General features: G+C 37.9%; 2 long non-coding RNA genes across 5 annotated transcripts; one reads left to right on the forward strand and one right to left on the reverse strand.

Annotated features, from left to right (window-relative positions):
- Positions 1–59,124: 59,124 nt before the first annotated feature.
- LOC137477196 (uncharacterized) lies at positions 59,125–98,143 on the reverse strand. Its single transcript, XR_011000873.1, has 2 exons — positions 96,988–98,143; positions 59,125–59,372 (listed from the first exon to the last, which is right to left on the reverse strand). It is a non-coding gene; the product is annotated as an uncharacterized lncRNA (long non-coding RNA).
- Positions 96,301–102,506, forward strand: LOC137477195 (uncharacterized). Of its 4 annotated transcripts, none has more exons than XR_011000872.1 (3): positions 96,301–96,618; positions 99,969–100,079; positions 100,211–100,379. It is a non-coding gene; the product is annotated as an uncharacterized lncRNA (long non-coding RNA). The 4 variants fall into 4 exon arrangements; XR_011000871.1 differs by lacking the exon at positions 100,211–100,379 and adding an exon at positions 102,329–102,506 and having other exon boundaries at positions 96,302–96,618; XR_011000869.1 differs by lacking the exon at positions 100,211–100,379 and adding an exon at positions 102,329–102,506 and having other exon boundaries at positions 96,311–96,577.
- Positions 102,507–121,896: the final 19,390 nt, after the last annotated feature.

A 121,896-nucleotide genomic window follows, 5' to 3' on the forward strand; every position in this document is an offset into this window, starting at 1 on the left:
GGCAGACATTGTCTTTGGCAGCATTACAGGACTGCATTTCACAAAACTGGCCTGTTTGTTAACTGGTTTTCACTGTTTCAGACAGCCACTCATGCATTATTTATGGCATCAGGCATTGCGATATGTTTTCTTTCACATTCTATTTGATTACAGAAATGTAATTGTGGCTAGCAGAAAAGCAATGGAAATACTGCAAATATAGATTTATTTCTCCTTTGTGTCTCTTATCTTTTTTTCACGGTGCATAGGAATATTTGGTGTTGGGGCTTGGTTGGGTTTCTTTTTGACCTGATTCACTATTAAAAGTATAAGCATACAATATCTGATTCTCTGAAAGAGCTTCTGAAACTCTGAATGGTAACTAACTAACTGAACGGGCTATTAATCTCTGGAATGCTGAAATCCAGAATGCTTGCCCTGCAAACATCCCCTTATTTGCAGTTCACAGGTTAGGTTACCTGAATAAAACATCTGGGATCAACTTATTTTTTTACAGTCATTTATACACCCTCCTGCTCCCATGCCTGGCCCTGCCATTAAAAGCCAAAAAATACACATGAAAGAAAAGATGCTGGCATTAATCTGAGAAACACATAAGCACTATTAGCACAAATAGAAGGAGCACTTTAACAGGCTATCAGCAGAACGACTTATTCATTTTTATCTACTTACCCAATTTGTTGAGAACAAACTGCATGAGGGAGTGTGTATGTGTGTGAAACTGAGTAAATTTGGGTTGATTCATCACTTGTCCTACTTTGCAGATCAATCAGTTAATAATTCCATTGACCTGGAGGATCATTTGGAGCAATATATTTAATTCAGTCATGCATTTAGTTTAATTAAGGTTTGAAGTTACAGTGCTCTGCTGGCAAAAATATATTAAATCTGTTTTCTTTCTGCTTTTTATTCACCACATGAATTTCCTCTAGTGGATATAATTCATAGAGGATCTTTTATTTTAATTTGTCTAATTTGCCCACTTATTCTGTGAAATTCTGCACCTTTCTTTGGAATAAAAACCACCTGAAAATATTTTTGCATCATTTGATGAATGTGCTGGAAGTGTTAGGCCTTTTGGAAACTTCAGCAAACCAACAATTAACATCAATATGTAATTCAACTGCTCTTGAAACTGAGAGTAACAAGTCTGTGCTTATCAACATGTTCAATGGATACACATGGTGCTCCACAAGCTGTCAGAGTTGAATTTAGTCCCACACATGATGCTAGACCATTTGCAGATGCTTTGCTTTATTGTGTGCTCTTACAGTGCTGTTTTCCCAGCAGCTGCTATCTCTTTCTTTCCTTGTGCAACTGACTCTCATGTTTCAAACCCCTGCAAGTTTGCCACAGGGTGACAGTGGTGTTCATCTTGTGCACTGCACTAAGTGTCCACAGTGACCCTTAACCTGGCCTAAGAGCCTCTCTGTTGTGTGCCTGTGCCAACCTCGACAAGGATCAGAAAAGCTGGATTTACACCATATTTCCCTGACTGTGGCTATCAAAGGTTCCTCATCACCTTTATGAGATACACCTTAATTTAATGGGACAGCACATTAAGATTTTCTTCTGCTTTTGGTTTCCATGTAACTGGCCAACCTCTTCTTTTGGGTACGCTGCCTGGTTTGGGGATTCAAAAATGCTCCTGTCACCCATGAATGGTTTTTACTACTTATGCTAGGGCCATTTCAATCTCTGAATTGCATTTTGTTAAGTAATGTGTTTTCAGAACAGTGAATAGCTGAGATGCATATAAGTTCCCTGTTTTCACGAAGATCAGCTACCTGCAAAAGCAGGAGTGTTCAGGAGGAAGAGTTAGTTGGACAGACATTTCACTCTCATGTTTTTCCTCAGTGTATTGACTTAAAAATCTAGTCACTAGTCTGTTATTAAGATACAGTTACCCATCAGGGACTTACAGCCAGAGGATTTGGGAATTCATTTGCTTTAAATTAAGGTTTTACTTCAGCAGCTATGGTTTCAACCAGCAAATTGGTTAATGGCTCTGTAGGCAGACCCAGGACTCTGACAAGGCCCAATGCACATATCCATCATTTATGTGCTGTGATTGAAAACATTTTTTGTTCTGGCAGTATGAAACACAGCACACATGATTTGATTATGCTAGTTGGCCTACTTTCATTCTTTTCTATATTTTACTTGAAGAGGCTGTTCTAACAGTCTTGTCTTCTCAGCTCTTGTGAGGGTGACAGCATAAAGGACTGGTCACATTTAAGTTCTGGATGCCTGAAGTTTGGTCACATGTAATTTTAGATGCCTGTGTAATGAAGCCTGCCACCAGTTTTATTCTTCATTTTGATTTTAATTAGGTACATGAGGAAATCTCCATCACAATCAGCCCCATTGTACTACATAATGACATTCCTATTGTTTTCAGGGTGTTACCTGAGAAATCTCAGGAAATTAATTGCCATCTGGAGAGAACAGTTGCAAAATAACTTCACCCAAATGTTAGTGTCTTTGCTGTTCATTGCTAAGGTATAAATTTTATCAACAGATACATTTGATACCAGTAATTTGGTTTCAGAAGGACAAAGTTGAAGAGACACAGGTCTTCTTTGGGAGCATATCCTTGAAAAGTCCATTTGCTGTTTGAACATTATTTGTCCCAGTTTGGAAAAGGGCTGGGCAGCACATAATTCATGCTCTGGCTGTCATGGCACACAGGGAACATGACTTTCTCTGTGATTATTAACTTTCCCCTTCACTCATGTATTTGTATTTTTATTTTATTTGGCTGAAAAATGATCAGAGGACAGAGACCATGATTGAAAAGTATTTTACTGTGTGTGGATGCACAGCTAAAAGATATGCAGGGTTTTTTTTTCCTTTGTAAACTGTGCAAACCCACACTTTCCAATTTTGCAGTCTGCTCCATGAAAAACTATACCGGGTCTGCATTAATTCTGTCCATGAATATCTGAAAAAGTACCAAATATGTTACTTTACTAGCTTTTTCCCTTTTCAGCTAAGTCTCATTTTTCTATTTCTACAATGCTTAACTTTCTACTTGAGCTGGATGTTTCCCTGTTTACAGAAAAGAGCTTCTTCCTTTACATTTTGTCACATGCTCTTCAAAGAAGCCTCTTACTGTTCAATAGCAGAAAGATACTTGAAAGAAAAGATGTGTCTGGAGCACCTGGAGGACCACAGGCCTGTCCCCCAGCCATGCCCGTCTGGGGCAGAGAGCCCCTCTCACCCAGGGAATAAATACAATGTCGTTGTTCTCCAGCTAATGACCTCACATCTTCTTACTTTGGCTCACTTTGAGTTTGTTCTTGTTAAGGGCCTGATCCATCAAAGCACTTAACCTCATGGTTGTGGGTTGTAAACCCACTAGGGTAAGTGCCTTGACTTTTTATAACCCTGTAAAGTATAAAAGATGGCTTTAAATGATGTCTGTGATAGGAGCCAACCTTTTCTGTTCAGCACTTCTCCTCTGCAACACAAGAAGTTTCTGCAGTTTGTGTTGCATATATTTCAAACAAGGCTGGTTTTGACAAATTGACTGTTTCTTTTTTAGGTCTGTCTTTTTTGCACATGTCTAAAAGAGCAACTACACCTAATAAATTTTCAAGACATTCTTGTTTATCTGTATTCCTCAAAAAACTGCTCAGATTCTGTTATAAACTCTGACAGATTACCTAATACTTAAAAAATTTCAGTTTAGCTTTTTAAAACACTTAAACCAAATAAGAAAACAGGACTATCATAGCAGGCTTAAACACTTTTCCTGCAGACACCACCAAGGGTAAATTTTAAGTTAAATCCTGTTCTGAGAACTGAATTTGGCCCAGTGAAAAATTTTAATTTCTGTAAGCACTGAAAATAAAAAGTAATTAAACCTCTGCATATACCTTGTGTACTATAAATACATTAATGAAATAGGCAAAGGAAATCAACTCCTAAATTATTAGCAGCAGTAAAATGCTGAATATTGGAACACAGTTTAATTTATTAATTTATAATTTTTATCAGGCTAAAATAGGCCTCTAGGAGCAATTTAGGCATAACAATAATGCAATTGTTCAGTATAGTCAGCAGTTAGATACACAGCTGGTTCAGTGCCCACAGGAAGAGAGTCAAGCTCAACTTTCAAGAAACTGATGTTTCTCTAAGTTAGGATATATAAAGTGCAAACCTCCAACTCCAAAATGAATTTAGACCATCTGATTTGGATGTACTTTAGAGAAAACAGGTTAAGCCCAAGGCAAAATATAACAAATAGATGTCATATATTAACAGCAGAGACAACCGGAAATCTTTTAGCCTATGCATTAGATTGTACTTCTGCAAAAGCAAGATTAGTAGGTAGGCATTCAAAACTGAGCCTTTTTGGGGAAGGTTTTTGCTGAGTATTTCCTTATATGAAGAAGTATTCTCAATTCATCTGCTGTACAGGACAGTTGACATTCCTCACAATCATCACTTAGGTACCACCAATCTACTAGAGAAACTCCCAAACTGTAGTGCAGTCCCAATCTGTTGGCAAACTCAGCGACCTTTCTCAGCTCCTGTCTTCAACTACATGGAGCACAGCATGGCTGAGGAAAATGCCTGAAACATTGTGCATTAATCCAACATTCTGCTGCTTTTCACATCTCAAATCTCTTGAAGCAGAACTTCTTTCTGGAGCAGCACTTGAGAGTACAAAGCGGAGTGACCTGCTCCTGTTACACTCAAAGGCCAATCATCTTTTAGAAGACTTCCAATGTCAATGCAAGGGAAAAGGGAGTGGATCAGATATCTAAATAATCTCCTTAGAAAAGCTGTAGCTTGAGCTAGTACAAGAGACCAATTTGGGAGGGTTTCCTCCAGAAACAGGATCATGAGATAATGAAGGGGACTTCAGAAGGTCTCCAGTGCAAACGTCTCAAAGCAGGATGAGTTCTGAGGTCAGACCAAATTACTCAGGGCTGGTTTCAAAACCTCTGAGGCTGAAGCCTACACAGGGCCTGGCCAGCCTCTCCACTGCTTGACTGTCCCAATGCCATGTGATTCCAGACCACTGTAGAGAAAAGGACGAGGCAAAAAGTCCAATTTCCCAAACTGCTTCCAAACCACACTAAGAAAAGGCCAGCCCTGGCTGCTCCACAGCCTGTATTTTATTTCCATGGAAGAAGGGGAACATCTGCTCAGATTGGGAATAAAACAGCAAACTATGGTTTTCAGTAGAGGCTGTCTCAACACTTAAGCAAACCATCTTTCTTACTGCAAATTAATATTGAGCATTTCTTTTTAACCAGGAGAGACAGAAAGAGTTGTTTCCAATCAACTTTCAATTCCAAGGTCACCACTTGAGAGCTGAACCACAAAGGTACTGATTTAGCCCTTAATTCAATCTGATCTAAAAAGCATCTGCTTCCAGTGAAGAAAGCAGAGCAGTTTCTGGACATGAGGTGAACTCCTGCAAAATCTGCTGAGGGGCACCCCACTTCATGGGTGGAACATGTCTTGTGGACATTGCTCCTGCGTCCTTCTCAGGGAAACAGTTACAATATAAATGTGTGCAGGCTTTGAATGAGATAAAGTTACTTCATAGTAGCTGCTGTGGGGCTGAGGATTGCATTTGTGCTGAAAACGGTGTTGGTAACACAGGAATGTTTTAGTTACTGCTGAGCAGGGCTTACACAGAGTCAAGGACTTTTTGGCTTCTCACTCCACCCCATCCCAGTAGGTTGGGGGTGCACAAGAAGCTGGGGACACGGCCAGGACATCTGACCACAACTGACCCAATGGATACCCCAGAGCGCATGGCATCATGATTGGCATGTTTCTTATAAACAATTATTTAAAAGATTTATTATTTTAAAAAATGATTTTAATTCATGTTTTATTAACTGTTTTTCTGGGTTATGCTGCCTACCAGTCAGCTGTCTTTCTACTACAGGTTTATTACTCATGGCCCAAAGACAGAAAAATTGAATACTAAATGGCATGAAATACTAAGTCATATTAAACTCATTCTAAACCAAAAATCTCATAAAATATGTTATTTCCTCATGGAAAAGAAACCATTAAATTGACTTCTGACATGTTGTAATATGTCAATAAGTTATTTACTAACCTAAATACCCATTGCACACAAGAGAGACTTGTTTATTTTGAGAGATTTCAAAATATATTTTTCAACAAGGAATATAATAAAGCCTGAGAAGGGCAATCAAGAAATCTGTGAAACCCTGTTTCAGTGTTTCCATAGTAACCTCCTTACTAAGATAGTAGCCTTGGTTAGGGACAATTCTATAAGAAAATATACTGTAAAAAATTTCACTGTCATAATGAATTCACTCTCATAATTTGGCTTTTTGAGTTGCTTTCACAAATATCTTGCCCTTTTATTAGTTTCCTTGTTATCTTTAAGAGGCAAAATCTGAAACAAAATGTAGCAACCTGCCCTATTCATTACTCTTGACATTTTAAAAGGCATATTTCAGGTACAGTACATTTAATTATGATTTAGCTATGTTGGCTGGGAAAATAAGGAAAACCAAACTCAAACAGTAAAGGAATTGACTTGTACATTTGCCCAGAAAATGACCAAAACATTTTCAAGAGTATTAAAACCAAATTTCTAAGAATTAACACTAGCTGCAGAATCCCTTGCCCAGCTCCTGGCTCCTAGCAGATCCACACATCTCAGTTTTTCTAAAGGCTGCATCTTAGTAAAGACAGAACCACATTTGATTTGGTTTTGCACAACCATAGAGAGAAGACTGAAAAATTATAACTTGAATGAAAAATTTTCCAAGTTCAGTGAAGTAAACACCAGGGTCCAGGTTTGAAGTATTTTCACCTGGTTTTTGTCACTGATGAGAGGAGAAGTGGTGTTCTCACAGCGGCCTGCAGAGCCCCAGCAGTGCTGCGCAGCCACCCCAGGGCAAAGCAGCTGCGTGCAGCTGCGTGCAGCCATGTGCAGTCGTGTGCAGCTGTGTGCAGCTGTGTGCAGCCGTGTGCAGTCGTGTGCAGCTGTGTGCAGTCGTGTGCAGCTGTGTGCAGCTGTGTGCAGCCGTGTACAGTCGTGTGCAGTCGTGTGCAGTTGTGTGCAGCTGTGTGCAGCCGTGTACAGCTGTGTACAGCTGTGTGCAGTCGTGTGCAGTTGTGTGCAGCCATGTGCTGCTGTGTACAGTCATGTGCAGCTGTGTGCAGCTGTGTACAGTCGTGTGCAGTCGCGCGCAGCTGTGTGCAGCTGTGTGCAGCCATGTACAGTCATGTGCAGCTGTGTGCAGCTGTGTGCAGCTGCGCGCAGCCGTGTGCAGTCGTGCGCAGCCCTGTGCAGCTGTGTGCAGCTGTGTGCAGCTGTGTGCAGCCCTGTACAGCTGTGAACAGCTGTGTGCAGCCCTGTGCAGCTGTGTGCAGTCGTGTGCAGTCGTGTGCAGCTGTGTGCAGCCCTGTACAGCTGTGAACAGCTGTGTGCAGTCGTGCGCAGCCCTGTGCAGCCGTGTGCAGTCGTGTGCAGCCCTGTGCAGCCCTGTGCAGCTGTGCGGGTGGGACACGCGTGGGGTGGCAGCGTCAGGGCCCCAGGGCTCCTGTCGTGGCCGGGAGCAGGGCACTGCGGGGCATGGGGGCAGCCCAGCCCCGGGCACCCCCCGGGCGGAGGCCGTGCTGGGATGTGGGCTGGCAGAAGGGCTCACGGGAGCTGTGCCACTGCTGGGCAGGGGCTGCTGGCCCCGGCAGGCCGGCATGGGGACCTGGGCTGCGGGCCAGGCAGGGCAGACAGACCCAGCAGTGCCCTCGTGGCCCTGGCAGACTATGTGTTTGGGGTAAATAGCTTTGAACCCTTATATGAAGGGGGAAAAAGCTTTACCCTTGGAATATTTTGCCACATCTAGAACTAAGAAACATCAGAGAGAATAAATCAAGATGATATTTTTATGGTCATTAATAGAGTCCTGCAGTACCCGAGTGCATTGGGGTAGGTACCAGGCAAACATGGAATGACATATAGTCCTTGCTTGAACGTGTCATCCACTTAAGGCCCCAGTTCTGCACAAAATGCACATCCTTAACTTCAGTATCCTGAAGCAAGGATGTGACTAAATGCTGCAAGTTATGTAATTTTTTTATTTTCTGAGGAATTCAGAAATGGACAATGTACAAATGTCATTTCACTGGAGACAAGATAGTTAGCAGCTATGATACCAGGTACAATCCTTTTTAAAGTTAATAGTAATTATTTTTAATGTGTCTTATTGACTTCTAATAATCTCTGAGGGGATTAATAGCTAAGAAGGTATGTATGTGTTGATGACAGAAAGCAGAATGAAGTCTACTGATTTATTGCAACTCTTCATTAAGTTTAAAAGCATTCCACTGTGATGAAGACATCAACCATAGGCTGTGGTATTTTCACACTGCAAAGAAATTGTTAAGAGCAGGAAGACAAAAAAAGAAAGCAAACAACATTTTAACCTGAATTCAAGCCAGATTTCACATAAACAAGACCCTATTCAAACCTAACAAAGCAAAACACATTTAAAATATCCACCAGTTTCCCTGTTTGAAGGTAGAGATGAAACATACCTGCTTATGTGTACACTAAAAGTCTTACTAGGTAAGGTCATAGCAGATTACTATATTGCATAGAGATAAGCATGGAACTGAACTTCCTGTAAATACTCAAATCTGGATTCTCATTCTCCATTACAATAATACATTTCTGTTAATTCTTGTGGAATTAGATTTAACCCATCATTTTATGAGACAGAAAAAGAAGGACCTTTTCATATGTTTTTCCTTTGTAAAATTCCGGTTTAATTTTTTAATTAAAAAGATAAGTTAAAACTCAAAGAATGCAAAGAAATAATGTGAAGTTTTAGTTAACATAATTGCTATGCTAAGGTTTCATTTGGAACTTATATTTAATGAGTTGACAGAAGATAGTTCCATACTACAGCTATAGGTTTTGGATGCAGGCAGCAGAGAATTAGAACAAAAAATTGACCACTCTTTACCTAGCCAAATGGAGGTAATGTCAACTTCTAATTCAAAAGGAAAATTCCTCTTAACTCCAATGGGATCAAGATTTTATCTTAGGTTCCTAATTATTTCCTGGTGAGATTTATACATGTAAATATTACCAGCAAAAGTAATTAATGCAAGCAACTCAGCATTGAAAGATACTGAATGCATGCTTGTTTCCCAAAGGACACGTGGCCCTGCAGTCTGTGCGTGTACGTGTTCCCATGCAAGAGAGCTGAAATTCTTCATAAGCATTATCATCAGTCATCTTTCTCAGAGGAAAATGAGCACAGTATGTCATTATGTTGAGGACTATCACAGTTTGGCTACTAATGGGCATTGGGCCAAACTCCAGAAAGAAAAAAAGTAATATTTATTTTGGAAGTCTCTCAAAACAGAGGTTTTCTCTTTTGTGGTCCTTAGCACACTGTCAACACATAGAAATAGAAAGAAATAATTCAAATTCTGATATTCAGTTTTGGCAAAATGACCTAAATACTTCTCTGAAGAAGATTGATCATACATCTGCATTTCTGCCAGGGCAGGAGGGTCACTCCTGCCCTACCCTCAGATTTTGATAACACATCATCTTCACTGGGTCTTCTTGCTCCACAGACCTTCCCTCCAAAGTAAGAAGTGGCATTTGCAGAATCCTCAAATACAAATGCTGCCTTTTGATCATCCAGAACTTTTACTTGCAAAAATGCAATACCTTTATTAAACTCACCTTTTTTATACTCACCCTTAAGTTATCATATTACTTTAAATTCTCCACAAGGATCAGAGAGAAAGATTTAGGTGTGTTTGGGATCTCTAGACAGGACATTGCTAATGCTTTGCTAGCAGCATGTGTGACATTTCCTTCTGTGGACTGATTGATCTCTTACTCCTGGTCTTTGTACTCCGTAGTCTGTAATTTCTTATCTGTATCTCCTTGGGGCTTATAGAAATGTGTTTTTAAGTAGCTCAGGAGTGTTGAAATGCCCAGTTTATTTAGACAAAATGGTTCTAAGAGTATGCTGCTCCTGACCATCCAACAGCTATCTCCATCTCCAGTCACACCTTGTTCACAGTGGTGCCATTCACACAGGGAGCACGCCATGCCTCCTCCACTTGGCCACTATAATGCTTCCAAGGCAATCTCAGCACATCTAAGGGGCAGAGCTCAGCTTGATGACTGGACTCTGTACTATTAAAGTAATCGTATTTGTTGTCCAGGAACCTTAATATTTATGCAGATGAGAACAGTTTTCATAATTTCTTCCTGGCTGCATATGATATGACTTCAGTGTTGCTGTCTGAATATGCATTTTCACTTCCTTTCAGACTTTGTCAAGGCATGCATTTCAACAATATTTCTACTTCTGAATTCTGTTTATAGTCAGGTCTAATAGAACCTCTTATTTCTGGATATAAGTTCAGAGGAGAAACTTCTTCTGACTATTTTTTTGACTCTTAGGTCAACGTTAGATGAACAATTACTGTTAGAGTTACTTTGTGCCCTATCCATGCAGATATATACTGACTGGGGTTTTTAGAATCATAATAAAATACTTGTAATATAGCAGTACAATCCCAGATTTTATCTACAGGCTGTGCATCAAAATAGACATGAAATTCCTCCCTGTGTCTCATAACGTTCCCTTGGAAAATACTAGATCACAAAAAAGTATTCCCAGTAGAGCCATCTTCCAATTTTTCTGCTGCTGTAGATGCTGTCTCAGTCATTTTGTTGCTGCTGGTTAATAAGTCATAAAACCTGTCATAAAGCCTGTCATGATAAGTGTATATGTCTTTTCTGCTAAAATAGTTTAGTTATAGTTCCCAGAATAGAAAAAAAACCCACCATGTTGGAAGTTACTACAGAAAGTTGCAATAGATCCTCTTTCAACTCAGCTGTGCTCTTCAGAGGCTTCAAAGAATAAGAGGCACCACAGTCCTAGGCTAGATCTTTTTTCTAGGCTTATTGCCTCAGGATGAGGTTTTTTCCTTTCTGAGTACACTTACTTGAACTACTTCGTTATTGATCTTCAGTACTAGGTTTCCATCTCACCTTCCTTTTGGTCCATTTTCTTACAGTTTCAGAGGATCTAGTCACTCGTGGTGAGCAAGAGTCCTTTTTTTGGAAAATTTGGCAAATTCTCAATAAATCTACCTCAATCTGGAAACACTCAATTATTCTCTTCTTCCAAATTGGTATTTCATAGACTATTGTATCTTACAGTGATTAAACAGGTTTTTAGGCTTCTGTGTAATTTGCAGGTAAGATGTTTCCATCCATGCAAGCCTTTAAGAACAGACTGGATAAGGATCTGCTAAAAACTCCGAGGACATTCCTGCTTTGCAGTAGGACTCATCTTAAGTGGACCTATCCTAATTTTCTGGGTTGTAATAGCCTGAGTAGCTCCCGGCACCAACAACCAGTTTTCTTTCTTATCACAGATTCCTCCAGCAAGAAAAAAGCATTGAATTTCAAGAGCAGACAGTGAGACCATACACCCTGCCTAATTACCCCTAGGAAACAGAGCTCAGACTTGGAGCAACATATAATGAATACTTATCAGAAAATGTACCTAGTAAACTCACCAGAGTTAAAAAGAACTGATTATATATAAGAAATGAGTAATTAATATTTTTATTGTTGGTGGCTGCAAGCAGGACCATGTTCAAATTAGATGTCAGCAGTTGTGATAAATTTTCCATACTTTTAAACTACAAATACGCCATGCTTTTTAACTACAAATACAAATACTACAAGCTACTCTTGCACCCTTTGGATTTTCTTTTTCTGGAAAAATATTTAGATCTAAACCACATTAAACTTTCTTTTGGTTTGAAATGCCTCTACTGATATTGCTTATTGTTTTGGTCAGTCATCACTGTGAAGAACCTAGAAATATAGGAATATAAAGAAACTTCAGAAAGCAAAAAGTGTGTAGTGATGATCTTAAAATCAAATTAACAAATGTACAAGAGTACCACTAACTTAATCACAAAAATATGATTCAAATTGGAAAATAAAAAGAAAATGTGCCTATAATTCTGGGAAAATTAAAGTATCTTATTTGGTAGATTGGTTTATTTGAAGAAAGACCTTCGCCTACCTGACACAGCTGCTTTGCAAAGTTCATAATAGACTTTCAGACATACGGAGAAAAGTTCTAATATGAAGAGTTAATTTTACCAAGGAATTGAGGATTTTTCTAACTTTCATTTCATTCCACAAATTTAGAAACTGGAAAATTCTAAAAGTTGTGTTAATATTAGATTGCAAAATTGTGAGTTGTAGGACTCAATACTGTGGATATACAGAAAACGGAAACTAATCTTGCTATATTCTTGTTTGTATTATTGTATTATATTTTTGTATGTTTGTATTAAATATATTATTTCTCTACTAAATGTACAGTAGAACCGAGAAAATAAAAATTATCTGAACCATAAAATTCGCCTGATATTGTATCCGATTATGAAAGGACATGGACTAAACATTAATTCCAGGTAATGGATTAAAACCTCCAGATAATGGATTAAAACCCCCAAATTATACAGATTATGATCGCATGATTTTGCTCTAAACTCTGACAGTATTCTGGACAAAGAAAATTATGTCATAAGTGGAATGGAAACTATTCATTCTTGCTCTGGCCTGGCAGATAGCCCATTAGCTTTAAATTAAATAAATATCAGCAGTAATATTAAATAAAATTTAAATGTTGTCATAAAATGTCAAATACCATTTATTTTATGACTGCTACTCAAAATAATGGTTATTGTCTTAACGATGTCAGAGGGAGGTATTTCTCTCTCTGACTTCTAATTTTCTGTACCTGAGAGAAACTTCTAGTTAATTTTAGGAAAAAGTTGTCATTCCAGATCAAGAGCACTGAGCTGGTGCTGTATTTAGCAATCTCCCAGACTTCTGGCAAAATTGTTTTAATTAGCCTTCTCCTAACAGCATTTAAACAAATCCTATGCTGCCAAGGAAGGAAGAAATGACTTCTCAGTCAGATAGTTTACTTAGCTCTTTTCCTCCATTGCTATAAATCTTGCTGTGGAGACTATTAGTGACTTGACTACTTTTTTTTAAACAATGAACTGTGACCACTTTATCCACTGAAAAGCTCACACATCATTCAAGTATAAATGTCCTGTTTCTGCATGGTTTATTTTCACACCATTGTTGGGTGCTAAAATATTTTTATACCATTTATAAAACATAGACATTTTAGCAAACCTGTCCAGTATGCCAGAGTAGAAAAACTAGTAGCAGTAATCACTTATATATGCAACGTAGCAGGAACATCTATTGGAGCTGGATACATTTGGCTAATGCTAACAGATAACTTGAATGCTGAATTAACTTGTAGTCATGTACTATGAATTCCATGACACATGCATAAGTTCAGAAAATGCCCTAATTTGAGCACTTGAAATGACAAACAATGTCACTTCCAAGAGAATTTACGGGGACGCTTGTGGGCCAAAAAAAATCAATTTTTTTTCCACATCTAGAACTCCCTCACCTACAGCCTAGAAAGACCCTGCATAAGGCTTGGCTTTGGCCCTGCATGTTTTCTTCACGAAAGAGTTGTGTGTTTCCTGAGTGTGGCTGTGAGCCCCCGTGAGCGAGCTCCCAATGTGCGTGTGTGCGTGTTGCCCCAGCGCTCGCAGCCCAGGCAGCCCAGCGCTCCATGCGGTTAAATAAACATGGCATGGCTGCCGGGGCACGCAGCCAAGGCTGAGGCCAGGAGGAGGGGATGAGGCTGGGAGGAAATAAGAGCAAATTCCTCTGAAATGATCTGACAGGAAATGACAGAGTGTCAGCCTTATACAACCACACTGCGCGCGAGAGAGAGAGGGCGGGAGAAGTTCTTCCTAAACACAGAGTGGTGCCAGATCTCAGTAGGTGAGGATGATGAAATAATAAAGCATTTCCCGTGTGTGTTTTTCATTAGTCCTGTTTTGTTTTTCTTCCAAGTGCTGTGGAAACAGAACAGAAGCCCATGTTTCAGCCATGACTGCAATGGCCTCCTCTCATGGGAATAACAGCTGCATAAATAGGAGGGAAGTCCTCAGTGGAATTGCTTCCAACACCTTTCTAATGGAAATAATGATTTGCAAAGCCCAGTTTATACCTTTGCCACGTAATTAGTAGCCAAGATTAAAAACATTGTTCCAACTCCCAGCATCCTTCAAGTCTGGCAAGACATTAAATATTCCACTGTGTTCCAAAAAGGTAGCCCATAAGTGATCATTGTAAGGACAGTCTTGGCCAGCTGAGTCAAGTCCTTGAATCAATCAACACTTATTATATGGAAATTAACCAGTTTGATGTCAATTAGTGGAAATTTGTTAGCAGACATAACCTATGAGACACTTTATTTTGAATTCCCAGCTCTCCTCATTGAAGCTGGCGGAGATGGGGCTGAGCACTAAAATCCAGATTTCTTAAGACTCAGAGTGGAATCAATTAAAAAAAGGTGTGGGGGGAAACTGTCTCAAAATACGCAAAACTTTTCTGGTTTCCTAGGCCCAATAAGGCCAAAAAACATGGGTAATGGATTTTTCCCTTTAAAGAGTCAATTTCTAGTTACAGATTTGCGTGCCTAACAGTTATTCTCTATGTGTCAATACCAAGTATAGAAGAAACAAACATTGCTAGACAAATTGCAAAACTTACCCTCATTTCACACTACTTTTAAATGAAAATTCTTTTTCCATCATGCTCTTATAAATCACATTCTCATATTAAGAAAGTAGAAGTTTCCAAATTAAATTTTCTTTCTTGATCATGTATTTTCCTCCTAAGAGTAACTAAAATCAAAATTTTGGCTAGCTATTTGAGCCAGAAGAGATGACAAAAGGTATTCTCAAGGCTTAAGACCTGTCTGACCTGTGACTACAGTGAGCTCCACCTTTTGTTTAAAATTAATCAAGTACCATCAGGTAACATTTTACCTGCATATAGCAGCATACAGTGCTGATATACCATTGAAATTAAATATTAGAGCTGGGGGTCCAATCTTAAAGCTTTATAAGTGATCCTAAAACACAGCTAAGAAGTGAATATTGGAACAGAATCTTGCTATAATATGGAAAACTCCTGATGGTTTTGAAGTCAGGGTTTCCACATGTCTTGTGGAAACTCCTCTGTAACTCCTATTAACTGACCATGACATATACTACATTACCCTCCCATAAAAAATGGTGTTCCTAAAATAATTGAGCCTGATATTGCCATCTACAGTGCACATTAACTATTCCTTATTTACAATAACATTGGCCAACACTACAGCAGCATCCAAAGTTCAAACTTTTACCTAATTTGAAGTGTCTCAAAACTAAAAATTCTCTCAAGTGTTTTAAGTTGCTAGGAATAATTTTTCTGCTTGTTTAAGTTAAAAATAGTTATTAAATGAGCTGTTCAATGTAGTGCAGAACAATACTTCCAGAAGTTGACAATGGAGACACCACTGTCAAACTGTAATGTCTTTCCTTTGATACTGATAGGGATTCTGTAACCTACATGATCAATGCAATTTATCATGAGATTCAGGCAATGACAGCACTTACTTGCAATCAGTCTGATAAAGTTCCAATTATTTCTTGATACTGTTGGCCATTCAGGCTTCTATAACTTTTCTGGGAAGAGGTGCTCCTAAGGCCAGGAGCCTCTTCTGGAAGGGTCATGTTTATGCTGATCCCATGGCTACAACCACTACCTTGTAGTATCATGGGAAAAAAAGATGCTAACATAAAACTGTCTTTCTCTGCTCTTCTTTAAGTCAATTTAAATATTAACAATAAACATTCTTCACACATTTAGTAAATTGCTCATTATTTTAAAATATGAGCAGACATTGTCTTTTCTCAAACAAGGAGAGCAGTGCCAGAAATGTTGAAGTATTCGGAATGTGCAAAATTTATTACAGGGTGCCTAGAAATTGCTTATTTAGTAATGGGCCTGTACATTGCTGCCAAAATGGATGCTTCAATGGTAGTGGAGTGAAATCAATTTATGAAAGAACATATTTCACTTATGATCAGTATGTTTTGCATATACATTTTAAGTACATGGCAAAAGAAGTATAGATTTCACTCTAAGGTACTTTCCATCTCTGGTACTTTCTCATCTGCAGATGATGTCAGAGACTACAGTTTAGATTAGGCATCTGTATACATCCTTGACTGTTAAACTTTATGGGAATTTTGCTATGCACCTTAGAGGATGCAAGGCTTTAATTCTCGATTTTTTTTCTCAGCAGCAATAGAAAATATACTTTCAACCTCAATAGTCTAGAAGCATGTTCCTCTGCCTACAAACAGGTATAATACTGTGGAACTACCAGGGTAGTTCCAAGAACTGAACTTTTTTAGTTTCCAGACACTGTTAACTTGGGCTTGCACTATTGAAATTAAGACCCTGCTGGACTCAAATATTTTGTGTTGCTAGAAAACCTTCTCAGTTCATGTTAGGATAGAAAATTATGAAAAAATCAATAAAATGTTCCAAAAGTAAGGATTAACTTTTTCAAGAGGTCTTTAATAAAATATTTAATTTCTGCTAAAGCAATTAACATAATGAGTTTACTGATGTCAAAGACTCCCATTGGCTTTAAAAGAACCATGATTATGCACATATCACACAGCTACATTCTGTATCCTGCAATATCACCTTGTTTATGTGAATTTTAATCTTAGCAGCAATTACTGTCTAAAAAATTTATGCATATTTATAAAAACTAACTGGTTAATCCCTGACATTATCAAATGGGCCTACCTGTAGATATGAGACCAAATTGTAAGAGTGTATTTTGAGTTCCTTGGAGGTGTAAGGCAGCTCTTAGGAGAGCTCCTGGGCATACAAATTTATGTACAAACTGCAAAGCTGAGGGATGGAACTATTATATTATCAATACTTTGTGTTCCAGTTTCCAACTAGACAAGCACATTAAAAGACCCTAAGGGCCTTCAAAACCTCAGAGTACAGAACTTGGGATCCAAGAGACATTGCTAAGGGCCTATTCTCCAGTTCGTTGTGTGTAGAATCTTGATAGTGATGGACATAATTACAGTACTGGGTTTTTTCATTCTGTGAGTTCAAGAAGCATTTAGACAATGCTCTCAGGCACATGGTGTCATATTTGGAGCAGTCCTGTGCAGGACCAGGAGCTGGACTTGGATTATCCTGGTGAGTTCCTTCCAACTCAGAATATGCTGTGATTCTGTGGTGCTATTGAGCACCTACTTTCCACATAGAGACAACAGCATTTCTGCACCAGCTGAATGAGAATATGCAACACTAAAAACCTGAATCACTTCTGGTTAGAGCATTTTAAATTAGAATATAATTGGACACATTCTATTTAACTGCCTCTTCTCACTTGATCTTCAACACTTGATTCAGTATTGGGCTGATGACTAAAACTTTATGTGAACTTAGTGACTAATGCTAGTAAATAAAAGCAAACACTTCTGGCAGTGATGCTGTAAACTAGGCTAGCTATATTACTTGTTCCAGTCTCTGTGACTGGTTCCCATCCTAAAGCACCAGCAGGAAGCCTGACATTTCATAATGGTCTGCAGCTTTAAGGAGAAAACTGCTTGCTCTACCAATTGAAAACTGTGGGTGTTGCTGGCAGAGGTAATAAGCCTCTACATCCACTGGTATCTGTGTACGTTGTATTACAAACTTGCTATTAACTGGGATAAGAAAGAAAATCTCTGACATTTTGTATTTCAATTGTGTGAAATGTTTTCCTGAGGATGTAAACAGTATGTCATTAATGAACATACACAATATATTAACCTACTCCTGGTATAATCTGAGTGGCACTTCATTACATTTTTTCAAATGAACTTCCATTTCATTACAATCTTTCCACAGGGCAGATGTTTCAGAGTATATCTATTTTGCATTATAGGAACACATACAGCTCCTTAAGGATGAACAGCATCTCTTAAAGATGTATCTTTATGCAAGGAAAGGACAGATGTTCTGAAGAGAGAGGAAGGTCATGTTTTGGGCCTTTAGGATGCAGGCTAGTAACCCTGGGGTTTTCCCATCCTCATCTCACTTCTGAATTTTTGTCATGTCAGACTACAGAAAACAGACCACCATAAGTTGCATGTGTAAAACAAACATGAATTATATTAACAAACAGTACAAACAAACATGAACTATATTTTAAAAAAATCCCAATCATATATGCAAGACTTTTTGATACTGAGGAAATTTATGAAGATTTTTTTCATACTCAGTTATCTGCTTTGACAACTGTTTTTGACTGATTGCCTAAGATAGCAAATACCAACAAAATCTGGTCTGAGAAATTCAGTGGATTATATACCTTAAAGCATCTTTTCCTCTCAGTATGATTCCTATAATTTTGCACCCCAACTGTTCTGATATAACTTTACTAAGCTTAAAAACCCAAACTTGGCAAGAAATACTAGAATAATGGCAGTATGTTTAAAACTAATTCAAACCTCTTACATATATGCCTCTTGCAAGAGTCTTTAGTTATATGACTGCATGCTCTATTGATAAAAATTACAAGACATTTTTCACAAGTTCCACAACATTTTCCTCAAGTTCCAAGATGAGGTAATAATATACAGGATGAGAAGTGACCACAAAATAAGAAGCTCTTGAATCATTACTTTTTCTCTTATTGCCAGCTTATGGTCCCATGAATTTCTTCCTGCGCATTATTCAGAGCATGTTCTGAAGACAGATATCCTCATTTTACCAGGAGAATGCCTGTGGTCCTCATCAATACAGCACTAACTTTCTGTGAAGCACTTGTCTTCCTACTACCTCTTTGAGGTAAACAGGTACTACCTCTAACTCACAGCTGTTGACTTGAGGTAGATGGATAAGAATCAGAGAACCATAGAATATCCTGAGCTGTAAGGAACCCACAGGAGTCATCAAAGTCCAGCTCTGGGCCCTGCACTGAACAGCCCCAAGAATCACAATACTTTTAATAATTCTGAGAGAAAACACTCCTTGAGCTTTGTCAGGCTTGTTGCTGTGACCATTTCTCTGGGGAGCCTGTTCCAGTGACTGACAACACTGAAAGGATGAAGATCCTTTTCCTGATATCCAACCTAAACTGCCCTGACACCACTTCAGGCCATTCCCTCGGGTCCTGTCCCTGGTCACCAAGAGAAGAGATCAGTGCTGCCCCTCCTCTTCCCCTCACAGGAAGCTGTAACTGTAGTGAGGTCTCCCCTCAGTCTCCTCCAGGCTGAGCAGACCAAGTGACCTCAGCTGCTCCTCATATGGCTTTCCCTCCAGACCCTTCACCATCCTAGTGGTTCTCCTTTAGATGCTCTCTAATAGTTTAATATCTTTTTCATTTTGTGGTGCCCAAAACTTCCCCCAGCACTTGAGGTGAGGCCACCCCAGTGCAGAGCAGAGAGGGACAATCCCTCCCTTGCCTGGCTGGTGATGCTGGGCCTGATGCTCCCCAGGACACTCCTGACCCTCCTGGCTCCCAGGGCACTGCTGGCTTATTGATCAGGACCCCCAGGTCCCTTTCCATGCTGCTCTCCAGCCTCTCCCTTCCCAGTCTGTCCCTACATCCAGGGTTTCCATGTCCCAGGGATATTAAAATTAGAAGTTTCCAATAAATTTGGCTGTCCATTTTAGATGGTTAATTTGGCAAGAGAGAGAAAAAGTGATTAATAGCATGTAGTACTTCATACATTCAAAATTCATCTGCCAGTGACTTTTGCTGTGAGCAATCTTTCGTGCTGAAAGTCACAGCATATAAGAGTTAGTGACCATGTGCAAATTTCCTGCAGAGCAAGATACATGGCATCACTAGGACCTTGTGTGGTAGAGATGTACCCAGGAAGATCCAGGGAGAGTTTTCCTTTGGCTGACCTTTATTTAAATTCCTAATTTTTGTTCAATGATTTCAGGTATAGCCCTGGTCTGGAGCCCTGGTCTTGGGAGAATTACAGCAGGTAAGTAAAGTATCAGCTGTGGCTCACATGCTCCAAACATCTGAGCTGAAGGATGATAAACTAGATTGAAGATTCAGTATTCATCAGAGCCTACTGGATATGCAAGAAATAAAATCCCACAAGACTATTCCTTGAGTAGGAGCAACAGCCCACTGTCAGTTCACCTGCCCCCAGGACACACCAATTGCCATAGTAACAGCTTCCATTCATAGCTCAATGCACCACATTTTCCAAAGGTGAGTCAGTGTCACTCTCACTTTTTCAGATCCCCAGAGCATTTAGCGGATGGTTTGTAATTCATGCCGCAAATTATTAACTAGGCAGTAAGTGAGGGTCATGGACCTCACTACAGGGGTCTGGAATTCAGCTGTTAGTAGGAAGAAAGAGACCAAAATAGCACTCTTCATGTCTTGAGGCATGGTACCATTGACTCTGATGGATTAAAAGGCATCCAGATGCCTACAACCTTAAGGGCCATTACAGCAGTCAAAAATCTGCCTGTTGCTACCTTTAATCTGAGCACACTGTGTTGCATGGGGTTGGTTAAAACTCTATATCTGGAGGTTTACTCCTCTGCTCTGGGAACTCACTCCCACCAAACTCCTAAGGGCTGTGACCCCAACCTGCCACAGCTGTGGGCATGAGGATGGAGATAAAAACCAACTTATTTAATGTGAAATGTCAGGACAAGCCATGCTGAGTCTTCTTGTCTTCATAAACAAGGTCTTGGGAGGATATACAGACTCAGTGTTGGGTGCCTTGCACTCCAAGGAGAACATTATTATTCTTCTGCACCAATGTACAAGTAAGCTCTGGCCAAGCAACAAAAGATTTACTGCTTCTTCAATTTGTTTTTAACTACAGCTTGAAAAATTTAACTAAAGCCTACATACTAACAAAATATCTTATGGAAAAAATCCCTTTAATGTCTTGGATTTATTAAGTATATGCGTTATATTAGTCAGAAACAGCATAATAGAGGAGCTATGTTTGAGTGCTACACATTACAGTCTTTTTCACTACTTAGCTAAAAGGAAATTAGTTATTGTATCAGCTAGTATTAATTGCTATCAAGTGAAACTCAATCTCCTGCATTTTAGTTTATAGTGACCATTCTTAGGTATTGTCATTTTTATGTGGACCAGAAACTCAAATATATTTTATGTTTAAAACAGCACAAGTGAAACAATAGTCAATGTACAGAGCAGGGAACAAAATATTCCCACTTACCATCTGATGTTGTAGATGCACAGACCTAGGTGCAGCTGGGGAGGGTCTATAACAACTGCACATCACACTGATCTACCCTATCTACTGAGATAAACTTATCATGTCTGAATATTTCAAGGAAGTACAATCCATTTTGTCCCCTGAAAATAAAGCAGTAGAGTTTTGACACGGAAAGAAAGAACAGCTTCGTAGCTACATATTCCAAGTAAATATTTAGTATAGAGACATGAAGAGCCTGTGAACACAAAATTAAGTAGACAAGTGATCAGAAGACAATGTAAGAAAGGGAAAACAGGCAGAAACTGTCCCAGCAGGGAGTTCTTAACTTCAGTGGCTATGAGACATGGAAGACACTTTCTAGGTGGGGTTTATAGTGCCTCTGAAATAGACCTTGGAAAACAAATAGCTGAAACCTTGTCTGCCCTGTAAACCATTCTTATAGTCAGAAGCATCAAAATGCTGCATCAGCTTTGAGCTGTCATTTATTCATTTAGGGAAGGTAAGAAGAGGATGCAGAATAGTCCACATGCACGCTGCAAATATACTCCAAGCTGGAGAAGCTTCAAAGCTGCTGGTCTACACCGAAAGTGTTTCTTTTCTGAGAGTACAAAGCATGCTGACCAATGACCAGGTTTTACCCTGAACACAAACCTTCTTGTGAAGAGCATTCCTCTCCCCTGATTAAATTCCCCAAGAAACACAAATGCTGAATGCATCTAAAGTCTACTTTGCATCCCTGAAAGCTGTCCTTTTGTGCTTTCTAAACTAGGTGGCAAATAGAAATCCTCAAAAAAAAAATCGTATTTCTTCTAGGCAATTGGTTTTCTTTTAATCCTGACCTTAAAGTACATCATTCTTGCTGAACTGCTTCAAATAGGCTTTGAACAAGGATTTTAAAAAATGTTAAATAATGAAAAAAATGCCATCTTATTTTACTGCTTACCTCAGGATTCAGAGAGATGAAGAATAGTGACAGCATAGCTGTTCACCCATAACACTGCGACAGCAGGTAAACTGACAGTGTGTAATTACTAAGAGGTGATATTAGTTAAAACATATAGCCAAAATAGTGCTATTGCATATGCATCCCTTGGTCTTCAAGGCAGTGTTTAAAATAAAAAACCTTCACTGAGACAGAAAAACTGCTATAGTTATATCATAGCACACTGAGTTGCGAACCTTTTAATGAAAGACATAATTCTTATGCTGTCTGCATCATACTATATTCTCATGCAAAACACTTTAATGCATAGTGTAAATTATCAAAGACTTTCTTAGTATGTATTACATTTCTTAATCATAGATATTGGGTGTAAAAAAAGAGAATTATGTGACATGCTGCAAAACAAATTGCTTGGTGTTAGCATATACTAGCTGGGTCTATATCTGAAAAATGCATGCATGGAAGGGGAGGATTTTTTTTTTTTTTAATGTGCAGGACTTGCTTCTAAGTGCATATGTTATCAATGAAGCAAGAATGACTAATCTGAAATTATGGTGGTCTGATTTTCAGCCAATATCATCAGTTTAAAAGCAAGGGATCCAGATTACAGTCTAGATGATCTATTACTCTGAATTTCAGAAGACGCTTCATGTCTGGAAAAGGATAAATAGAAATAAACCAAATGTTTTCTCCCACTTTCTTAATTCACTACATTCAGTTAAGCTATAAAGAAATTTTAAATACAAATCTTGTTTTCAGCAATAAAATGCTTTTGTTTCCAAGTCAGCAGACAGGTTTGTTTTGCTGATGTCTCATCAGCTGAGCACTGCAAATGGTGGGCAATATCATCAGCGCTTTTTAAGGTGTGAGTTTCTCACAGATGTCCCTTTTAAGAACAGGATCTGATGAGACATGCTATCTCATTTTCTGTCAAGTTTGACTGAAGGTAAAGCTTATTTACATTATACGAATGCTGAATATTTCTGAGTACTAAGCAGAAGCTAGAATTCATAATATTCTATATTATTTATGTAATCAAATTGCATTCAAATAGATTAACTACTTTGAATGCAATCTGAAAATCCATGTGTCAAACCCCATCAAATAAACCAGAATTTATGAAGGTTAAAGTCTTGTGACTCTTGCATAAGTATAAATGTATATTGCAGTTCTGAGAACAAAGGAACAGGACACCTTTTAATGTGGACTTCTGGGAATGAAACACTAAAAAATCCATGATCTGGCAGTTCAAAATGGATTGATTGCAATCATCACACCTAATGATTACAGATATATTGTTCCATGCATAAGCTCTCAACTCTCTAAGGACTAAGTTTAATGATGGTTTAGTATACATTCTTTGTTGCTAATATACAAATAGTGGTGCACATTCTAAGAGATCCTGGATACCTGGAGGCAGTGTTCTTCAAATCATTGTGGCTTTTGAATTATGTTGATAATCCAGGGCAGGGTTGGAGGGGATACACACACATGATGCCAAACTGTGCCTCCCACTGTGTTCTATGTCCAATTTCTTTAAGTATACTGAACTTAATAATATTGTGAACTTTATCACTAAATGCAAAATATTACCAATTATAAGCAAGCACAGAACTACATGCAATGAATTGTTAATTCATTCAAAACATATATGTAAAATGCACATTTATACTGCAAACAAACAAACCCTCCCAATTTTAATTAATACAGACTTTAAAAGTAACTTGTGCCCTTAGTGAAATACAAAAAGAAGTAATGTTGTGAAATGGACAACATCAAAAGACAGTAACACACTTTTAACAGAACACAAAAGGATCTAAAAAATTGCTTGTATATCTTCTGGGGTTTTATTCATACTGTGGATGAAACACTGGCTGATATTTCTAGCGGTTATTCATGACATGTCTGGTTGTGTTATGACCTTCCCTTTTTTATTGGTTTATTTGATGTTTGTGGTATTTTATATAATTGATTTATGTCTCATGATATGTTTGGGAGCTTTCTAGTAATATACAACAGTGATTGTATGTCTGTAGTGATGTTACATATTGCTGTTTGTGAGTTTTCTTGGCCAGGTCACCATTGTAAATAAAACTTGTTCTCAATAGATTTTTACGTGGTTAAAGATTTTGACTACTTGAGTGACTGATTGATGGACCATAAAGCACTCGCTAGCAGAACAACAGGGCATCATAAAAAACGTGTCATTTCTGATTCCAAACCCCATTTAGTTGTCCTGATGTGTGTGGGTGCCCATAGCATTTCATAGCCTTCTTCTTTGGGCTTACAGCAATGTTGCAGAATTTGGCTTGTTCTAAGGTAATTATCTTCTACATCCATCCTCTGATACTCTAATGAGTCCTTTAGTGAAAGCTCTACCAGAAAGTATATGGAAATTGTCTTTCTCCCCTCTCTCATCTTCTCTTTACATCTCTTTCTCTCTTTGATTCCCTCTTTCTTTTCCTTCCTTCTTTCCTTGTTTCTTATCATATTTCTATGATATAAATAACAAATGAGAATGAATATTCCAACTACATCTCTTAGAAAAGCCATCACTACAGTGATGGCTTTTCTAAGAGATTTTCAAATTCCCCCTATAATATAGAGATCACAAAAATTACTCAACAACTCTTTTATGTGGGCAATGCTTTGAGTTTCTGCAACTAAACCTACAGAAAATCTAAGTAATTGCACATAAAACCTATTTTGCACTTTCCAGATGAGGAAAATAATGCCAGTTTTTAGTTCAATGCTATCCATGAATTTGTGCTAATGAGTACCTCCACCTTCTATCCAGATGTAGAATAGTTCTGGTGACAAATAACACAGACCTCTCCCACTTACATAGCAACCTGTTAGTAGGATCTCTGTTGTAAACTTCCATTAGCATTTTCTGAGTCTGGTTAACATATATTGGAGGATCTCTGTCCTGACATGGTTTGATTCTATCTAAAGTCAAGACCCTGGCTTGATATCTCATCCCAAATAATGCTCACTGTTGCACATTCACTGCCTCTCTGCCCGAATGGGAACACAGCACAAGGTGCAGGTAGAAATTAATATAACGAGCTTTGGCTTTTCAAGGGAAAAGAGGAAAGGAAAGTGAGGGATCTCATCTGACCAACCATGATCTTCTTTGTCTTAAGAAATCTAATAAGATCAAAGCACAAAATCTTTATAGTAATGCCATTTAACGAAAACCACTTTGGTCCATTTCCAGACACCTTGGGCCATTCTAAACTCCATGGTTGAAATGATGAAACTTAATGCCAACAAAGACACTGTTGTACAGCTCACTAATTTCTCCCATCCCCCATTCCTTTTTGTTCTGTAACCTCATTCAGTTCACAAAATGAATTTAAAATATCCCATTTTTCTTCTCAAGGTAGTTTTCTGCTAGTTCAGTATTTTGAATGGGCTCACACAGTTGTCAGAAACCAGCAAAGGCAGCACCAGACGGGGACCATGGCTTTCCCTATGGCTCTCTGTGGCAACAATGACCTAGAAAATTTCAGGAATGACTTTTGGTGCACTGCCTACTCATAAAGGATGTTTGTGTAAAATATAGGGGAAGAAAAGAAACTCAAAACTCATAGACTTTTCAAAACCTGATTTCAGCATTTCCAAACTGATGGTAGTATCAAAGAATATACATAGAGAGACAAGCACAAATTCTTACCCAATTTCTGTCTCCTGCCTTCAGAGACAGCGTTTTAAAACTTATGGTATTGAAGCCATTTGATAGGGCTTTGGAGAACTAGTATTGCTTCTGATTTTTCTGCCAGAAACAGGAAGTAGATTGAGTTTAGGATTCCAAGGATCCTGACAGATTTGATTAGATTTTACTTTGGTTCTGAAACATCAAAACAACAAAAGAGTGAAGACCAATGAGTTAGTGGGTTTCTTGGCATATGTTTAAGGCACAGAGTAATGGTAAAGTATAGAATAACTGAATTCATAACCTTTCTTATTGTTTGTGTGAATTTGGAAGATTATAACCAGTTGGTATTGTAACAGAAGAAACCCCCCAGGGAAATCATCTTCAGAAACTTTGCTTTGTATGATCTATCTGATAGTTAACAGGGAAAATGAAATATCTACAGAAACTTTATCATGACTGTAAGGTAACATTGCTTTTTTTTTTTTTTTTTTTTTTTTTTCCCCTCAAACACTGATGTGAAGCTTTAAACAAAGATAAATCAGTTTGTTTCCCATTAATCTTTCACCTCTAACTACTCACGCAGGTACTGACAATTTCCATCGTGGCACACAGAAACTTCCTCCTTCCTTCATACGAAATGAAAGACTCTAGCCAGAGCTTATATTTTTTTCTCTAAATGTGGTATGCAAAATGATGACGGATCTGCCTTCACATACTTTTCCATGCTTACCTCTGAAGGTGTGCTCTCTTTGCCTACAGTACAGGCAAAGACTATTTCTGATGCTGTGGAGCAGAAGCATGACAGGAGATGGTTGCTGCAAAAGCAGGAGCTGGGCTAAACTGCTTTTGTTTATGGTTACTTTCCCCTTCATAAATAATACGATGATTGCATTTGCCTCTAAGAAAGTGTTCCTGAAAGCAGCATTCCGACACCTATGAGATGTTATGGTAGCAGGAAGGTGAGCTGGCAGGAAGGATCGAACAGTACAAGTGTGCCTTAGCAATTGATAAACTGAATTAGCAAAACCAGCATGTTTAAGAACAACACCCTGCAAGCAGTACTTCTCTATATATGGCCTTAGAGTTAGTCACTGCACTGGACAATTCTAACTAGGAAATATGCTGGCAAAAGCTCAGAAGAACCACCTTCTGAAAGGACTCATGTAATTTATATCTCTGGCATGCTTGGAAGCAGAAAGCAAAATGAAAGACTCAAAAATGTCCCATCTTTGATATGAAGAATATGTATTTTAGGAGTAAACAAGTGAACATAAAAACCAGGCCAGACTGGATCAATTATTCTACAGGCTCAGAATTCTGCTTTCACCAGTGGCCTGGGTTAGGTGCTTCAAACAAACAGCTGGCTAATTATGTGAGGTCCTACATGGCAAAAAGGGCTGAGATGACTCTTTCTTATCCCTGTGATCAGCTAACATCCTCGAGTATGAATTTGATGGTCCCTCCTAGTACATAAAATTACAAATTATATTATTGGTCATAAAATTAAGAAATCCCTTGAAAAATCCCATTACAATATTTAACTACTTGACCTCTCCAGGTTAACAAATATTCACACTGTGAAAAAACCGATTTCTTGCTTATTTTTAACTAATACAGTAAGTTTCTTAAAATCATTACAGCTAATGATGGAAACACATTCTGTGTGATGCCTATAAATTATACTCCTAAGTTCCTGATGTCTTGAAGCCTTGAAAAATATCCAGCATTATTCAAAAAAGTTACATAAACAAGCTACTTAGTTATCTTAAAACTACAGCAAAGCTGAAGTGAGTTTGTTGGGACAAACCATGAGTTGATAAGTTTTGATCTAATTCATGTTAAGTTAACTTACTTTTTAAATGGTGTTACTCCCACATAAGACAAATTTCTTTTTCTTTTTGCCCTTCCTTTATTTCTAGTGCTTGAGCTTTAGGCATTGAAAGCAGGCTCTCTCACCCAGCTCTGCTAAACTGCTGTGCCTACAGGCCACCCTACCCTGCAGTACCTGGGTATGCTTCTTACCAAGTCCATCTAAATAACAATTATGCAAACACCAGCAGTGATTTTGGAATACAAATAAATGCCCATTGAATACTGCACTGAGACAGTCAAATCACCACCGACATTAGGGGCTTTTTTTCCCCTAAAGCCTTAACACCTTGAATCACAAAACTTTCCTGAAAATTGTTTAATAAACTTCTTTTGCCAAAATAGAAAACATGAGGAGAGAAGGAATAACAAACACATCTTTAATTAGAAAAATTCAAATCAGCTCTTAATTTAATTCACTATACCAGCAGCCATGATTAGGTCTGCATCATGATATATCTCCAATACTATCAATTTTCATAAATGCAAACTTCCCTGAATATGGTTCTGATGTATCCTGACATTTTAAAATATGTCCTATTGTCCTTTCCTGTGCAGCAGACCAAGCACAGAGTGTTCAGTCCTATATCACTGTCACAGTGGTATTAGACCAGATGGCTGCTTCCTTGCAGAATCAAGAATTAGAGATAATTTATGCTGTTCACTGTTATTAGAATGTAAAAATATAAAGAGTTTGCAGCATGCATACATGAAAAAGCTGCTCAGATGCATCAGTGACATCCTGGTGCAAAGCATTTACCCTGTTACTGCACTCTTAAAGGTAAAGTCTTTGGTGAAGCTATGGACTTCTGCAAAGCTATGGTCTGCTCTGCATAGGATACAACACAGGGACTATCTGACCTAGGTTACAGGGCTGCTTTGGTGGGGGAAGAATATTCTGAGTTGGCAAAAATGTCCAAGAGCTGCCTTCTTTCTTGTAAAATAATTCCACCACATGACGGTTCCCATTAATATGTGACAGTTATTTTTATGTCATGAAGAATGAAGTTAAAAATGGAAGCTTCATTCAGTCTGTTAATCAGTATAGGAGAATACTTCTCAGTAAGACCTCATACCAAAGGGCATGAGAGTTACATAAATTTGCTCCTGTGCCATTGGGGTAAGCAAGTTTTCCTTATCAGGGCATCATTACAACCCGTGTGTCTGCTCTACCTGTATGTATGTATGCACCACAGTGTGTCAAAATACTGAAAAGAAGGGTGTCAGCCTGCCCATTTATTGAGTCTGAGCTCATCATAGCTAAGAATATTGTTTGTATTTCAAACAGCTGAATTATTTGATAAAGACATATTATTAATACAGCTGATTCATTTGGAGGGACTTCTCAATCTATTCAGGAATTAAAATGTCTCAGGTTACTAAAAAAAGGGAGAGAAATGAAGAGGGAGAGAACTTAGTAAGCTTGCCCAGGTTGCTGCAATAAATTGTATCAGAACAGAAGTAAAAAGGATATAAGGACAACCAAATGTCAAAGATTGTTTGCAAGTAGCAATAGTTTGTTGTTTTATCTTTCCATCTCAGGAAGTTTAGCACAGTACTCCCTCTGAATGATGTCAGAGTTGTAGCCAGATTAAGAACAAGCACTTTAATCAGAATTTAGGATTACAGAAGGAGAAATTTTACTGGAATTCACTGAAATTATACACTTACTCTGCGTGATTTTGGAAAATTATATCACTGAGAGAATTATTTGGTTCACTTTAAATTAATCTTTAAAGTATACTAAAGAAACATTACTAGGGACAGATTTGCTTTCAGCTCTCTGTGAGCATATAATTTGTATTTATGGCATACAATGGAAATATTGTGACTTTGAATGACTGACTAACACATTATGAAAGTCATTACTTTTGTATCAAGAACAATATTTGTAATATAATGTGTTCTTAAACTGATCAGGACAGCAGGAACCAGCTAAGTGGATCACTTATCTTTATTTTGCAATTTAACCTATGTTATGACAGGGAACAAAAAAATTAGATAATTTATAATTTTCTGTCAGTGTTGCATATTTGGGCTAAGATTATAACTACTTGGTATAACTGAAGAGTAAGAAGATTTGGCTGCCAAATAGAACAGGAAAGGTTACTTTACAAAACAATTAATTACTAGCTGACTGGTAGAAGCAGATCATAAAGATTTCTTGCATTTTTGTTTCTTGACCAGTGTTGTAGATGATGGAATTTTACCCCTGTAAAAATCCTAGTACTATTTTTATTAAAATAAAGTCTATCAGAATAGAAGATAGTTGTTATGCAGGAGCAGTAACTCACATAATATGAGATGGCATTTCTTTCCAGCTCTTGCTGCTCCACTGGTTCTAATAGCAAACTGGAGCTCAATTTCCTCCTCGAGAACATTGCATTTCATGTGGAATGTCAATTATTAAAATGCAGTGTCCCGTGTCTTACTTTTCACTAGATGAATTCATTTGCAAATTTGCTAATTTATGTAAATGATCCTTAACCTGTAACTGCCTGGCATGTATTTCTGAGTGCCTATTTTCAATTCAGAAATACATACAAAGACTACCAACAGCACATTAATTACTTTCTGTCACTGTTCCAGACCCCAAAGATTTCATTTCAGAGTAACCCAAAAAGAGTATCTGATGCTTCTTTCCATTTTGCATTCTCAATATCATTACACCATTCAAAACAGGTAAATGATCTTTAAAAGAGCATCTCTAGCCATTATCATTGGTGGTAAGTACAGTTTTAGTTTTTTGAGAAGCTATGACCTGAAACTCCTTGAATTTTTAATTTGATTTTCAGCTTTCAATTTTTCTCAGGAGGTCGTTGTTACTTACAAGGGGCCCAATCACAGTTCCCAAGATCATTCCTAAATTTCAATTTTTTTGCAGCTAAGTCTCTCCTCTGCATTTCAGAAGTTAAAAGACAGGTGAGGAATTTCCTTCAGGCAGTCAGTGGTTCAGCTGCAACTCTGATGTGTGCATGGATGCCATTCTAGATTGGGCACTTCATTTCTGGTTTCCACCATGAGCACAACCTCTGTGCACCATAACTGTTTCACTCTCCAAATGATCTCAGGAAACTCAAACTCCTCCTGGCTGTCCACAGCTTTTACAAATAAAGCGATTTTAAGAAAAACCCAGCTGAAGACACTAATTTTTGCCTGACTTATCTCTGCTGCTCACCCAAACCTCTCCAATGTTCTCAGGGACCAACAACAGTTTAGAACCTGTCAATGAACCTGGTCTCAGTTGGGGATTTTAACAAAACCTAAAATGAGGCAATTTCCCACCATTTTGTTACTGTTCTGTAACTTCCCACAGTCCAAATAACAGGATCCAGATTCCCTGTGGTGTAATTGCAGTCACAACCCCATTGATTTCAGTGACCTGTGAATGGCAGATAGGACTATGGCCCAAGGCCTCCTCTTGACAAACCAGCTAGAGCTTGCTTTCTCTTGACTATTATCTGATTAACATGTCCTTGTTTTTTTGCCTGCCACACGGGGTAGGTGAACAAAGCTGTGTTTCAGAGCCAGCTGCAGAGCTCATTCCCAGCCAGCACTGAGGTCCCCTGAGCAGGGCTCGGCTCTGAGCCTGAGCTGCAGGGCACGAGTCCTTCCTGGTGCTCCTGCCCGACTGGCCACCCCTGCCTGGGGCCCTTGCAGGACACTGCTGCTCTCTTTAACTAGGCTGAGGTTTTGTTTCCCCAGGGTGTAAGGGAGGGAGAGAGGGATGAGGTGTCTCCAGCTGACAGGCCAACGCACTAGCACGCCAACCTCAGCTTGCTCTTCCGGAGCTGGAGCGCTCGCTCTTGTGCCTCAGTGTTTAGATTGGCTTTAGAAAGTGCAAAGCCAAGAAATGTTTGGCTGCTTTATCCCTGGTTCAGCATTCAGATTGCTAAGAGAAAATCTCAAATGGCCACTTGCTGTGTGTTCTGCAGACATTTTAGCACAAAATCGGCATCTCCAGTATCACCCTCTCACAGTACCCTGAGGTCTTGGGTATTTGATTTAATTTCTGCTGGGACAGCAGCAGGGAAGATTAGCTAACACAGCTGTAATTTTGGAATTAAAATGTCTCTCCCTGTATTTTTTTGCCGTTACCTAAAAAACTTCTGTATCTGAAATCCAAAGTAGCCTTTAATCTGCTGCTTAGCTTTCTCCACAAAGGATGCACTTTACAGGATAATGTCTCTTTAAATCTACCCCGAAGATATTCATCCTGGCCCAGAAGATGCCAAAATGACTTGATGATTTATTTATGTGGAGCTTGGCAGACCATAGTCCAGATTGTGGCTGAGGCTGAATTTTATGAGCATCCCCCCTAGTGAGTATATTTAAAAATTAAAAAAAAAAAAAAAAAAAAAAAAGGTCTTCATAGATCTTGGCATAAGAACCAAGCAAATATCAGGAAGAAGAATGGATAAGAAGTGAGTTTTAGGACAGAAAATAAATATTCATTTATAAATAATATTTTGTGTTTAGAGAATTAGAATTTTCTCTTCATCTTCAAAAAATTAGAAATGTGAAGTAGGTATTTCTCATCTCAGCAGAAACTAATGTTTGGTCTGTCATTTTTTTAGCCATATACCACTTGGCATTTTGTTCTGGGAACTGGCTTTTTTTTTTGCACAGAAAGATGGATGTCTCATTGTCATTCCAGACCATACAAGCGGCATGTTGGTGCAATGATGTAAGAAAGCAATTTTCTGCCCTATTTTATTGATTTATAGTATTTTAGTAAAGTGATAAAAACTTAATGCTAGGGATAAAAAGGAGTCTCATCTGATGTAGAGGCAGTAGAAGAGAATAGAGAATGAGGAAGATCTGGCATTAATACATATTTGCCATGTTTTCTCAGGCCTCTCCTGTACTAGATCATTAACTAAGTTGTAAAAACTGCCTCTAAACTTCTTGACTGAGATATTTTCTAGGCATTGATCCCTTCTTTCAAGGCACAGGTTGGTGCAGGATTCTGGCTTCTTGAAGCATACACATGCACAAGCAGAGGAAAATCCCAAAGGTCACAGCAGCCAGGACAACTGCCAATAGTCCTGACTCTTTTGGGCTGGGGAAGCACATTTGGGGGCACTTTGGTATAGTGAGAATCAACAATAAGCAATAATATGACTCCATAGCATTTAATCTGCTTTACTGCAGTTCCTTGGGCAGCTTGTCCAAGGAGTGTTACAAAACTCTGGGCTAAGTTTACATTTTTGCTTGCTGCAGGGGAACTCCTGAAGCAGACAAGCCCTGAGGCATAAACTCCTACATCCTTAGGTAAACCTCTCCCTTCCTGGTGGCTCAGCATAGGGGGTCTTGTTACACCCATGCAAGAACCACAGCTTTGATCCTGTCTCCTTTCCCAGCACCAGGAAATAAGATCCTTCAAGTCCAGATCCATAAGAACTGAGCCTGTACCAATTTATAGGCAGGCCAAATTGTGTTGGAAATCAATTTAGCTGAAAACTATATTATACACTGTTTTAGGATCTTGTATACAAGTGAATATATGTGGCATATCACTAAATGGAAGCCAGAGCATGCCAGGAAGCAGCATTTTCATTCACAGCGGCATCCCCCACTTTTCTCCAAACAATACAGGGAATATTACTGAAGCCCCCTAAATGGTAGTTCAAAGAAATTTAAATGTATTCAGGACATCCTTTATGCTGCTTATAAATCAAGGTCAACAGGAAAATACTAACAGTGACTACACCCATACATTTTCAGTTTGTTTGGGTTTTTTTGGAGAACTCCTCACATTGCCAATGTAACAGAAGAATAGTATTTTACAGCCAAGCACAAACTAACCTTCTGAAGTCAGATCTGTTCTAATTCACTAAGTGAAATATTTATCTGCCCTTGAAAAGAGCCTGGGTAAGCTGTATACACCACGAGTATCTTCAGGACTGGGATTCCCATATGAAAGACAGGGCGACAGACCAGTGCAGACCCATTGCACAGTATTAAAGCTCTTACAAGGAAAATGCTTGATAGATCTTAATCCTGTTTGGAAGCCCTAAACTGATCCACCAAAAGCACTGATTCACTTCTGATCAAAGTGATTTCTAAAGGCTGTACTTGGAGTGGCGAGAGTACATATTTATTGCTAAAAAATTGTACAGAGGATTGAAAATTATGTCAAAATTCTTGGTGAAAAAGTCACTGCGTGGAATACACACAGCTGCTATTGCTGCCAGGGATGCATAATTAAAAGCCAGAAGAAAACAGTAATTGGCATATTTGATTTCACAGAATAAACTGCCAGAGCCTTTACCTTTGGAGAACTGCACTATGTAAATCCAGACACTGACACCAGGGTGAGAAACGATGGAAACAAAATGAGTGTTAATTTAACTTCAACCTCAACATTTTATATTGTAATTTCACTTTCTTATGTATTGAAACCAGTCCTTGTATTTGATTCCATTTTATGTCTGTTAATGACCTGTCAAAGTCTCAGTAAGGGCTTATTGTATTTATATTTTTAATTAGTTAGTAAGGAGATGGACTACTTATATTTGATTTTTTTTAATTAACTGTGAAATTTTCTGCACAAGAATGATACTGTGCACATGTTGTGGGATATATTGGAAACAGGAGTGTCACTGGAAAGGCATTCCTCAATAGTGTGGCATAGGTTGCTGGAGCACTGATGGGAGCTGGTTTTGTATCATGTAATTTATTCTTTGTATTCTAGCATGCAACTTAGGCTGGTACTAAAGAAAATCATACCAGGACACGTCATCTCATCTCCCTAGCAGTTTTTTGTTACACTGTGGATGCTTACACTTTATTGCTTATGCAAATAGTTACATCTTGTCATCTCTGGTGACTTGCATTCTTTGGCCACAGAACAAATACTTCATTGACCATGGCTTATAGCTGATTTTTGATTGCTATGAGATGCCTTAGCCACAGCCTTCTTCAAATCCTGCTCAAGATTTTTCACAGTTTCACCAAACTTGTGTCTGTCTTGTTCAAAATTCATAACATTTAAGAGTGGTAGTAAATTCAGGATGCCTAATTCATTTCAGAAGTCCCTACACAGCAACAGGATGAAGTCTATTCAATGTAATATTACGCTCGATTTCAATGAGGAAAGAATGGAGGTGCAGCTGTTCATGTAGACAAATTTAACCTATGTCCCTCTAAACAGTTTTCTACTGATAACATAAAAATAAGAGTTGCATATAGAAAGCAAGGCATAGCTCTGGCAAGTTTGGATCCACATACCCTGCTGAGACACCGTCCTTGTTCTAACTGGCAATTGTTCCAAGAAATGAGTAAGAGAAAAATTATCAAGCAACTTTATTTTGCCAGGTGACCTGGAATAATTACACAGCTACCAACCAATAGCATGGGAAGATTAACACAATTTACTCTGTAATCACCATTGCTCCCAGTGAAGTTACTCTGTGGATCACTATGTAATAGCATGCATTATTTCACAGTAACTATGCAAGGACTCAAGTCAACAGAGTATGCTACACAAACAGAGCAAATCATTGGAAGCCAGAGGTCTAAGTGTTCCAAGGAGTGACATGAATTTTATTAGATCAATGATTTTCAGGTTTTTATTAATAACCTCAGAGATTTGGAGAAGAGCTACAACACTGCTAGAGGAGCTAAGGAAGAAGTTCTCATGCCTATCCAAGGAGCTCTGAAGCACAGAGGCTTTCATGGGTACATTTATAATCCTTTCACCAGTCCCACTGCACGAGGCAATGCAAAAAGCAGAGCGTTCTTCTGCTCCCTCAAAGCAGGCACTCAAATTTTGTTTGGACTGGGGGAAGACTTTTAAGCCCTTGTCTTGTGCAGCTAGCACAACCAGCTTCAGTTGTAAAAAATAACAGACCCTGCACTCTGCTTATAAATGCACTGACTCGTGCTCCAGATGCCAAAGACATGAACACAACGTGACAAAGAAAATGAGAGAGATTACTCAGTCATTCAAGCACAGACCATGGAGGACTTGCAGTCCTGCACACTGAGGTGTATTTTCAAACACTTGTGGACAAAGAAACCATTAAAAATATGAGAGAATAAGGAGAAAAAAAAATAGGAGATATAAAAAATAGGAGATACTGTGTTTCTATCCATATGGTTTCTTATGAATAGGTAATTTTTATCTGTGCTTCACTCAATCAAATGTTCATAAGACTGTCTGGTCTCAAAGATGCCTTCTAAAAATATATTTCTCTAAAAGATATTGCTCTATAGTTAATGTAACAGAGAACAATATTTTGATTTATGCCTTCCCGTTATTGTATGGACAAACTAGATTGTGTTACAGGATTATGGGCTGAGTTGGTAACACAAAAGAAAAAAAAGCTCAAAACTAGAGTAACAACAATTATGGTTCATGGGGGACATCACTAGAGACAGCTGAGAGACAATATTATGCAACGGAGTTCCCAAATAATTACTAACACCTAATTGTTCATATATAGTTAAATTTTCAAATTAATCTATTGTCATACTTTCATTTGTGTTGAATTTCAGCACTAAAGTAGTGGCATGTCTGCTTGTTAAAACATTCACAGAAATAACCCACACTGAGAAACTGAACTTTGAGTTTCAGATACTGATCATTCAGGACCATCTGCTCACAGTCTGTGGGGCAGGAAGCTACTGAAGTAATTCAACAAAATTTCAGTTAGCAATTAAATTTGTGAAAATCTCAAGACAATCGGCAACAATCTGCAAGCTGCCAAATATGGCAGCTTAACAAAAGAAATAAATAGATAATATTTTGGGGGCTGTTTGACTACAACAGGAATGGACCCAACATAATGACCCAGGGGGTCCCTGGGTATCAAATGTCCCGATCATCCTGAATTATGAGCTCTGTTTTGTATTCAACAGCACACAAAGCTGTATTTTAAAATGCTTCTCTTAATCTTCTGCAAGGGAAGCGTCTGCCAGCGCATCTAAAACAAATGGTTCTAAATCTTCCCTGATTAGACTCAACCACTCTTGCAACCTACCTCCCCACTAGCTTCGTGTATTACTGTTTAAATCTGTATACATTATTCTCATTCCTGGAAAGATGCAGTAATGCTTCATGATGCTCTTTCTATCTAATGCTGCATAGCAGTTGCTTTCTTTAGGCCTCAGCTCTTACCTACATCTGTGCTTACTGAAGTGAGACTTTAATTTGCTACACCACGCCAAGGTATTAATAGACAATTATTTATTGCAAATCTGAACCATTTATACTGTTTACTGGCTGACACAATGTAAAATTTTGATCCAAATGTTAATGTGTCCATGACATTGCATAATTCTATTCCACAGCAAGGTTTATTTCTTTTCTCAATGAATAGAACTTGCAATTTGAGGAAATTGAGTTTTTAATGGATGAATGATTTACAGCCTCAAACTTATAAGACTGCTTACTTATACAAATAAGTGAAAATGCTTAATACAAATAGCACAGCAAACTAGAAAAATTTAGGATTTTACTGGAGGCAAAACTGAGGGAGAAAAAAATGGAGGTAAGTTGCAAAGGACTGAAAGGATAAATGACTAAATCTTATGTTAGTCATTTGAAGGCAATTATAGTTTTAAGCAGGCATCTTTGAGACCAGACAGTCTTATAAACATTCAGTTGAGTAGAGCACAGATAAAAATTACCTGTTCATAAAGAACCATATGGATAGAAAAGCACTTTAAAGTCTCCAATGTCTGGTGAAATTACCTTTACAAATATTTTATGCAGTAGGGTAAAAACCTCAAAACAAGGAGAAGAGCTTTATAGATAGGCAAATTTCAACATACAGAAGATGTAATTTCAAGTATTTATCTGCTCGAGTTTAGATATCATGCCTTTAAAGCCATCTAGACATGGATTCTCCTCTCATACCTGTAAGAATCTTCAAAACACAGATGTTTGAATTAAAGTAATATTTTTCTAATGAACTTTGATATTGAGGTAATCTTTTCCCCTTGTTATGATAAAGGGTTGTAAGGCAGTTCTAATTAAATCTGTACTATATTCAAGTAATAATACCCAGAACCTGTGGTCAACTTAGCTTATAAAAGTTATTCAAAGACTTTATAATATTTCAGCTTATATGGACATGGACAGGATTATACTGGAAGGAGCTTTATCAGACAAGAATGAGCCTCATTCAGTACCAGAACACCTGGAAGGTGCCCTAGTAAAGATTTCATCTGGGGTACAGCAGAACAGCTCGATTCCCCTACTGACCTTTTTTTTTTTTTCTTTTTTTTTTTTTTTTAATATATTTTTTATTTTTGTCTGGTCGGTTTTGTTTTGTTTTTTTCAGATTTTTCATGCCCATAAAGGGCCCCAGATACCATTCCAGGGTACCAGAAAGATGAATAATGACACTAGATCACTAGATGAATACTGGGTTTATTATGCTGGCAAAGATTTGTGGCTGACAAGCTCTGACTTCATGGAAGTGATGGCAATAGGTAAGAGGCAGGGGGATGCATTTCTATACATTACAGCAGAATAAAACTAGCCAGTGTGACTTTGCCCACTGCATAAGAGAAAACAGATACTCTTTACAGTTCTGAGATCCACAAAATAAGTGGAAATAGGATCACACCTGTACATCACAAGCAAGTGTTGAAACCCTTTTTTATTGATAGTGATTTTTTGCACCTATAGTGAAAAAAAACAGACTGAAGTGGAAAAACATCTAAATTACTTCCTTTTCAATTACTAATTTCAGAAGAAAGAATATTTAGTTGTGATTCCATGTCTGAAGGGCCTCATCAACATAAGAATTGCATGTGGAGCTTTTAAAAAGCTGAGCACCCAGGCGAGCATGTCAGTAGCAGCGAGGCTGCTCACACACCAGTTGCTTCTCTGAAGTCCTTTCGAAAACAAATATAAGAACAATTATTTTGAGGCTTATTAAAGTACTTTGTAAAATATGACACAGGAACTAACATGCAGGCAGTGACTGCAGTGGCAAAGATAATGCCACTGTGAGGCTGAAAGAAATGAAGACTAAGAAGAATTTTGTTTACCATCCCTCCCTCCAAGTATAGCAATCAGAGCTGTCCCAAACAGTCTCTGTTCCTGCTGTGAATTAGACAACTTTTTCTTTTTGTTTAACATGCATTCACATTGAGATGTTTTTTTGAGCTACCAGGATACGCTGTTGATGCATATTAATAACAGGATGTAATTTTTACTATTATTGTTCTGTAATATAGAATATGTCTAACTACATTTTGTTTATTATTCATAATACACAATGAGAGAAGACACCAGAATGGCTCTTTTGGAGGCCTCACATGCTAGGCTGCAAATGTGTATTAACAATAGTACACATTTATGTGTTATGGTTTCATAAAATGCATTTGCATAATATGAAATCATAATCCCAAATGTACAGTAAAAACCCTATGAAAAATAGTTACTTCTCATATACTACACAATGGCTGATTTTAATCTTCACTGTCTCAGATATGGAACTAGTTATTAGGGATTTTTTATAATGGGATAAATGCCTAGCCCGCCCTACAGAATTAAGTCTTGTAAAATGAACCAATCAAACAAGAACCTTCTGTAAAATGGAAAAGATGGTTTGGTAGTAATTTGCATTCACACTTCATTTAATATACTTCCAGGCTGAGATGTTACTTTCAATATCATACCAGAGACTGAAATAAACAGGCAATGCTGGCAGGTCTGGCTGCACAGCACTCCAGGGGCCTATGAATGCAAAAATGTGTAGTGGGAGCTGAGCAGAAATTAGCTCAGAGCAGAAGTCACTGCACCAGGAAACCACCTCAGAGGGAACCTTTGCAGGAATGTGATGCTTTCAAATTCCACTGTCCAATGAATCCCAGGACAGTTTTCTCCTAGTTTGATTGCAAAGATGGGTAACTTTGTTTCAGTGTTCCTTCCACTTAACTGCAGCCACTTGTAGGAAAAGATTGACTACCTGGACATAATCCCCAGTGCCATATCTGTATGTATGCCACAGCTACAATTTCCATGAGGGGAAACAATGGTTTCTACTTTTTTTAAAAAGAATCATGGTATTTTTCACCTTGACTGGCTACTGTGCTATTTATTTAGACAATTTGACTTTGAGCTGCTTTTTGCTACATATACATTATCAAATGATTAATGGCTAATTAGCATTTTGCTAATGGAAAATAAATGTAGATATGAGTGTGTGCCATTATGTTTCCCCTTTTAGTTCAAATTATCACATTTGCATTTTTATCAATAAAAATCTATGAGTTCTCTTTTTGCTAAGCCAAATGAACAGTCTTAATTATATTTAAGGCTCCAGCCCTTCAACAGATATTGTCTGGTACCCTGCTGCACCCACACCTGTCTATCACACCTTGCCAAGTTCTCTTCCCTTTCTTAAAGCATCATTTATTGGTATATAGAAAATCTCAGTACTCAGTTATCTACCAGAATTTCTGAACTCTGACTCCTCTAAGGTCTATGGTGACTTGGCTCTTCACAGATGAAGGTATTTGGAATTACTGAGATGAACTGTTTGATAGGGTGAAGATTGTCATTATCAATTTTACAGAACAAGTGGCTTGAAAGCTAAAGGAGATGGAGGCCTTCAGGCAAAGGAGACTCAGAGGTGACCTTATCACTCTCTACTTGAATTTCCTGAAAGGTGGTTGTGCTCAGGTAGGGGTTGGTCTCTTTCTCCAGGCAGCAACTGACAGAACCAGAGGACACAGTCTCAAGCTGCACCAAGGGAAATAAAGGTTGGAAAAAGAATTTTATGGAAAGAGTGATAAAGTATTGGAATTGTCTGCCCAGGGAGGTGGTGGAGTCACCATCCCTGGATGTGTTTAAAAGAGACTGGATGTGGCACTCAGTGCCATGGTTCAGTTGAGGTGTTAGGGCATGGGTTGGACTCAATGATCTTGAAGGTCTCTTCCAACCTTGTGATTCTGTGATTCTGTAAATATGAACGCTTTTTGGATTTTGTTTTTGAGACTTCTACTGATTTACAAACCACCAGAAAAAACATACTTTGGCTATGAATAATCACAGCTTGCCTAGTCACAATCCAGTACTCTCAATTTCAGCTGAGACTGAAAACAGAAAAATAAATGCTTCCTACAACAATGTATGATAAAGAGAGTTATTATTTCTGTTCACCTGTCCTTTATATCAACACAGACAGCTAATCCAGGTGAATCTACCTACATTTGTCCTTGCCAGTGAACTAAAACCATAGAGAATTCACACTAAGGAACATAATTCCACCTTTTTAAAACTTCATTATGTTATAATTTATTTATCTGGAAAGTGGGATTTTCAGACATGACTATTAGTGCCATGCTGTGGCTACTAGTAATCAATGACTTGAGGAAGTCAGGAGAAAGAGGAGAACACATTTAACAGTGAATTTTTTATTTTTTATGATGCTGCTCACCAGAGATGAGCCAAGCAATTTTCTGAAGCAGTCCACTGTCATCTCCTTGTCATATGCAGCAGATTATAGACAGAGAGCAATTTCCAGCACTGGAAATGGCAGCTGTGTAGCTCAAATATTTATCTAAAATTAATACTTTCAAATCTCCCCTCCCCTCAAATTCTTTCATCTGTTGCCTTGTTTGAGGATGGATCAGAACTGACACTGCCCAGCTCCTGGGAGCATTCAGTCACATTAATGTTTCATCCAGGTTTTCACAGCTGAAAAGAGTGGTGCATGAGTGGTACCAGTGAAATGGCAGCAGCCAGTGTGTGCAGAAGGCCTGGAACCATACTGGAACATTTCTGCTTTTCATTAGATGGGAAACTTTGCCATTGCCCAGGGTGAGAAAGGACAAATGCCACCCCTTGCTGTGATCACTAGAGAATCTACGCTGCCTGAGCTCCATCTAGAAGCATTGCCTAACACAACTATTGCTCCCAAGTGACACTTACACATATTTCTTCAAAGGATAATATCCTATCCAGCGACTGCTCCAAGGAGGAGACAGAGTTTTAAAGATGAAGGGAGGAGAGATGGTGTTATGCTGCATTCAAATAACCTTACTCTGGCCTTGATGTTGCCTAGGGAGAAAACACTAGGGGAAGAGGATGCAACGAAAATGTGATTTAAATAGTTTAAGAAAAACCTAGGAGAGAAAAAGCAGTTCATTTTTTTTTCATTCATGCTGACATTGACATCAAGAATGGAATCTCACACATCTAAGAGACACTGAAACTTGTGTATTTAGTTGTAGGGCATCTAACTTGGTGCTGAATGTTTCCCATCATGTTTCCACCATGATTAAGTTAAGGTGGGATTTTTTCCTCTCCAACATTGCTAGAATTGCAGCAGTGAGGGTAATTCTGGTCTGCCTTAATGACATGCAGCCATTCTGAAACCAGCAGAGTTTACAGGAAAGTAGAATTAGGCTCTGCAGAAGACAACAGCATTGCACTTTCAAACCTGACATACTTCAAACCTATTGACAGCAAAATTTTTAGTTTGAAAAACCAGGCTCCCTTTTTGCACATGAAAGCCATAGGAGTAATTATTGTCACTTAGACTTCCAACTTCCTCATTTGTAGGCCCAAGCAGGTAGTTAGATGTCTAAGTAGCAATAACCAAGACCACATATTGCTGGTATGAAAGATTTTTAAAAAAGCAGTCCATTAAGATATGTGACAAAGACTCAAAAGGAAAGAAATTATTAAAAATGGCAGACAATGAAGAAGAAATCAGAATTGGATAAAATTTTCTATAACCTCAATTTCAAGATTTTTAATGTCAATAATTTACAAGAATAAACAAGTGGAAATGTGACATAAAGAAGTAAATTTGTGCCTAAAATAGCAAATGAACTTTGTAACAAAGTACAGTTGAGAGGTATATTGCTACTTTTAAATATTAAGCTATTCCTGTAAGGTGCTTTTTTAAGGTGTGACATAATTTTTTTCCCCCTCATTTTAGTAGAACTAATAAAAATAAGATACTAGAGAGACATCATTACTTGGAGGAGTAAGATCTTCTACTCTCAACCAAAGAGAGCCATGCCAGAACTGCTGCTATACCTGATATCAGCAAGTCACCATTTATTTAGTTATTTTTAACCACATGGGGTGACCTGCTTTTCAGGTGAGACTGATATACACGTGAACTCTGCATGTGTATATTGTTTCTGGCAAAAATAAATAGCTGGCAGTAACTGAACTCTCTCTTCATAGAAAGAATGCTATAGGGCTGGATATAGCCCCTGCAATAGTGCAATAAAATGAGATGAGCTCAACACTACCAGATGGTACCCTGTACAGTGCCTGAAATAAAATGGAGAATTAGGGTGCCCTAAGGTGTGCACAGGAAAGGCATTTACATGAAATAAATGGGCCTCAGACCTAGATGATGCTCAAGTATGCTACACAGGAGACAGATAGTACATCTGGTGAACAGATTTTATCACACACTGGAAAGCTATAAAGCATGCCGTTGAATTTGAGATCTGGGCTTCACAATGACATTTTACCTGTGTTGGTATTCAGTGCTGTTTATTTTTAAAGGTGCTGTAATCTCAATGATGTGTTTTAAAAGCCTTCTTAACATTGTTTTCTGATGTGCCCCATTTTTTTTGGACAGATTGATGTAACATGATGCTTTTTCATGGATAAAATACAAACTACTTTGGCTGTAGATGATCATGTTTTTATTTAATATATCACATTCCTGATGTGATTTTAGTAACATGGTTATACTTGTCAGCACTCACTGCTTGGGAGAAAGCCAGTATGTTTTTAAAGTTAACTCCCACTTCTCCGTTTCATTGCAAGGTCTCACTCTCTATAAACCAGCACAAATTCCTTGAGGTTTAAAGCAGATATATCAGATTAAGGGAGGAAATCTACTAGAGTGAATCAAATCAAAGCAATATTTTACTCTTATCTCTAGATGAAATTTCTCTTGTTTTTTTAAAATTCCTGCTCCATTTGACATTAAGATCCTTTTAAGTTTACATTTATCATAACAGAATTCAAACTGTTCAAGGTGCTGATGAGAGCAACATTCAGTCTGTGGTGCTGTAATTTTTTTTTAATGGGGAAGTAATTTAGAGCTTTCTTCAGACTTCACTGTTTTTGCTCTCTCTCTCTGTAATTACTCTCCTTTCACCTCTCCCATATAAAGCTATCCAGGGGAGCTAGAAATGCTACCGAACTTGCATAGAAGAAAAAATTTGTGAGACTGTAAGGTGAATATTCCTGACAGAAAGATCTATGGGCTGTGAAATAGTGTCTCTACAGAAATGGTGAAAGCTCCATTCCCCTGAGACATCTAAAATTAGAAGAAACAAAGCACTATTACACACTAAGGATATAATCCTGTTCTAGCCCCCTGTGAACAGACTAAATATTTCTTATGTCTGAAACTCTGTATAGTGTTACTGGTCATAATGCAAAACTACAATTTAATAATGTTAAGGGTTTGACTTGAGGCTTGCTTATGCAAGAAAATGTACTCCTATTACCAGAGTGGTATAATTATATCATCATAGTTCTATCAGTATGATCAGTATATCTCAGTGCTACCTCTCTAATAAGTGCCTTATTTGAGTTATTGTACACTAATTCTAAAAGCAACAGAAGTACAATAATATGAGCAATTTTCTACACTAAGCTCACCTTCCCAGCTGCTGGGAAGGTGGGAATCTTTTAATTATACAGTTCTGCTTGAAGAAGAAATGCACAAATAAAGGCATGATGTACCAAACTCACACTGAAGTTTATCGTCAGCTCTGTGTGCCACAGAAGATGGATATTGATGGCAAAAGGAAAGTGTCACTTAAAATTCACAACAGCCTCACTTCTAAAATGCAAGCAAAACTACCTTGTGTTCAAAGCATGGACAAAATCACTCTCTGTTTTTTTGCTTACATCTAAACAGTCTTAAAACAGGGCTGCTTCTAAACTGCTCTTCAACACCTTTGAAATTTTTTGCTATTATTATTATAAGAAAGTGATGGGAAAGGTTTATGAGATTTTCTCTGTAGTAAAACAGTTACTTTACCAGAGTCCTTACTCTGAGAGTACATCTACTGCATAAAATCATGCAAAACTTCTGGTCTGTAATTTGAAGCTATACACGACAGCACTTTGAGAGGACCACTTGGGAGTTTTATTAGTTCTAGGGAATTTATCACAGCCACTATTGAGACAAAGGAGGGTCTTGGAATACTTTCACAATTCAATTAAAATTGTGGTGCCAACTTTGAGTTTTGGGTATCAACGCAAGCAAATTTTCAAGACTAACAAAGGGTTCTAAAATATATGCAACAAGTCATTAGAGAGAGGGGTGCCGTTGGGCACTACTCTGTGTAGAATTAGCACTGCCAAATAGTGCCTTTCAACCATCAGTTATTCAAGAGCTCTGCTCGTCTTGCTGTACCTGGAGCTCTGTATTTCACCAAGTCCTAAATGGATCTGGAACAGGTGGCAGAATAGGAACTGTTCTTTAACTAAGCAAGAAAGGAAGAGATGAAGAAAACAAATGTGGGGAAGGGAAAAATAAAAAGAAAGGAAGAGAAAGCTCCTTAGATTGTACAACTATTCACCCTGGTCAGCTGCACAGCTTTGCAAAGCCCTCCTCCCAAGCACACACAGCCCCAGCCCAGAGAGCAGCCTCATATGCCAGAGTTTCTGTTGTGTAGCTTCAGCCTACAAAACTTATTTCTTAAGTGGCAGTGACCTCTACTCGGCATTGGTACAGCCACAGAAATCATGAAAGAACAAGAGTAAGGTCTCCCAGAAGGAGAGCATGGGTGAAGATGGCTCCTCCATAATGAGCTGTCTCTAATAGATAGTGCTGATTTGACTAAGGACTCCAACTAAAGACAGAGGGCCAAATCCTCCTGCAGTGTAAATTACGTGAGCTTCGATACACACAGTGGTACTCTGCCAGCTTACAACTGTTAAGGGTCTTGTCCTCAGGGCTCTTCCCATAGCAGCAGTCTCCCAGCTCACTGAAGGCTAAGGATGGGATTCAGGTGGATATAGGATCCTGTTGCCATTGCGAGCATCCAAGTTCAAAGCTTAGATCCCCAGTTGCCCACACCCACCCACAGCATCCCAGCCATCAATCTCAGGGCACCTAAGCTTTCAGGCTTACCTGTGCCTAAAGTCAGGCACTACATGTATATGTTGATCATGCTCAGCACATTAAAACCATTCCTATGCCAAAGCCCCACAGTGTCTTCAGTACCAGGACTACCCCAGGCTCCTGCAGCTTCATCTAGCATCCAGGGAACATTATGATGCATGCAGCTGAGGCTGTACAAGCAGGAGGAACAGGTGATGGGAATAGCTCTGTTATACCCACCCTGAGGCTGGCACACACATCCAGCACTAAATGCCTTTGTGTTGGCAATTTTCATTTTTTCATCTGCTTAGGTAACACAAACTGCTCAGCGTTTGAGGGCTGAGGTGCGCTGCCAAGACAAGTCTGAGTCTGTTAAGCTTTTTCTGCTTCTTGAACAGTGAACAGCAGTCAGCTGTGCATGCAGTGCCAAATTGAGCCTGGGATGAAGACTCTGTGGGTCACTTTACATTTTGGGTGGGCCTGTGAGATCCAACTGATTAGTGGCAGTTGATGACAGTGAACACAAAAGGAAATAATGATAAGTACAATTAATTCCTGTAGAAATGAATGCAACTATTCAAATATTTTTTCAGTCATTTTTCATCCACACTTTCTTGCCTGGTACAGCTCTGCTGTGAATGTAATTTTTAAATTTATGTGATTCATTTTTATGATTTAAATATAGTGTAGTTTACTCAGTGAAAACATTATTCTGAAAATGTTCTTTGCCAAAAGACTAAGCACTAAAATGAGTTTATTGCTAAATAAACATCCCAAGTTGGCTTAAGCACAATATTAACAAACTTGCAAATCTGTTTTTTGCAGGAGGTGGGTATTAATCATCATAGAATAATGCAAATAAATGAAATATCAATACAAATAATTTCTATGCATTCATGGGAGCACTAATTAGTGTTACAAAGAATGGGCTAACTTTCAGTAAGGTTACAGAAAATTAGAATCACTTCACTGTGGTACTGATGTTTAAAATATATCCTTTAGGGAACTTCACGTCTATAAGTTTTGAATCCACAGCATGCAAGATAATAGAAATACCTAGAAGGAAAGCAGAGGTAAATGGGCATTGAATTGCCCTGCTCCCTGAATAGAAGTGGGGACTGAACATACTCTTTACTTTGACTCACAGCACATTAAAGGAGAGCACTTTTCTAAAAATATGTTTACATATTCCTTACAAATCATGATTAACCTATAGAAATGCAATGTGACAATATGGCAAAAGGAAATAAATGTGTATTGGTTGCTTTCTGCATGATTAATGCTTCTTTCCATCAGACACATACATTTCATTTTATTAAAGATCGCATTTCTGATTGCAAGAACTTGATCATAAATAAAGCATGCAAGTGGAAGTTGGAAATCTTTTAATATTAATGACAAGAAAAATGGATTTATTGAATAGTCACCTGCAGTTCATACATACATAAGCACATAAAATGATAACCCAGCAGAGGTACCATCTCCAACTTGGGAGAAGAGAGTCTGTTTTTTTGAATGGCTTAATAATAATAGCACTACATTTAGAGAAAATTATTTCTGTCTTCTGTGTCTAAGAAGAACAGAATAACACCCATTTATCAGCAATTTTCTACCTTGTCACTTTATCTAAGGATTATAAAGTTTGTCTTGTTCAAAACTCAATCCAGCACTGGTGGACTTCAATGTAATAGTTTTGAACTCTTGTATTTGTTGCCAATTTGGAAATTGGCCAAAAGAAAAAAAAAAAAAAAAAAAAGACTTGCTGATGAATAAGGAAAAGACTAACAGCTATTCGAATGGGGTTTTATTGTCCAAAGAGCTGACAGATGAGAAATCACTGTGTTATTGAAAACATTATAGGTTTGGAAAAAAAATTATCAGGTCAATAAACAAAAATAATTGCAGCAGGGCTAATAGCCTTCACAATAGATAGTACAGTGTTGATGAGGCTGCACAGGTAGTGCAAACATGAATACAACATCCTGCAAAACTGCTAAGGAATTTTCTAGAGCAGTACGGCTGGTTAGGATGTAAAGCAACTAGAAATTTGCTCCCTAAGCCAGCGGGATGCAGAAATAATATGGTTGCACTGTGGAAAGCACCTGTCAGAAAAGTTCTGTGAATCCACCAATAGTTCTCCTATCACCCACACCAGGCTGCCTGCCTGCATAATCCACATGGAAAGGAACACCTGAGGACAAATGATCTTTGTTGCCTGCATGTCACACCCAGGGCTGATTCACACATCCCGGAGCCGCTGTTACCTCACTGGCATTTACTCCACCAAAGGTGCTTCCTGTGCCCCAGCTCTGCTGGGCAGCCACCCTTCCTTTCAGTCACCACCAGCACAGCAGCTCCTGGGAGCATCTCTGGCTTGGTCAGTGTTTAAGAGAACTGGGTTGCTGCAGATGACTCCAACTCCTCGCACAATGAAGAAGTACAGAACGGAGAGGGCAGAGCTGGGAGATGAGCCCCCAGATGTTTAGCAAAGAGCAGCTGTGGAAGATCTGCTGCTTGCATGTCTCCTGCAGGCAGGGCAGCTATCCCAGTATGGGACATATCCTCCAAAGGATTCTTGGTGCATCCAGGGATGCCAAAAGCCAAACAGAAAAGAGGTGTTTTCCACATAAACATTCAAACAGGAGCTAGCCATGACTATGATTTGTCAAATTAAAAATTTTAATAATAAATAATGGGACTTTAAAAAAGTACAAGTTGGATTTCTGTTCCCTACTTCTGTTCACACAAACTCCATAGAAGTATAAAGACAAATCTACTGACTTTAAAAAGGTGCCCTCTGGACAAGGCTTCAATGTGAGAGCAATCACACATGCAGCTATAACAGGACAGGAGCTACCACAGAAGGCAGGCAATAATTTTTGTGCTCAAACAAAAATAACTGGGAGATGATACATGCCTCATAACAATAGGAAATCACCTGAACAGCTCCTGGAAAATCTATTAAACCAATCTTTTACTTCCAAGACTTGGAAAGAAATTAATATAACATTAATAAAAACCATACAATTAAAACTTTAGAAGGCCAATCATGTAACAATCACGTGAGGTAGTCATATGAACCCACAGAAAATAATTATCATCTAAATATTCTCAATTCCAATCAGGGAGATCAAGAGTGAGAGCTCTGTGTTTCTGAGTGGGTGCTTGCTTATTACGGAATACACATGGGAAAGGGGTTAGGCCACTTCACAAGTTTACATCCCTGTTTAGAAACATTATCTTAAAAAATTATACAGGTAGAATTAAAGTTGACAGAACCTGTCACAGTTCCATCCAAAAGGAATATATTTTCCTAAGTTTAATAGCGCAGATACATATCCTTAGTCAAACCCAAACCCAAGCCCTTGTTTCTAGCAGCCTCCTTCTCTGGCTGGTGCTGACAGGACTGGATCCAGCAGCATCCTGCATGTTAGCAGCCACCTCCACTGCCTGTTTTCACTCAGTTCCTGTGCCAAGCACCATAACCAGGAGGGAAAAGAAGATACTTGCACATGTGCCTGCTTGCATATGTGTGTTCTCACACACATGCATGACCAGATAATATAGAGAAATATTTAATCACTTTTTTGCTGTGCCAAAAATTGGGGAACAGGTGCACTGATGTGAGCTAATTGTACTTCTAGTGAATTAATCACTGCTCTCTTCTTTTCCTTGTATTTTTGAACTAAGTTTCTGGTGCCAAATCTTTTTTATTTCTGCTTGAGATTGCTATACAGATATAGTTTCTAATGATTTTCATTGACAATTCCAGAATAAGGAACTCTCACTCTCTCTCTGCTCACAACCCTCATTCCTGCCTCATCCTTTCCCTTGTGCTGACATGATTGTTTCTAGTGACACCCAGGAATTGGTTCAAGAAACTGGGTTTCAACTTAAAATAGCACTGAAAAGTAGATAAAAACTAGGAATATTTTCATCTGAACCTGCTCCCTACCTATTTTTCCTATCTTTAAAAAGATTTGTATCAAAACAACTGCAGAGGCAGGTGAGGGTCAGGAAAAATCAGTGGAGGACAGAAATCCTCTAAAGATCATTGCTGAAATAGAAGAAAATGAAACTGCACTGTTAAACTGTACCAGGTATTTATTTAGCCAGTTAAAGAAGTAATACAGAGCTTGGGAGGTAAGGTTAAAGTCCTGTTTGCCATTAACTACAAAGCAATGCAAAGAGAGAATTCAAGTCAATCTTTGAGTGTGCCAGCGTTGTTTGAAATGTATTCATTAAACAAAGAAACTGAAGGAACTGTAAGTACATTTCAAGTAATTACTAATTTTAATGCTATTTTCTTGCAGAATTTTTCATGCTCATGGTGAATTTATTTGGTTTAAGGGCTGCAGCAGACTATTTTACTTCACAGTTTTATTAATTATACATTCTTACTATAGTGCAATAACAAGATTTTTTGCAGGCTTTTTCCCCCTCCAAAAATATTATTACTGTATGATAGAATTACCCACCTGAAACTAACTCACTTTTGTGGGAGAAAATCTGTAATAAATTGTACTTCAAGATGAGAACCATCTATCCTTTAAAGAAGGATGAAAATAGTTAAATGGGAAACTTTTGGCAGAGAACTAAGGTTTTCCTAGAAAATCCTGGACTGCCAAGAAGATTCTTTGCTGCTTTCTTGGTTTTCCCACAATTCTTCAAGATTAATCAGCATTAAAAAAATACAGATCACATTCTTAGACAAGTTATTTTACAGTTAATTCACATTTTACTCAAAATTCTTGACTCCTTTAGAACAGCATATTTAGGATTTTTACACAGTACTATTCATCAATAATTACTGAGGTACTTGGGTCCTACTTTTCAAAACCTAAATTTACATTTGGATACATTTTGAAATACCTAATATCCTCCTAGGATACTAGAGTTAGAATCCAAGGCAGCAAGAAAGAGGTGTATTATGGGTTTGGTAAATATTTTTAATTACTTCAGAATACAGAAAAAATAATTTCCAGAAAGCATGAAAAACAAAATTTACAGGCTCCTGTATTAAATTAATTTCATTAGAACATAAAATCACTAACATAAATTCTTGTGATTTAAAAAAAAATTAATGGCATTCAGACAAAGTCTGGTTGAAATTCTCTCAATGACAAAAACAGCAGCTAAAATTATCCCACATTTAGGGATCTCTAGGGTAATTTCTGTCAGAAGGAGGAATTTATACAATTCAAATTATCTTGTTCCAAACAGCCAGGCTTATGAAGAATTAATGTAAAATCAGAATAAGAACAAAAACTCTTTGCACGCTTTTCCCTAATCTGTCCTTCCCCTCAGTTCCCTGCTCTGCTCTTGAGCTCTTCCTCAGTGTCTGCCTGCATCTCTTCTTATTTGCTGGTTGTCACTTGCTAACATATCTACTTGTGAAACAATTCCCTGGCATCTGGATTTATGACTGGTATCTCTGTGGCTGAGTTTTCACTGTGTATTGCCATTTGGCCCAAATCTCAGCTTCTCTCTCTTTTTAAATGTCTGTCAATATCCATAGGTTGGTGTTGATGGTGTTAATGGCTTCCAGGTTCACAAGAGGATGGTGAAGGTTCATAAAATTTAATTTTGACTCAAAGTTCCCATTCAGCTATTTCCAGCTCTCATAAAGGGTAGTGCCCTGTCTTTATTCAGACAAGTAACAAATCACACTTCCCTCCTCTGTTTATTAGATCTACAAGGATCTGAGATAGGGATCCAAAGCTGTTTTAGAGTTTCATATTGTCATGTATCACACCAGCTTCAAAGTAGTTGGATTTAGAAAGCAGTTCCTGTTATTATCCAGGGGCAAATGGGCAGGAAGGAGGCAATGCATGGAGTCTGATTTTTTGCCACTGTTGCTTGGAATTGGAAAACTCGTGCTACAACTTTTTTCTGTAATATGGCTAAGCCTAAAGACTTAATCTCATATTACATCCCAAGTTATATTATAAATATTATTTGATTTGTTATTTTTGGAGCCTGTATGACAGCAATGGTTTTCATTCCAGATTACATCTAAAATAAGAAAGAGAAAAAGGCAGACAGATTTCCTAACAAGCCATATCTGTTTATCATCAGTTGCCAAGAAACTGTACAGTAGCTTAGAGAGATGGAGTGGTTTTTTTTTTCTATGGCTTACGAGTCCAGACCAACAGAGGATCTTAAGAAAATGGGAATCCACATGTTTTCTAAAATTCATCTCTTGGAAATAACACTTTGACTTAAATTTATTTAGTGCTAAATTTTACACAGAATGATTTTTCCAGGACTAAAATCCTTAAAGAGGCATTCATGCAATAATGCAACCAGAATTTGTCTTCATGTCTGTAACGTCCCTTCTCCATTCATACAGCTCACAATCTACCAGCTACAAGGGCTTATTTGCTCGTATCTCTTCAAGACTACAAGAGACAGATGAAGAGAGTCTTTCCTGTACTATGGTCAGCCAGGTTTCATTAAGTAACCACAAATTAGAAGTCATTACTGATGCTTATGTATAAAATATTCCTGAGAAATAGCTACAAAACAATTGCTTCTATAGGACCTTTGTAAATCCGAGCCCAAAGTAATATAAAATATTATCAGCTTATTAGCACAATGCAATTCTTGAGTCAACAAATCCTTCATCACAAAAAAATGCAGGTGAAAAGATTTGAATATAGGTCAGCAATTGTTCTAGTATTTTCAGTAATTGAACCATTTCTCTAACTCTGTAGAAATAGAGAGGAACCATAAAGAGACAAGAACTTTTCTTTCTGGCAGAGTAATCACATTTAAGTCCCAGTCAGTACCAAAGTTAATCAAAGGAACGGGCATCATTACAAATATTAACTGTAATTCTAAATACCCTGCAATAAAATCTGCAGTTAACTTCACAATCTTTCAAAATATGGCTATGACACTTGAAAAAGTGATGTACTTGCAGATGCAATAGCTAAACCTAAAGCTATTTAAATATCTGCATTTAAGTGCTTTCTGAAACTGTTCTGTATTATTTGATGAATAAAATAACTAAAAACTATTTTCTCATAATCAGTTGAACCTACTAGAATAACCATGAGATTAAAAAACCCATCTATTGTCCTATCAAATTTATTTAAGTGTTGCCACAGATGACATACAGGAAACAAAACAAGATAAATATCAATATCTAAGCAATGTCTCCAAGAGCAAGTAGATTGCATGAGGAGATGTAAGTTTACGAAAATAATTGAGCAATTGTCCCCTGTCCCTTTAATGTTCTGAGGGTATTCGTATCTCTCCTAACTGAAGGGCTCGTTTATTCTGGCCCTGAAGTCAGGCTCAGAGTTGCTCCTGTGCACTCAGTCTGCTTATCTTTTAACTTACCAACACAGCTTTCATTAACATTTACAGAAATTTGTATTGGTTTTACATCAATAATTGTTTGCTCCCCTGAAAATATACTTCTGATGAACCATAGCTTTATTGCTCAAAGTCTTACCTCTAGATGCTTTAAGCTCTGCAAGTAAGAGTTACAGGACAAAATCTGCAAGTCCATATTCCGGATTTGGAACTGTCTAACCAGCTAGAGATAGCTTAACTTTTTTTCAAAATAATGTTTCACTTACAATTTGTAAAATAAAACAGCATCCTCTGCCCCAAGATTCATATATGCAAATATATTTTATTGTTTTTCCTGAAGCTAATTCATAACCATTCACTGAAGCATAGGAGTCCTCTCTTAGTGAGGAATTCTTTCAGATGGGTTATGCTTTGACCTCCTGCATAACAACAGATAGGTGAAGTTTGCAAAATATCTCAGAAAAGGTAGCTTAAATCAGTGCTTTTTCTGGGTATCCAACACATGCATCTGACAGTCACAGATGCCATGCACATGCTGCTGATGCTCCTGGACTGCTATCCCAGTTGTCAAGGTCCTGGTGAGATATGACACAAGTGATGCATGTCCAGACAGTTAATGTAATAAATGAAGCAAACATATAATGTGATTCAAACTGTGGGCCCCAAATATTCAAGCTTTTCACCAAAATTGTATTTAGGTCTAGAATTCCCAAAGTATATGCCGTTTTTAAAAAAAAAAAAAGCTAAATTCTCTGCTTGCCCAGTGTACCTGAAAATCCATCCATGTATGTCCATACATGGGGCATAATAAGTTCAGAAGAACTTCCACTATTTGGATGCAGTTCTAATAGGCATAATAATGTGTGATGCAGTCATCTCTTAACTGAGGCTCAGATTAAACTCTTGACTTTTCTTATAAAATATAGACGTGCAAACAAATCAGGATGCCTCCTGATCTCCCTTTCTGGGATCTTTTTGAGCCATAAAATTACTGTCCAAATTGTTTAATAATAGCAGCCAACAGCTGTGGAACAGATATGATACAAAAGATATACTGGTCATTTTGAGCAAATACGCCTTCTCCACAAACTTAGAGAAGAAATCTGTAAGGCACACACTCAAATGCAAAATTACAATCCCAGAGAGCAATACAGCATTAAATCCTCAGCTAACAAAACTGTTCTAGATGCAAGAGACCTACTTTTACTCCTCCTTTAATATCAATCATCTTGACATCCAAAAACTACTTTCATTAAAAAATAGCCTTTAGACTTTTTTTACCAGTATGTCACTGTAGTCTGCTTGCTGCTCCACTCACTGAGTTTTAAGCATTTCACTTCTGAAAGGATCAGAGGAGAGAAAGCCAAATAGACAAGATGGATTTTCACTTTGCTCCTTTTTATTTCCAGTAAATATTATTTTCAGTAAAAATATATAAATAAGATGCGCCAGGCCCAGTCCCTTTGAAGTTCTTACATCCTCACAAACTCTCACATCCCTCACAGAATAGGGAGAACAAGTTAAAAAGGGGAGCTGGGTAGCTTAACACCACATCTATCCCTAGCTTCTAAAATATACCTATGGGGCTAGAGATGGTCCAGGAGCCTGAAGCTGCTCTGAGTTATGTCTGGGACTCATTCCAGAAAAGAAACTGCAGAAGTGACATGAACTGTCTCTCTCCTTCCCAGCTAGGCCAGTGATTTCTCTGTTGCAGGCTTATTCTTCCTGGGACTCACTGATGAATCCCAGGCACACAAACACATCATGTTGTAAAGGAGAGACATTGTTATCCCTTGTAGAACCATCAGGCCACAGCAGCTTAAAGATTCCAGGTAGACTGTGCCCATTGCTTTCTGGAGTGACACAGAAGGAGGCATACTCCTAAGAACACTACTTCTGAAATGAGCATTATGCACTTGCAAATGAGATCAGTAGAGAATAGAACTAATGAGAGAAACTTCCACATTAAGTTTAATTTTTGTCAGTGGAAATTATTGTTCCAACACAAATTAAGAATATTCTCAGGATTACAAAAAATGAAGATGAAAAACAGTACTATCAGCCCCGGCCCTCTGAATGCTGAAGATGTGAGGACCAACCTTGAATTAAATTTCACTCAGTGGAGTCAGAATAAAGTGTAGAGCACAACAGGAATGTTCCCATCTCTCTTTTCTCCTCGGCAGTCAAATGTGCTTGAGCTACCAATACTGCTGTAGGTTTTAGCAAGAGACTATGACTATAAACCAGCTTTGGAGAAAAAACAATCTTTAAAAGGAAATTCTCCTCCATATTGTCATACTTATTCTTGTAATAGCCCACATCCATGTTGTATAGCCTCTAATTTCCATTTTAAATTATTCGGAGATACCTATCTGCTTCTTTATTGCCCAGTAATTATATCAAAGTGTTTATTTTTCTTTTTGTTTTTGTAAACTAGTTGCAGCAATGGAAACAAAGCCTGATCAATATACTTTGTTTAGCAAGTATAAAGTCCTTCATTTGGGCAACATTACTGAAGTGCCTATCACAAACTCTAAAGTAGCTGGAAGTTTAATTGATTCCTAGAAGTGCAATGAAAGTAGAGTAGATAAAAAATGACATTTGTTGCTGATGCAAATGAAAATGTTATAACAAAGCAGCTGGGGAGAATACTGTAGATGTTTACATTTCCCCAACATGCTTACATTGTTTCTTCCAAGTTTTCCAGGCAAAGTTCACCTAGTTTTGCTCAAGGCCTGGAATGCAGTGAATTGTGTATGGCACCTAATATTTATTCATGCCATTGTCAAGAACATCTTTGCAGCTCCTGCCAAAGTCTGTCATTGAATGTGTTTGTTCAGCTGCATGGCAAAACATAATACACAGTCATCATTTTTACTTCATCACCTACTCAATATTTTTCTTTGCTGATTAAATTAACTCATAAATACTGTGCTTTTCATGCCAGAAAATATCTTACTACATCCATTCAACTAACACCCATTTGTACATTTTTATGTTCTTGAACATTTAGCTACTTCAATAATTAGTTCTGAAACAATGGAAAAGCCAAATGCTCTAATTTACCGGAGACTCCAGAAAATCTAACACAATTCCAAAAGATGACATATTCAGGAAAAACTTTCTGCTAAGCTAAATTTCATCATTACTCACTATCAACTGTAGAAAGAATGGAGAAAACACGAGGATAGTAAAAGACTTGGTAAAAAAATGTTTAACACCTCTCTGCATTTCCACAGGAAAAAAACTGACTGTATTGGAGAAGACTGATTGCAGCACAGGTGCCAAAGAATAGTGTTAGGCTGTGAGAGTAAAACCAGAGCACATGAGGGAACCTGGCTTGACACTGCAGCTTCCAGCACAGTGATGTATCACCTTAGGTGTGCTGCTACCTATGGGAGGTAAAGCAGGGATATTCTTGTGCTGCAAACACATCTCCTGCCCTGCATGGCCCAGAAACCACAGCTTGCAGACATTTGACTTTGTGTCCGGGAATCAGTGGAAAATAAGATTCCCTTGGAAGGTCTCTGCCCTCTCTCTAGGCAGGTTTAATTTAAGAGGTGTTCCTCTTAAACCCAATGTTAAACCTTTTCAGTGATGAAGACTCAACAGCCCTTTCAAAACATCAGTTTTGCCATATTCAGAGTCAGAAAGCTGTTTCCTAAGGTCTAGTATGAATTTGCCAGAGCAAATCTGTTTATCTACCACAGAGAACAAATAATTCCTGTAAAAGGCTGCTGTAAATAAAATCAAAGGCTGTTCTCATGGTCCATCAGTCTTTTTTATTCTAGAGAAAGAAATACAATATACTTCTTCCAATTTTTCTTACATGTCATGTTGTTGTGACCTGGTTATTCTCCTCTGGATTCTAACTACCTTTGAGTCTTTCTAGGAATTTGGTGCCCCAAAACCTGACATAACACACAAGCTCAGGCCTTAACCAGTACTGAGATTGTTGTTTAAGACAATGCCATGCTGCAACATGGTGTCAAACAGTTGGAATACCTGAGACCTATCATTTTCCCTCTTTACTCGTGCCCTGTTACTCAGTTTTAAGAGGAAATGAAATCAATTTGACATGACTACTTACCGAAAAATTCATATTCATCAAGTGGATGAATTTCAAAAATTCATATTGGTTGCTACTTATTTCCCTCTCATCTTTTGGGGCTTAAAAATTCATTATTACTTGTGGAAAAAACTTTGGATAAACAGGCATCCAGAATACTTTTTCCTCTTACTCTCATTTTCAGAAAGAACTGGTGTCATATTCAATTTTAAAAAAATTTTCTCATCAAACTTTCCTGTGTTCTTCAAACAAATTTCAGGTAGCCATGATGAGATTGATTCTGGGATAATTAAGAAGAGTGTCAAGAAAATGAAAAAAAAAAAATTTCCTGCCCTTATGTTATCCTAGGTGAAGACTTTACCCTTTTCAGCTGGTATCAATTACACTAGCCAGCTGCTACAGTGGATGCATTCAGTAGAGTCCGATCCAATAAAAGTTAGAAAATATTTCAGCTGTCACAGCATCATATATCCTTTTCTCTTGAACTTGCTTCCTAGTTGTCTAACTCCAGGAGACTTTATCTTCCTGAAGACTATAATTTTACATTTCCTGCCTTGACTTTTCCTCGTCTTACGCACTGTGAGCTCTGTCCCAGTCGCACCCCAAGCGCTGCTACCCTCAGTGCCATGGAACAGCGCCATATCGTATGCACATTCCTCAGACCTTGCCTTCTTACCGCTCACGCAGAGCAAAGTAGTGACTGTTTGCTCAGCCCTTTCAATGTCCAAGAAAACCAGAAACAAACACCACTTGACTGAGTGAAACAGGAGCTTAGTGAACCCCAAATTATCTGCCTGACAATGTCTCCTTGAGACACTACATCTTTCAGGATTTTAGAGTCAAGGCTCAGTCACGGTGCGCACTTCCAGCCACAGTGTACGGCATGTATGGAGGCAGCCTGGAAATGTGAGCAAAACAAAGGAAGTAATGTGGAATAGGCCCCCAACCAGCAAATTGAGAAAGATGAGTTGTGACTTACCCAGTCCTGGCTGAGAGGTCTCATTAAGTCATAGGACTGAAAAGATATCTGACAAGAATAAATTATCTGATGAAGGAAATTCTAAAGTAAATCTGGCTCTGAATTCAAAGTGCAAACACAAGGACTCTGCAGCTAAGCTGAATTCAAATTAAAACAAGCCTGAGCTTCGCTGTGCTTTAAATAGAGTCCCTACACCTTCATTATTTAATATAACAGTTCTAAGGAAGGTGAATTTCCTGTTTTGTTTGCTGTCCTTGCTTCACACAAAGTAGATATTGTCAGATCTTAGAGGATGCCTGGGACCTGTTCAGCAAGTCCAAAAGATCCTTTTGCTGAGGTAGAAAGTGAGAAAGTCGCAAAAAAAATTGGAAAATAATCTCTATGACAAAACCCCATAAACCTTAGCTCTTTTGGAAGACTGATTCACCTTCAGTTCTTCCCTTTTAACTAGCATAACCAAGAACTTGCTGACCAATGCCTTTGCCAACAGTTTGATAGTTATAGCATATAGTTTTCAGGGCCTTAGAAGATTCTGCTACTTAATTATCAAAATTAGCCTTTGCTTGAACTTCCAGACTTAATGCATTGTAGGAGACTCTAGATGTCTTCTTTACCATCATGTACATGCTTTGAACTCAATTTTGGACAACTGAGCACATGATATCCTTTCTTGCGTTCAACCTGATTCTCCTTCCTGAAGAATCTATGTCCTTTATATTAATATTTCAGCCATATGAATTCTGCAATCAAGTCTCTGTTATTCCAGTTCAGCTGTACTCATAATCAAATATTATGATTTTCAGTTTTCCCTGTTTATTCTTTATTCTTGTCAGTGTCATTTTAAACAGGTCAATACTCATGACCTGTTTAGTTTCTTTTTGTTATGGCTGTATTATACCTATCTATTACATATAGGTTTTTACCCACATGCAAGTTGGTGGTGATTATTTTAGTGTATGTAGTTCTGCCAGCTCTCTCCTTAACTTCTAGATTAAACCATTCTTTCCAGGGTAGTAAATGTTCAAAGGTTTGTTTCCTTCTTTTACTGTGGGCTCAATATTTGCCCAGCAATTTACAGAATCTCAGTAACAGTCCAGGTAAACTAACATCCTTCCATAGTCATAGGCATAGCTGCACATTCATCTTCAGGCTCTAGCTAGACTCTCAAATGCAAGGATTTACAGGAGTTCCACCTGAGTTTCTGGTTCCCATATCTCAGTCCCTGTTCCACAGATCTTTTTATCTGCCCAGCATCTCTTACAGCAGTATCTCTGTGACAAGAGAGAAGGATGCAACAGGAGAGATCAATTAAATAGATGAGTTGCAGAAATAGGGCTATTTTGACCCAGATTTCTGGGAAGCAGCATGTCTTTAGAGGCATTCAGCAGATGTTACCACTATCCTGAAGATGATGGGACATCTTTGCCATTATTTTCCCTTTTTGGCAAAGTGTCTATGAATCTCCCAGCTCTTGACGGTTCAGGCTTTTCCACCATTATCACTGAGATAGTCTAGCTGTGGTCAGAGCAGGCTCATTCACAATGTTGGCAGGTGGCTGCCATGGGGTCTGACACTTTGCCTACAAAACACAAAAGACTAGACATGCCCTCCTTCAGTGGTGGCCACCATCTAATCTAGTTCACATTATTTGTCTAGTTTCTTCAGGGGTGATCGTATGTATCCTGTTTTATGATAACAGATGCACCTCTGCCTGACCACTTGCAGCTCTTTTCTCTGCTTCATAAGAGATTTTAGTAGCAACCACAATCCAAACCAGATGTCCCTTCCTACCCAGCCTTCTTTGGAAGAGAATGTAGGTCACACTCCTAACAAATTTAATGCAGGACCAGAGCCAAGGCATAGAGGATCAGGTCCCCATCTGGGCACGACATTCAGTTTCCTAATTGCTTGCACAAACCAGGATATTTTATGTATAAAGAATTACATTATTTGCTATGCTTCATGAAAGCATAGTAGAAAACCTGTAGTTTCAGGGTAGGAGAGAAAAGGGGAAGGAAGAGCAAGACAGAGGCAGCTTTAAACCATATATGTGCCTCTGTGGGATGCTTCAAGGGCTCAAGTAACTAAGTTCAGGTGCACCCTGAGGAGTTAATCGGCTGTCCAAAAGTCAATGGCAAAGTGAAAATCCTTGTTTCCAGGCAATGGAAGCACTCCCTCCAGTCTCAACAAAACCCCATGCCAGTCAGAAGCTTTTTCCACAGTTACTGAATAGCAGGAATGTTACCCTACCCAGATTTTTTAAACTGCTCCTTAGACCTCTGTAGCTGGAGTACAGGAACCACAGGCCAGGCAAGAACATGTCACTTTTTCCTGCAAAGGCTAACCTTCTCTTTGTCAAAGATGGAATAGCCTTTGTTTTAGTCATATGACCAGAACATAGCTATCACCTGGCCAAAATGCTGACTGGCCATGTACCTACCACCTGAGCAGCACTCTTGACATGTGGCAGCCATGCTTTCAGTCACCAGTCGCATGACAACTGGAGGTGACTGTTCAGCTACCAGAGATAGGGAGGAAAGCTAATGGGGAAGAGCAGGTCCTCAATTGTTATCTCTTTGAAGTTTTATTACAGCAGAACTTCCTTCTGAATATTTGAGTGGCTGCAGCAGGAGTGCTGCAGTTCAGCAGGTCTCTGTCAGACTCCCTCTGATGAACATTAACATGCAGGCTTGGGAAAAACCTCTCCTCTCCAAAACACACTAGGATCTGCTAAAGTACCCCAGACTTGCCTCTGCTAAGTGCTGTATGTACTGGGGAAGGAAGCCTTTTGTTACAGGTTTTACAGCTATTATTTGCTTTGGGTTTTGTTTTGTTTTCAAAGAAAGGAAAATAAAATTAATTTAACAAGTAGGTTTCAGATATTTTACAAGATAAATTGATAGGTTTTGTGCAGTGATTCTTATGTTTTTACATTTTAGTACCCATTTAAATTACTCTGTTAGTTCACAGTGTTGGGAAATCTGGTGAATGCATATGGAATCCTTAACTTGTCTTTGCAACTATTTGAAGCATTCAGGAATCTATCAACCAGGAAAGAGAACAGCATATTGCAACTACCATATGGGCATTAAATGTGATCTTGTCAAAGGAAAAGAGAATTAACCATTTTTTACACATCTTGTGGACTGCATTTTATTCTTTTACAATATGAATTGTTCCTAACCATGTTTTGTTTTTAAAAACTCATCACAAGGCAAGGAAATATCCAGGTTACTAAAAAACCTCAGCAGTTTTACGGTCTTCTCCAATGATTACCTAATACATTTGTCTCATCTGCTTTCCTTGTTGTGTGAAAACACACTGAGGAAATGTGTAAATGTAGCAAATTGTTCCCAACTCTTTTATTCACCTTTCAGCATGCTAGTTCCTTCCCTTGGCATTGATATCATTATGCATTTGTCAAAGACAGACTGTCACTTTAGAGCTTCTATTATGTGCAAGATTTGGCAGCACATTTTACCTTTGGGATTTGCTTATATCCTTTGCATGTTATTGTACTGCTTTGGCATTCAGCAAATTCAGTACACCCACTTCTTTGATGTTCATTCCAGCCCCTAAATGTGGAAACAATGACGGAAATTTTGGATCAAAGCATCCCATAGATGGCAAGCAACATAATTTTGTGATAACGTACAAGAACAGAAAGAAATCCCATAGCTAGAGTCTAAGCATGTAATTGTTCTACAATCTATGTAGTCTAACATTCAAGAAAAGGAAAAAGAAGGGGAATGAAGAATACAGAGGTTCTGCTGAATTCACAACAATAGGCAATTTCTCAATATAATTAAAACTTTTTTTTTAATATCAAATGAAAATTCTCATAGAAGCATAAGAATTCCTATGTTAAGAACAGAATTGAATGAGGAATGACAATGTCTGACTCATATCTGTTCTAGAATTTAGGAGAAGAACAACCTTCCCATTTTTTACTGTTTCCTAAAAAACAGTAGCAAGCATAAATACAGTAGTCAATTGAGTTGAATGCAAAATTTCATCTGTGATTTAAAATAAAAGAACCAGGAATATTTAAAAGAGCAAATTATTTTGAAAACCAGCATTCCCATTGATATTTGTAGTGAAAATGAAAATGGCTTGGTCTAGTTCATTTTAAATTAGGTTGCACTGACAATGAGTCAATCTAAATTCAGCTTTCTCACTGTTCATGTGGGCAGATAAAGGTGTGCAGAACAACTGAAATATTTGGGTTTTACTGGTGTTTCATTTCACACAAACCCAGATTAAATCAGATTAAAATAGAATCTATTATCAAATATGTGGGGTTTGTTTTTTTGTTTGTTTTTTTTTTGGGGGGGGGCGAGGGCATATGCTAGCGCTGGGGCAGCTCCTGGGCTGCTGCAGTCACCTCGGGGCAGGGCTCTGCCGAGGCACGGCCGGGGACCCCCAGCCAGCCCCCGGGGCGCGCGGGGCCGCGGCCCGGCGGGGCTTCCCGCCGGGTGCCGCGTGCAACAGCGCCACCCAGCGGCACCCGGCCGGCTCACGGCCCCGCCGTCCCGCGACAGCGCGCCGCAAGCGAAGGAAATGAAATGGTCACTCCTCTGCTCCTAGCGAGCTGCCCTCGGGTTGAAAGGCAGCTACAGAGCCCGAGCAACGCACCTTTTAAAATCTGCTCATTGTATCCGTGGGCAGATTTTAGCCCCCAGAGCAGCATCCTTTTCTGCGTTTGGGAGCTGTGCCCGCGTGGGGGACAGCGCTGAGCTCCAGGCTGAGAGCCTTCTCGAGTATGCCGAGCTGCACAGGGCTGGCACCACATCACACCTTGCCTGAAGTGTGTATTCCCCTCTGAAGCAAAACTCTAACGAATCTTAGCATCAATTACCACTTAGGGCTTCTGGTTTAATCCCGCCCTTCCTCCTTTATGCCACTTTCGTGTTATACCAACAGCTGTACTTCGTACTAGGGTAACACTCTCGATCGCTGCACTTAAAGCTCTAAAATTCATATGCAAATAAAGACACCCCCCACGACCAACATATATGCATGCATTCTATATAAAGCTACACAGTATAAAGGATTGTCACAGTAATTCATTCACAAGAGCATTAAATACCCTCATTACTTAAAAAATTGTATGAAGATGCACAACAGAATTTATGCGTTTGATAATTCCCAGCCTTGCAGTTTCCTTGTTTTGAGACAACCTGCCAAAGGCCTTTAACTACTTAATTCCCATGCAATAACTGCTAAGATATGTGCTTATTATTTTAATTATTTTAAGGATAGATAGACTAAACCACAGAAAGTTTAAATGACTTGCCTAAGATTATGTCACAAAGCAGTGACACAGCCAAGGAACAGATCATGCAGAACTGATTTTTAGTTTCCAATCCAGGCTACTAGCACATAGAAGGGAGTGTGGTTGTCTTTTTTATTCTAAGCAAGAAAATACAACCCTGCTATTTTAAATGTAAGAAAAGCCACAGAGCATCTTCCAGGAAAAAAGCTACACATGGTTAGAGTTTCAAGACTGAAGCAACATCTGCTCAGGGAAACAATCACATCAAACTTTTGCCTAAAATGTCTATCAAGGAAACAAAACCAATTCCTATCTCACAGGATCAATCCTCTGCAGGGCTTGAGCCAATGATAAGCAGAATGGACTTGCTTGTTCAGGGCCTGGCCCAGCAGGTCCTGGTGCAGGAGTTAGGCTTGTGAACAGCACTCGGGAAATACATAAGCATAGTTCCTTGCTAAAAGTTGTAACCATGTTCAACCATCCTCTTGAAAAGGAGCTTAATGATAAATGAACATGAATATTTTAGTGCCTTTTCTAAAGACAATAGGGTATTTCAGAGCCCAGAAGCTAGCAACATGCACTTTGGCAGACAAGTTCTTCTCACATCACATTCAGCCTCTCCATCCCCTACAGTGCAGGGGAAGGCCCATCTCAGCACCCATGGAAGAACATTTTGGTCATTCCACATTCCTCACCTAAACCTCTGCTCTCCTTTCTTGGTTTCATGGTGCCCATGTGCCCTTCCTGGCTGGCCTCCCCCAGGTGCCCCGTTGTTCCCTTCCGTAGGGCTGACCCACACCTTGCCCCAGCACCATGGCATCCTGCCAGCCTGAGGAGCAAGAGACTGGCACTGGAACCCTGCACTGGGCTCCTCACCCAGCCCGAAGCCCAGACATGTTTTGGTAACTTTGGGTGGGTTTTGCAGTACAGTAGGGACATCATCTGTGATGGTCAGTGTATGTTTGCTTCTAACCTTCAGATAACTGTGTACTTTAATCTATTGCCTAATCTAACAGTGCATTACACTTCTTGAGGATACTTTATACTTACAGGCAATGGTTTGATGAGATCATGCACAATAAACCTGTCTGACCAAATCCAGATTTTGGAACACAGCAAGAAAATTTGTTTTGGTCGACTGGACATTTTTTGTATCTCAGAACTTATCAGACTGTCCATAATAAAACATAAATTCTATAAAGTGGTAGCAGGTTTTTGATTTACTGACAATGGCTGGTTTAAGTTTTCACAAAAATATTTAGCTATAGGACAGTGTATTAGGCGTATTCTTAAAGGTAAATAACGGCAGCCAATAAAAGTTCAGCCTATAAAGGGTCCCATCTTCTAGGAGTTTTCTGCAACGAGAATTACTACCAGCATAATCATGGCTCCCTGCACACTAATATTTCCTCTGATACAGTATGATCAATGTTGTGGAAAAACATTTATTATATTTCTTCTAGCTACTTAAAGGCATTACTGAATTATGAGCATCGCAAAACGAATCCACTGTGCATTTTTTCTTTATGTGACGTTTTTACAATCTTCATTTTCTGCTTTGCAGCCACTGAGCTATAGTGATCACAGTATGCACCCTCTTACAACTGACACAGGGGCCAGGAACTCCTTTCTGCTTTATTACATTTGAAATGCACTTCATATGACAACATTCATTCTCATTCTGCATTGGACCCTTATTTAAACAGAGAAGCCATTTTTACTGGACCTGTACTTAAAGAGAGAAGTTATAAAAGAAATCAAAATGAGGGGAGAGGGTTTAAACAGCTGTTTCAAATATGCTTAGTTAACAGAGGTGACAAAGTTTTGACTCAAAAGGGACAAAACTGGACAAGGAGGTAACAATGCTTCCGTTAAGCTGTTATTAAAATGCTAATAACTGCAAAGACTACATAATTTTGAGACACAATGCATCACTGAGGATATTTTAACTTCACCAGAACAAGAAATAAATGAGTAAGGAAGGAATAAATGAAAGCTGAGTCAGGAGTAAGGTTCAGCTGCATAAGATAAAAACTTGCAGTCCATCTAATGGCTAGCACTCACTGCAGTTGCAGGCTCATTAAAACTTGTGGTAGGAAGTCAGTTAAAATAATAGTGAAAGAACAGCAGGTTCATTGAAATTATATTTTCCTTTGGTAGAAGAAAATAGAATGTATCTCTTCAGAAAATATGCCTAATAATTCATATGTAAATGTATTATTCTCTATAGGGATGAAAGAATTACTCCCTTCCTGCCTTCAATTCAGTGATTCATCCATATCAAAGTATAAATAGAAATAGAGTGAGGCAAGAGAAATGTATAAGTTTGAGCACGTGAACTTGTGATTTATGGCCTAGAGCTACAACCAACTTTATTACAAAAATGAGTTCACCTATTATAACCTTACCCCAGGCTCTCTGGAGATGGGAGGAGGTTGAGCAGCATTAGAGTATCAAGAGGTGTTCACAAACAACTCCAGTCTCATTCTCACTTCCCTTTCCTCTCTTGCCCTTAATGCACACATATCATCTGCTGCCTCCTTTCCTGCTCCTTGATGTAGGCACATCATGGTACTTCTCACTGTCTTCCTGTGGGAATTGGCCACGGCCTCATTTGTCATGAGCTCCGACTGAAAGGTTCCTCTCATATTTTTCACTCTTCTTGTTTGAAGGACAGTGCAATTCTGTGAGTGACCCCTTTGATAACCCTTGAAATTTGCTAATGTTGGTTTTCTGCACATTGCAGCTGGTGATGAACAACTGACCACCACCATTGAAGCACTGCACAATACAGCAAGTAGGCTTTGATTCTGTGAAGCTATTGCTCAATTTCCAGCAACTTTTTAAAGAAATATAGATCTGTGCATGTTTCATGGAGGTTGTGTGTCCATTTGCATTACTCCAGATCTCTGTCTTTAAGTCGTCTAGTGGTAATCCTACTTAAGACGAACTAATACTCTCTAACTGCCATTAGAAACAGACTTTTGTTTCATAAATGCAGCCAAAACAGTAGACCCCATAACAGGTGGTTAGCAAGGGCAGTGGTACCCCTAGCTATGGCCTACCACACAGGAATCCTGAAGTCATCAACAGAGATGACATTTCTTCTAGTGCACAGAGACGCTGCAAGCTTTCCTCTAAAGAGCTTCACTGCCAGTCATGGCCAAACTTCTTGTAGCACGAATGGAAGTGACACAGAGGGCCCTGCTGGCATCCTGAAGGGTCTGCAAATTATGAAGGAGCTGTGTGTGTAGTATGAGGTGATCAACATCACAGCTACAGGACATGGCCTCTTGAAGGGCCTTAGGTGGTTTCTCTCCAAAACAGTAGCTATTTTGATGGTGTACAAGAGACACAAGACTGGCTGTCAGCCAGGTTTTAAAGCATAAATAAGCCATGATCTCATTTTCATACAGTCTTTACAGGCGACAGCAGCATGTATGAGTGACTGCTGTATTTAGGAATGACAAGATGGGCATTATTAATAGCTTAATTGACATTAATGCAATTACCCCTATTCTTATTACAGTTAGTAGAATTATACAGAAAGCACTGACTGAGGCTTCATTTTCCCTAGAGCTACCCAAGGATACAACATTTTCCACCACACCAAATCTAGTCTTTGACATTAGATACTTAGCTGCAGAGTCATTCCAGTAAATCATTATAAATGCATTATAATAAAGATGTTATGAGCTATTGGATATTAACCCCCAGCCCCTGAAGAGAGATAAATACACTGGTTGCAAGATTTCTGCTTTTGTTTTGTAATGACAAAGACTTTTGCTTACAACTAAAGAACTATAAAATGTTATAATTTAAAAAAACAGACTTCATCTTTTCTGGTCAGATTAACGGTAAACACACCCTCAACATAGTAAAAATATATTCTTACAATATGAAGAACCAAATCTTGGTCCATCGCAATCAAGCTTTTAATTTAAAGATGGGTATTGGTTTGTACACTGCTTGGACACACTGCTATTGTATTTGTGTATGCAAATCTCTCTCTTTAAATATCTTACAGCTCCAGGAATTTGGCTTCCTTTAAAAGTTTTGTTGGTTCATTACTCTTGGTCTCTCTCCAATATGGAAATGAGAGGCTCAGGACTTCCAAGTATTAAACTTTTTACATCAGTCATGAATCAAATCAATTTCCAGCACAAAAGGAAACAGAGAAATAGAAGCATCACAACCATACATTAATTATACAGAAGTAGTACATAGGAGCATTTAGGCACCATGCTGGGCACTGCATGACATAACAAAGCAATGGCACATTGCTTTCTCCACAAAGAAATTGCAATGCAATTCAAGCAAGGTAAACACAAAACACTAATGAGTACATGGCAGTCATGATGAAGACCAAGAAAATAATTATCACAGAAGAACATGTAAAAAACCTAAACTGGAATCACAAAATTAATTTTCAAACCAAATATGAAGTCCTTCCAACAAAACACGTTAAAGAGACTACCCATGTGGCTCCATGGTCTCCTGGGTTTAGTTTTTTCTAATTCATTAAACCCAGTTGGTTGGGATTTTGTTTGATTAAGTCTGAAGTCCACTGTAATATAAATACTGTAATATGTAATTATCATTATGTATACTCATATGAGTTTCAATGTCTGTATTAGCATGTGCACATGTTGGTATACACATGTGTAGGGAAAGGCTTGCTCATGTTCCCATTTCTTATTACCTCCTGACAGAAACCTGTAGACACATGGATTATAAACTTTTAAAACTCATATATCATTGCGGTGCATTCAATTTTTAGTGAGTCTTTCTTGGAGGTGACTGAGAATAAATTCAGCTTGAACTGGTCCCAGAAAGAGATCTGTCTCCAGTATAACTGACTGCTCAGCTGTGGTAGTTTGTCAGCTTTCAGGCCAGGGTTCATGTGCCTTATCTGTCCTGGCTATGCTCCTGATCACAGCTCACCCTCCCAGAAAGAACAACTCCCATAATAAACAGTGAATTAAAAATGAAGCTTTAGCACCAACCAGGCACTTCTTATCTTGTAAAGTCTTAAGTCAGGTACTTCATTATGCTTCAGCTCTTCTAAAACAAATACAGATCTGGCATCTGGTGAAAACACTTCCTGGGAAGGTTTTATCTCTTTTAAAGTGAAACTCTAGACAAGGCTATAGGATATAATTTACTGTTTTAATCGAATTCTCAGTTTGCAATATGCATTGAATATTTTTTGAGGATAACATGTAAGTGTTTGCAAAGCCCCTGTATTTTTTACAGAAAACATTTACTTTTGATTACTAAATCATTAATCACTGAGGCTTATCAGCTCTGGGGGTAAAATAATCAGGACAGTAGTGAATGTCTTGCCTATTGATCTCTCCAAAGCAAAGCTGGAGGCCTACAGAGAAGATCCTATGGCCGAGTAAAAGGTGTGAGAATTTCAGGAGAGGTGAAATTTCACTGTCTGTAGAAATAAACAGATGATCTAATGCCTTTTTTCAGCCTTCAAGTCTGGCACCATTTAATTTATAATATGCACAGAAGGTTTTAGAGAAGAAAATATTTAAGTCTGTGTTATTTACTTCATTATTTCACATCATATAGCAAAGAAAAAAAGACAAAAGTAAAGCTACTCATGTACTGTCCTAATTAGCTGAGCTCCAATACTATAAATCCCCATTCTCCCCTCAGAGTAGAGAACAGGAACTTCTGCAGCATCTGGGAACTGCAGTTATGGGACAGTCTGAACTCCCCTGCACTGACTGATTTGTAAGGTGGACATCTGATGCTCAACTCATTGAATTCAAATCTAGCTATGGAAGATAATCTCTGGTATTAAAGGTGTAACATAGCTCAGAAGACATGGGTACATTTCTTGGCTCTGCTTAAGATTTCTTGTGCAATGGATCATATATGGAATTATTTTCATAAGTAACTTGACTTAGGAGAACAGGATTTTTCAGTCTTTGCCCAGATGACCTCTTGGCTTTGCTTCACAGTCCCTTTTGGAAAAAGCTGCAGCAGCTGAAGAAATCACTAGTCCAGAAATTACTGAAACAGCAACCCACCCACTCTCTGAAGAATGTGTGGAGCCCATTGAAGAGGCACAGAGGGGTGGTGTGTAAAGTTCCCAGCTGCTGAAATTCATTGCATTACATACTAATATCTTGAAAAAAAAAAAAGTTAAAGTGACTATACCAGGCTGTGAACAATGGCAAATGATGGCTTTGATTCACTATTCTACTTGGACTTGGCTGCAGAAACAGAAGTTATTGCCCCCCTTTGGCAGTTACTCAGTCACTGCAGCTAAAATGGTGGCAGCCTATAATCCAATTCTGGTTTTTAGGCTATAATCTAATACTGATTTTCTGCCAGGTGTCTGGAGCTATCATTGCCAAATATCTGCAGTGAGTTACTAAATATTCTAGATAAAAGTGAAAGCTGACAGAGGTAAAAAAGAGAAACCACAGATTAAGATTAGCTTGATGGCACCTTTACCAGAACAGAGAATGGAGGGAATAATAGCCTTAAAACTTGTTATCTCACCTGAGTACCAGCCAGCAACAGTCAAAAACAGGCAAGTCCCAGAAATGACATCTAATGGATTTCTGACAACAGCTGCATGGTAGGTAAGGTAGAGGAGACTCACAAGCCAATGCCAACAGTGAAGAGGTTATTGGATACTACCTGTAGATTTACTCAAAATTTTGTTTAAGAAGATCAAACCTTGCTGTTGCGGAAGCCATTCTGACAAGCTCAGCTTTAAATACAAGCTGGAAAGGGGCTATTTGTGATAGTAGCAAAAAGGAATTTATTCTTTTTCTGGAAGGAAGGAAATTTGTTGGAAGAAAAGGAACTATCACAAAAAAAAATAAGCATCCTTTACCAGCTCCTAGGATAAAGGAAAATTTGTGAGCATCACCGTAGGAAACACATTCGTACTTTTGAGGACTGTTCAATAGATAGGTGTGAATTTCTTAATTGGAGACTGTCCTGCTGTTACTTTTGTTATTAGTCTCAGTCCTGTTTGAGGCTTCTCAGACTTACTAAAAATACTAGATTAATACACTGCTTTGCATACCAAACAATAAACCTTACTGTGCATTTATATAGAATTTAAAAGTTTTATATATAGTAAGTATCACCAGCATGTATTGAATCAAAATAGTCCCTCTTAAAACAAGTTAAATGAGAAGTAGTGCAGAGAGGAAAGAGCTGCTTCTAACCACTGTTGATTACATCAACTCCAGTTTTATCTCTGTTCCCTGTTTTGTTTGGCATGTCAAGGCTTTGCTCACACCCAGCCCCCTATGAAATGACACCCTTAAGCTGCACCAGGCTTTTCCTGCAAGCAACGTGACTTTCATACCAGCTCCCTTTCAACTTCAAAAGTAAAAAAATTTTGTAGTTATTAATGATCCATTCTTGTGACTATCCATGGGTGAAGGGCATTTGCCTCACATCTTTAATAGCAAATAATTAATGAGGTGTTGGAAATTAACAACAATTAACAATGCCTGGGAACAACAGCAGAAGGTGTTTGATCCTCTTTAGATGAATTTGAGAGAATTTGTTCCTCAGGCTTGTGCCTGCAAGGAGGGAGAGCTGGAGGGGGATTTCTAATGCCATCCTCCTTCCTCTACATTACCTCGTTGAATGTCATTACAGGGACTTGTCAAGCAGGAAAGAGCACAGGAAGGCCTGTGTCTCTGTGGGACAGAGACTTCAGTTCTGGCTGCCACAGGGACTTGGAACCTGAGGTTCACAGCCTTCAAGAAGAAAAACCAGAGCTTTCTAAGTGGGATCATAAGCCCAGACTTTTTGCAGTAACTACACAATTTCTGTAGTAAATACAACACTTTGGTCTTTTAAATGCAAATATTAATGGTGCCATCATGGTTGCAGAATATCTGCCTGCCTTTTGAACAGAGAGAAATGCTTATGGAAGATGTTGTACCATAGCTCAGGCAACATAGCAAGAATATTCTGGGAATATTAACTGCAGCCTTGTTTTGTCCTTTTGGTGTTGCCCAGGCATAGACAAGATACTTGATCTAATGGGGTACAGGCTTATGTTATATGCAAATAAATCACTTTATTAAACAGCCTAAATAGTCATAAAAATGTTCAAGATGGTCATAAGCACACATAGGAAGAAGAATAGAAATATTCCCCTCTAAGTGATATATTTACCATCTTCAACAGAAATGAAAAGATGAAATTCAATTATGTTTTTCCCCAGCTGCCACTCAGTACAGCAAACAGGAAAATAAAAATTTTAAGATAAGCAGTCAAGTCCACAGTCTAACTTCTCATCATGATTTTGCAGAAAAATCTGCTATAATTGAACTAAAGAACATAATTTTGTCTGTTTACTCTCCCTCTAAATTTGAACAAGCAGCTGTGGAATCAGCTAGGGCTGACCTTTCCCATTATTGGGGACCAAAAGAAGTATAGAAGTTGTTCAGGAATATCTCCAAAACACACAAAGCTTCTTCAGCCTTCTAGCTTGGAATCCTTCACTTTTAGCCTCTGGGATGTAATTTAAAGTGTTGCCCAATGCCCAAGAAAAATCCACAGCATACAGCAAGAAAACAGAGGAAAAGTTCTTTCATCTGAATAAATCAAATGCAATAACATTTCAATCTCTTGATTTAAATATGAAATTGGGAGTGCCTCATTTCTAAGAATGAAATTATGCAGTAGAACTGAATATCATTCAGTACATTACACTCTGCCTCTTGCCTTCGTCCAGTTGAACAGAAAACACCTGGACAGATAATGTTCTCTATGTAAAATATCAATTTGCTCCTACCATGAGTTCAGTCAATGATCCCAATTTACAAGTTATTTGTGCATCAACCCTGAATTTCTACATTTTTGGAACATGATGTTACTATTGGCATTTCTATATTCAAAGGGAAATTTCAGAAAGGACAAGAAGAAATGATATCTCTTTTTGCACATGTTTAATGATGGAGGTTTAAGACACTGGCTCCAGAAGTAATTTTTTCTGTTTTCTTTCTGTGTAATGTGATGCAAAGACTAGAGTTGATCGTTCCATTTCATATGCAAATTCCATATTCAGGAAATGTAATAGAATGCACATCAACTGTTTTTCGCCTTTGGTTTCACACTGTAGATCTAATGATCAGTAAAAGATAATGAATGTACATATCACTTCCCAGTATTATACTCACAACTTTATATTTCAATCAGGCACTACCAGGTTCTACAATTTATTACCTATATTACTCATATTTGCGATGGGGAAACCTCAAAGTAACATTGCAAATACTGTGTCAGGATAAAAAATATACATAGAATGCATATCCTGCAATACGTGAAATGATAATTTAAAAAAATTAGTTTGTTTGTAGCACAAACTCAAGCGAAGTATGGTAGATGTTATTCTACCTTGCTCTCCAGAGCCACATAATATGAAAAACACAAAAATAAAAGTGTAGCAGAATATAAAATTCAGACACCAGGTCTGCAACTATAGGATTCTTTTCTGTAAAGAAAAAGATGGGGAAAGACTGGAGAAAGTTTACAGAGACAAAGCAGATACAAGAAACTTCAGAGGCTTCCCTGTGAGGTTAAGCCTCCACTTTTCAGGGCAACTGCTGTGTACAAATTTGTCATTCAGTGCACTGGGACTAAGTGATGGGAGCTCTATTTCATTTATATCCTCAAACAAGGGTCAAACACTGTACACCCAAACTGATAGCAGACAGTTTCGGCTGAGCAAACCAGGTAGTGAAGGAATGCACTTCAACTGGTTTTAGCATCCCATTGGCTTTATCTGGACTTCTAGGCACAACAGCATGCATGGTATTTATGGCTTAAAAGAATTTCCGTCTGTAAGTTTATCACCTTGTAAAAAAACAGTGAGAAAAGGACTTAGATATACCAAAAGCAACTTACAACAGAGCAGATAGATTTTTTTTTCTCACTTTGCACACCAGAAAGCCTATTAGCATGTTGTTATTTAAAAGTTTCATTACTAGAGCTCTGCTGTGCTTCAGAAGACCCAAACTGCTTCAGCTCAGCAGGTCCAGCTACTGCTTCACTCTGCCTCCAAGGTCATAAGCAGATGTCTGGGAGGAATAAGAGGGGAGACATGCTTCCCTCTCTTATTTTCCAGCCTCTCTTTACTTTCAGCCTGGTGACATTCTGTAAGCAAAGTCATTCTTGCACATTTACAAACCATGAACGAATCTCTCCACCCCCCTTTTTAGCCACTGTAAACTGTAATTATCGACAAGATGCTCTGTCAATGATTTCGAAAGATCTGCTATCCCCAGCATAAAGGATCCCCCATTCTTTGGTTTTTGCTATATCACACAAGTCTAATTTCCTACTAATCTTGTCACAGTTTTCTTAGTTGTATCACACAAAGCCCGAGTGTGCAGTCGTCCTCCATGCAGCATTTCCACAGACTCCAAATAGTGCAGTTTTGGGAGCTGAGTTGAGTACCCTGAATATGTCACCAAACCAGCACACTTCTCTGACAGATTTTTTTTCTGCAGAAGACCAAGTACATGAAGCTGTTACTGTAAACTACATTATTGGGCCGAGTAGAATCATAGAATGATTTTGGTTAAAAAAGATCTTTGAGATCACTGAGTCCAACCATTAACTTGCATGATCAAGAACCAGCACTATGGGATTAGCATTACCATCAACTGATGAGCTTTTATGCAAAGCTGGGTGCGTTGCTAGGTTTTAAATAGAGCACAAAACCCCATGTGACAGATCTAAACATATAGGAGAAAAGATTACCTATAAGGATTAATTACATTAATTTAGACATAGAAATACGTGACTTGGGAAGTAAATTCAAATATTATTAATATAGACCTTGCTTTTATAGAATCCCTTCCTCCTTTCATTGATTTCAGAGAATCCAGAGCAACTATCCCAAACAATCTTTTCCAGAACCCCTAGAGAAAATTACACTTCACCATACCATCTTTCCTCAAAACCTTCTTAATGGGCAGAGCTCACATACAGATTATTCAGAGTAAGGGTTCCAGCCCTACTTGCGTTTGCATAGTGAGGTCATACAGGTAGCAGGGTGTTCTCTAAGTGTCAAAATTACCTATAAATTACAAGATAAGTTAAAAACTACTTGTAAGTTAAACTGGCAAAAGAACAGAAAACAAGTTTACAAGGGGGGAAAAATATTTAAAAGGGTTTTTGCTCACTCTACAGCACACCATGCAGTAGGAAGTTTTTCCCACTTCAATTTGAACTGTGTTTCAAGCAAAAGACATTCTTTCCTTTCTAGAAAATTGAACAAGTAAATGAAAAGCAAATAGACAAGTAAGTTCAAAACACATTAATTCACATCCTTCATTAACTAGTTAGCAAAATGCTATCCAAGTTTTGTTTATTGCCTTATCTCCCACTGAGAGCTACATAAGATCCCTCAGTTAAAAGTATTCTTACACAGCAGTGCAGTCCTTCCAGGTAAAATAGTCTGTAGAAAGCAGGTAAATATAACATGATATTCTGGGTATTATACTGGAAATGGTGCAAAGCCATCTGTTAGTGAATCATCTGATGGTACTGATGATGTCATTCACAATAAAAAAAGAAATGAGAGGATTGTCAACAAAGTCATAAAATGAAATTATAGTCCCCCTATGTGAAGCAGAATCTAATTGCGCACATTCCTTGCTTGTGTGTGCCCTCCCCATTGCAGCTGTTTGCCTACCTTCTGTTGCAGATGGTTCAAATCATTTTGTCTCCTCCAAGGCCTCTTCTATTCCTGCTCACCCCACATCACCCCTTTTCATTCCAGACTTTTGTTTTAAGGAGACTAAAACTATTGCATGTTCTTTGCACAAACAGAATGCGTTCTCAAAGCTTATACATGGCGCAAACATTAGTTTGCATGAGCCAAACTTTGGGACAGAAGTGCTACCTCACACTGAAGTCTTACACCTACTTGATAAGAGGGATAGTGCAAGGTCAGGACTCAAGGACCAAAGCACCTTTATTGCAACCTTCCTGCTCTTCCTCAATCCCAGAGCTCACAGATCAGGACATTTAATCAGGGATACACAGGACAGGAGCCCCAAATACACACACACATATGTAAACATGGACAGAGTCAATGCCTCAAGTGTAAATCAACTTGAATGTCAGAAAAGGTTCACAAGTTTAATCAGAAGGGTAAAACAGGACTCTTCCGCTTTTTTTTCTACAGAGATATTATCTGATAAAAGGTTTACAGCAAATCATCATATTTGGCATAATATTTTAACCAGTTATGATATGTCTCTGTGTTTCCTACTAAAAATGTTTTTCTTTTTACTATTAGTTGGAAGGTTTTAAAGGAAAAACAAAGAACTAACAAGAACTTAATGGGAAAAAAGGGTGGGATTTTTAAAATTTATGAGAAAAACTTACAGTAGTTTGCAAATTACAACACACATATTTATTTCCCCAAAGGCATATTGGTCAAAAAGGATGGCAAACCACCACCTTGCACTGATTTAAGCCCTTTAGTATATCAACTTCCCAACTGTTTCATTTATTAGGAGAGTTCTCAGAAATAACTCATTTTAGGAATGTGATCTTGTATTATAAATATTGTCTGAACTCTTCCAAGAGGAATGTTTTTTACTGCCATTTCATATCAGACTGGAACTGGACAGGTTTGTAAAATGTAAAGTTACTACACAGTAACTTCAAGCTATACTAAGCAAAGATAAAACAATATCACTAGCTCAGTGGGTCTGACATTTTATACACAAATTTAAGTTCACAAAAGATGTAAACACAAAGCCCAGATTTCTGTTGAATGTTTTTGTTACTGGAAAAAAAGCCTGCCTAAATGATAAACCCAAAAGCCAATAGTAATGTTAAGCAGATACATAAAACTAGATTAAAGGCCAAATTTTCAACAAGGTTTGGTCTCCAAGTCATATTGATATCCCTACAGTTTAGCCAATTTACACTGGAATCTGGTGGAAAAATTCGGCCACATAGAACTGTGATACAGTTGGGCACTTAAACAGCATGCACATTTTTACAGTCTTCTGCTTTTTGATCAGGAAAAACTGTATCCATTATTAAAGATTTGAGTAAATACTAGACTTCAGAAATCCTAGTATTACATTCAGATGCATGCCATAATCTCATACTAAGGCTGTTCTTACCACTGCTACCGATTTCCTCCTGTTTTAAGTGAGAGATTGTCATAGCAAAAAAATACCATTGCTCTTAAATATACTCTGTACAAACCACAAGATTAATATTTAAACTCTTAGTCATGATTCATATACCACATCAAAAAATATTTACACAACAATCATTAGCATTTCATTAACTAAACACTGGCAGGGTCTTGCATTAGGAGCAAGTCCAAACAAAGTTAACTCTTCAAAAAGGGCTTACAGCAAGGCGTCTATGTCATGGGTGCTAAGCAATTCTGGATTCTCTTGAATATTCTAAGCAACAGAGGATGTTCTCAAGGTGGGAAGAATAAAGTATATTCATTCTCCATAAATGGGAGTTCTTCATGACTAAGGAGCTGATTAGACAACAAAGAGAAGCGAGACCGCATCCTTGCACCTATCAAACAGAAAACACCAATTCAATGTCCCCTACCTGCCTCCCACTACCTAAGAGCAAAGCTGCTCACTGCAACTGCTATATAGTCTTCCAAGTTACTTGCACTGCGTGCTGCATTATGCAATGTGATTTGGATACTTCACAGAAAAGCAGGTGAGTAGAGGATCAGTCTACATTGGATAAGATAACTGGAGAAAATTGCATTTCCCAAAACTCTTTTAAAAAAGGAGAGAAAGAGGCAGGTCAGGTAACACTCTTCAGTGTAATTTAAAATACATTCTTATCACTAATGTCAATTATAAATGTTTATTCTAATTTATGAACACCTACTTGACATCAACAGAACTGACACACCCCTCCAATTACTTTTCTTATATGATGGCATATTTATTTCACCCTCATGAGATGAGGCTTTTCTAATTTCCTGTATAACCATCCCCAGCTCTCTGTATATCTCCCATTAAATTGTGAACAGGCTTCACACATATTTTTATATGTTTGAAAACGGCAGGAAGAGCTTTTTGATGTTTTAGAACATGTTCAGTCCCAGTGCCTCAATATTGTTTGCTTGCTAACTCCTCAAGCTTATGTCATCCATATGAATGGACTTCAGGCTTTTGAGAAAGTTTACCATACCATTACCATCTGCCTAAACTGCTGCAGTCAGAGGTCTTTGCCTCTAATGTCAATGCCACTTTGAAAACAAAGTTGCAGGATTCCTCCGTGGCTTGGAGCATATTTAGAAGTCAATGCCTTATTTTCTATGATTAGTCTGTAACAATGTCAAGTATGAAATTTAAATTAATGAGTGCTTCACTTATTGAAATGACTTCAGCACTTTTGCTACTTTCATTGATTTCTATTTACTTTGGCAACTACAAATACAAAGAACATATTTCTAGATGTGACTAAACAGACTAATAATATGCTAGCATAGATGCACCTACTGATCAAACATTACACTTAACTCTAAGCTTATTTTGGAAAACTAACATAAGAGGATAAATACATTATTTATAAAGCACTGTTCATTTCCTGCATTTCAGACAGTCTCACCTTTAAGTTATTTTCTTACCACTCTCCCCACACTAATGATTGGACTACACTAAAGCAGTAAATATGGTATCAACATTACCCTTCTATAGAATCAATTTGAATTTTAACTAATATATTCATCATCCAGTAAGTACCATCACAACAGCAGATAAAGCTGTAGCTAACCTTCAGAGTATTTTAGCCTCTGGGTAGAGGCCAATTTTAAGGAGGAAGATGGATTTAATTCCTAAGAGGTAAAGAAAAATCTTTGATTGCTGTCTGTCCTTCCCCACATGTCCATTTTTTTTTAATTGAAAATCTTACAGCTTCCATATTTGTTGCTAGCACCCAAAAGAGTGCAAATTAGTGGAAAAAGCAAAAGGGATAGTTGTTTAGAAGAGAAAGACAAGGCTAGGATTCTCTTCCCGTAGAAAAAACCCAAACCAAACTAACTAAAAAACTGATATGAAAAGATAGGTGGAAAAGAGAAATTGAGCCTCCCCAAGGGCTGATCAGGACATTGGTAATGCAGCAGACAGAGACAGCACTGTGCTGGCTGGAGCTCTGCCCATGCTCCATGAACATAGGGTTATCCTTCGCTTGTCATAAAACTGGTTTTATAGAGCTCAGCCAAATCCATAGCTGTTAAAGCTAAATTGTCATGCCAAATAAGAAATTAAATGTAACTAAGGATGTATTCTGACCTTCAAAAAACAAAATAATCCTCAACGCAAATGCCTATTCCATGAAATGGATGTTACATGCAAATACAGATTTTAAAATAACTCAAAAAAGGTAAAAGAGTATGGAGGGCTTGAACTTCGTAACTTTTGTTTTACACCCAGATTCTGCAAAACCTTAATTTCTCTAAGCAGCTGTACTTCAATGGATCCTTGCAAAATCAGTTATTCAGTCTCTCCTAACATTTTTCTACTAAGAAACTCTGATAATGACCAGTGTGGCAGTGACTCTAAACTTGAAGCCACTTGCTCCTGTAAAATTACATGTGCAAATTCTCTGGGCATCACTGGAAAATGAAGGGTGAGCATCATGTAGATTCCAAAAACTTCACCACGGCAGTCTGTTGATGCCAGAGATTTATTAATTATTTCAGGGATAGAAGATCGTGCTAGCAAACTGCTACTTGCTGCATTATAACTTCAAAGATAAAATGACCTCTTTTATTTGTTTCCATTTTGCAGGAAAACCTGCTGCCCCTGCAGACTTGCCCCTGGGATATCTGACCAGTAAATATAGTAGTTATGGAAATGTCTCAACCTTCACAATTTCTGTATCTCACCTTCTCTTTTTTGCTTCATTAATTTCTGTTGATTTAGTAGACCAAAGCCTTCATTTTTGGAAAGGACCAGATCTGAAATACTTGCTATTTAAGTTCCCGAATGAGACTCCTTTCCCCAGACCCTAGCTGTGATGAAAATGCCTCTGTTACTCTCTGTTAGAGTGCTGCAGGACCTACCATGGTATGAGAGTGTTTAACGAAGTAAGCCACTTCTTAAAGTGTCATTTTTAAGAGGAAAAAAACCTACTCATTACTTCAGAAAAAATTGTCTCTATAGCTATGATTGCACAGGAAAAACAATGTGTTCTTATCAGAATAGATGACAGTTCTTTTCCATGTAGAAAATGCTTCCAAGAGCAGATGACAGAGACAAAATTAGAATGTTTTCTAGCAAGCATCCCATACATGCACATCTGCAAAGAGTTCCTTCTTCCTTTTTTGCAACCACTACTATACATAAATGTTTCTCTTGAAATTAGAAAAGCATGTGAATAATGGTTGCACCTTAGTCTGACTAAACAATTACAGATGAACAGCAGAAGGCTCACAGATCCTTCTATTTACTTAAAGGTCCCTGAAGTTCCAAGGAAAATGTGAAACCTTTCTTGATGTTTGAATCCAGATTGGAATTTGTTCTCTCACATATGAGAACATCCTGAGACTCTACAGAAATTCTGAATTAATACACATCTACAATGGCCTTTTTAATGTCAAGAAGAGAAGGATGTGTCTGAGCCTACTAACAGGGCCAAAAGGCTTCTACACTGAGGCGAGTCACTAAAGCTGAGATTTGGGAAGGTTATAGAAAAAGATGTGAAGACTGACAAATCTCTTTAACAAGCTGGAATCACTATTTGTGGGCAATGTCACGAAAAAATAGTCAGATTCAAGTCTGATTTTTAAATTAATGTCAGTTATAAAGATAAGCAAATACTAGGAAAAGTCAAAAGAACTCATTCACTTGATTGAAAAAAGCAAGTAAAAATCAACCATGTGCTGTCAGAAGCACAGTACACTTTAATGAAAAGAGCAAGTGAGACTGAATTTCCCAAATTTGCTTCACCTGTTAGGTTTGATAAGGAAGCCTAGTATACTGCCCAATAAACCATGCTGCCACCTCTACCCCTGCTGCTCTCTCCTGGGGTCAACTTGGAGTCTGATGGCAAGATTACAAGGAGATGATTGCACAACGAGAAGAATATGTAGGAGGGCGAGGGCTTTTCTGCTGAAGTGCGGAGAAACTCATCTAGCTGCATGCTCAAAACACAGAGAAGAAATAAAGCAAGGACTGATGCAGGGGCAAAATTCAGCCTATACTGGTGCGCAGGTGTGCTTTACATGTGGTGCTACAGCTGTACTGGGAGGAACCTGCAGTTCTTGGAGAAAAGCTCTCTTCTGAGTCCTGGGAGTTATTCTGGCACAACAAAAACACAGATAACCAGAAGCCAAGGCTCTTTGGGACATGAGGACATCTTGCTACTGGTTTTAATGAGCTGTCCTGTGAATTCAGTTCATCGGCATCCCAGTGACCCAAGAACAGTCATCACTAGGTCCTTTCTGTGCTTTCTAATCCCATCGTAGTAAGCAGGAAATATATAAGAGTTTTGAGAGCACTATGGCAGATGGCATTGACATATAGACAATTGTAATTTTCTACCTTAGACCATCAAAATGTGAGAACCTGTAATTCCTAGAAATAGAACAGATACTGCAATTGCTCAAACTCCCCCAATATTTTTACCCCTTTCACTCTGCTGCTTTGAAAATATATACATTGATTGCTGTGTTAAATAATTGTTTTGCCCCACACAATGCAGTGTTTTGCATATTTGCTGATGTTTCCCTAAAAGCACAGTGGGAATGAATCATTACTGAAACAATTTACTTTCAGTTAGTGCATGAATGCCTTCCCATGATGCTTTGATGCTTTGTTTGTCCTCCTATAAAAATTATTTATGACCCACGTGTGATCTTTTAAATCAGAATACTTATTCAGAAATCAAAGCTCTAGCATGTTAATGCAAGTAGAAACCCTGACTAATTTTTCAAAGCCATGTTGAATATTCAAAAGCTAGGACTGAAGGAAAGGAGTTAACATTAATTAATATTTGAAGCAGTAAAATAAAAGCAACAGTGAAGCTAATTTTGCAGGACAATTAATCATGAGTCTTGCTAATTACACATGGGATTTTGCAAATGATTTTTTTCTCAGGTAGCAGAGTAAAAATGATAATCCACTACCCATCAAAATCATTGGCTCCTCACCAATGTCCCCAGCAAGAGCAATTAGTGGAAACAGCAGAGCCCTAGTAATTGCATGTCAAGAGAAGAGAATGTTAGAATTTTAATTGCTCCGAATAAAGACCACTTGCTCATACATACACTCAACTGTCCAAAGCTAGTCTGCAAGTCGGAGCAAGTGTGCAACCACTTCCAGGTGTCTGCACAAAAATAGCTCTGTGTGAGAAGAACTCTAAGCCACACGTGCAATTTCTGGAAGAAAAATATCAATATACACTTATATTCTGAACTGCAGTGTCATCACTTGACTATAAGAACTGGGAAAAAAATATATCACCCACTTGGGAAAAATGTGCATATTCTTTATATTTGCCAAATATTTATTGCCGACATTTTTTGAAGAACTTTAACTATCTTCAGGGTGCCAAGGGCTTCAAATTTACTGAATTTTAGGATCACCAATAAAATGTTTTTAACAAGACATCTCAAGAGGGCATAAAATAAAAAATTACCATATTCATGAGAGCAAGCCTGTAAGATTGCAATGCTATAAACTGGATGCCTATAATTTGCTTGTGGTTTTCTTAATTAAAAAGAAACCCAAACAACTAGTAATTAGGGACTCCAGTTCCATTTTTGTACTTTATCCCAATCAGTGACATGATACCATTACTTTTTTGTTTTATATACTCACACATGGATGCACACAATTGCAAATAATCAATAATATTTAAGTATGTGTCCAAGATCTAAATGATGATAGATATATTTAAATATTGCTTTCTGGGAAATTATTACTTTACTGGTCATGTAGTAACTTTTAAAACGCCTAGGTTAAAAGGAACACCTGATTTTTCTCCGTTTCTCTTTAAGGTGTTTACCATTTACTCTCATCCACAAATGAAATTACTGAATTGCCTTCCAAGTACCAGTATCTCTTATTGTCTTTTTCTCCTTCCTGCCACTTCTATGTACACCATACAGAGGTACTAAACCACTTTCTGCTGCTAGCTTTGTTAAGCATTAAACCAAGAGCAGTAGCCTTAACTTGTCTAAATATATTCTTTGCATGTTCAAAATCACTGTACCCTGTTTATTACACTGTGACTGCTTGGGAGAAAAAAAGCAGGTCATGCAGAGTGCCGCTTCCTTTCCTGAATTACCAGCAGATCACAGGTGTTTATCAGACTCCCGGAGGTGATTCAGGTAATAAACACCAGGATGGCAGTTTAAATGGTTAGAAGCTTTTCCATCAAATACAGTCCTTGCAGTCCTATCGTTTTGCATATATTGCTCACAAACGGCAAATTATTTATGCAGCCTCCTTAAGTGGTTCCTTATGGTTTTTACTTTATTTTTCCAAAGCAGGAACCTTTTGAAGATGTGTGTTTTCATGACAAGGCAAACTATCATTCCATCTGTAAGTTGGACTCATTTCTTAAAGCTCACTCTAGATATATAATGCCAGTGACCTTGTTTTGCCCTTCTGTTTAGCTAAAATATCTTTTCTAAGGAAGCATCAGTTTCATCACAGAAGTTACTATTCTGTGCTCGTTCAAGGAGATCAAGAATAAACTGTATGCAGCAGATACCGGCTTTCCAAAAACAAAAGCTTTTTCAGAGATTTGCTTGTGAAAATTAAATGACAGCAGACATTGACTTAGACTGCTACATCAAAACAGGTTTTAGAAGGATTTGCTGTCAATTAAAATGGGATGAGTTTTAGGAGACAAAGTATTTAAATGTAGTTTACTTTTGTCTCAGCTGGCAGAGTCAAACTTACGTAAATTTATGCTACTGCACAAAGTGACTGAGAGATAACAAGTACTGGGCAATTGCTAGAGGTAAGAAATGGAATGTTTCATGGTGTTGACACACCAAGCCCATATTTAATGCCCGAGTTGTGACATGAACCAATGTGCTGGTATGCGGATCACCTGCTTCCTCCCTTCTTGACAAACAGCTCTGCAATAATCACTTAGAAATTTCTTATATGCAAAGTAGGTATCAGGAAAGGATTTATGGCTGTCCAACATGATTTAGCACCAGGAAGAAAGAGGAAAAGCCAGGACAATATGAAATTTCTAAGAATCACTATTACTGCACTTGTCTTGCAATTTCTCTGAATCACTTAAAATTTCATCAGCTATGTCTTCATCTCTTGACATAACATGAATATTCACAGAACATGTGTGAAATTGAAGGAGCTAGGAAACACTCAGAATATCCAATATTATTTTCTGCTAATTTTCTACAGTTTGACAGTCAACCTCAAACCCCAGACAACAGACTATGGCTGCATCTTACATATCAGGTAATAGAGTATCAACATTTTGATCTTGGTGGGCAAGAATAAAGAAGTATTGATTTTTCTACTTTTTTACAGTACGAGAATTAGCCACACCAAAAACAAGCAACTTGCTCAAGAAAATACAGTAAAAACACAGTAAACCTAAAAACACAGTAAACCTAAAAACTGAATTTAAGTCTATCAAACACTGAAATCCTACTAATGTCATGACACACCCTTTATATACAGTTCTTTTTACAGTCTAATGAAAAATGATTCCGAATATATCAGATATGTTAAGGAATGTCAAGTATTGTGCTAGCCAGTATGAAATTGAGATTGAAATTGGCTCCTTTCCTGCTGTCTGCTAATGGTCTAGCATGTAAGCTCTCTGTCCATCTTCTCATGCCATTTCAGACTGTCACTAAGGTAAACCTGATCTTACCTCACAGGCTGTGAAAAATTTGTAGGACTTTAACCAATATTTATGAATAAATAATGAATAACCAATATTTATGAACAAAATGCAGGATGGCAGAAAATGCCAGTAGATTGAACATAGACAAGAAAGATTTTCTGTGACTTCACTTGCAGAATTCCAGACACTTCAGAGGACAAAAATTTTCAGAAAAAGAGAAAATAGTTTTACATTCCAGTTCTGTTTGAAAGGAAGAGAAACTATGTCAGAATGAACTCCATACCATAGGAAATGTCCTGTGTGCATTAAAAATACCAGCTTGCCCAAGAAACTTGTCTTTTAAAAAGTATTTTGAAATAAAAACAAGAATTAATTTCACTTCAGTAATTCATGTTCTAATCAAAGCCATTGAAGAAATAAGCTGAGGTGAAATATATTTTTAGATAAAAAAGTTGGCTAATTGAAATGAAAAAAAGAGTCAAAAATTCAACCCCCATATAACCTCATTACTTCCAGATATTGATATCACAAAGCCTTACTTGAGGTTTCACTCTATGGCATCAATCTTTCATCTTTGATAAAAACATAATATCTCAAAACACCTTAAGCAAAGCAACATGAACAATGATACTGCACACAGAATGCAAATCGCAGGTGGCTTAAAGAATATACATACAGTGCAGCTGGCTTTTATCTGGCAAACAGGTGCTAGATTTTGGATATGCTGACTAGTCACAACTTTAATGACTTTTCAATGAGAGGTGAAATGGGGACCTGGGGAGTCTTCCATTCATGCTTTTCTAGCTATTTTGATTTGGTTTTGTCTTTACTAAAAATTTTCAAGAGAACATAATAAGTGAGCACATCGCAACGCTTCCTCAGAACATCCTACTCTGTTTCAAAAACTGGCAGTTAATAAACACTAAACTAACATGTTTAGATACTGGAGAAAAATATGTGGGAGAAGATATTTTAAACCTTGCAGTCTGAAGTACCAAGATATATAAAGTGCTGCACATCAAAGTACTCTAAATTTCTGGCTAAGAGTCTGGCCTCACACGTTCAAATACACAAGAAGACAGCACCAAAGCAACAAGGGCATGAGGCTCTCTCCCTTGGCTTTGGAACAATATAATGAAGTGTAGCCCTTGCATCTGCCCACAGGCTAATTTGGCTCTTCTAACAGCTGTACCCTGTAAACTCTCCAGCATATTATAGATACATGTTTTAAAACACTTCAGGGTGGAATGGTTTTTGGGCTTTTTTCCTGCCTGTTTACACAGACAAGGCATGATTACTGCATGGAGCACTAGCACTTCCTCCATCCCTACTGATACTGGTTACCCTGTCAGGCTATGAACTCTGGGGGTTTAAATATTTTGACCCACAAAACAAGTCACAGTTAAAGACACAATAATATAAAATAAAGTTTAATATTTTATTTGAATGCTAACACTGAGGCACAATCTAAAAGAAGACACTGTTAGTAATTCATAGCTGAACTATGACCTTCCTTTTTCAGGGGATGCAGCATGTAGAAATGAGTCCTATCAAAACCAACAGCCAGAAAGGACTATCAGAGTAGTAATCTAAACTGAATTAAACACCTGAACAGATATTACAGAGCAGGATCATTAGCTAAAAGATTAGACAAAGCTCTTGGGCATCCTACTTATCCTCTCAGTTACAAAGAATGGTAAAAATAGTGCCCTACTGAGCACAAAGCAAGAAGACAACATTGTTTTTTGGAACAGGAGGAAAGCTCTGTCTGGAAAAGAAACTAGATTAAGGTTAATACAATTGTCTGGTTTCAGGTACTTTATACTTCTCCAATATATCACTGCACACTTGCACAAAATGCCAACATATTAGCACAGTAATTCTGCCTACTCATTAATTATGCCATCAGTCACCCATCCTAAACATGCTGGAGCTGAAAAGAAACTGCTAGATGCATTTTCTTTTCCCAAAAGCTCTTTAGCTCAGCACTGAGTCTGTTTTAAGTTTCTATACACATTCCTCCTCTCTTAAAGGCTGACCTATTTAGCCTATTATTTGGCACTCTTTCAAAACAGAAATCTAAAAAATTATACAGTTTAGGAGAAAAGAGAGACAGGGAAATAATCCCATCTCCCAGAATCAACAGGATGTTGATATGATATCCAGAAGTTCTTCCCACCAGACAGATCAATGAACAATTATCTATAAAGCACAAGGCTAGGCAGCAGGGTTCAACACTGCTCAGAATTATTTACTTCTCCTGTGATTTTAAAAACTATTCTCCTTGCCCTTCAGTGAGAAATATATGTATGGAGAGGTCCTGAAAGCTGAAAATTCATTAGATGAACTAGGAACAAGCTAATAAAGCAAGCTCTCTGTAACACTGATAACTTGAGTACTCTCCTCTAGAGAGAGCACCTTCATATGCCTATGTTCAATCTGCTATTCATCACAGCAAATATTGGTAAAGAAAGATTCGCCCTGAAGTCTCCGCTCATTAGGTGATAAATACTGCTTGTCTTTTGCAGGAATAAGGGGAAACCATGTGAAGAGTTTGTAAACTCTGGACCCAGGCTGCAATATGCCCACTCACACACTCTAGATAATGACAATTTCAACCCCAGCACCAATCTCCAAAAATTTTGTGGGCCAATTGTTTGTCTGTGGAACACTGTCACAGCATACATCACAGTCCAGGCAGCCACAATACACAGAGCATCACTATACAATATCAGAGAGCTTCAACCCCCACAGAGTAACACCTTACCACTTCAGAAGGCTTCAGGCATCTGCCCATACAGAGTAACACCATGTCACTTCAGAAGGCTGCAAGCATCCACCCTTCTTGTTCTTTAGCCCATCCTTTTATACCCCTCATGTTCATGCAGCGCACCTGTGTGCCCTCTGTTCCCTCTGGTGGTTGGTCAGTGCACTTGGGCACTCCATGGCTCATTGCCTTCAATACTGTTCACCTGTCCTGCACAGCTGTACCCACTGGGGATGAGGCTCGGCCGCAGCCCCACTCCCAGTCACCACAAACTGTGTGCCTACAGAACACTGCCTCCAGTCTCCAGTGCTATTTCAAAGGCCTTACGCCTGAGACAACATGGACAGCCAAATTAAAGAGTGAGGCTTCTAAAAGCTACTTGTACTGTATCAACAGGAGTTATCTTCAGAGTTGCCATCTGGGCCAGGGATCCAGAAATGACCTTTTTTTATTTAGCCACCAACACATGGGTTCAATAATCTGCTCCAAAGCCATGATTTCTAATATCTGCTATACCCAGGTGTTCCAGCAGAGACACAGATGCAACTAGGATTGGCACCAGATTAAATAGCAAAAGGAAGACTAAAACAGTGAAGCCAAAGATTGGTGTAGGGAGGATAATACCTGTGAGCTACTGCTGAGCTACTGCTATGGTGTTGCAATAGAGCAGACAGGACTCAGTTTCTTTATGCAGAAAATGCCAATTCTTTATTCACATAACTTATTTTAAACAGTTTTCACAGACCTCTCGTTCAACTCAAATTGACTAGTAGTTTTCTTGCCACTCAATTAATTGGTTAAAAGGTGTTTTGTATGTAGGTGCTAAGACTCTGTCTTTTACACAGGTGTCTATCTTTCTCTTTGTGGATTCTCATGGGACAGATCTTTTGTTATTACAGGTGCAACTTATTTTTCTTACTAGAATAGGTTGTTCTGTTAACTGCTTCTCATTCCTTTGATTCTTTCTTATGGGAACTTACAGACTAGCTGGTAATTTAGCAGAGCAAGGCCTGATTTTATAAGGCCTTTCTTTTATAATATCTTTACCTGATATTATCTTTTATAATATCTTTACCTTTCTTTTATAATATCTTTATCTTGAGGAATGAATTCAAGAACATGAAGAGCATTTGAGAGAAGCCTGTTTCCTTTGTCCCCAGCATATGAGTGTATATGAGTGTATATGAGTCACAAACCGGGGAGGGCATTTCTGGACATCTCTGCCTAAGCAAAGAGAAGGGATGTATACCTACCCCTGGAGACAACACCATGTCACATACACAGAATATTCTGAGTTGGAAGGGACCCAGGCTGTTCCCTTTGCCAGCAGTCTCTCTCTGTGAGGGGGCAAGAAATTTTCAGATGTTTGACAAACTTTTACACTTGAATTTTTTTTTTTAAGAATTGTATCAGTAGCAAGTAGCTTTCTTCTAGATACTATTCTTATTGTAAGACTGCCTTTTCCCCTCGTTCTTTTCCTACTCTGCATTGCTCTGTGGCAATCTGGGAGATGTTCAGTACAGTTTCTTTCCTAGGAATGACACTTGTTTCTGGTGTGGAGCTACTGTTAATTCATCATACAAACCCATGAAACTAGCCCCCACATCTGGAATTAGTAGCCCCCCTTCTCATCTGGAGAGCAAAGTAATCCCTCTAAGAGGCTACAGAGATGCAAGGCAGATTGGAATGAGCTCATTCAAAGAGTTCAAAGGCATCAGCCTCCAACACCTGTGCCACACACACAATGTGTTGGATGGCATTCAACCGGAGCCTGGTGCCAGTGCCAGTTGCACAAGCATGGCATCTGCTCTGAATGTTCCTGCCAGGATGCTTGACCAGGAGCCAATACTTTTTTCCAAAAAAAGGTGTTAACTCATGGGTTCGTACTCACTTCTCAGAAACAGGGAGTAGACAGAGAAGAAAAATGATTTACAAAGTAGATCTAGCAAGAGGACTCTCTCTCTTAAATCCAGTTTTGCTTGCCTACATAATGTAGAAAGCCTCTGCCAAGGTGCTATAGTTCTGTGTGCATACTCTGTTAGAAAGAGAGATAATTTAGTCTTCATCTGTGTAAAGGTGACTGGAGATAATGGAGCGGGCTGCAATAAATTTCTTTATTTAATTAATGCCTCTGTATCTCAGAAAGGGGAAGTCTGCTTTGTAATTAGGTATGTGTTAAGCTTTACTCCACATCAGTCAGGCTCTCTACTGCAAAGCAGCATATCCCATTCTAGTCTCAGAAAGAACAGAGGTTATGTTTCATGAGATTATGTAATTTATGAATAAATTACAAACATAATTTATTACCAAGCCTGGGATGCAGATCCAAGCATACTTCCTAACACATAACTTTTCACAATGTGTCCAAAATTAAACTACTGTTATGGCTGATCTAAAGTCAACGACAACACCAAAACAGATCAACACTACAATATTTTAATGCTAGGAATGCACGGCTGTCCATTTTTCCCAGGACTGATTAAACAGGAGGTTTGTCAAAATTGCATCAGACTTACAGAACTGGTGGAAGGGATGAAGATGGAAGCAAGAAAATGTACTCAAGAAAAAAGGCCATTGTGTTCTCTGCAGACATCAACAAACAGAAACAGCTGCACAAGTGCTTCAACACATTCACAGAGCTTTCTCAATCTTGCTAGAACATTTCTTCTACTACTCTTCACTACTGTCCTAACAACAGATTTACTTTGCTCTTTCCACCACTAATGCAAGACCATCATTCTCCTAACTAAAGTCAGTCTCTTTTGAGATAGTTCATATTCAATCCCCTAAATGCAAAATATCTCTATAGTAAACCAAAGACACAGAAAGCTGAATTTAACCCAGACCAACTCTTCCTTCTGACACAGACCTTCACAAGTCTACTCTCTGCAGTTCTTTTCTCACAGTAGCAGTAGTATTTTGAATTTTTTCCCTATAGCATCCATGGTACCACTCCAGCTATTATCAGATTAACTGACTAACATGGAACCTCTTCTAAATCCCTTGTTTTGGGCTTTGGAGGTAATTTTTAAATTACAGGAATTGGCCAGTCTGATTATTGAAAAAATAAAACTTAAATGCTGAGAAAATGGTCTACTGCACTTATAAAATAAGGTCTAACTCCACCCTTTTGTAATAAATTGCATATGTAAGTGCTAAGTATAATTTGCTATTAATAATTTATAATTATTATTTATGTTATTTAATAACAGCATAAGCATGTCCAGGAAAGAGGCAGCATACCCCACCACTTTCTTAAGTGAACAAGTTCCTTCCTCTGCCTAAGTATTCTGGCCCAGAGGTATATTATGTCAGATGAACTGTCCAGTCCATCTCCACTTTTTGCACAGGAAGGAAGCTTCCAGATAAAGGAAAGAATAGTCTTAAAAATGAGATACACAATGGTGGAGACCATAATGGCATCTAAAAGCATTTCCAGTAACACAGAAAAATCTTTATTGCTTTCTGCACGCTTCTTAATTATGTTAATCATGATGAACTTCTACATTATTACCCACTAATAATCTTAAATTGATATCAAGGTAGATGCAATATATATTACTATATGATTTTCCACACTTGTCTGCATGAAGGACAAATGGAGTGAATTTTTTTCATTATGGCTTCTGTTATATTTTCTTCCTACACCCAGGGTAAAGTCAATCATGTATTGCCACAAAAAGAAATCCATAACTCATACTGTTTTGAGGTCAGCTTTTCCTATTTTGAGAATGGACAGGTTCACAAGTGTAGACGTAAAATTTTTATGTAGCCATGGTAAAAGGATAGCATAGTCAGAGATTTGCACACTTAAAACAAAAATTACAAATTAACTGTAGAGAAGGAATTAGAAAATGAAGATTAATTTATCATCCATTGCCAGACAGCAGTTTATATTGGAGCATTGGAGAAGAAAGTTAACTCATTAAAAGGATGGTGCCAATAAAAATGCTTAGTACTCTTTAATAAAAAGTACTTATATTTGTCATTACCAGAGAGGACTGACTGAAAAGTTACCCAAATGTAGAATGTCAAGGAAATCCTTTGAGAACAAAAATACTGTGAAAATAGCATTACCAGGGGTGGGAAAATGGACCCCTATAATGCCTTGATAAAGAGATAAAGCAAATGGTGTGATAAGGTCCTTTAAAAATTAATAAAAATACTGGCTGCAATGGGGTATTTTGCCATTGGATTTCTAGGTTTGGTGTAGGACATGCCTCGCTAAAGACCAAAGAAATTACCTCTGCATTAGACAGCCAGTGTCTATGTAGATGCCAACTGGCCAATTTAACCCCAAAACTGGGATGTTGTGCTGTGGACAGCTAAACCAAACTTTTCTCATAGTCCTAAACAGCCAGGCAGCCCCAGGCCTGCAAGGTAGTCTGAAACTATTCCTATTATTGCCCTCATGTCCCCACCTGGTTCTTGCTTTTTCACAACTTCTTCTTAATTCATCATAGCTGTCACAAGTTCCTTCTGTAAAAGACCCAGACTGAATGCCCACACTCTCTGCCTCTGCTCAGACTGTGTGACCAAGGGCTCAGGAAACAGTACAGACTGAGGGGAAGCACTAGGACAGAAATGCTGTGCTATGCCCAGCAGGCAGGAATGGGAACCAGAGTGGACCAGAATGCCTGACTGAGGCTGTGAGATGCAGGACATCACCTCTTCTCTGCTTGTCCCCATCCTTTTGGTCTCAGTACAGCAGGGATAGATGAGACTCATTACTTCCCTAATAAAAACATGTGAGAGCACCTAAAGGAGTCAAGGCTTGGCATCCTAGAAATGGACACACACAGCATTTCTACTTTTGAAAGGCATAGCCCAGGCAAATGGCACAGCCCCAATAACCCCTGTAGAACATTTTCTCAGCAATATCTAGGCCATGAAAGATTTGTCTTCCTCCTTTATCCATTCTACAGTGAGGGCAGAGAAACATAGATCTTTTCCAGAAAACTGGAAAGGAAAACTAGACCCTGACTATCAGGGTCACAGTAATGAAAGAATCAATCATGGAAAAGCCCGTGGGCATTTTAGCATACAATAAGAGGTCTTTAGCATGCAATAAGACAGTATTAAATCAGATTATTGTCCTGGCAGAGCATTTTCTCTGAGAACAGCATCCTCTCTCAGTTTCCCAGGCACAGACATTCTCTAGGCATTAACTGTGGATGCCCATCCCCCAGTGGCAGCCAGCTAGATGGCAGCCTTGTATACCACTGCAGATCTGCCCTTCTAAATATACATCTATGACAACTGTTAATACCAAGGCTTTACCAGTGGAAAATTAAATGTTAAGGAAGAGTGCAGAAAGAAGACTACTAATTCTGCAAGAGTTTTTTTCTTTACTCATACCAAAAAGGCAACTTTTTAATTTATCAAGAGCTTTCTACTTGTAACCTATACAAAGATCTGTCAATATTTTACACTCACTCATCCCTTTGTTTTCTCTTAAGTTTGAGATACCATCCTATGGGAAAGCCTTTCATTTTTCCAGTCCGATTAGGTCTTAACTGAAGCCTCAGAAAAGGTCATTTAGCAGTCTTACACCTTGACTAAAGAGAGTGGAGAGAGGAAGTAGTTACCAGGATGTGGAGAATTCTCAGCCAAGCCCCAGAGACTCATCCTGAGGAGGAAGTAGCTCGAACTTCAAAGGGAGCTCAGCCAAATAAAGTCCCTGGCATAGAGAAAGGGAATTGGAAATCCTCTTGATTCTGCTGGAAATACCATAATTAAAGGATGGAACAGATCTCTGCAACACTCCCATGAGTTCAGGCAATACCACACCCTGTCTATCATGGCAGGAAATTGATAACAGCAAGTTGGTGAAAGTGCCTGCTGACATCAGAGATAGTGGATTCGCTGAGGAACTAGCATAAAATCACAGGATAAATCATGACACCAGAATTTCTAACCCTAGATGGAAGCATAGATGAACCCCTCACAAGAGGGCTTTATCATAGGACTACAAGCAAGCTATGTCACTGTGTGTGCTGGAAGTTGATCTCAGGTTGTACCAACCAAATTCTGCTTGTTACTGGTACACACACCTACCCCATACAGGCCAAATACACCATGCCAGCCAACAGCTCTGGAGATACACTAAGGATTACTGATACCACAGCTGCACAGTTTAGAGATCAAACCTATTTCCATGCCTGAAGCCATTCAAAGAGGAGTCTCTCGCATAAAATATACAGCCATAGCTAATGACATATTGTGTACAATTAGTCATGTCTAGCCCTCCAGGGGGTAACTAATACATTTAGTAGATATTTAACATGCAATTTAGATATTTTTCCAGATTTCTCAAAGCAATTTTTTTTGGGGGGGGGGGGCAGCTGTTGCTAGGTTAGAAAAAACTATCTGAAAAAGAAAAAAAAGCCAAAACCAAAACCAACCAACCAAAACCATAAAAAAAAATCATGGCAATCAAGAAATCTGCATACACTTGGCCAATATTAATAAAGAAGTTTAAGGCTGATTGCCTCTCCAGGATATGGACATTTTTACAAGATCCTTAACAGAAGAAATTGGTCTTTCTAACCAGTCTTTTTTTTCCTTCACTAAGACAAAGTATATAGTAGTTTGTGTGGTAACTAAGAACATAAGTACAGTAACACCAGGGGTCTGATTGGCTGTATTTCTGACAGATAAATCAAAATTGAAATGCAACAGCAGTACCAGGAAGGACAAGGAAAGGAAAATTCCACTTAAGACAATGGGGCTGATTCTTACTTGACTTAATAGCAATGATCAAGAGTAATTGATGCTGAATTCAGAGAAGTTACTCAAGGGAAGAGAAGGGGATGGAAAAGGAGAGAAAATAGCAGTTTTCAGAATTACAGGCCATAAAAGATATCCAGGGCCAAGAAAGAATTCCTTACTGATTTTCTATTGCATTCACATTTGGAAAACAATTTCATTTCTTTCCATGAGACCTTTGCATTTCCAAAGGTCCTTAAAGACAAAATATTTGGTCGAGTGTGTTACACTTGCAACAATTAGCAGAGCAGCCAGTTAGAAATAGCTGTTGCAATGAACCATATCCATTTCAAAAAGGGACACGACAAGAAGAGGAACAAAACTGATCTGCCACATTGCTGCTCCAAAACAGAGGGCACAGTGCTGATCAAATTTTGGTTTGGGTCCATGTTAATCAGCCTGTGGGAATTCATTACACAGACTGTAAGAGACAGTTTTGAGAACTTAGCTCTCCTTCTCTAGGCCTCTATCTCCTGAGAATCCTACCCTCAGTTTCACCCTCCTCAGCATTCTCTCCGAGCATAGCTGTCTCTGTGGGTCATGGAAAGTTTACATACAATGCTCGCCAAAGACTACTGGCAACCTGAAACTTTCTGTGAGGATTTCACACACCCACATTTGTAGAGCTCATCAAGCTCCAAGAGCCATCCCTTGGCTATACTGCACTCACAGCTCACAGTCCTGGTCTGCATTAGCACATCTAAAGTACAAAAAACATCTTCCTGTCCCAAACCCTGCACTTTGTTGGAGAGGCTATTGGTGCATTTCTCTGTCACTGATTCATGAAGGGTACAGGGATATCTGTAACAACAGCAGAATCTCAACCCTTTTGTACTTATGTTACTGCTGCTTTTTCATGTCCAGTGCACTCCCCACCTCTCAGCACCACATATTTTTAACATGTCTGCACTGATAATGTCTGCTCTGACTACAAAGAGGACTGGCAGCTTTTCAGTTACCAAAATAGTGACTGTTACCTGAACAGTTTTCTCAATGCCTTTGTGTTTGATGCTTCCGTGACAATACTTATAGTTCACATTTTGGCTATGTTTTTCAGAATTCAGATATTTTCACTGTATTCGTTTGTCTAATACTGACATCTCAAATGCCATCCCAATCTCATCTATCATTTTTATGCAAGTTTTTTCCTCAGAATTAAAACCAGTCATGAGCATTTCAGGAAGGGCAGACCCATCTAAGCAAGTAGCAGGTCGTTTGCATGCTCTCAGCATCTTCCACAGTGAAAGCAAACCAAAATCACAAAATGATGTGCTAAACCTAAAATGTGAACTAGACCAGAAACATCAACCAAGATGAGAACAGTCACCACCAGACCTTCATCTGTACAGTCTCTGGATACTTAAAACATGTTTGTATTTGGGTTCTAGTGGAGGATTATTTAAATGTATCAACAGGGTAATGTTCTTTTTCAGTCACCTATGTGACAGGATCAGAAAAATGATATAGCATTAATGATTTTTCTCTTTAAAGTTACACAGCCTTCCTTAGGAAAAAAGATGGGTAGGTAGGGAAAGAAGCCTATGCTTGAAACTGAAGGAAGAAAGGAATGCAGCACTCTCAGTTCTTCCCTGTAAATTCATTTTATTGTATCTAAATCAAAATGTCAGCACATACTTTATTTTCAGCTACTTTTATATACTGTATATTACACAGCTGTATTTTCATATTGCATTTCAAAAATATATGCCCACGAAGTGCATTTCTAAATAACAAAAAGTGTCACAATACTTTTACCTGAACACACAGACAATACTTACAGTCTAATATCTTTCTGAACACTTCCAGTATACAAATTGCTGCACCAATGGTGAAATAACCCTGGCTTTTGTTCATAACAGCAAGGACTAATTTCAGAAAAAGATCCAAGAAAGCCTGAAATGCTCACTGGGTAGGTGAAGGAGAGTTTATTCCTTCTCATCAGATAGATATGTCCTAGAATATGAAAACAACCTTCTTTTTTATATATCCTATTTATATAAGTGTTACTTTTTAAAACAGCTCTTGAGTGCTGCATTGTTGCTGCTCTTTTTTAGAAAGGGCTTGGAGGACACCATCTCTTGTGCCCATGAATTTCTATGAGTCAGCTATGCATTATCATAAGCAGGAGCTCACACACGCAAATGGCATTTTGTGAAAGAAGTGATATGAGATTTCATTCACATTTTATTTTAAAATCCCACATAACAATCTTTTTCCTCAATAGTTACAACATAGACCATTAGGTCTATATATTATACCATGAGAATAAACAATGATATTAATTTTCCAGTGTAAAGAATGGAAACAGTGTATATACATGCAATTTTAGGCATATGAAAGCTAACTATTTATATCTGAAATCTGGCAACTTGTATTATACTTGCACGGTATTTTAATTATTGATACATCAGAGAATGTTGGTCTATGTGACTGACAGCTGACTACATTTATATTTACGCTACAGAATGTAGCAGGTTTGTGTAATCATAATATCACATCAGATACCAATCCTTTTTAAAGTACTATGATATGAACCTTCATGGCCGTGTAACAGATTTGCATTTAAAGCTTCTAAATTAAGCACTTTTTTCTTTAAAGTGCTTGGAGGCTGTTGAACACTGAAGGCGCTTTAAAACCCAATCTCACCCTTCCATGGAATGACACATCAATGCAGGGCATGATGATGTTCCACTGGCTCCAGAGGAATCATTCAGAGAATAAAGGCACATGTGATGGGGGAAGTACTAAAGGAGCTTATACAGTACCTACTTTAAAACCTCCATTGAAGTAAAAGACTGTGACATTTGAGCTCACAGGTATTTAAGCACCTGGCTAACTTTGTGTTTAAAAAACACATGTAAGTAATACCTATCTCACTGAGAAAATGGACGTTACTAATTGAGACAAATTCTGAAACAAGCTCTACCTGCAGATCAACATGCACCCTTATATCTGAAAGAAGAAAAATGCCCTCCATCCCAAACTCATGGCCTAGTCCTGTAAAACTGTGTTTCTGTAACATCTCGTACAAAATGGGCAGCAATAAAGTTCAATAGACAATTTCAAAGATTCTTGATTTTACCTTTGCCCAAGGTAATATTTCTAAAAGTCAAAAGTTGTGACAGAGATATAGCCAATGTAAGGCTTAGATTATGCAATGGCTAGATAAAGTTTATTAAAACCACCCCTCACATTCCAAAAGAATGCCACTGCATTATGTAGCTACCTTAATGTTCATCCTGTTACATCTCTGGTTGCCATGGCAATATCCTCCTAGGTATTTGTAAGGTCACAAAAAGAAGAGCTAACCCTCTTACTCCCAGAATAACTAATGCAGCTCAGTTACTGGCTTGATGTAAATAGTCTCAGGTGACAGCAAACTGTACATATAGTCAATTACAACTGCTCAGAGGAAATGATTTGTTGTAAGAGCCTCTGTTCAACCTCGGTGACATCAATGTTTCTATGGCAACAGTTGCCTCTTGCACTGCTTAGAATTGAGTATTGATCAAAGTAGGGCCAGCACTATTTCAGAGACTTGCTACTTTTCTGTGTGGCAATTTACAATAGGAACTCATAACATCACTGTATATTTCAAGCCCCAAGGAACCAATTTAGAAGACAGTAACAGTAGAATATTAGCAGAGGTCAATAATGGAAGTCTGATTATAATCCTGGAACAATTATTCAAAGCTTTTGTTGTCTGCCCTTTCATCACTCCACCAGCTATTAAAATCTTCAAATAATAATATTCATCCCCAAAGAAAGTGCTGAATTCATTCATCTTCTATTTTAAACTTTATTTTTCATTGTTATGTTATCTATCAATAAAATTATTCAGCTATATTAGCCACACTCTGACCTCTCAGAAGTAAATAACTATTGATCAAGGAGTGGAGCTCTGATGGCATAGTACAGGGTTTCCATTAATGGTTTCATTGGCCCAGCAGATAAGGTGATTCTTGCAGGAGAGCTGACAAACAGCACAGGGCCATTCCCAGCGGAGAGCAGGAAGGCACACACGGCTCTGTGCAGGGGGATGGGGGCTCCTCTCCCAGGTCTGTCAGTAGCAAAATGGAAAAGCCTCTACAAAATGTTTGTGCTCCAGAAATGGCACTGAGGTCTTTACACCTCTCACACACAATCCCTACATCTGGGCATTCTCACATTTTAGAGGTCATAAGGAAAGATTTCATGTCACCTGCTTTCCTTTATGAAAACAGATACAGCATGGGGATCTTTTTTGTGTTGAATAGCAAAAATGGCCAGTCTCAGGACTAGTTAAGAATTTGTGATGAGTAATGCTGAGAATGTCAAGAAAATGATGTTACTCTAAGAATGTTTCTTCTTCATTTTTTGTGAAGGGTTGCAGGCTGAAGAGATTGCTTCTTAATTTTAAAAACATCACACACATCAGCCTATGATTTGTCACTCCTTTTGCTCCTACGGTAATTTTCCTTTATGCTTGAAATAAGGAAATGAAAGAAAACTCTTTGCATTGTTTGCAACAATAAAAAATTTACTGTATTTGATTTGTCTAACTGTATCAATTCATGGGTACTCACAGAATTAGCCTATCTCTTAACATGATGCACTTCAAAAAATACTCTCCTATACCTCCGGCTATTTGCAAAATGAGGTATTTATGGGAAGGAAAGTTTTTCTCCTGTTCTTCCACCTATTTTAGTAGGTCAACCCAGAAATTTTCGTTCAGGCCCTCTTCTACGTAAATTGTGCTTCAGATGCACATACATTTTCATTCAAATCAATAGGAGTCAGACATATCAAAGGAGGAAATTATCCCCTCATTGAGTCGTCTTCTCCAAAGTAGATTTATGTAACTCCTACACAGAGATAATGTAGTTAATTACATTCTTCTTTGAGTGCATCAGTGGGAAAATAGGATTTAACTATCAGGGACATTAAGCAGACAAATTCACCAAGAATTGAGAAAATTCCTATACTTGCCTCCAAAAAAGAGAGGGAGAAACTTCCAAGCACAGCAAGATCTAAATGAAAAAGCTAGAGAGAATGAAGAGAAATGAACAATCATTTCTGAGGATAGTAAGATTTGCAGTTTGTCACTATTCTCACTTAACTTCTTTGTCATTGTCTCCCCAAAGAGGGTCAAAAAGATCAATCTGTGATGTCACCAGGATTCTCTGGCAATTCCCCCATCTTTTATTCATTAGGTTCAGGCTGTGTTGTTTCCTGTCTATCTCAATGTCTAGCCAAGATTGAGGCCTGGATGACACTGCTTGGCCGATACACAACCCGGAACAGGCAGATGTTGTACTGGAGCCAGCAAACTCAAAGGCAGGGAACACATGTAGCTACCTTGTCATTGGAGGACCAATTGTAACAACCTAAAAGCTTTCAAGAGATTCTCTCTTTTTGCTTATCAGAGAGAAGAAAAAGAAGTCATAAGTGCCTTTCAAGCCTAGTATTGATCAAGGGTAATGGGAACTTGCTGCTGCAGCTGCAGAAGCCATTCAGGTTCCTGCCTGTATGGAAGTGTCTTGGAAAAATGTGGTTAATAAAATGCAGAAATAGCTTGCTACTGAACATACTGCAGAAAGCAGAGTGCAAAGACTGCCCTGCTATTTTCTGAAAGAAAAAAGGTGTAAATGAAAACTTTGTACTTATTTGTAAAACAGGTAGCTCTCCTATAGTTTGGAAATTTTTTTTTGTATGTATTGGCTATGGCAACTAAACACTGACAGTATTCAAGTACAGTGACAAGTGCACTATGCAGAAACATCATCCCAGCACAGTTTCCATCACCATTTTTGTAGACTTTTGTGGGGTTATACTTTATACACCATTTTGTACAGTAAATTTGAAGTGCATAAGTTGTACCATTCACGACATGAAGTTAGTGACCAAAATTATGGCTTCATATTTTAAACAGAAAAGCGAGAAGGGGTAAAAAAAAAAAAATCAAGAAAACAAGTATCACAGATTCTTATGCTTTTTTATGGTTAATTCCAGCTGTTTCTTCTGGAACTAACAACTATATCTAGGCTGAGCTGTTAGATTATTGTTCCATTTAGGCACAGTGTTTTCTGGTATGGTCAATCAGACCTTGAAATTATCAAGGAATAAATTGACTTCAGTACATACAGGGACAGACTTTTAAAGCAGTTCTATGTGGTACTGATCAATAAGTACATGGTTTATGTTCTTGACTACATTGTCTTGATTTAGAGAGCTCCCTTGTAGCCTAAGACATAGTATTGCTGTATTGGGATGAGCTACAGTGAAACAACATGAAGACCATGAACTCACCTATCTATTATTTCTCACCACAGTGTGCAGGTAAAAATATAATACCTCATCATTTTATCTTGCTGTACATCACTGTACAATCAGCAGTACTTTCTTTTCATCAAAACCTACTTGACAAAAATTGTAAAATTTGAGAAAGCACTAAGTCTTTCATGTTGCAGAAATATAAGCTGCATCAAGCCCAGCCTTTAAGCGAGCCAATCCTCCAACTGGAAGATATAAGATGTCACAAGTGCTTTACACAGACTGCTTTTTACACCGACTTTGAATTTAATTGTGGGCTGACATCACACAATAGCCACCAGTATCAGCACCAACAACTAAAACTAGAGATGCTCCAAGGGTTACCACTTCTGGGTGAACTGAACTGTTAAACACATTCTAGCATATTTCTATTTTCACTATTCAGTCCTGTTCACTAACTAGAAAGAAATAGTTATACACTAAAATTGAAAATTAATTGCAAATTCATGGTAGAGAGAAACCCTAACAACTCCCAGCAGTTACAGCTGAGGAAGGATACATTTTCCACTGAACAACCATGCTAGAACAGTCAGTCTTCTCCTGTTTTACAAGAAAGATGACTTTTTATTCTGCATTTCAAACCACTGCTAAGAGACTTCTATCTCTTCAGCCTGCACGACACCTATAACTAGAATCAACAATAAATTAAGGATGGAAAATCAGAGGTATTCCTCATGTTTGATTTCAAACATACTGTGTTGGGTTCAATAAACCTCTCAGAAGCCAATGTTCAGCTAAGACCATGCAGGTTCAGAAACATCAGGAGCCCCTACAGGACATAATGGAGACTTGGAGCAAGACTCAGAAAAGCAGTTAGAAAATTTGTCCTCTTTAACCATTTTTTTTCCCTTAATACTGAACTGGGCAAGTGATTAAGTACTGTTGAGTAGATTTCTAGGGTTTGCAGACTTTTTGTTTGGATAAGGGCATTTGCTAAAAGTTAATTTCAAACCTAAACAAACTTAGTTAAAGCCCCAATTCCTATGTTCCTCACCCTGGCTTTGCTAATGTAGGTTAACACCCAATCACGTATTTCAAGGTCAGAAGGGACCAACGTGGTCATCTAGTCTGAAGTACTGCAAAAGACAGACCATAGAATTTCACCCAGCAATTCCAGTGTCTAGCCAAGTAATTTGTGGCTGAACTAGAATGTATCTTTCAAAAAGTCAGCTAGCAAACTCTTAAGCATTTGTGGAACTTCATTTGCTTGAGTACATTCATTTAGTTCACTTGAGTAGATGTAACTGTTTAGGCTTAAGAGTGCTCAGGATCAAAATGCCAAACAAACAAAACCCAGCTGCCAAAACCCAAAAGGCTTTCCTTTATTAGTGAGGGAAGACCCTATTTTGATTCACAAAGCTCTGGGCCATTCCTGCAAGATACAAGATTTTTGAATTTATTAGGATGTCAAATATTTAAAGTTTAAAAAGAAATATATCTCAGCAATGGCAAAATCCTTTGGCTGACCTCACAGGCAAAGGCACACAGAGAGATCATAATTTCCACAGATTGTAGAAAGAGCAAACACTTGCCAGCCTCTAAAAAGTAATCCTGAAAGTAAAAAAAAAAAAAAAAAAGTGTGGAGAGTGAGTGGAATAAAAATACTCAACACATCTTTAATCTTTAAATACACACATACAGCTTCCCCACAAATGGAGGGAAATGTCACCTACCTGTTTAAACAATCATCCAATCCATTTGCACAGACTGAAACAACTATTTTATTCTGATTATTTAACTGTTCTCAAACTCCTATTGAAGAGGATGGATCAAGCTACAAAATAGGTTACATTTTGGACAAACACATCATATTTTGAGTATAGTCCCAACTAGGTTTTTATTAGAGACTCAAATTCAAGTGTAATGGAGCCTCATTTCAGAAAATCAAGCCCTTGCCTTTGTAAAAGAGATTTCACAATAAAAACATTATATTTTTCTGAAAGGAAAAATAAGGGTGATTTCTTTATGGAAAGTGTAGAAGAAAAAGAACCAGTAGAATGACAAAGCACTGTAATAAGTCAAAGATATAGATAGGTTCTATTTCTAACCCTATTACCTGCTAATGTGGAAAATCTCTTCCTTTTCGCCATGTTAATTTCCAAGGTTTGTTCTGGAAATCTAATTAAAATTGCAAGTTTAATTAAAGCTGTAATTTTTCCAGAATAAAGTCTATATTTGCTGTGATTGTGTTTGCATGATGTACTAGTAAGTACCAGCACAAATATTTTAATGTTACTTGTTGTTACGTGTTATAGAACCAATCACACAAGAACAAAAGTGAGGTGGAAGGTGATCAAGCCTTCTGAAATAAAGTGAAATACCAGAGGGAGTTGAGAGCTGAGATGCTAAGAACAATAAAGAAGTGGAAAGGAGGAAAAAGATGGGGAAATTGGAATTGTATTGAAGAGACAAATGCTGAGTGCAGATTTAAAAAAAAAAATCAACTCTAAGCCTGAAGTAGAATTGCAGAATGGTATTTCCTGATGGGTCAGTTGCAATATGTTGCATCTCTGTGCCACAGAAGTAAGATGGATATTACACAGCTAAAGCTTTGAAGACAGTGCTTGGCTTGCCAGTATGGAGCCTGCCTTCACCTTTATTAGTGAAGGAAGATGTTTTTATTTGCCTAGTGCAATGCATTATACCCATAAATTCCATCCACTCAGCAAGTCAAATTAATGCTAACCTACAAGATACATTAGGTATGGGTTTAAATCAGTCACTTAAGATATACTGCAACCTAGTTTCTATCCAGGTTTGCAATATATTCACCGTTAAATACCCTGCAAACATTCCTTAAGATGCATTGTTTCTTGGGGTGCCTCACCTTTGCCAGCAATGTAAAGGTGTAAAGAATACAAGATCTAATTTGTGTTGTTCCATGATTGCTACCAATGAAATTGCAGGCTGTCAAAACATTCCAGTGCTACAGGAAAACAAATCCTGCTAAATCACATTAGTTAACCACATAAGAGAAAAATCTACTGATTTCCATCATGAATAGTTTGCACTGGGATTATGTGAGATTGTGATATTTTTTCAGGTGATAGCAGAAGAAGAAAAGCTGATGAATTAAATCTGAATCCTTAATGGTATATGGCAAAATTAAGGTCTACTTAATGGTGATGTCCAAATTTTCTCAATTTATCAAATTATCCTATTTTACATAATAGGCATTTGTAGGCATAATCCCTAATGCCTTTTAATGTGTATGGATAAGTTATCAAAAATAATTTCAAAGCTAACAAGCTGATTCCTGTAGTTGCAGAGCTACACCTACTGCAGTCATTTTAGATGAGAGAGGCATAGAAAGAACAAATAGAAAAAAAAAAAAAAAAAAGAGTGGGGAAAATTCAGAACACAGAAGTTTCCCTAGAGGGAATGCAGGATATAGATACATTTCTACAGCATGTGTCATTCCTTTGTCAATATTTACCCAGCAAATTGAAAGATAACGTGCAGTCATTATTAAACTCAGCCTTCTAAAAGAATAGTTTCTGGCTCTTGATACAGTTCTTCTGTGTAAATTATTCCAGGGATTAATGCTCGGATTGTGCCACTGGCAGTTATTTCAGATCTACGTCTCATTTCCAGATGGTTCATCTGTTTGTTTCTTTAATATATTCAAGATTCATTGTGTTTGCCACAAATTGACACATTTTAAATGTTGATTACTCAGATAAATCTGATCTCAGACAAAGGATAAAGAGATAACATCTGTAGATTTTTGTGCTAATGTTAACTTAAAAATTTCCCTTAACGGTGAAAGCACAATATCGTTTTTGAAAGATTAGCCAAACATTAGAGTTTTTCTTGCTCATCAAATATTGTAGGAAACAAAACAGGTCTGCTTGATTTTACCAAACTATTTCCTTTAGTGCAGGAAGCCAAGACATGCATAAGGCCCATATTTTTCCTGCCAATGTTCAGACTTTTGCTCCTACTCTTGAAACAAACAGTATGCACACAAGGCAGATTCATATAGTCCTTCCTTCTAAGCACTTTTTAGTACTCCTTTTCTCAAAAGCTGCTACTGGTTTCATGGACAGGGAAGAACGGTAAAAAAACCCCGTAGATCTCAACTTTACACTGTGTTTTCAAGGTTTTGTAGTAGAACTTCATAGTATCACTTCATCTCTTCCATGTTTCTTAGGAGACTGCTCATGTAAGACAGAAAAGGATCCACCATTTCCACAAAAGCTTTGCACTTCTGTTACCTATTTTTGCATACATAAAAGTGTCTAGTAAAATTAGAAATATTGGCTACTTTCTCTACACAACTTGGATTCCTAAGGGTCATGGTCTAGTTAGGCAATTAAGGCAAATAATTACCACCCCAAATATACAGGTAAGAAGTGGGCATAGGAGAGTGACTTTCCCAGGTCAAAAAAGACTGTGGGATACACTTAAATGGAATTCCCATCTTCTGAGATCCAGTCCAGCATGGTACCTTTTAACCTGGATTATATTACCAAAAGAATGGGGAGAAGTGTAAAACGTTAAGAGCTTTCTCTGACAGAGAGGAAGGGACTCAACAAAAATGCAGGGGAAACAACATACTCTGAAGCCTAATTTTTGTGTTTCCCAAGCAATTCCTGTTGTATTACAGAAACTCAAGAAACAGATCTTCATGGTATAGCTGTTTGTAGAAAATACAGAGCCATAACCTCCTATTATCAAACCCCCCAAAATTTTGCTAGCATGTGAAATGAGATTTACCCCAAGCTTCGATTGTCCATACTGAAAATAACAATACCATGCACTTACAGAATACTTGTGGAATTTGTGCAAACTGTGAACATATTTTCAAGTCAGTTTTTGAGATAAAGAAATGAGTCAGAAAAATATCTTCAGCCTTTTAAAACTGCTGAAAGTTCCTACAGTTTATTTGTACATGCTTATTATCAATCACTGGCAACATTAAGAGTTGCATGTAAAGTTAGCTTTGCAATTATATAGACAAAGTTTTGGTCAGTGAACAGAAGGTTAAATCAAGTAAAATACTTCAAGTCCCAAAGAAAGCTCTGGAACCAAAACAATGAAAGTGAAGCTCTCCTACTCCCCTGTCCTGGGCCTCAACCCCAGGAATCTTTGCTCTGTACTTGACAGTCTTTTTTTCAGAGCTTAAAAAAAGAACCATTTTTGCAGCCACAGAAGCATGTTCACTCTTCTCCAAACACTACATCTGCAATTCATCAGTGAACATTCTGTGTTAGATAATGAAGCATTAACACCATTCACCTGCACTGTGATGAAAATTATATATCCACTTGTTATTTGAATAAGCAACAAAAGAAACAGAGCCCATGTATGGGTTTAAATATCTATCTATCAGCTCACAGTGGCATGTCACAGCAAGAAGGCTGAACAAATATGCAAAAAATTGTTATTTAATGGGGAGAAATACAGTAAAATTGTTTATAGTGGGGCAGTAAGTTCTTAGTGACAAAGTAAATTATAAACAAATTTTTCAATGACATTTTAAGACTTCATATTAGATTCTTACATACTGTTCAAAAATCAATTTTGCATGGAATTTCTTTGAGTGTTCCATTATTAATAAAGCAGCAGTAGGCAACTGTGGCTGCACTCTCGCAACAGCAACACCTGAGGGGGAAGAATACTGCCACACATTATCCTTGCTTTAAACAACTCAGCCTTGAATCCTTGCACAGCGAATCTCTGCCTGGGATTAAACCCTTATGCCATCTGTAATCAACAGGATGTCAAAGGCTGGGGAGGAGGTGAATTATTGATGCATCTCTGCAGGTCTTCACTTTACCTAACTCAAAGTAATTTAGATTCTATGGGCATTAAATTCATGCACTGTACAATCAAATTCAAATGAAAATTGGCAAAAGAAACCAGTAAGAAAAATATGTGAGAATTGAAAAAAATGTTTACAAAGATACAGAAGACATTTAAATTATTTCTTACTGTTTATATCACACTATTTTATAACCAAATACAGTCACTTTTTTACTGAACACGTCACCTTTTTTAGCTAACTCTCGTTGCTGCATTCTTCCATATCATTTATGTAGATGGCATGGTTCTTATTTCAGGGGTAATGATCAGAATTGGGATATCTTTATCTGAGTAATGTCATGTAATCCACATCTATCTTGAATTGCAATTTCCACTGTGCACCTCATCTTCAATTTCTATATACCTGAGAGTACTACAGATCTCAGTTTAATTTAGGACACTTTGAAGCATATGTTCAACTTCAAGCTTTTGCTTAAGCGCTTTCACAAACAGACCTAGAATGAGACTTTCACAATGAGGACATGAAATGCAGAGCTAGATCCAAAATACAAAAGATTAAAGTGCTTTAGGAGACTTAGCAGACAGGAGAGACTCCTGCTGCCCTCAAAACCAGCACTCCTTAACTGCCCAAGGTTTATGCGACCTGAGGTTTACTTGCATTTCAAATGAAAAATTAAAAGCTCTTTGTTATATTCAGTGAATTAACATCTCTAAAGGGAAACAGTATTCCCATACTGAGTCTTATGTTTAGGAATTAGCAATGAAAATTTTCTGATAAATCCATTTGAATAAAAAATTCCTCATTCTAAAGAAAAATCTCACAGCCCAGCATTATTATATAGCATATTAAATGATAGAGAAGTCTGTGTACCTTGATTGGCTAACAGATGAAATCTGAATAGTGCCTAATACAACCTAATTCACTGTTCAGAATTTATGAGACTCATCATCATTTAATTAACAATATAAATATTAAAAAACATTTTCTAATAAAATTTTATAATTGTAATAAGACACTCCACTATATGAATTATGGAGTATTAATTCACACCCAGTTGTGTTGAAAACTGGGTGAATGAATAGATCATAATTCACACCTTGTCATGTCTTAGAGCTGAAAATAAAAATGCAGACAAAATAAAATGGAATAATACCTTGCGGAGATAAATTAGTTAAAATTCATGTTATTAATATAATTTATTATTCCAGCTCTTTAGTCCATCTTTTCACATAATACATGATGCCTAATCTCATAGTCCTTACACATGGAACACGTCGGCTTCAGGAGACAGTGATGCGGTGGTGGTGACCCCAGAGATGTCATTGGGAGCACTGCTAGATGATGCTGAATATTTGCACCACGCAAGAACAAGGCTGATTTGCTTAATGAGGATTTTTTTCTAGTGAAATTACTCCAAAACAATGGATCTTAACAACTAATTAGGCTGAGCAACATGTTTCCATAAATTCAAATAATAAATTGATTTGTCAAAACTACAATTTAACCACAATGCTTCAAGAATCTTAGTTGAGCCAGACTAATACTTATGGTCAGAAAGGGAGCAATAAGACAAGAAATGTCTTTTCTTTCTGTAACTGTAAATTTCTTTTTTTCCTCATTTGAAACTGTTGTTTATTTTTAATTTGTGAACTTTTTAAAAATTTTATATGCCAAGTAAAATATTTCCATTTGTTCTGTGAACCAGAATGTCAGTTACTTCATAGAATCATAAAAATTAAGGTTGGACAAGACCACTAAGATCATCAAGTCCTACCTTTGACTAAATACCACCTTGTCAACTACAGCACTAAAGTGCCATGTCCAGTCATTTCTTGAACACTTTCGGGGATGGTGACTTCACTGTCTCCCAGGGCAGTCAGTTCCAGTGTCTGACAGCCCTTTCAGCGAAAAAAATCCTACTGATGTCCAGCCTGGTTCTGGCAAGAAAATGAAGGAGCTGCTTACACATATTTAAAACACTTAATAAGCAAAAAGATTTCAGAAGCTTAACTTGTGTGAATTTTAGAGATGCTTGAATTTGAATCTAGGTCAGCCCTGGAAATCAGCCACCAGCCTCTGGAATAGGTGATACAAAGTTTCATCTAACTCAAGACGCAAAAGAGTGATCCAGTCAGTTTCACAAAGTTTCTCTCAATGTGCATCCCTCTCTTTTCTAGGTGCAAGAGGAACGCTGTAATGCTGTAAATCCGACACAGAAATTAAGAGGAATTTGAACTTTCTTCTGGTTCTCACCAAGTTCAACCAAAGTACAAGAATTCTATCTCTGCTCCCCATGAGCCACAAAAGCAATGTCTTCTCTCAAGCAGCATGGACTGTTTGAACAATGTTAGCCATTAATCCAAGCATTTGCTCTGATGACAAATGACTGGACACACCTCCATCCCACAGTGGACACCATTTTAGCCACCAGGAGGGCATTTCCTGTCTCATTATAGAGAAGAAATTTTTTCCTCTGGGGAAAACATTCAGATTGCAAGAAGAATTCAACTGCTTGAAATTCACTTTCTACACATCTGATAAATTCCAGGCAGAGCCACAGAGAATGAGCAATGTGGCAAAAAATCATTTTCTGTTAGACCAGATGCAATCATGACCCATAAACTGTCAGAAGATGCCACAGATCCAGTTCCCTAAGAAACGCTTCCAACCACAGGAAAGCCCCTTATTGCCCTTCCTCTCCAGAGAATGCTTGTTCCTATGTCATTTCCCACTGACCTGCTCTGCTCGACTTCGCAAAGTCTCTGAAATAGCTGGCTCTGATAACTTTACAGACAACTGTGTGGCTACTATGTAAATCTGTATCCCACTCACTCCAAGAAAAGAATTTGATGCAAGCTAGAAAATGCAGAGGGATGGATTACATTAATTCAGTGACAACTCAGTTCTTGCTCAAACTTATCTGCCATATGAGAAGAGAGAACAACATTGGCTATGTATTATTAGAGTGGCAGAACATCAAGGGTGAAATCTTGGCCCTTCCAAATTAGTGGGAATTTTGCCATTGACTTCAATAGAGCCAGGATTTGACCCTGGGTGAATACAGTTCCCATATGTGCTTCCATAAAGAAAATTAGAAATGATTTGTCTGATAGCATATGGAATCCATTTATGCATTAAGACTTATTTAAAATGGAAGATAAATGCAAATTAAGTACTATATTCATGCATATATTGGCACATATCAAATACAGAACATGGGAATGGGAATCCATCACATACTCTTCTTTTTCACAGTGTTAGGTAAAAGTTTAAAAAACTTGATTGGGAGGAGACTTACAGGACAGAGGAAAGGTAACCAGCAACTTGAAAATTCTTTGCAAGTTTTATAATGATACAACCCAGTTTACCTGGGTTCTGGATTTCCTGATGCCTGTTAGTCTAAACAGATCTTTAACATTGCTTTAATGTTAGGTTTTCTGTTTTTGAATGAATTTTACTATTAAAAGAGATTTATTTGCAGGATTAAGAATGGAGAAAAAGCCAAAAAAGGGAATCTTATTCCTCATGGCTCTGTACTGCCTGACCTTTCCCACCAGAAAAATTATTCTACTTCTTTGGAAACATGGCTCAGTGCCATCCCACTGCAGACATGGTTTCAAAGTAACTTGGAGTTGTGCCATGAGGAACCTCTAACTTATTATACAGGACAGATGCCAGACAAACTGGCTGAGGTGTGGTTGGGTTTTATGGACTTTCAATTGAAAGTTATGCTATACATAATGTGATTAGATCTGACTGGAATATTATTCCTTATTTTGTTCTATTGAAGTTTAATTGTTTCCTTATTTCACTGTCATCTCTCCATTTGACTAACACTTGTGTATCACTGGTAAGATATGATATTCATCCTGGCTTTGTCTTTACACACTACTGCTCTTTGGACCACCCTTTTTACTTGCCTCAAAGAAAGAAAGAGAAAAAAGAAAAAAATATTCAAAAAGCAAATTCCTTACTAAGGCCAGTCCTAAAGTTTTTGCAGAAATTCTGCCTGAAGCAAATATTTTACCTGAAGGAGGTTAACAAACATAAAGCATCAATCATACAAACAGATTTCATTCTCACTAAAAGGCATGTGTATTTTAGATGGCCACTGCATTCAGCTTTCAGTCTCTAGTTGCACATTCTGGTTTTTACAAACAGATTTCTGCACATATCCCATAGAACTTCATTTGCTCAGAACAGGTGCAGTGACCATGCAGTTTGATCAAAATAAAAGGATCTTCATTTACACAGTTTTTATGTTGGAATCAAAATTACTGCCATTTGAATACTTTATATTTTCCATACTTCAGCAAATTAGTTTGACAAGACAAGCTTCTACAGGTGAATGAATTAGTTCAGCATGGCTTGGTGACAGGAACAGATTATGAACACAAAACAGATGAGGTTTACAGATATTCAGAGTTTCAAATGAGTGCATAGTTATAATACCTTTGCTTAACCCAAGTGCCAGTTTCCTTCATGCTCTTCCTAGTAGCAGTGATCAGTTGCTCACAGCATTGCATGGCATGATTTGTCTTAACAGCCCTATGCCTCTTGTAAGGTCAAGTCTTCACCTGCCATTACTATTTCACTGTATGTCCTACTCCATTCACCTGACATGAATGGCTTGCAAAGGTTATTGACAGGGAATTCTCAATGGAAAACTTTGTAGTTTGGTCTTGTACATACTGTCCACACTTCCAAACCCCTCAAATCATGAGAAGTCCAAAGGCTTTGCAATTACACAAAAAATCCTCATCTCTGAAGTTTACTCAAGTACATCTAACCTTGGAAGCTTTTTCCCCAAGAGAATTAGAGAAACTCATTTAGGATGTACATTACAATATTTCCTAGCCCATTGTATCTCATGTACTTCTTGATTCGTCTTATTTATTCTAGAGGTGAGAGCTAAGCTGTTCAACAGCTGTAAATAAGGCAGACTTTCCCTAACTGGAAAAAAAAGACAGTTAGTGAGATGGCACAATGTTAGTTAATTAACTAGCATTAATTTAAAAAATCTAAAGGATGCAGTTTTCTTTTCTAAGAAGACAGTAAAATCAAAAAGCCAGGTTTGCTGTGCCACTGGGACAGAAGTTATAGAATTAAGCTGGGCTGTCCTTGACTGTATTTCCTCAGGAAGCTAGTGCTGAGTTGGGGCCAGGGGAGAAGATGACAGAATTTTAGGTTGTGTTTTGTTTGGTTTTTTTACAAAACAAAGGTTTTTCTTTTCTACAGTACTATCAAGTTAAAAACTAGTCAGGCATTTTGAAGTCAAGCTGTATGTTTATCTCATAAGTTAACCTACTTAGTTATATATTGTATTGAAAAAAGCACTTTATTGGAGGTGTCTGTATGAAAAACTGCAAAGCCTTATTTTGAACACCGAGTCCGCACTAGCAATACATGGGCTAATAAGCAGTCCTTGCCACTGCTCAGTTCAATTCCTAATAATGTTGTTCCTTGCCTATAATGACCCTTACTCTTACATCACTGCTTTTCTCTTTCTCCTCACTGTTCTGTGCCGTTACTTTGCTATCCAACAAAGTAGGAGAGTCAGCAGGCTGCTTTATCAGCAACAATAATTTCAAATGAATGTTAACATACCTACTTTCTTGTCTGTCCTTCTTTCTTTGTCCCCCTCTATGGCTATGATTTTTAGAAATAATATTGAGTGTACATGGACACATGCTTTCTATTGGAGAGTATCAGGTGGGTTCAGCACTGTATTGTAAACATCATTCCTTCAGCAAATAAAAGAAATGTTCTAGTCTTTCTTGAGGAACCACTACTTGGTTTGAGAACTTGAAAAATCTTTGCTGGGGCTATGAAGTTCCAAGTAGCCATGGTATGCAGCACAGCACCAACAGCAAAATTGCTGTGAGGTCATGGAATTTTTAAAATAAATGTTATTTTCTATCCAAACCTCAAGTGACATTATAACAAGGTTTTACTGTTCTTGCTGTCACTTTGCATTAAAAGTCTTAGACCATCGAAGAAAGGGAGAGCTGAGGAGTAGAGGACAAATTGGGAAGTCCAGAGACATAGTGCAAGTTAAATTTTGGTGACAAAGAAAAATATTTCAATTGTTGGATGAAGAAGAGCAAATGCAGACTGAACTGTAAACGATATAGCTCTGGCTCAGCTTCCAGTGCATTAAGAGCACACTTTGATATTTGCCATATCAAAGGCCTTCACAAGAGACCCCTTTCCACAGGTTCAGGAAGCTCATTTAAGTTCAGGTCTAGGTACCCACTCCTTGCCTGAGGTACACTGTATGTTCTTTTTCCTAGATTTACACCTGAATTGTTGCTTCAATTTCCCAGACTGACTTTCAGCTTGACTAGTTATTTTGCTTTTGCCTCGGTCATCACTGTTCTATCAATAGCTCTTGTTACTGTCACTCTCTGCTGTGCTTTCCTGGCTCAGGCACTGCAGGACTTGGCCCTGTCAGTGAAGTCATTGCCTGGATTCCGTTCTGACCACCCTTGGCTTCCTCATCCCTGAGGGAGCAATTCACCCTTTCTGCACCAAAGACAGGGCAGTTCTCCTCTGGGAATGCATCCTGAAGGAGAACCAGTAAAGCAATGCTATGTATCTGACAAGAGGAAGGAAAAGAACTGTGCTTCCCACTGTACTTCACCTCCTCCAATCCCTGATTAGAGATGGAAAGATCTTCCCTGCAAGGATGTGAAATGCATTTCATGAATTTCAGAAAGGAAGGCAAAGGTAATTGTACACTTGGACGCTCCATATTGCTGGCAGTCATGCAAAAAGTTACTGGCAAACTGCATGGGAAAGTATACAGTAAATGCATGCCAAGAAGCAAAAATAAAAAATAATAGCAATACAAACTTATTCAGTTTCCACAGTATCAGAAATATTGGTGAACAAGACACATTACTTACCTGATATAGGATCTTCAGTAGCATATCATCCTTTTTACCAAGCCCCTGTGAGATATTATTATACATTAATTTTTCACATCTAAAAAACCACACAAAACAAACAAAAAAACCCCGAACCCGAATACAATACTCACCCAACACACCATGACTTGAGGTTCATTGCTTTCATAGAAGGAAGATGTGAGAAACTGAGGATGTTAATGATAAAGAACATATTTTTAAGCAAAATCTAAAGTACATAACCTATAAACTGGGAAGGAGGCTTGAACTTGGCAGTACTGATCGTTCTGCAGTTATATCGTTATGCTAAATAGACTGACATAAGTGAGCATAAAGGAGATCCTCACAGCTTATACATGTGCAAAAAATAAAGTCCAGAAGATGGAAGTGATAAAAGTGCTTGACCTCTTTCAGCTCAAGCAAATAGGTTTTACTTTTCTAACTGATGGTAAAATAGAAACTTAAAAATATTCAGATCAACTCTTAAAACTTAAGAAAAAAAGGAGGATATTGCTTGTGCGTTTTGGCACAGGTCAGGTCACTAGAAGTCTCTTCCCATGAGATGTGGAGTGGCTGCATATGTACTCTGAAATAGTTTTTTTAGTATCTGGGAGTTGTTCTGAGGCTTGCTTGACTGCGGGTTGATGCCTGGGTCTGTTGACCTCCACTGCTATGGAAATACTGGTCACGTCTCTCCTGGCCTGTCCCCATTCCAAACATCCTTCTATACAGTCAAGTGACATTTTGTTCCATTCCATTTATTTTGTAAAAACCAAAAGCTTCGACCAGAGTGTGGGAGGACTCTTTATATTTATCCTTAAATCTTAGACACAACCCACAGAATATAAAGAGCTGAAATTACTTGTTTGCTTCTTTTATTAAAAGAAAAGAGTTCACAGATGCTGATCTGTCAGTAATTTTCCCTGTTAAATGTCAACATATATCTGTGGTTACTAATAATGCAATATCCAAGTAAGATTCAAATTTTGTTTTTAAAAACAGCACATTTGACAGATAGTCCCGATCTATTTCCAGCCTCCCTAAAGTAGCTTTTTCCTCTCTCCCCAAATTATTTTCCTCTGTTGTTCACACTGTTACCTGTCATTACAAACACAAGTCCTGCTTCCTTTCTGACAGAAGCCAAAGAAGCTTGGTTATAAAGATATAGCTTCTAAAGCCAGGACTTCCAAGGTGCACAGTCCCTGTATTAAGAGTACCTGAATCCAGCACAAGGACTAAGGTAGATGCTAGTGACAGGGAGACCCTTCTGCTCCTGACTAGGGCCTACTTTTCCTACAAAGATAAATACTCCAAAATTTATTTGCCTCTTTTTGATTGTTCTTATTGATATTTAATGCAAGAGAATGTTGCACACTCTTTGTTTAGAAATACAAATTACAAAATAAAATAGAAAACAAAAAATTAAATAGCCAAGATTATACTCTTTCAAACAAGCATACTGGAAAGATGTTCTATCACATTCTCTCCTCCGTGGCCTAATTTATTTTAAAATAATGAAGGTTCCTAGAAATCCCTGTGTAAATTTTTAACTTTACAAAATATCTAAAATATGTATCAACTACAAATGTGTTGCACTAGGTCTCCATTCATGTTCCTGTGCTGGGAATATAAACAGCTCTTCATAGATTTTCTTAAACATACATATTTGTCTCTCTGTTCATTTTGTCTTGAACCAGAATCCATGCCCAAGCAGTTTCTCATGAGCTGAGGTCAGTGTGAGGTTTAGGACTTCCCACATAATATATTCAGGTTTGTGCTTTCAATTTACTGTATAGTGATTTTAATTCTTCAATATCAGATTATATAAATATAGTTGCATGCATTCCCTCTAATAATTCAAATCAATCAGCCATATATTGCTTTTTCTGTTTCTCCTAAAATTATTACATTTACATGCTACCAGTTCATGAACATAACTCACAATAGCAAGAGATAAGGGGGAAAAATTGATACAACTAATGAAATAATGACAAGGAAATCATTCCCTCAAAGCCCTGCATTTTCAGTAAAGTTTTGCTATGTGGTAAAGCAAAACTACAGCTGTCAAAAATATGGCATCCCAACCCCTCTAACAAATTTGAAAAAATCCCATCTGCAGGCAATGCAGTGCAGATAAATAGATATCTCAGAATTACAAAGCTCAAAGAAGCAAAAAGGGTTTGACAGTTCTAAGGTTTATATGTCTGAAAAAAAGATAACATATGTTTCTCCAATGAAGAAAGCCAGTAAAATGTAACAATTGCTAATGTTTATAAATAGCTATTGAACGACTAATGCACACTTAATACCTGCATTCATTATTGTTTTGAGTTTCCTAAGGAGCAGTAAGTAGATCAATTAGAGAGGACTACAAGTTCAGCATCTTTCTGTGTAGCATTAGTTGTTTAGTTTAACTGGAGAAGGTCCCTACACTATCTTTAATCTGCTTGTGGGGTTCTTCTTCCCCTGTGCAAGAACTCCTCTCATTAAAGTGAACTCTTTTGAAATATGCAACACTGGCTACCTTGGTCCCACTTACTAATGATCCTGAATTGATTCTTAATTAGTTGCAGTTTTGGTCAGAATCCCATTAAAATAGCTGAGTGTTCCAACAGGAAACAAGGAAAAGGCTGGTGTTCTGCTGTGAGCGGCTGAGACTGGGGGTGAACTTGCACCCACAATGGCAGGCAAAATGCTCTAAGATTCAAATCACGCTCTGTGTCCTGGTTTGAACAGAAGCCTTCACACTGTAATTTATTCTCCATCTATAAAATATGATGAAGAAATGCATCCAGATGCTGTTGGAAAATTGCATTATTCCAATATTCTTGCAGTCTCTTCTGAAGGAAAAGAAAGGATACTAATTCAGAAGAATAGCAAAGCTTTTCAAGAAATAACTGGGTTTTTTTCTGCATAATTTTAATTGTTATATATCTTCTAACCCTCTGTTTATATTCTAGAAAGCCTCCCGGAAGCTAAAGCTTATATTTTCATGTTTTTCTTCCAAATGACTGAGTATTGCTATGAACTGCAGAATATTTTTGTTAATTAAATGAATCAGTGGTCATTGTACAGCTATTGCTTTATTATTTGAGTTTAATTATAGAAAATTGAGGTATCAAGAAAATATGCTGTTTTAAAGCACTATCTGTAGCAAGTATCCCTGTTGTTAGGGAATAGTGATGTCACGTGACAGCTTTTGTATTCAGCAGCAATAATTCACTGCCTGCATGGGGGGATTGATCCCAGCTATGGTATCCCCAAAGGAGCCTCCACTAGGAATGGGCTCACATACTTTGATCTGTAGATTAACATGAGCAGGATCACAAGCCTTTGTCTCTTGTAAACATCATATGTCCCTAAATTTGTATCCAGCAAAAGGCTGAGTCTTGTGTTTATTTGGGTAATGAATTGCAGTAATTAATGCATGCATTGATTCCTCTACTGAGTCTCCCCTAAAGGCCATTTCCATTTTTAATTTATAGAAAATGCATACAATTCCTTTAATCAGAGCACAGTCTGGAATCTATAATAAACACTCAATGAAAAAAAAATAGAGAAAACAGAAGTGAGATTACTGAGCAGAATTTAGGTAGACAGAAGTTGTATTTAACATTGTATTAAAAGACAGCTACATAGCAAGGAGTATAAGAATATGTATATGGAATTTTCAGGGCAGACCAAAACCTATAAACAGAGAAGCAGAAATCCTATTATTTTATTAAACAGATTTTCACTTACTTCAGGGCTCCATTTAGTCCCTTACACATGAATGTATATTTCTGTCACATATTTCTCCTAAAAAAAGGATGTTTCAATACCGTCTTTTTCTCAGTCTGTTAGGGCTTTTGTATCGAAAGAGACCCTACCATTCACTAAATATTCTTGAGGGGGAAAGATTCAAAGGAAAAGCATGAGCTTCCTTTATGAATTGAGAATATTTCTTACTTGCTATATGCCAAAACTGTACTCAGAATCACACAAGATGCAAAATGCAAAGAGCCTTCCCCTCGCAGTCCTTCAGTCTAAAAGTCGTTTTTAGCATTCCAAACATTCCCTGATCTTAAACTGGATCATTGTCAAACAACATGGCTTCAGAACAAAGCAAAAATGAAATGCAAACCAAATAACACAGTTGATAATTAAATAAATAAATAGCAAAAAAATTATATTGTATTTTTTTTAATTTTCTGCAGTACTTTCAGACACTAAGATTATATTTTTCCTTGTCTAGGAAATGCCTGCCTTGTATCATACAGTTCTTTGTATATATAACATTTCCATATATATACTGAAATGTGTGTAAAATTTGCCTGGGGAAGTATGAAAATACAACATTATAAATACACAGCGAGGCAGACGGTGCTGTGCTGAGGAATGCAATCTAATATTTTTCTGAAATGTACAGGTGATATAAATTAGAAAATACCCCACGGTATTATGCAGCATAAAGGACACAAAAGGAAAGACTGATTTGGAAGCACACACAAACTAAAGGAATACCTGATTAACCTTTCACTGACTCCTGGTCCACGTGATGCAAAGCTTGCCTTCCTCCTAGAGTGATGGCTTTAGAAGAAGATGTTAAATTTAACCTCTGGCGCAATGATAAATTGACAATAAAAAATTCAATGGCTTGGTAATTACCAATCACTTTGGACATCGGCAACATTTTTCAGTTCTGTCAGTGCTCATTGGCACAAAAGCTTCAGCTGAAATTCTCTCGATCTCCCTCTTTTTAACTTTGTTTTCATGATGCAGATTAAATCTGCCACCCTATTACTGATTCATTTTCCTAATTTTTCATGTCTGCACCATGCCCCAGCTGCACTAGGCTGATAATTGTGGAGCCCAGCCCTGATGATTAACATCAGAAGAATTAATTATGCCTGCCATTAAAATTCCAGGTTGCACATGGTGATCAAGAAAAATTAAGTTTCTTTAGGCCTCTAAATCATTTCACCTTTGAGGAGAATGATAGTGACTCGACAGCTAAACTGCAGCCTGCGTTCCAGAAAAGGTCTAAACCACACACCCTTTGTGTAATTCCCTAAATGCCTTCCTAGTTGTTCTTACCGGTTTATTCCACTTGCTAAAAAGATTTACTGCTCTCAAATAAAGACAACTAAACTATCCAGCTGATTGCTTGATTTTAATATAAACAATCTTTTTTTGCTCCTTTCTGAGAATCTTTGAGGAGTATCTGTTATAATAATTTCCAGGTCAAGGCATCACACAGAGAACAGAAGATCCAGGAACAGAACTAATTTTATAGAATTGGTAGATAATTTCCCTTTGTCCTAGTTACAAACTGAAGGGAAATTATGATTTTAGTACTACATAAGGACAATGATTTTCTCAGGAATAAATTGATAATAAAAAAACCCCAGATTCCTAAGATCTTTAGGCTAAATGGTAATGAGTAAGGAAAAGCCTGTTGACTGACTCGTTTCAAAATAGACTTTTGCATGTGAAACTCAAAATGTTTTCAGTCTAGCCTAAGGTATGATATTTACTAAAGCCATAAAGAGTAAGATGATTTGAGTTTATCATGTTCTTTTCTCACATTATGTTTCATTTTAAAATCACCATAATCATGTATATTACAGGCTTAGCTTAGAAGATTTTGATGAGGAGTCATATTTTGATGAACACATATAAAAATATCTTATTTAAAATTATAAATATCACAGACAGTATATATAAACATGGATCATACATGGTTCCCTTCCTATGTTTAGGCAGAACCACCACAGCAAAACTATTGTGGATATTCTTGTTAGCTTTTATAGGTGACAGATTTCTAGAATAAACTTAACAGAATTGGACCAAAGAGCAGCACAAGAGCAATTATCTTCCCTATAAAATATGTTATAAAATAGGAATACTCAGTGCATTTAGAGATTAACTTCTACGGGAAGTCATGTGCATGGCGAAATAAGAGAAAGACCCTTCAATTTAAAACCTAAATCTTTGAGTTTAACGTGACCATCACTGCTACAGCTCAAGGATATTGTATTCTATATAAAATAGGCCATTTAGAACTTGTGAGGACTTTATTGCACTCTCTCACAAATGACAACTAGCATAGTATTCATGATTAAATGAACATTTATTGTATTTGTAACAGTATTCCAGGAATGCCATAAAATGAAGCATGAAGTCATCCATTTAAACATTTTTAAAACATGTCTTAACTAAAAGCATTGAAAGTATCTCCTTAGAAGACTTATGGTTAAATCCAAAACCTTTTTCTTTCTGCCTCAGGGCACAGATAATTCAAATGTACCAAGACCTTTGGCAAATCACAGCTGTCTCCCCAGAGATCTAAGAAAACAGTCAAACACATTGTCAAAAGCCTATGAAATAAGGTGAGAGAAGTCTGAATACACTTACAGGTCTTGTCTGTTTCTAACATCGGTGAAGACAGAGCAAATGAAGTCCTAAAAGGGAAAGACATGACAAAAAATACTAAGAAATGGAATCAAAACACTGGTTTTAAGATTGTCAAATTAGACCAGCATTCAGAACCATAAATTCTATTTTTAGCAAGCATGACTATCATTCAATATGTTTAGGTGATAAAAGGTTAATCACTGATTTAATTTTAAGACTTCAAACAGAGGATGAAAATGAATTGCACTGATTTTTGACAAATCTAAAAATTACTTCAAATAGATTTGGTATGTAAATACATAAATGTTCTATCAGAATCACAATCAGCACAGTATGAGCTCTGGGAGAAGATTATTTTCAATGACACTAGTCTTAAGGATGCCAAAGCATAATTCATCTTGAAAATATCTTGAAGGGTTATTCTGGAATTCTAGAATTTTCCCGTGAAAGGCAGGGATTAATATGTTCCATTTTCCCTCAAAATCCAACAGCTTTTGCCCAGTTGGTCCTTACTGGTTCACAGATGACCCTTGCTCCAACATATTTACCCAGAGTACTTTACTCACGAATCAGCTGAAACAAAACAGATGCTTAAGAGTACAAGAGGACAATAGCACCAGCACTGTCCTCTCAAGCCACAGAGTTAATACCCAGTCCAAATCCAGATTCCCTCATTTATGGGTACTTGAATATAATATTTGACTAATTACTGTAGTGAACAGACAGAAGACTTCAGTTGGGGTCTTTAATAGCCTCTTATGGCTGTAAGATATTTCAATTCTGAATCTCTTAAATTTGGGTAACACAAACGTCTATTCAAAACTTGACCCATTAGCACAGGGAGAAGAAAGGGGAGGGAATACAAAAAATCTGCTTACAGAATTTTACAGAAGTACAGATACATTTATGTTATCATCTGAAATCAGAGAAAGTTCTGCCTGTGTCATCCAGATGTTAAATCTTTCAGCCTACTGAAGAGCAGCTACAAAAAGTGACACCACTTTTTATCAAGTAAGATTCACAACCTGGCTGGCAAAAGCCTTGCAAATACTTTGGATCAGCTCTAAATAACAAAATAAGCCATACTACATTTTGCAATAATTTTAGAGAGATTTAAATTGAGATTCAGTCATCAGAGGTCAGTGGTTCTGTATGATGTGTATTAGATAAAGAGGTATCTGCTGTTTTAAGAGATACAATTACTATTTTTAACTGCTAAGCCTTTTTTCCCCCACCCCTCCTGGGCAAACACCATCTACCACAGAAAAATTATTTTGCATTGTCATTTATGGTCATCTCCTGTCATCCTTTATCCTGACTTATTTTGCCTATTCATTCCAATTACATGATTGGTGAAATGAGTTATTACCAGACATCATTACTGTTTGGTTTTTAACCTTTTCTGGTAATTCCCATCAACATAGCTCTTTGAAAGTTTTTGCATCTGCCATCCAAAATTCTGTTAATGTGATTTTCTACAATATCACAATACAAACTTGTACTAGTTATACAATGTGATCATCTTTGGTATAAAAATAATCCCAACAGCTATTGTGTCCAAGATCTGCCTAAAGGACAATGAGACTGTCAGACTAATCTCATATGCACCTCCTTTTTGTGATCTTTTTGGTGTGACTACTATTCAGGTTTGAGCATCCACTTGAATATTGTCTATTAACAGATTTTAAATTTATTTATTATATATTAGCAGGAACATGACCATGGACTTGAACGCACTGTTATGCAGAACGGGTGCTATGAAACACATGGATCTTTACCTCAAGAGCTCATTTTCCAAGACAAGACGACTGAAAATGACAGACAAATGGATAAATAAAAGCCAGCAATGAGGCTTGCCCCAAGTTGTTATAAAATTTTTTTTGTAGCCATTACAAAAAAAAAAAAGCATATTTTTAAACAGAATGAGAATCATGACTGTTATTGAACATGTAAGAATACACATAGCACAGCAAACAGTTAATTTTGAGTTGCTACCTGGAGCATGGATTCCTGAAGCCCAGCATAGGCTGCCATGCTCCACTTGGTGCTGTGCCTACCAATTAGGACGTATTAGTCAGAGTTCCAGAGGAAAGCACACCTCATGATCATTAATTTTGCCCCACTGCTTCACTTGTCAAACAGATTGGGAGCAGAATGGAAGTTAGACATGTCTCCATCAGTCATATATCTCAAGGCAGTTGATGTCTCTCTATTCCCATACACAAATCTGGTGTGCCTCTTGTGGACCAAAGTAGTTCAGCAGATCTGATTCCAGTGTTGGTCCTGTAAATTTGCCATACTTTCTGATCCGTATCAACTCAGTAACAATCAGAGACAACATTTCAACGCGATGCAAAGATCATGGAGGGCAACAAAGGGAAACAATACACTTTAAATTCTAACAGGCTCACAATTACATAGAGATGTGGCACTGATATAGCTGGACATATCTGTGTCCAATATGAAATAAAAATTGCTTCTTCAATACAGGTAAAGGAGAGGAAAGGCCTTTTTCCTTTACTGCTGTTGAATATCAGTTCAAGTACTCTGGTCTTCCTCACACAAATAACCATTGACTCCAAGAAGATAACTTGTGATTCTAAGGATAAGGTTTGTAGACACATTTACTATTAGAAAGTTAAAAAGAACAACTAGCATTTTATACACACACATCCTTGACTTATTTTCCACTGATCACAATGAAGGATACCAGTTTAAATAATTCTAGTCTTGTTTCCAGTCAACTCTT

Source organism: Anomalospiza imberbis, chromosome 7 (assembly GCF_031753505.1).
Source record: "Anomalospiza imberbis isolate Cuckoo-Finch-1a 21T00152 chromosome 7, ASM3175350v1, whole genome shotgun sequence".
Classification (NCBI taxonomy): domain Eukaryota; kingdom Metazoa; phylum Chordata; class Aves; order Passeriformes; family Viduidae; genus Anomalospiza; species Anomalospiza imberbis.